The sequence below is a fragment of the Triticum urartu genome, chromosome 3A, assembly GCF_056163025.1.
Source record: "Triticum urartu cultivar PI428250 chromosome 3A, HENAU_Tu73, whole genome shotgun sequence".
Taxonomy (NCBI): Eukaryota; Viridiplantae; Streptophyta; class Magnoliopsida; order Poales; family Poaceae; genus Triticum; species Triticum urartu.
Window position 1 is genome coordinate 272,730,894 of NC_141875.1, and position 121,896 is coordinate 272,852,789.

The 121,896-nt window shown below is 46.2% G+C and overlaps 2 protein-coding genes and 3 pseudogenes across 5 annotated transcripts; 4 read left to right on the forward strand and 1 right to left on the reverse strand.

The window, feature by feature from the left end:
* The first annotated feature begins 51,843 nt into the window (after positions 1 to 51,843).
* On the forward strand, positions 51,844 to 83,889 carry LOC125528979 (light-mediated development protein DET1). Of its 4 annotated transcripts, none has more exons than XM_087546908.1 (11): positions 51,844 to 52,624; positions 54,699 to 55,123; positions 55,246 to 55,474; positions 55,949 to 56,044; positions 68,887 to 68,955; positions 69,365 to 69,421; positions 69,510 to 69,590; positions 69,675 to 69,839; positions 76,023 to 76,118; positions 79,436 to 79,535; positions 83,531 to 83,889. In XM_087546908.1, exons 1-11 carry the CDS (start codon positions 52,580 to 52,582, stop codon positions 83,665 to 83,667), a joined length of 1,500 nt encoding a protein of 499 aa, XP_087403034.1. In that variant the 5' UTR covers positions 51,844 to 52,579; the 3' UTR covers positions 83,668 to 83,889. The 4 variants fall into 4 exon arrangements, with proteins under 4 accessions (XP_087403034.1, XP_087403032.1, XP_087403033.1 ...); XM_087546906.1 differs by lacking the exon at positions 51,844 to 52,624 and adding an exon at positions 53,129 to 53,361; XM_087546907.1 differs by lacking the exons at positions 51,844 to 52,624; positions 79,436 to 79,535 and adding an exon at positions 53,129 to 53,361.
* LOC147979429 (uncharacterized) lies at positions 62,473 to 68,880 on the forward strand. The gene has a single exon (XM_087546905.1). It carries the CDS (start codon positions 64,650 to 64,652, stop codon positions 66,192 to 66,194), a length of 1,545 nt encoding a protein of 514 aa, XP_087403031.1. The 5' UTR covers positions 62,473 to 64,649; the 3' UTR covers positions 66,195 to 68,880.
* Positions 83,890 to 90,322: 6,433 nt separating the features above from the next.
* On the forward strand, positions 90,323 to 94,962 carry LOC147979430 (uncharacterized; annotated as a pseudogene).
* On the forward strand, positions 94,305 to 95,862 carry LOC147979431 (uncharacterized; annotated as a pseudogene).
* An 18,032-nt stretch (positions 95,863 to 113,894) lies between these two features.
* On the reverse strand, positions 113,895 to 117,108 carry LOC147979432 (uncharacterized; annotated as a pseudogene).
* Positions 117,109 to 121,896: the final 4,788 nt, after the last annotated feature.

Below are 121,896 nucleotides of genomic sequence, written 5' to 3' on the forward strand. Positions count from 1 at the left end.
GAAGTCTTGTGTGGGAAAGTTAAATATCCTGCTGATTTTCTTATTCTTGGTTCCCCACAAGATGACTTTTGTCCCATTATATTTGGTAGACCCTTCTTAAATACTGTTAATGCTAAGATAGACTGCAAAAAGGATATTGTTTTCTATTGGTTTAGGGGATATGTCTCGTGATTTTAATTTTGCTAAATTTCGTAGACAACCCCATGATAAAGAATTGCCTAGTAAAGATGAAATTATTGGTCTTGCTTCTATTGCGTGCCTCCTAATGATCCTTTAGAACAATATTTGCTAGACCATGAAAATGATATGTTTATGAATGAAAGAAGGGAAATAGATGAACTATTCTTTAAACAGGGACCTATTTTGAAACACAACTTGCCTATCGAAATTCTAGGGGATCCTCCTCCACCCAAGGGTAATCCCGTGTTTGAGCTTAAACCATTGCTTGATACTCTTAAATATGCTTATCTTGATGAAAAGAAGATATATCCTGTTATTATTAGTGCTAACCTTTGAGAGCAAGAAGAAGAGAAATTATTGAAAACTCTGAAGAAGCACAGTGGTGCTATTGGATATACTCTTGATGATCTTAAGGGCATTAGTCCCACTCTATGCCAGCACAAAATAAAATTGGAGATAGACGCTAAACCGGCTGTTGATCACCAACGATGGTTAAATCCTAAAATGAAAGAAGTGGTAAGAAAAGAAATACTAAAGCTTCTGGAGGCAGGTATAATTTATCTCGTTGCTGATAGTCAGTGGGTAAGTCCTGTCCGTTGTGTCCCTAAGAAGGGAGGTATTACTGTTGCTCCTAATGATAAAGATGAATTGATCCCACAAAGAATTGTTACAGGTTATAGAATGGTAATTTATTTCCGCAAACTAAATAAAGCTACTAAAAAGGATCATTACCCTTCACCTTTTATTTATCAAATGCTAGAAAGATTGTCTAAACATACACATTTTTGCTTTGTAGACGGTTATTCTGGTTTCTCTCAAATACCTGTGTCAAAAGAGGATCAGGAAAAGACCACTTTTACTTGCCCTTTCGGTACCTTTGCTTATAGATGTATGCCTTTTGGTTTATGTAATGCACCTGCTACTTTTCAAAGATGTATGACTGCTATATTCTCTGACTTTTGTGAAAAGATTGTTGAGGTTTTCATAGATGATTTTTTCGTATATGGAACTTCTTTTGATGATTGCTTAAGCAACCTTGGTCTAGTTTTGCAGAGATGTGAGGAAACTAATCTTGTCTTGAATTGGGAGAAGTGCTACTTTATGGTTAATGAAGGTATTGTCTTGGGGCATAAAATTTCTGAAAGAGGTACTGAAGTTGATAAAGCTAAAGTTGATGCTATTGAAAAGATGTCGTGTCCTAAGGACATTAAATGTATAAGAAGTTTCCTTGGTCATGCCGGTTTCTATAGGAGGTTCATTAAAGACTTCTCAAAAATTTCCAGGACTCTGACTAATCTCTTACAAAAAGATTTTCCTTTTGTCTTTGATGATGATTGTGTAGAAGCATTTGAAATACTTAAGAAAGCTTTGATTTCTGCACCCATTGTTCAGCCACCTGATTGGAATTTACCCTTTGAAATTATGTGTGATGCTAGTGATTATGTTGTAGGTGCTATTTTAGGACAAAGAGTTGATAAGAAATTAAATGTTGTCCAATATGCTAGTAAACTCTAGACAATGCCCAGAGAAATTATGCTACTATTGAAAAGGAATTTTTAGCAGTTGTATTTGCTTGTGATAAGTTCAGACCTTATATTGTTGATTCTAAAGTACTATTCACACTTATCATGCTGCTATTAAATATCTTATGGAAAAGAAATATGCTAAACCTAGACTTATTAGATGGGTTCTCCTACTACAAGAATTTGATTTGCATATTATTGATAGAAAGGGAGCTGAGAACCCCGTTGTAGACAACTTATCTAGGTTAGAGAATGTTCTTGATGACCCACTACCTATAGATGATAGCTTCCTGATGAACAATTAGTTGTCATAAATGCTTCACGTACTGCTCCATGGTATGCTGATTATGCCAATTACATTGTTGCTAAATTTATACCACCTAGTTTCACATACCAGCAAAAGAAAAGGTTTTCTATGATTTAAGACATTACTTCTGGGATGACCCACACCTTTATAAATAAGGAGTAGATGGTGTTATTAGACGTTGTGTACCTGAGCATGAACAGAAACTAATGTTATTGAAACCGTAACCCCGGAGGAGTATATAAGGGACACCTTCCAGGATGTTTCAGCCTCTAAAAGGGAAGAGGTATGTGGTACAATAAGTAAACCGACTCCAAAACAGTTCTAATAGCATTTTTCTCCATTTTGGAATATTTAAGAAAATAGGAAAATAATAAGCAGTTCGGAAAGGACACGAGGCGTCCACGAGGGTGGAGGGCGCCCTACCCCCTGGGCGCGCACCCCTGCCTCGTGGGCACCTCGTGTACCCTCCGACTCCGTTTTCTTGCATGATACTTATTTTGGTCGGTAAAAATTCATTATATAATCTCCCGAAGGTTTTGACCACCGTACCACGCAAATATCCTCTAGTTTTGTTTTGAGCTATTTCTGCAGCAGATTTAGAGCAAGATGTCATCTCAAGACTCCGACAGAGGGAGCTATGTCTCACATCTCATTGCTGACCCAAAGATCTACGGGGACCTATCTCCTTGTGGTCGAACTACGGATGATGAGGAGGATGCTCATTTGAGGAGGATTAATGATTCAAGTTCGGAGGAGGAGGGTGTTCCTCTACCTCAACCTGGGGATATGCACGTGAAGTTCAAGAAGTCTAGTCTCCCTAAGAGGGCTAAACTATCTAACAACCGATCTATTCCTTCTCGTTTTCGGCAAAAAGACAAAGGAGATTTATGTGACAAGATCTTGAAGCTAGAATCGGAGATCGATGATTTAAAGAACGAGATCGCTCTTCTCAATTACAATATGAAAAGGCTGAAGGCACAATTGTCATCATCATCACCATCTCCTTCACCTCCAAAGAAAGAGACATAAATACATGGGTATGGGCACTCCCCTTGGCCACTTCCAAGATTGGGGGAGTGCCCCGGTATCATATCACCATCACACTTTTATCTTTACCGTTTTTATTAGTTCAATCCTTTTGGTAATATCTTGATCTAGTAGAATAAAGTTTTAGTATGATATAGTTTGGAGTTTTGCCTTATGATCCTTCTATGTAATCGAGTCTGTGAGCTATATATAATAAAGATTAGTTTTGAGTCAAGGGCTTGGTTATCTTGCTATGATCTTGAGGGAATAAAAGTAAGAATAAAAAAAATAGATCATATTGATCTTATGGAGAGTAATCACTTCACATATAAAGAGTATGATGAATAAAAGTTGTTGAGAGTTGACAAACATAGTTTTGGTCATTGTTGCAATTAATAGGAAGTAATAAAGAAAGAGAGGTTTTCACATATAAATATAATATCTTGGACATTTTTTATGATTGTGAGCACTCATTAAAATATGACATGCTAAAAAGTTGAAGTTGGACAAGCAAGACAATGTAATGGGTTATGTTTTCTTACATCCGAAATAAATTATATTGTCATGGATCATCCAACATGTTGAGCTTGCCTTTCCCCCTCATGCTAGCCAAATTCTTTGCACCAAGTAAAGATACTACTTGTGCTTCCAAATATCCTTAAACCCAGTTTTGCCATGAGAGTCCACCATATCTACCTATGGATTGAGTAAGATCCTTCAAGTAAGTTGTCATTGTTGCAAGCAATAAAAATTTCTCACTAAATATGTATGATCTATTAGTGTGGAGAAAATAAGCTTTATACGATCTTGTGATGTGGAAGAAATAAAAGTGATAGACTACATAATAAAGGTCCATATCACAAGTGACAATATAAAGTGACGTTCTTTGGCATTAAGATTTCATGCATCCAACCATAAAAACATATGACAACCTCTACTTCCCTCTGTGAAGGGCCTATCTTTTATTTTTGTCCTATACTTTATACAAGAGTCATGGTGATCTTCACCTTTCCTTTTTACATTTTATCCTTTCCCAAGCACTATGTGTTGGAAAGATCCTGATATATATAGCTAATTGGATGTGGGTTTTCATAAACTATTATTGTTGACATTACCCTTTAGGTAAAAGGTTCGGAGGCAAAACTATAAGCCCCTATCTTTCTTTGTGTCCGATTAAAACTTCATACCCATAAGTATTGCGTGAGTGTTAGCAATTGTGAAGGACTAAATGATAGTTGAGTATGTGGACTTGCTGAAAAGCTATTATATTGACTCCTTCCGATGTTATGATAAATTGCAATTGCTTCAATGACTGAGATTATAGTTTGTTAGTTTTCAATGAAGTTTCTAATTCATACTTTACATTGTGAATAAGATTGTTACTTTGGCATAAGAAATCATATGACAATATATATGTTGCTGTTATAAGAATGATCATGATGCCCTCACGTCCGTATTTTATTTTATCGGCACCTCTATCTCTAAACATGTGGACATATTTTTAGATATCGACTTCCGCTTGAGGACAAGCGAGGTCTAAGCTTGGGGGAGTTGATACATCCATTTTGCATCATGCTTTTATATTGATATTTATTGCATTATGGGCTATTATTACACATTATGTCACAATACTTATGCCTATTATCTCTTATTTTACAAGGTTTACACGAAGAGGGAGAATGCCGGCAGCTGGAATTCTGAGCTGGAAAAGGAGAAAATATTAGAGAACTATTCTGCACAACTCCAAAAGTCCTGAAACTCCACGGAAGTCGGTTTTGGATTATATAAAAAATATTGGGTGAAGAAAGCACCAGAGGGAGGCCACCCACCATCCACGAGGGTGGGGGCGCACTCTACCCCCCTGGGCGCGCCCCCTGTCTCGTGGGCCCATGGCAGGCCTCCGGTGCTCATCTTTGGCTATATGAAGTCTTTCACCCTGGAAAAAAACATAAGCAACCTTTCGGGACGAAACACCGCCGCCAGGAGGCGGAACCAATCTAGGGCTCCCGCGGAGCTGTTCTACTGGGGAAGCATCCTTCGGGAGGGGGAAATCATCACCATCGATCCTCTCATCGGGAGGGGGTCAATCTTCATCAACATCTTCACCAGCACCATCTCATCTCAAACCCTAGTTCATCTCTTGTATCCAATCTTTGTCCCAAAACCTCAGATTGGTACCTGTGGGTTGCTAGTAGTGTTGATTACTCCTTGTAGTTGATGCTAGTTGGTTTATTTGGTGGAAGATCATATGTTCAGATCCTTTATGCATATTAATACCCCTCTAATTATGAACATGAATATGATTTGTGAGTAGTTACGTTTGTTCCTGAGGACATGGGAGAATTCTTGCTATAAGTAGTCATGTGAATTTGGTATTCGTTTGATATTTTGATGAGATGTATGTTGTTTCTCCTCTGGTGGTGTCATGTGAACGACGACTACATGATACTTCATCATTGTTTGGGCCTAGGGGAAGGCATTGGGAAGTAATAAGTAGATGATGGGTTGCTAGAGTGACAAAAGCTTAAACCCTAGTTTATGTGTTGCTTCGTAAGGGGCTGATTTGGATCCGTATGTTTCATGCTATGGTTAGGTTTACCTTAATAATTGTTTTGTAGTTGTGGATGCTTGCAATAGGGGTTAATCATAAGTGGGATGCTTGTCCAAGTAAGGGCGGTACCCAGGCACCGGTCCACCCACATATAAAATTATCCAAGTACCGAACGCGAATCATATGAGCGTGATGAAAACTAGCTAGACGATAATTCCCATGTGTCCTTGGGAGCGCTTTCCTTTATATAAGAGTTTGTACAGGCTTGTCCTTTGCTACAAAAAGGATTGGGCCATCTTGTTGTTCCTTATTTACTTTTGTTACTTGTTACCCATTACAAATTACCTTATCACAAAACTATCTGTTACCGATAATTTCAGTGCTTGCAGAGAATACCTTACTGAAAACCGCTTGTCATTTCCTTCTGCTCCTCGTTGGGTTTGACACTCTTACTTGTTGAAAGGACTACGATAGATCCCCTATACTTGTGGGTCATCAGCTGTACATCGCACACACCTTGATCTAGCTGACCGTTTCTTCTGTGTTGCCTAATCACAAACAGTTCATCTAAATGAACTGTATGTTGTACATCGCACACACCTTCATCTGGCTGCCCGTTTCTTTTGTTCCTCCTCATCGAAAACGGTTAATTGAACTAAACCATATGCCCTGCATCGCACACGTAACTAAAATCTTAACTGTGTTTGATGCATCCTCCATCACAAACGTTTTGCACCTTTTTGACGGGTTTTTTACACCATCATTTGCGATTATTGCATCGCACACAGTTTCGTCGAAGGGTCTCTGATCGTACTGTCGCGTTAGCAGCATCCTGAAGTAGTGTCAATTAATCATATTACTTAAGAACTCCCACTTAGATAGACATCCCTCTAGTCATCTAAATGATCACGTGATCCATATCAACTAAACCATGTTCGATCATCACGTGAGATTGAGTAGTTTTCAATGGTGAACATCACTATGTTGATCATATCTACTATATGATTCACATTCGACCTTTTGGTCTCAGTGTTATGAGGCCATGTTCGCATATGCTAGGCTCGTCAAGTTTAACCCGAGTATTCTGCACGTGCAAAACTGGCTTGCACCCGTTGTATGTGAACGTAGAGCTTATCACACCCGATCATCATGTGGTGTCTCGGCACGACGAACTGTAGCAATGGTGCATACTCGGGGAGAACACTTATACCTTGAAATTTAGTGAGGGACCATCTTATAATGCTACTGTCGTACTAAGCAAAATAAGATGCATAAAGGATAAACATCACATGCAATCAAAATATGTGACATGATATGGCCATCATCATCTTGTGCTTTTGATCTCCATCTCCAAAGCATCGTCATGATCTCCATCGTCACCGGCTTGACACCTTGATCTCCATCGTAGCATCATTTTCGTCTAGCCAACTATTGCTTCTACGACTATCGCTACCGCTTAGTGACAAAGTAAAGCAATTACATGGCGATTGCATTTCATACAATAAAGTGACAGCCATAAGGCTCCTGCCAGTTGCCGATAACTTCTACAAAACATGATCATCTCATACAACAATTTATATCTCATCACGTCTTGACCATATCACATCACAACATGCCCTGTAGCAATAAGTTAGACATCCTCTACTTTGTTGTTGCAAGTTTTACGTGGCTTCTATGGCCTTCTAGCAAGAACCGTTCTTACCTACGCATCAAAACCACAACGGTTTTTCATCAAGTGTGATGTTTTAACCTTCAACAAGGACCAGCCGTAGTCAAATTCGATTCAACTAAAGTTGGAGAAACAGACACTCGCCAGCTACCTGTGTGCAAAGCACGTTGGTAGAACCGGTCTCATGAACGTGGTCATGTAATGTTGGTCCAGGCCGCTTCATCCAACAATACCACCGAATCAAAATAAGACGTTGGTGGTAAGCAGTATGACTATTATCGCCCACAACTCGTGCATATCATCTATGCATAGACCTGGCTCTGATACCACTATTGGGAACGTAGCATGCAATTTCAAAAAAAATCCTACGATCATGCAATATCTATCTAGGAGATGCATAGCAACGAGAGGGGGAGAGTGTGTCCATGAACCCTTGTAGACCGAAAGCGGAAACGTTAGGTTAACGCAGTTGATGTAGTCGAACGTCTTCACGATCCAACCGATCCAAGTACCGAACATACGACACCTCCGTGTTTTGCACACGTTCAACTCAATGACGTCCCTCGAACTCTTGATCCAGTAGAGGGTCGAGGGAGAGTTCCGTCAGCACGACGGCGTGGTGACGATGATGGTGATGTGATCCGCGCAGGGCTTCGCCTAAGCACTACGACGCTATGACCGGAGGAGTAAACTGTGGAGGGGGGCACCGCACATGGCTAAGAGAACAAATATTCTCCCTTTAGGGTGCCCCCCGCCCCCGTATATAAAGGAGGGGAGGAGGAGGTGGCCGGCCCAAGGGGTGGCGTGCCATGGGGGGAGTCCTACTAGGACTCCACTCCTTGTAGGATTCACCCCCCTTCCTTCCAACGGAGAGGGGAAAGAGGGCAGAGGGAGAACGAAAGGGGGGGCGTGCCCCCACCCCTTGTCCAATTCGGGTTGGGCAGGGGGAGGCGCGCGCCTCCTCTTGTGGCCTTCCTCCCTCTCTCCAATATGGCCCATGAGGCCCACTAACTTTCCCGGGGGGTTCCGGTAACCTCCCGGTACTCTGAAAAATCCGCGAACCTTTTCAGAACCATTCCGGTGTCCGTATATAACCTTCCAATATATGAATCTTTACCTCTTGACCATTTCGAGACTCCTCGTCATCTCCGTGATATCATCCGGGACTCTGAACAAACTTCGGTCACCAAAACACATAACTCATAATACAAATCATCATCAAACGTTAAGCGTGCGGACCCTATGGTTCGAGAACTATGTAGACATGACTGAGACACATCTCCGGTCAATAACCAATAGCGGAACCTGGATGCTCATATTGGTTCCTACATATTCTACGAAGATCTTTATTGTTCAAACCGCATAACAACATACGTCATTCCTTTTGTCATCGGTATGTTACTTCCCGAGATTCGATCATCGGTATCATCATACCTAGTTCAATCTTGTTACCGACAAGTCTCTTTACTCGTTCCATAATACATCATCCCGTAACTAACTCATTAGTCACATTGCTTGCAAGGCTTATAGTGATGTGAATTACCGAGAGGGCCCAGAGATACCTCTCCAATACATGGAGTGACAAATCATAATCTTGATCTATGCCAACCCAGCAAACACCTTCAGAGACACCTGTAGAGCATCTTTATAATCACCCAGTTACGTTGTGATGTTTGATAGCACACAAGGTGTTCCTCCGTGTCGGCGTTCTGGGAACGGGGGTCCCCAGACTTGCCTGCCTGCGGCCCACGGTGTGGCTCCACCAGCGGCCCTGTGCGGCCCATCTTCACCAGCAAGTACTCAAGACCCTCACGAGGGGCCAAGCCGAGCGAGGCGGACGATGCAAGACCTCCTCGGGGGCAGCCTCACCAGGCTAGCTTGTGAGGGGCGGAAAGATCAATGCAAGGGAGACCTTGCGAGGTCCCCGCGACGTAAGCCATGACGACCAAGGCCAGGCAGGCGGCAGCATGCGCAGTGTCCTCGTTTCCTATTTGGTGCTAAAGAGGAAAGCTCAGGCGCGGAGTCCCGAGGCATCAAGCAAAGGTTTCCATATCGGTGCAATAAGACCAAGATCAGCAGGACAGCAGGACGGAGGTCATCGTGGAGCCCAAGACGGCGTCACCACCAGAGCCTTTGGCAGGCGAAGACTACTTTTGTCAGGATAACTTGTACTAGTTGTCCCCCTTCAAACTTGGCCGTTGTGGGATCCCTTCCCGCTCAATATTTGGGAAGAGGACTATGGCCTCTATAAATAGGACTAGCCACCACCTTAGCAAAGGGGAGAAGATCATTCAGACCACCAGACACCACACAAGCTCGCCAAGCACAAGAACACCTCTCCTCAGGAGGTCGTTCTTCCCCTTGTAACTGTTCACCCTCAGCCCACGAGGCAATCCACCACACCAGACTGGAGTAGGGTATTACACCACAACGGTGGCCTGAACCAGTATAAATCTTGTGCCCCTTTGTTCTGCGAGTTCGACGTGCTAAGACTTGAGATTACGGTGAGGGCGAGAGCTAGAGGGGGAGAGATCTTCGTGCGCACCCCAGTGTTCGAACCTCAAGGGTTTTGCCGGAACCAGAGATCCGACATTTGGCGCGCCAGGTAGGGGGTGCGTCGAAGCCCCACCTCTCTGCTTGCTTCGTCCAGCTTCATGGCTGACGCTACCCCTCCGGCTAGGCCGGCGTGCGCCTGCGGATGCGCCGCGGGCGTCCGGACCTTCACCCACACCTTGCGACAAGTGCGGTCGCCATGCAAGTTCAAGCCAGAGATGCCACCCCGCTACGACGGCGCCGCAGATCCGGCGGCCTTCTTACAGGCGTATGAGGAGGTTGTCCTCGAAGCCGGAGGCGATGACCAGGTCATGGACAACTGGTTCCTCCTGGCCCTGGCTGGCGCGCCACGCGCATGGCTGCTCAGCCTGCCGGGACTTCGAACCTCCTCGGAGGAACTGCGCGGTCTCTTCGTCGCGCGCTTCGCGGCACCGGCGCCCCTCGCCGTCGCGGCCCTCCTCGGCGGCTCGCAAGCACCACCGTCGGACCGTCACACCAAGTCGTTCTTTCACCAGATTGGCACCACCTCCGTGTGCCAAGGAGCTCCCCCGGGTTGGGCGGCGCCCAAGGCCAACCTAACCTTCGACGCGGGGGATCACCCCACCACCACCATTGGCTCGGGCGTGCTCCCAATGCTGTGCACACCCACCATCTGCAGCGTAGCCGTCACCAAGACCCTCATCGACGGTGGCGCCGATCTCAACGTGCTCTCTGTGGAGGCTTTCAGCCTTCTCCATGTACCGCTTCAACGGCTCCGACCCAGCAAGCCCTTCTTCGGGGTCGGTGGCGGCTCCGCTAGCCCCTTGGGACAGATCCGCCTCCCGGTGACCTTCGGCACCCGCGACAACTACCGCACCAAGCTGATCGACTTTGACATCGCCCGCATCGGCCTCCCATACAACGCCATCCTCGGATACCCGGCTCTGGCCCAGTTCATGGCTGCGACCCATCCGGCATACAACCTCATGAAGATGCCCAGGAGCAAAGACGTCCTCACCATGGTTGGGGATACCAAGGAGGCCCTAGCGGCGCTCAGGTGCGCCCTCAAAACCGCCGCGGTGGCACAACCGGCCAATGAGGCCGTCCCAGGGGCTAAGGAGGCCGCGCCAGCAAAGAAGAAGCAGTTGTTCACTCAAGATCAGGCCGAAACCAAGCAGGTGTTGGTCGAGCAAGATGGGTCCTCGGGAGCCACCTTCATCATAGGCGCTGACCTCGACCCAAATCAAGAGGAGGCACTGGTGAAGTTCTTGCGCGCGAACAAGGATGTGTTCGCCTGGGAATCCAAGCAGCTAGTGGGGGTCCCAAGAGGGGTGATTGAGCATCACTTAAGGGTGTTCCCCAATGTGCGCCCCGTGAAGCAGAAAGCGCGGCGACAGTCCACGGAGAAGCAATCCTTCATCGTCCAGGAAACCCGCAAGCTGGAGGCGGCGGGTGTCATTCGCGAGGTTTGGTACCCCGAGTGGCTGGCGAACCCTGTCGTCGTACCGAAGAAAGGCGGGAAGGAGCGCATGTGTGTTGACTTCACCAACGTCAACAAGGCTTGTCCCCAAGACCCGTTCCGTTCCCGCGCATCGATCAGATTGTCGACTCCACCGCCGAATGCGACCTGCTGTGCTTCCTGGACGCATTCTCGGGTTATCACCAAATCAAGATGGCGGTGGAGGATGTGGAGAAGACGGTCTTCCTCACCCCATGTGGGGTATACTGCTACACTTGCATGCCATTCGGACTGCGCAACGCAGGAGCAACCTTCCAGTGGCTGATGCACATTGCCTTGGGATGGCAGCTTAGGAGAAACGCTGAGGCCTACATCGACGACATTGTCGTGAAGTCTCGGGAGGCGAGAACTTTGATTCTGGACCTGGAGGAGACCTTTGCGAGCCTGCGCCAAGTGGACTTGTGGCTCAACCCGGAGAAGTGCGTGTTTGGTGTCCCTTCTGGCAAGCTGCTGGGCTTCCTCGTGTCCCACAGGGGGATCGAGGCCAACCCAAAGAAGGTCAAGGAGATAGAAGACATGAGCCCACCGCAAACTCTTAAGGAGATGCAGAAGCTTGCAGGCTGCGTGACCTCGCTGGGGCGCTTCATCTCCAAGCTGGGAGAATGCGCCTTGCCGTTCTTCAAGCTGATGAAGAAGAAGGGCCGGTTCGAGTAGACCCTGGAAGCCGACCAAGCGTTTCAAGACCTCAAGAGATACCTGTCCAGGGAGGGCCGACGAGGTGAAGGTCACCTTCGCCTCCGTGCCCTCTAGTGATGGTGGCGCCTCGCCCTCACGAGCCCCTGGTGCTTTACCTTGCCACCACTCCCTACTCTGCCAGCGCAGCTCTGGTGGCGGTCCAGGAGGAGCGCCAGGCCAGGGGGCTGCCGCGCCACATTGCGTCACCAGCCGAGGCAATGCAGGACCCGGAGGGCACTACAAGGGCTGAAGCAAGGCCAACGGGTGACCAGGCCCAGCAGGATGGCGTTCGCGGGCCGGCAGGGGCCCCAGCAGGCGATCGGGATCTTCAGGTCCCGTCATCTCAAGAGGCGCCCCAACTGCCGGTAGGCACAAGCTCCATCAACGTTCCTGCCCTCGTCGAGCACCCGGTGTATTTCGTCAGCACGGTACTGCGGGGATGCAAGGGCACGGTACCCCATGCCTTAGAAGCTCTTGCTCGCGCTTCTGGTGGCCTCACGCAAGCTATGACACTACTTCCAAGGTCACCCAATCAAGGTCATCTCGGCCTACCCGCTGGAGAGGGTACTCAGGAGCCCCAATGCTCCTGGAAGGGTCACTGAATGGAACATCGAGCTACAAGCATTCCAGCTAGAGTTCAGCACAACTAGGGTTATCAAGGGGGGTCGCGCTCGCCAACTTCGTGGTAGAATGGACCGACGCCCCGGGGTTTGAAGCAGGCGAGGACCGATTTCTCTCATCAGGAAGTGAAGCACCAGATGGCTGGGTCATGTATTTTGATGGCGCGTTTGCACGCCAGGGCTCGGGGGCTGGAGCAGTGCTCTTCTCGCCTACTCAGGACAAGCTCTACTACGATGTGTAGCTCTGCTTCCAGCAGGGTGAGAAGGTCTCCAATAACATCACGGAGTACGAAGGCCTCATCATCGGCCTCAAGGCCGCGGTGGCCCTAGGGGTGAAGCGCCTCACCATCAAGGGCAACTCGCAGCTCCTCGTTAACTTCTCCAACAAGGTATACGAGCCGAAGGACGAACACATGGAGGCATACCTCGCGGAGGTACGCAAAATGGAAAAGCATTTCCTGGGTCTAGAGCTGCACCACGTACCCCGTGGCACCAACAAGGAGGCCGACGGCATCGCCAAGAGGGCGTCAAAGTGACAACCCCAAGAGCCTGGCGTCTTTGAGGAGCGGCTCTTCAAGCCGTCGGCAGCACCTCCGCTCCCGGAGCTGGCACCGCCTCGGGAGGAACTCCCCCAACCACCTGCCTCGGGAGCCCCGGCCTGCGGCCCGACCTCGGGAGCGCGCCTACTCCTGGCGCTCGAGCCTCGGGAGGGGTGATGGACCAAGGAGTTCAAGGAATACCTGACGCAAGGGATGCCGCCGGAGAAGGAGGAGGACGCGGAGCACGTAGCCCTACAGGCTACGGCATACTGCATCCAGGACGGTGAGTTATACAGGAAACGGCCAAATGATGTTACCTTATGAGGCATCTCCAGGGAACAGGAGAATGAGCTGTTGGCCGACATACACGGCGGGGACTGCGGGCACCACTCATCATCATGGACCCTTGTCGGCAAGGCGTTCCGCAGCGGGTTCTACTAGCCTACGGCTCTCAACGACGCAACCGAGCTGGTGAAGTCCTGCGAGGCCTGCCAATTCCATGTCAAGCAGATCCATCAGCCAGCTCAGGGCCTCCAGACCATCCCGCTCTCATGGCCGTTCGCAATCTGAGGGCTGGATATCTTAGGCCCATTCCCTCGAGCGCCTGGGGGCTACCGCTACCTCTACGTCTCCATCGACAAGTTCACCAAATGGGCGAAGGTAGAAGCCGTCCGCACCATCCCGGCCGGATCTGCGGTCAAGTTCATCAAGAGTGTCGTAAGCCGGTTTAGGGTCCCTAATTTCATCATTACTGACAACGGCTCACAGTTCACTAGCAATCTTTTCAAGGCATGTTGTGCTGACCTTGGAACGCAGATCTGCTACGCTTCAGTGGCACACCCCAGGAGCAACGGTCAAGCCGAACACGCCAACACGGAGGTCCTCAGGGGCCTCAAGACCAGGACCTTCACGAAGAAGCTTGAGGCCTGTGGCAAGGGCTGCCACGACGAGCTCCAGTCTGTGTTGTGGTCCATCCGCACCACCGCCACCAAGCCAACAGGCGAGACCTCGTTCTTCCTCGTCTACAGAGCAGAAGCGGTTCTCCCTCACGAGGTCAAGCATTGCTCCGCATGGGTCCTGGCGTTTGACGAGACGCAGTAGGATGCCATGTGGGGGATGGACCTTGTGCTGGGGGAGGAATGCCGCCATGAAGCCTCGCTCCGAGCGGCAAGGTACCAGCAGGCGCTGCGACGGTACCACTATCATAGCGTCTGCTCCAGGACGCTCGAGGTGGGCGATCTCGTCCTGAGGCGGGTGCTCTCCAGCGAAGGGCTGCACAAGCTCTCGCCCATGTGGGAGGGCCCGTTTAGGATCGCCCGTGTCTCTAGGCCTGGTGCCGCGCGCCTGGAGACACAGGACGGGATCCCCATCCAGAACGCCTGGAACATCCAGCACCCCCGGAGGTTCTACCCATGAAGCAAGGCCCAGCGCCTGTGAAGCAAGGCCCCGTGCCTGTGAAGATCTCTGCTCGTGACACTCTCACGTAATAATGAGTGGGGTTGTACATGCCCCGGAGTCTCAGGAGTGCCACCCTTGGGCCTCGGGGGCTCCCTCCCACGTCTTAGTGGCAGCACTTAGCTCCGCGCTGGTGAGAAGACAAGAAGACTAGACTAGGAGCCGGACGCAGCTTTTCATTTTCCTTCCATAGTTGGCTTGCCCCTTTTTCTTAATGGAAGTTTGCATTATGGCCTTTCTTGTCCTCTTTGTTCGATCGCCTTCCCCCCTGTTCTTCCTTGGATTTTTTTGGTCCGTGCTCACTGATACGTCTCCAGCGTATCTATAATTTTTTATTGTTCCATGATATATTATATTCTGTTTTGGATGTTTAATGGGCTTTATTATACACTTTTATATTATTTTTGGAACTAACCTATTAACCGGAGGCCCAACCCAAATTGTTGTTTTTTTGCCTATTTCAGTGTTTCGTTGAAAAGGAATATCAAACGGAGTCCAAACGGAATGAAACCTTCGGGAATGTGATTTTCTCAACGAATGTGATCCAGGAGACTTGGAGTGGGCGTCAATAAACAAGCGAGGAGACCACGATGTAGGGGGGAGTGCCTACCCCCTGGGCATGCCCTCCACCCTCGTGGGCCCCTCGTTGCTCCACCGACGTACTTCTTCCTCCTATATATATCCACGTACCCCCCCAAACATCCAGGAGCACCACAAAAACCTAATTCCACCGCCGCAACCTTCTGTACCCGAGAGATCCCATCTTGGGGCCTTTTCCGGAGCTCCGCCGGAGGGGGCATTGATCACGGAGGGCCTCTACATCAACTCCATGGCCTCTCCGATGATGTGTGAGTAGTTTACTTCAGACCTTCGGGTCCATAGTTATTAGCTAGATGGCTTCTTCTCTCTCTTTGGATTTCAATACAAAGTTCTCCTCGATCTTCTTGGAGATCTATTCGATGTAATCTTCTTTTGCGATGTGTTTGTCGAGATCCGATAAATTGTGGGTTTATGATCAAGTTTATCTATGAACAATATTTGAATCTCTTCTGAATTCTTTTATGTATGATTGGTTATCTTTGCAAGTCTCTTCGAATTATCAGTTTGGTTTGGCCTACTAGATTGATCTTTCTTGCAATGGGAGAAGTGCTTAGCTTTGGGTTCAATCTTGCGGTGTCCTTTCACAGTGACAGCAGGGGCAGCAAGGCATGTATTGTAATGTTGCCATCAAGGATAAAAAGATGGGGTTTATATCATATTGCATGAGTTTATCCCTCTACATCATGTCATCTTACTTAAAGCATTACTCTGTTCTTATGAACTTAATACTCTAGATGCATGTTGGATAGCGGTCGATGTGTGGAGTAATAGTATTAGATGCAGAATCGTTTCGGTCTACTTGTCATGGACATGATGCCTATATACATGATCATACCTAGATATTCTCATAACTATGCTCAATTCTATCAATTGCTTGACAGTAATTCGTTTACCCACCGTAATACTTATGCTCTTGAGAGAAGCCACTAGTGAAACCTATGGCCCCCAGGTCTATCTTCCATCATATTAATCTTCCAACACTTAGCTATTTCTATTGCGGTTTATTTTACTTTGCATCTTTATTTCTCTTTATCATAAAAATACCAAAAATATTATCTTATCATATCTATCAGATCTCACTCTCGTAAGTGACTGTGAAGGGATTGACACCCCCTTTTATCGCGTTGGTTGCGAGGTTCTTATTTGTTTGTGTAGGTGCGTGGGACTCGAGCATGATCTCCTACTGGATTGATACCTTGGTTCTCAAAAACTGAGGGAAATACTTACGCTACTTTACTGCATCACCCTTTCCTCTTCAAGGGAAAACCAACGCAGTGCTCAAGAGGTAGCAAGAAGGATTTGTGGCGCCGTTGCCGGGGAGATTCGCGCCAAGTCAAGTCAAGATTTGAATCCCATCAACGAGCCATTTCTGGCGCCGTTGCTGGGGAGTCTACGCACAAGTCAAGACATACCAAGTACCCATCACTAACTCTTATCCCTCGCATTACATTATTTGCCATTTGCCTCTCGTTTTCCTCTCCCCCACTTCACCCTTGCCATTTTATTCGCCCTCTCTTTTTCCGTTCACCTCTTTTTCGCTTGCTTCTTGTTTGCTCGTGTGTTGGATTGCTTGCTTGTCGCGATGGCTCAAGACAATACTAAATTGTGTGACTTTGCCAATACCAACAACAACGATTTTCTTAGCACTCCGATTGCTCCTCTTACCGATGCTGAATCTTGTAAAATTAATGCTGCTTTGTTGAATCTTGTCATGAAAGATCAATTCGCCGGCCTTCCTAGTGAAGATGATGCTACCCATATAAACAACTTTGTTGATTTGTGTGATATGCAAAATAAGAAAGACGTGGATAATGATATTGTTAAATTGAAGCTATTTCCTTTTTCCCTTGGAGATCATGCTAAAGCTTGGTTTTCGTCTTTGCCTAAAAATAGTATTGATTCATGGAATAAGTGCAAAGATGCTTTTATCTCTAAAGTATTTTCCTCCCGCTAAGATCATCTCTCTTAGAAACGATATTATGAATTTTAAGCAACTTGATCATGAACATGTTGCACAATCTTGAGAGAGGATGAAATTAATGATACGTAATTGCCCTACACATGGTTTGAATTTATGGATGATTATACAAAAAAATTATGCCGGATTGAATTTTGCTTCTAGAAATCTTTTAGATTCAGCCATGGGAGGCACTTTTATGGAAATCACTTTAGGAGAAGCTACCAAAATCCAAGATAATGTTATGGTTAATTATTCTCAATGGCACACTGAAAGATCTACTAGTAAAAAATGTGCATGCAATTGAAGAGATTAATGTTTTGAGTGGAAAGATGGATGAATTTATGAAATTGTTTGCTAATAAGAGTGCTCCTACTGATCCTAATGATATGCCTTTGTCTACTTTGATTGAGAATAATAATGAATCTATGGATGTGAATTTTGTTGGTAGGAACAATTTTGGTAACAACGCGTATAGAGGTAATTTTAATTCTAGGCCGTTTCCTAGTAATTCCTCTAATAATTATGGTAATTCCTACAACAATTCTTATGGAAATTATAATAAGATGCCCTCTGATTTTGAATCTAGTATTAATGAATTTATTACTTTTCAAAAGAGTTTCAATGCTTAGATTGAAGAAAAATTGCTTAAGATTGATGAGTTGGCTAGGAACGTGGATAGAATTTATCTTGATGTTGATTCTTTGAAACTTAGATCTATTCCACCTAAGCATGATATCAATGAATCTCTCAAAGCCATGAGAATTTCCATTGATGAGTGCAAGGAAAGAACCGCTAGGATGCGTGCTAAGAAAGATTGCTTTGTGAAAGCGTGTTCTTCTAGTTTTCATGATAATAAGGACGAAGATCTAAAAATTATTGATGTGTCCCATATTAAATCTTTGTTTTGCAATATGAATCTTGATAATTATGGGACTTGAGATGAGTCAACATTAGTTAAAAGGCGTTCCAATGATTCAGAGTTTTTAGATCTTGATGCAAAAATTGTTAAAAGTGGGATTGAAGAGGTCAAAACTTTAGATATCAATGAACCCACTATTTTGGATTTCAAGGAATTTGATTATGATAATTGCTCTTTATAGATTGTATTTCCTTGTTGCAATCCGTGCTAAATTCTCCTCGTGCTTATAGTCAAAATAATGCTTTTAATAAACATATCGTTGATGCTTTGATGCAATCTTATGAAGAAAAACTTGAGTTGGAAGTTTCTATCCCTAGAAAACTTTATGATGAGTGGGAACCTACTATTAAAATTAAAATTAAAGATCATGAATGCTATGCTTTGTGTGATTTGGGTGCTAGTGTTTCCACGATTCCAAAAACTTTGTGTGATTTGCTAGGTTTCCATCATTTTGATGATTGTTCTTTAAACTTGCATCTTGCGGATTCCACCATTAAGAAACCTATGGGAAGAATTAATGATTTTCTTATTGTTGCAAATAGGAATAATGTGCCCATATATTTCATTGTTCTTGATATAGATTGCAATCCTTCATGTCCTATTATTCTTGGTAGACCTTTCCTTAGAACGATTGGTGCAATTATTGATATGAAGGAAGGGGATATTAAATTCCAGTTTCCATTAAGGAAAGGCATGGAACACTTACCTAGAAATAAATTTAAATTACCATATGAATTTATTATGAGAGCCACTTATGGATTGCATACCAAAGATGGCAATACCTAGATCTATCCTTGCTTTTATGCCTAGCTAGGGGCGTTAAACGATAGCGCTTGTTGGGAGGCAACCCAATTTTATTTTTATTCCTTGATTTTTGCTCCTGTTTAGTAATAAATAATTTATCTAGCCTCTGTTTTGGTTGTGTTTTTTGTGTTTAATTAGTGTTTGTGCCAAGTAGAACCGTTGGGAAGACTTGGGAAAAGTCTTTTTGATCTTGCTGTAAAAAACAGAAACTTTAGCGCTCACGAGAATTGCTACCATTTTTATTTGGAAGGTGATATTTAGTTAATTCTTTTTGAATATGATTAATATATAAATTACTAACATCCAGCAATTTATTTTAGAATTTTTGGGGTTCCATAAGTTTGCGTTAGCTACAGATTACTACAGACTGTTCTGTTTTTGACAGATTCTGTTTTTCGTGTGTTGTTTGCTTATTTTGATGAATCTATGGCTAGTAAAAGAGTTTATAAACCATAGAGAAGTTGGAATACAGTAGGTTTAACACCAATATAAATCAAGAATTAGTTCATTATAGTACCTTTAAGTGGTGTTTTGTTTTCTTTCGCTAATGGAGCTCATGAGATTTTCTATTTTGAGTTTTGTGTTGTGAAGTTTTCAAGTTTTGGATAAAGATTTGATGGATTATGGAACAAGGAGTGGCAAGAGCCTAAGCTTGGGGATTACCATGGCACCCCAAGGTAATATAAGGACACCAAAAAGCCAAATCTTGGGGATGCCCCGAAAGGCATCCCCTCTTTCATCTTCGTCCATCGGTAACTTTACTTGGAGCTATATTTTTATTCACCACATGATATGTGTTTTGCTTGGAGCGTCTTGTATGATTTGATTCTTTCCTTTTTAGTTTACTACAATCATCCTTGTTGTACACACCTTTTGAGAGAGACACGCATGGTTCGGAATTTATTAGAATACTCTATGTGCTTCACTTATATCTTTTGAGCTATATAGTTTTTGCTTTAGTGCTTCACTTATATCTTTTAGAGCACGGTGGTGGAATTGTTTATAGAAACTATTGTTCTCTCATGCTTCACTTATATTATTTTAAGAGTCCTACAAAACAGCATGGTAATTTGCTTTAATCATAAAAATTAGTCCTAAAGTGATAGGCATCCAAGATTAGTAAAAAAATCTTATGAGTGTGTTGAATACTATGAGAAGTTTGATGCTTGATAATTGTTTTGAGATATGAATATGGTGATATTAGAGTCATGCTAGTTGAGTGGTTATGAATTTGATAAATACTTGTGTTAAAGTTTGTGATTCCCGTAGCATGCACGTATGGTGAACCGTTATGTGATGAAGTCGGAGCATGATTTATTTATTGATTGTCTTCCTTATGAGTGGCGGTCGGGGACGAGCGATGGTCTTTTCCTACCAATCTATCCCCCTAAGAGCATGTGCGTAATACTTTGCTTTGATAACTTGTAGATTTTTGCAACAAGTATATGAGTTCTTTATGACTAATGTTGAGTCCATGGATTATACACACTCTCATCCTTCCACCATTGCTAGCCTCTCTAATACCGCACACTTTTTGCCGGTATCATACACCCACCATATACCTTCCTCAAAACAGCCACCATACCTACCTACCATGGCATTTCCATAGCCATTCCGAGATATATTGTCATGCAACTTACCACCGTTTCGTTTACCATGACACGCTTCATCATTCTCATAATTGCTTTGCGTGATCATGTAGTTGACATCGTATTTGTGGCAGAGCCACCTTCATATTTTTTATACATGTCACTCTTGATTCATTGCATATCCCGGTACACCGCCGGAGGCATTCACATAGAGTCATATTTTGTTCTAAGTGTCGAGTTGTAATTCTTGAGTTGTAAGTAAATAAAGTGTGATGATCATCATTATTAGAGCATTGTCCCAAGTGAGGAAAGGATGATGGAGACTATGATTCCCCCACAAGTCAGGATGAGACTCTGGACGAAAAAAAAGAAAGGCCATAAAAAAGGAGAAGGCCCAAAAAAAGAGAGAAAAAGAGAGAAGGGACAATGCTACTATCCTGTTTCCACACCTGTGCTTCAAAGTAGCACCATGATCTTCATGATAGAGAGTCTCCTATGACATCACTTTCATATACTAGTGGGAATTTTTCATTATAGAACTTGGCTTGTATATTCCAATGATGGGCTTCCTCAAAATTCCCTAGGTCTTCATGAGCAAGCGAGTTGGATGCACACCCACTTAGTTTATTTTGTTGAGCTTTCATATACTTATAGCTCTAGTGCATCCGTTGCATGGAAATCCCTACTCACTCACATTTATATCTATTGATGGGCATCTCCATAGCCCATTGATACGCCTAGTTGATGTGAGACTATCTTCTCCTTTTTTGTCTTCTCCACAACCACCATTCTATTCCACATATAGTGCTATGTCCATGGCTCGCGCTCATGTATTGCGTGAAGATTGAAAAAGTTTGAGAACATAACAAGTATGAAACAATTGCTTGGCTTGTCATCGGGGTTGTGCATGATTTAAATATTTTGTGTGATGAAGATAGAGCATAGCCAGACTATATGATTTTGTAGGGATAACTTTCTTTGGCCATGTTATTTTGAGAATACATAATTGCTTAGTTAGTATGCTTGAAGTATTATTATTTTTATGTCAATATTAAACTTTTGTCTTGAATCTTTCGGATCTAAATATTCATATCACAAATAAGAGAATTACATTGAAAATTATACTGAGTAGCATTCCACATGAAAAATTCTACTTTTATCATTTACCTACTCGAGGACGAGCAGGAATTAAGCTTGGGGATGCTTGATACGTCTCCAACGTATCTACAATTTTTGATTGTTCCATGCTATATTATATTCTATTTTGGATGTTTAATGGGTTTATTATACAATTTTATATTATTTTTGGGACTAACCTATTAACCGGAGGCCCAGCCCAAATTGATGTTTTTTGCCTATTTCAGTGTTTCGCCGAAAAGGAGTATCAAACGGAGTCCAAACGGAATGAAACCTTCGGGAATGTGATTTTCTCAACGAACGTGATCCGGGAGACTTGGAGTGGGCGTCAAGAAATAATCGAGGAGGCCATGAGGCAGGGGGCATGCCAACCCCCTGGGCGTGCCCTCCACCCTCGTGGGCCCCTCGTTGCTCCACCAACATACTTCTTCCTCTTATATATTTCCACGTACCCCCCAAACATCTAGGAGCACCATGAAAACCTAATTCCACCGCCGCAACCTTCTATACCCGAGAGATCCCATCTTGGGGCCTTTTCCGCAGCTCCGCCGGAGGGGGCATTGATCACGGAGGGCCTCTACAGCAACCCCATGGCCTCTCCGATGATGTGTGAGTAGTTTACTTCAGACCTTCGGGTCCATAGTTATTAGCTAGATGGCTTCTTCTCTCTCTTTGGATCTGAATACAAAGTTCTCCTCGATCTTCTTGGAGATCTATTCGATGTAATCTTCTTTTGCGGTGTGTTTGTCGAGATCCGATGAATTGTGGGTTTATGATCAAGTTTATCTATGAACAATATTTGAATCTCCTCTGAATTCTTTTATGTATGATTGGTCATCTTTGCAAGTCTCTTCGAATTATCAGTTTGGTTTGGCCTACTAGATTGACCTTTCTTGCAATGGGAGAAGTGCTTAGCTTTGGGTTCAATCTTGCGGTGTCCTTTCCCAATGACATCAGGGACAGCAAGGCACGTATTGTATTGTTGCCATCGAGGATAAAAAGATGGGGTTTATATCATATTGCATGAGTTTGTCCCTCTACATCATGTCATCTTACTTAAAGCATTACTCTGTTCTTATGAATTTAATACTCTGGCTGCATGCTGGATAGCGGTCGATGTGTGGAGTAAGTGACCGTGAAGGGATTGGCAACCCCTTTATCGCGTTGGTTGCGAGGTTCTTATTTGTTTGTGTAGGTGTGTGGGACTCGAGCATGATCCCCTACTGGATTGATACCTTGGTTCTCAAAAACCGAGGGAAATACTTACGCTACTTTACTGCATCACCCTTTCCTCTTCAAGGGAAAACCAACGCAGTGCTCAAGAGGTAGCACTCACCCTCGCATGCCTCGGGAGGGGGCTGGACAGGTGCCCTCATGGAGGTGCCCTCGTGAGCGTTTTTCCTGTTCTTCACGAGGCACCGTCGCCAGAGCCCGCAAGCTGGCACACCTCTCTCAATCTGTGCCCCTCGGGTACCGCGATGCGAAGCACTGGGTCATGACCGGTGGCGCCTGCGACCAGGATTCGGAAGAATAAGAGTTTCCTAACGAATTTTTGTAGTTCCCAGACGCCTTCAGAGCAAAGGAGGCCTTGCCGGGAACTGGGGAATGCGCGCCTCGCGAGGCAGAAACTACTTCAGGCACATCAAGCTAAGTTATCTCTACACGCCCACATAAAACGTTGGTACCACAACACGACGCAGGGACAATACACATAACATAGCAACTCGGAAATTATGGTTCATTACACGCCCCCGTAGGGCCCATACTTGTTTCTTCTTAAACGTGGGAAGGAAAGAGCAAAACAAAAGTGGCGCGTGCCCCCACAACAGTTCGCGAGGGCAGACCCATGGCGCTTCCCCGAGCTCAGCCAGACCCCTCCTCACGCTTCGCTGGAGCACGGCGACGAGACAACCCGCTGCCTCCCTCGAAACGAGTGCGGTGGTGTGGCGGCTAGTCATAGCTGCCGCTGCTGGAGCTGTCGCTGGAGGAGGAGGCACCGTAGCTGGACGAGCCGTGGCCAGCGCCGAGGACGAAGCCACCTTCCTCCTCATCACGACCATCACCAAGGCCGAGCACCTCGTCGCCGTCGTTGTCCTCGGGGCAGCACCGACGCGACGACCATCTTCCCCAAATACCCTCACGAAGAGGGTCGTGTCGCCGTCGTACTTGAAGTGGAGGGCACACCGCCTACCCAGTCCACGCGCGTGGGCGAATGTCTGCCAGCCGCGGGCCAAGGCCGCGTTGCCCGCGGCGGAGACTTCCACCATGACCCACGAAGCCCTGCTGCAGCAACCGTCTGCCTATAGCCAGAGACCGCCTGGACCTGCGGACGGCAGTTTGCCGACAAAGAACCACGGGAGCTGAAGCCAGGTGCCAATCGGGTTCTCCGACCACACGATGAACTCCGGCGTCACCTCCGCTGAATGGAAGCGCGGCCGAGGAGGCCGCACAACCACGACACGCCTCACTTCATCAACGGGACTGCCACGACTAGGGCGACTCCCGCCACGGGGGGGGGGGGGGGGGGGGGGCGCCGCTGCCGCGAGGGGCCACGGCGTGCTACCGTGGGCGACCACGCCCCCTATTGGGTGGTGGCGAGCCGAGACCCTCTTGGTGGGCCTTCCCCTTCTCCGCGGCCGAGAACCTCTTCGCCGGCACCATGAGTGTCACTACTAGCAAGGAAGCGAGGAAGAAGAAGCAGAAGGAGCGATGGAAGTGATGGGTGACGGGGGCTCCGCCCCCCTTCCCATGCATAGCCAAGAGGAGGCCCATCGCCAGCCTCCATGATCTAAGGTAATGATGACCTTTTTTCTACATGCAGCAAGGACTCGTCAAGTCGGGCAGTTGCCGAGGCAGCGTGTGGAAGTGGGGACGCCCACGTCCAATCAACCGACATGCGTCAACCGAGGCCGCAGGCTGTTAGGGCCCGCGACGCCCCGCACTTGCCCCTTGGCTTCACCTCGAAGCCAAGTCCGAGTGCGCCTTGGGCCTGGGGGCTACTATCGGCATTCTGGGAATGGGGGTCCCCAGACTTGCCTACCTGCGGCCCATGGCGTGGCTCCACCAGCGGCCCTGTGCGGCCCATCTTCACCAGCAAGCACTCAAGACCCTCGCAAGGGGCCAAGCCTCACGAGGCGGACGACACAAGACCTCCTCGGGGGCAGCCTCACCAGGCTAGCTCGCGAGGGGCGGAGAGATCAAGGCAAGGGAGACCTCGCGAGGTCCTCGTGACGTAAGCCATGACGACCAAGGCCAGGCGGGCACCAGGTGGGCACCAGCGTGCGCAGTGTCCTCGTTTCCTCTTTGGTGCTAAAGAGGCAAGCTCAGGCGCAGAGTCCCGAGGCATCAAGCAAAGGTTTCCATATCGATGCAAAAAGACCAAGACCAGCGGGACGGCAGGACGGAGGTCACCATGGAGCCCAAGACGGCGTCACCACTAGAGGCTTTGGCAGGCGAAGACTACTTTTGTCAGGATAACTTGTACTAGTTGTCCCCCTTCAAACTTGACCGTTGTGGGATCCCTTCCCGCTCAATATTTGGGAAGAGGACCAAGGCCTCTATAAATAGGACTAGCCACCACCTTAGCAAAGGGGAGAGGATCATTCAGACCACCAGACACCACACAAGCTCGCTAAGCACAAGAACACCTCTCCTCAGGAGGCCGTTCTTCCCCTTGTAACTGTTCACCCTCAGCCCATGAGGCAATCCACCACACCAGACTGGAGTAGGGTATTACACCACAACGGTGGCCCGAACTAGTATAAATCTTGTGCCGCTTTGTTCTGCGAGTTCGACGCGCTAAGACTTGAGATTGCGGTGAGGGCGAGAGCTAGAGGGGGAGAGATCTTCATGCGCACCCCAGTGTTCGAACCTCAAGGGTTTTGCCGGAACCTGAAATCCAACAATCCAGTATTCGAGAGTTGCATAATCTCATAGTCAGAGGAATATGTATAAGTCATGAAGAAAGCAATAGCAATAAAGCTAAATGATCATAATGCTAAGCTAATGGATGGGTCTTATCCATCACATCATTCTCTAATGATGTGATCCTTGTTCATCAAATGACAACACATGTCTATGGTCAGGAAACTTAACCATCTTTGATTAACGAGCTAGTCAAGTAGAGGCATACTAGGGACACTCTGTTTGTCTATGTATTCACACATGTACCAAGTTTTCGGTCAATACAATTCTAGCATGAATAATAAACATTTATCATGATATAAGTAAATATAAATAACAACTTTATTATTGCCTCTAGGGCATATTTCCTTCAGGTTTCGGAGCTTATCCCGGGATAAACTACGTTCACTCCAAACCAGATGACCATAAAAGCCCGTGAACCGCGAATGCACAGAATCGTCATTTAAAAAAGAATATCAATAAAATTAGGCGACTCATAGTTCGAAACCACTTTATTCATCTTATGATAGAACAAAACTAGGCCATCGGCCTGACCATCACTCTCCACTACAATCATTGAATCAAAAGATAAAGAACGACGCGGCTCATCGGCTTTACATTTATTTAAGTGTGACTCAGAGAGAAAAATCAAATCCGCCATGATACGCCCTTGGATCTCCAAGAGCTCACGAACTGCCGTGGGGGAGAGCATACCACGGCAGTTCCATCCAAGGATTTTCATTTGGCCCTGCGGACCTCCTCCGCGGAGGCCACCGATGCGCCATCATCTCTAGCCGACTCCCTCCTCTGTTGCATATACGCCTCCTCTTCCTATGTTTCCTTTGCTACATGTATGATTACCCCGTCCACATTCTTCATAGTTTCTACTCTACCCATACAAATTCTCTTGTAAGACACACTCATCTCACCATACAACATGCGTTCATAACTATCCATCTCTCTCTCTCGAAAGAAATTTTTTAATCACTCGCTGTTGGTGGGGCACCAAAAGGATTACCCCTCTTTTCCCCTACCATTTCTTTACGAGATTTCTCTGTTTTTTCATTCCCTACCCTCTTTTTATCTTTCCTCTCCTTTCTCATAGACTTGCCATGTGTGGGATTCTTTTCAGCAGAAAATTTAAAAATCGCAGACTCATTGGCCGTGAGTTGAACAGCAAGCCTTGCCGCAACAGCGCCTGACAAAGCCCCCAGCACATGAGGCTTAAAGAGAAGCTGGTTCTGGAAAGCATCAGCAGCAGCAAGTAAAGTGCTGCCCTCACCCAATGGATGGATCCTGATACGTCTCCAACGTATCTACTTTTCCTAACGCTTTTCCTCTTGTTTTGGACTCTATTTTGCATGATTTGAATGAAACTAACCCCGGACTGATGATGTTTTCAACAGAACTACCATGGTGTTGTTTTTGTGCAGAAATAAAAGTTCTTGGAATGGAACAAAACTTTGCGAGGATTTTTTTATATCAATAATAAGAATTTCTAGAGCCAAGACCAACCAGAGGGGGGCACCTGGGTGAGCACAACCCACCAGGGCACGGCCCCCTCTCCTCGCATGCCCAAGTGAGTTGTGCCCACCTGGTGGCCCCGCAGACCCTGAAACCAACGCTATAAAATCCTATACTTCCAGAAAAAAATCAGGGAAAAAGAATTATCACGATCCACGAGACGGAGCCGCCGTCACCTCCTATTCTTCATCGGGAGGCCAAATATGGAGTCTGTTTGGGGCTCCTGAGAGGGGGGTCTTCGTTCTTTGTCATCACCAACCCTTCTCCATCGCCAATTCCATGATGATCCCCATCGGGAGTGAGTAATTCCTTCGTAGGCTCGCTGGTCAGTGAGGAGTTGGATGAGATTCATCATGTAATCGAGTTAGTTTTGTTAGGGCTTGATCCCTAGTATCCACTATGTTCTAAGATTGATGTTGCTATGACTTTGCCATGCTTAATGCTTGTCACTTTGGGCCCGGGTGTCATGATTTCAGATCTGAACCGTTTATGTTATCACCAGTATATCCATGTTCTAGATCTGGTCTTGCAAGTTATAGTCACCTACTATGTGTTATGATCCGGCAACCCTGGAGTGACAATAACCGAGACCACTCCCGGTGATGACCGTAGTTTGAGGAGTTCATGTATTCACTATGTGTTAATGCTTTGTTCCAGTTCTCTATTAAAAGGAGACCTTAATATCCCTTAGTTTCCAATATGGACCCCGCTGCCACGGGAGGGTAGGACACAAGATGTCATGCAAGTTCTTTCCATAAGCATGTATGTCTATTTACGGAATACATGCCTACATTATATTGACGAACCGTAGCTAGTGCCGTATCGCCCTAGGTTATAACTGTCTCATGATGAATATCATCCAACAAGTCACCGATCCAATGCCTACGAATTTATCTTATATTGTTCTTGCTAAGTTACTACTGCTATCATCACTGTTACACTTGCTACAAAATTATTGCTATCACTGTTACCATTACAGTTATTGTTGCTACTATTATCCAAACTATCATACTACTTTGCTACTGATCACTTTGCGGCAGATAATTAATCTCCGGGTGTGGTTGAATTGACAACTCAGCTGCCAATACCTTCAAATATTCTTTGGCTCCCCTTGTGTCGAATCTATAAATTTGGGTTGAATACTCTACCCTCAAAAATTGTTGCGATCCCCTATACTTGTGGGTTATCAAGACCTTTTTCTGGCACCGTTGTCGGGGAGCATAGCTATATTTGTTGAGTCACTTGGGATTATTATCATATTATCACTATGAAGAATCTGAAGGATGCTAAGACTAAGATATTTCCCTCAAAGACAAGGGAAGGTAAGGAACTGCCATCCAGTTCTGCTTTAGATTCACCTTCTGTTATAAGTAAACTTGCAACACCACCACATGCTATTAATTCTGATATGTCGCAAGTTATTGATGATGCTCCTTCTACTATGGATAATGCCTATGATGATGCTAGTACCTTGCTTAATGATGATGTGCTACTAGGTGACTTTCTTGATAAACAAATTGCTAGAGTTATACAACATGATGTTGTTGAATCTGATGATGAGATTGAAACTGAAACTCCTGAAACACCTACTAGAACTAGCCCTCCTAGATATGAATTGCCTAAGGTACCGGAAGGTTGTGTTATGAGTGAAGAAACAACTAGAGATATTCTTGCTTGCAGAGATAGAGATGATCTAGAGAAATTATTATGCAAGTATGAAGAAAAATCTCTGAATGTTAGAATGAAATATGATCCTAAGTTTGCTACTACACCTATCTTTATTGATGATAAGGATTATGAATTCTCTGTCAACCCAGAGTTAATTACTTTGGTTGAATCTGATCATTTCCATGGTTATGAAACTGAAACTGTTGTGGCACATCTTACTAAGTTGAATGACATAGCCACCCTTTTTACTCATGATGAGAAAACTCGCTACTACTTTATTCTCAAATTATTTCCTTTCTCATTAAAGGGTGATGCTAAAGCTTGGTACAATACTCTTGCTCCTGGTTGTGTGCGTAGTCCCCAGGATATGATTTACTACTTCTTTGAAAAATATTTTCCTGCTCATAAGAAACAAGCTGCTTGCAGGAAGTATTTAAATTTGTTCAAATTAAAGAAGAGAGTCTCCCAAAAGCTTCGGGGAGGCTTTACCAATTACTTAATGCTTTGCCTGATGATCCTCTTAATAAAAATGAAATACTTGATATATTTTATAATGGACTAACCGATGCTTTTAGGGACTTCCTAGATAGTTGTGTTGGTTGTGTTTTTAGGGAACAAACTGTTGGGTAAGCTCAAAAATTATTGAATAACATATTGAAAAATTATGATGATTGGACTCTTCCTGAACCACTGCCTAAACCCACTTCGAAGAAGAGGGGTATATTATATCTCAGTCCTAAAGATATGCAAGAGGCAAAGAAATCTATGAAGGAAAAAGGTATTAAAGCTGAGGATGTTAAAAATTTACCTCCTATTGAAGAAATACATGGGCTTAATACACCACCACTGCCTAAGGTGGTAGAGGTAAATTCTCTTATGAAGTTCAATGATAATGATAATCCTCACAATATGCATCCTAGTCAATGCCTTTATGAGTTTGAAAATTATATTAGAAAACAAGATCACTTCAATGCAAATGTTATGAAACAATTGAAATACAATTCTGATATGATTGCTCGCTTGAGTGACTTGTTATTTAGAATATCAAATGATGTTAGAGGTGTTGGAAAGAATGCTTCTATGGTTCAAACTCAGTTAGAACAAGTTGCTAAATCTCAAAGAGAGTTGCTTGATGAAATGAATAATAATATGCATGACTTTGCTGTTAGAGTTGCAACTAGAGGAGGTAAAATGACTCAGGAACCACTTTATCCTGAGGGACACCCAAAAATAATTGAACAAGATTCACAAAGAGCTAACACTAGTGCACCTAGTCCTTCTAGAAAGAAAAGGAAAAATAAAAATGATAGGACTATGCATGCTCCTAGTGAACCTGAAATAGAGAAACCTCCTGACATAGATAATGAAGTTTCTATCTCTGATGATGAAACTCAGTCTGGTAATGAACACTCACCTAGTGATAATGAAAAAGATAATGCTGATGTTCATGAAGACACTCAACCAAATAATAAAGAACCAGACAATGATGTTGAGATAGAACCACCTGTTGATCTTGATAACCCACAACCTAAGAATAAAAGGTAATAAAAGAGACTTCATTGCTAGAAAACACGGTAAAGAAAGAGAACCGTGGGTTCAAAAACCTATGCATTTTCCACCTAAGTCAACTAAAAAAATGATGATGAAGAATTTGAACGCTTTGCTGAAATGCTGAGGCCAGTCTTTTTGCATACTCGCTTGACTGATATCTTGAAAATGCCTCCTTATGCAAAGTATATGAAAGACATCATCACAAATAAGAGAAAAATACCGGAAGCTGAAATCTCCACTATGCTTGATAATTATACTTTTAAAGATGTAGTACCTAAAAAACTTGGAGATCCGGGAATACCAACTATACCTTGATCCATCAAGAAGAATTATGTGAAAAATGCTTTCTGTGATTTAGGAGCTGGTGTTAGTGTTATGCCTTTCTCTTTATATAAAAGACTTGATTTGAATAAACTCACACCTACTGAAATATCTTTGCAAATGGCTGACAAATCATCTGCCATACATATCGGTATTTGTGAGGATGTGCCCGTTATAGTTGCTAATGTTACTATTTTGACTGACTTTGTTATACTTGAGATGCCTGAGGATGACAACATGTCAATAATCCTTGGTAGACCTTTCTTGAATACTGCAGGGGCTGTTATTGATTGCAATAAAAGCAAGGTCACTTTTCATATCAATGGTAATGAGCATATGGTGCACTTTCCAAAGAAACAATTCCAAGTGAATGGTATTAATGTTATTGAAAAATCTTCGACAATCACTATTGGAAGTTTTCAAATACCTCTACCTACTGTCAAAAAGAAATATGAAATCCTTATTGTTGGGGACATTCATATCCCCATTGAGGTAACCTAGTGATTTACGGAAGTTCTTCGATTTCATGCAAATTGAAAGTGGTTGTTAATAAGACTTGATCAACCTTATTAATGGATCATTTTTGAACGGTATGAAGTTGATGAATTTAGTAAGCACTACTTTCTGTCGCTACTTTTTATTCTATATTTTTATTAGTTAAATAAAATAAAATGCCATTCTTTGTCTGTTTTCTGAATTTCCATGCAATAAAAAATGACCCAAAAATAAAAGTTCTCAGAATGCCCCGAAAATTTAATACGATTTTTTCTGAATATTTCTGAATTTTGGTGCAAATAACATCAGAGGGAGGTGCACCAGGTGGGCACAACCCACATGGGCGCTCCAGGACCCCTAGGCACGCCCTGGTGGGTTGTGGTCCCCACGTGGGCCCCCCTCACTTATCTCTTTACACCACATCATCACCTACCTCCAGAAAAAAATCTCCATTGCTCTCTTTCCCGTGTTCTTGCTCTCAAACCCGCGGATTTCGATCTCTTTGCTCGAAGCTCCATTTCCGAAACTATTTCGGGGGATTGTTGCTTGGTATGTGACTCCACCGTTTGTCCAATTAGTTTTTGTTTTAGTGCTTTATATTCTGAATAATTAGCTACTCTTGGTGTTGTTGTAGATGAGCTTGCATGTTGAATTATTAGTGTTCTAAGGAGTTTGAATGCTTGCTTTGGCCTCTATGTATCCCTATGAGTAGTTGGTATCATTTTTGTGAAGTTTTGTTGATAAAATTTTGTGGGCTAATAAATTTCAGAATTTTGTTCATAGGAAAACCATGAATATCTTTAGGAAGTTTGGCTCTAAGAAGAACTCCAAGGGTGTTATTGGGGAGTCATCTGATGGTGATCTCCATCCTCGGAGGTTGGCGGAAGTACGGCCGTGTGAATGGACGCACACCCCATTCCTGGAAGAGGCTGGAATCCTTCAGGAGTTCATGCAATATGCTGCTAATGCCGGCCTCACCGACTTCATCGCAGATGAGTGTGAATAGCACCAAATCCTCACAAACATCTTTGTTTAGAGTGTTACTTTCCTACATAGGAATAATCCTCCTGAAGTGAGCTTTGATTTATATGCTGAAAACCATCAGATACCACCTACTGAATTTTGTAACATATGCATGATCACTTCTGATGGGAGCTTGGCCGAGCCTAGGCCAGCTGAGTTTGAGGCCTTTTATCGCACTTTGACAGTGGGAGATGAGAGAGGGGTGTCAGCTATCACTGCCGCTGGCTTCCATTTTCCTGCGGTTCATTACTTTGCTATTTTCATTGCAAAATTCTTGCTTGCTAGGGAGAAGGTGGGTGCGCTCAGCTCACCAGACCTTGTTGTTTTGCGTCGTGCATTAGAGGGCGACAACACTTATAGCTTGGGAGCTATTGTGGCTCGTCGCCTCCACCTTAATAAATCTAAGGGTAAAGTTCATGGTGGGATTTATGCTACTCGTTCGGCGGCTCACTTTAATGTTGAGATACGCCATCATGATTACCCTCTGACCAAAGTTCACCATTTCACTGATAAAGAGTCTCCTAACATTCCTATTCCTTATAACTTGGGTTTTAGCATTGAAACTCGTGATATTATTTCATTGCCTGCTCCTGCTTTGTTTGATTCTGTTGCCAGGGGCGGATATAGGATCATGCATGCGGACATCATCGCCTACCGGAACGCTCAGGCTGTTGCAGAGGCAGAGGAGGAGCCTCCGCAGTGGGATCAGTGGATGCCCGCTCCTCAGTATCCCTACTACCATCCGGACTTCTGATCGACTACCAAGTTAGGCCAAAAGCCTAAGCTTGGGGGAGTACGTGTTTCCCACCGACATTACATTCATGTTCACTTATTCATCTTGTCGGTGTTCACACTTTTTCATTGTATCATCCATGTTTAAATTTTATTTTTCTTGTTTTCTTCTTGTGTATTTGAAAAACTTTAGAAAAACCAAAAAATTAGTTGTAGCTAGTTTACTTTCTATGCATGCTTAGCTGTAGTATTAAAAAGGAAACCCAAAAAGATTTCCCTGTTCTTCTTTTGCTTGTTGGGAGCTTTCCCGTGTAAATAGTTTTTCTCATTTTTGCTTTTTCCCTTTTATTTGCTTGTTCAAGAAAACCAAAAACTCCAAAATTATTTCAGTGTGTTTCTCTGAATTTCTTTTCTTTTATTCGAGTTGTACTAAGGAGAAGACCACGATGAAAATGTTGAGTGGCTCTCATATAAATAACTGCTGAACTAATAAAGAGCCCATTTTACCTTGTCTTCTCCTGTTGAATAAAATGTTTTGTAGATTCCAGCTTAGTCCATGGCACTCTTACACTATTATTATTTTCACATTGTTCGGTCGTGCAAGTGAAAGGCAATAATGATGATATTCGATGAACTGGCCGTGGCAGAGAGAAACTGGTATGAACTCGACTTGTTCTGTTTGTGTAAATATGTTTAACCTAGTATCCATGATTCAGTCCATTATGATTAAAGATGTTTGCAATGACAATTAGAGATTATAGTTTCTCAGGCCATGCATAAGTAGCTGGGAGTGGATAATGATTTATCTTGGATATCAACATTGCGTTAAAATGAATGTGATGTAGTATGGTGATATGGTATCCTCCTCTAAATGTTCGAGTGGCTTGACTTGGCACATGTTCATGCATGTAGTTGAATCAAAACCAACATAGCCTCTATGATATTTATGTTCATGGTGTTCATATCCTACTCATGCTAGTGTCCAATGTTACTTATGCATAATGCATGATCATGATCATTGTTGCTCTCTAGTTGGCCGCTTCTCAATCTAATTGCTAGCCTTCTCATGTACTAAGTGGGGATTCTGCTTGTACATCAAAAACCGTGAACCCAAAGTTATTCCAGACGAGTCCACCATACCTACCTATATGCGGTATTACCCTGCCATCCTAAGTAAATTTTCATGTGCAACCTCTAAAAACTTCTAGAAAAATATTTGTTTTGTGTGCCTGGATCGTTCATGGAACGACAGGAGGTAGTCGGTATCTTCCATGCTAAGCGGGTTATTCTCAGGTCGAGTGTTTATTCACTTGCCATCGCACGAGAAAAAGGGCGGTAATAGGGATGCCCAGTCCCAAATTGCAAAATACAAAAAGAGTTAATCGCTCGAAAAATCAAACAAAACTCCCAATGGAGTCAAAACCTTTACTTTTATCGCTTGGGAACCGCCACTAGCTTGTTTAGCATGGGAGATATTGATAACTGATAGTCGTGAAGTAAATGAGAAGGGTGCATGTCTCAAAATATCATTTATCTTTGTTTTAAAACTTGAGCTCTGGCACCTCTGCAAATCACTGCTTCCCTCTGTGAAGGGACTATCTATTTACTTTTATGTTGTGTCATCACCTTCTAAAACAAGCGCTAGAACCTGAGAGCACACCTGTCATGACTTATGCATTGTGTATAGCTAATGTTGGGTGCATCATGACCGGATCTTTTCTACCATGAATTACAATGTTTAGTCACTTCTTGGACTTTGGAGGTGCTCTACATTTATGTTTTGTGGTCTCAGAAAGGGCTAGCGAGATACCACTATTGTCATATTATATCATGGTTTTTTTGACAACGTGTTGCCATTTGAGATGTCTTATTATTGTTCGCTAGCTGATTATGTCATTAGTATTAGTTAATATAATCTGTAAGGGTCATTGTCGACATGGTTAGTTATAATGTTGGCTGAAAACCCGGGTGCTGTTTAAGCTTATTTACGCAAACAGGAGCAAAAGAGTTCATAAACGTTTTTCTTTTTCATTTCAGTTTATCAACTGAATTTCTTGAGGAAAAGCAAAGGTGTAAGCTTGGGGGAGTTGATACGTCTCCAACGTATCTACTTTTCCTAACTTTTTTCCTCTTGTTTTGGACTCTAATTTGCATGTTTTGAATGAAACTAACCCCGGACTGACGCTGTTTTCAGCAGAACTATCATGGTGTTGTTTTTGTGCGGAAATAAAAGTTCTCGGAATGGAACCAAACTTTGCGAGGATTTTTTATATCAATAGTAAGAATTTCTGGAGCCAAGACCCACCAAAGGGGGCACCTGGGTGAGCACAACCCACCATGGCGTGCCTCCCTCTCCTGGCGCGCCCACGTGGATTGTGCCCACCTGGTGGCACCGCAGACCCTGAAACCGATGCTATAAAATCCTATTTTTCAGAAGAAAAAAATAGGGAGAAAGAATTATCGCGATCCACAAGACGGATCCGCCATCACCTCCTGTTCTTCATTAGGAGGCCAGATCTGGAGTCCGTTTGGGGCTCCGGAGAGGGGGATCTTCGTTCTTCGTCATCATCAACCCTTCTCCATCGCCAATTCCATGATGCTCCCCACCGGGAGTGAGTAATTCCTTGGTAGGCTCGCTGGTCAATGGGGAGTTGGATGTGATTCATCATGTAATCAAGTTAGTTTTGTTAGGGCTTGATCCCTAGTATCCACTATGTTCTAAGATTGATGTTGCTATGACTTTGCCATGCTTAATGCTTGTCACGTTGGGCCCGGGTGCCATGATTTCAGATATGAACCGTTTATGTTATCACCATTATATCCATGCTCTAGATCCGATCTTGCAAGTTATAGTCACCTACTACATGTTATGATCCGGCAACCCCGGAGTGACAATAACCGGGACCACTCCCGGTGATGACCGTAGTTTGAGGAGTTCATGTATTCACTATGTGTTAATGCTTTGTTCCGGTTCTCTATTAAAAGGAGGCCTTATTATCCCTTAGTTTCCAATATGGACCCCGCTACCACGGGAGGTTAGGACAAAAGATCTCATGCAAGTTCTTTCCATAAGCATGTATGACTATTTACGGAATACATGCCTACATTATATTGACGAACTGGAGCTAGTGTCGTATTGCCCTAGGTTATAACTGTCTCCCATTACTGTTGCTACTATTGTCAAAACTATCATACTACTTTGCTACTGATTACTTTGCGGCAGATAATTAATCTTCAGGCGTGGTTGAATTGACAACTCAGCTGCCAATACCTTCAAATATTCTTTGGCTTCGCTTGTGTCGAATCTATAAATTTGGGTTGAATACTCTACCCTCGAAAACTATTGCGACCCCCTATACTTGTGGGTTATCAGATCCCCTGGCCCTCCTGACAAGCGTGACACCCCTTGTGTCCAACAGCAGAACGCAGCTCCTGAGTGGATCCGGACGGCCCTTAGTGCATCAGCTCAAGACCCTCCTGGCCAAGCTTTGCACCGTGGGATATACAGCTCCAGGCCCCCATCCCCTGGCCCTCCTGGCTAGAGTCGGCAGGTGCTGTCGGAGGCACTGACCGGTCCTCCTGACCGGTGCCAGCACCTGGTGTAGTTGGTGAGGGAGCCACAAGTACCCGACCCTCCTGGCCGAGTGGGAGGCTGTAACGCCCCGAGGCCGAGGTGCCAGGTGTCTTCCAGTTATTCGCTGTCATTGTCATGTCATTTGCTTGCGTGTTGCATCTTATCATGTCATCATGTGCATTGCATCATCATGTTTTAAAACTTGCATTCGTCCGGGTTCTCCGAGTTTCTCTCTGTTGTCCGTTCTGAGCCCAACCACACTTGCACGCGCCCGCGGCATGTCCGAAATAGTATTTTATAAGTGGCCAGAAAATGTTCTCGGAATGGGATGAGAGTTGACGTGTGATCTTATTATAGTGTATATAGACCGCCTGTCAAGTTTCATCGCATTCGGAGATCGTTTGATGCCCCAATGGATAACTATAGCGGCAGTATAGTCGGTCTAACGTCGGACGTTTTCGGTCTCCGGAAACCGTGCCGGGCTGCATCTCTCCCCTCTTCTCTCAGACCAACCCGCTCTTCACAATCCGCCAGACCCAACCTAACCTCTCTCGTCAGCCCGCGGCCCTCCTCGCGCGCGTCCGAAAGTTGTCCCGGACCCGACCCGGACAGTCGTCACCGTTGGATCCGGATCATCCCCAAACGTCTACAAAACATCTCCGTTTTGTTTATTAGGCTACCTAACCTACTCATCTCAGACCGTCCGTTTTTTATCGGAGGGACCAAATAGTCTAACATCTAATCCCCTACCTATATAACTAGACAAAACCCTAAAATTTAGGAGCCTTGTCCCCTTGATCCCTCTCGGCCGCCGCCACTATTCCCCTCGGGATTCAGATCCACCCACTCTCCCTCGTTTTCCCCAGCGAGCCAACCAGCGCAGCGCAACGCCCCTCCTTCTCCTGCAACACTGCCTCGTCCTCCCCTGCGTCTCATCACCACGGGGCCCCCCGCTCGGGAGGAGCACCTGAGCACGCCCGGAGCCGCATCGACCATAGCCAGGCCATGCCCTGCTTCCTTCTCTATCCCTCTGGTTCTCCCTCTCCCTCCAGTCTCAAAATTGTCTTGTTGTCTCTGTTTACGCAGGACGCCATGGGGGCATCGCCTCCGCTTCTGGTTCGCCACCAGGCCGTTGCTCCCCTACCTCGCTAGCCTCCAACGGCGCCGGCCACCTCTCCGAGCAGAGCCGCCGGACCAGCAGGTCCTCGTCTCGCGTCCCTTCCTTCCCTCCTGCTCTGTTTGTCTCCCCCTCCCTTATTTTCTCAGCTCTCTCTCTCTATTCGTCGACAGGACCCGCAGCACCATCCATGGCCGCCGCCCAGAGTCGTTCCCGCCGCGCCGTTGTTCCTTCGCCAAGTCTCTCGCCAGCCGGAGCTCGCCCAAGCTCCATGGTGCCACCGCCGCCGTCCTGCTTCGTCTGGTATCCTTCGAGCAGCACCACCGGGGGCCTTGCATCGTCGAGCACCACCAGGACTAGCCCTGGTGCCACTCCAACCGCCCGAGCGCCTCCCCCTCCTCCTCAAGGTCTTTGCCTCGCCGCGACTCCCTCTGAACCTCTCCGTCCTGGCCCCCTCCGCCGCATGGAGCCCTGCCTCGCTGGATCCCTGCCGCCTCCGTCCTGCTGCTACGTTTTCTTTCTAAGGGCGAAGAGCACCCCGACCCAAGCCCGCGCGTCCTCTGCCTTGGTCCGGGTCGTTCCCCTTCTGTTCGTGCCGCCAACGAGGTTCCCGACGACCCAGCCACCGCCGTCTTCCCGGAGCCCCAAGTTCCCTCACCGTCCCCTGCATCGCGCCAGACGCCGCCCTCGACTGCTGCAGAGCCGCCTCGTCCCGCCGCGCTGAACCGCTGATGTCTGCCTCATCAGATCGTGCGAGAGGAGCCCGGTCCAGCCGCGCGTTGACTGCGCTGGCCAGCTGCGTGGGCCGGCCTTCTCTCCCGCCGCGGCCCAGCACCGCTTCCGCTGCGATGCCCGGCTCTGTGAGGCCCAATGTGAGGAAGCCCATTTTCGGTTGCTCCTGTAGAGCCCAGTTCGGGCCAGTTTTGGCCTGACTCAACTTTTTTTTCACGGAGTGATTTATCTATTTATCCAGGAGTTTGCAGATTTACAGAAAAACCCCTTACACAACATGCATATAATAACTTACAATTTGTGCATCGGATTAAAATGAATTATATATGAAATATGCTTAGTTTTTCATCTAGTTTCATAATATGTCATTTTCATCCATGTTTAAAATGTTTAAAATGTTGTTTACATATAATTTGCTCCTATGCCATACTAAAATGCTTTAACTCATAACTTTTTAACCGTAGCTCGGTTTGTAACAAACTTTATATGTAAATGGGGTAGAAAAATGCCTAGTTTAACATGGTGGCCTCACTTTGCATGTTTAACAACTCTAAAATTGTGTTTAGGGCAGAACAGTACCAAACCTAATATATGCATACGGGGATTTACCGGAATTGTTGTTTGTTGTTCCCGGCCCCATTTAAACTTGACTAGATAGGTAGTTTTGCTTTGCTTCACCCTCTTGTCATGTTTAACAACATTTAATATTGTTGGGTACATAAATGAGATCGAACTAAATAACTTGTCGTGGTGTTTCGTCAATATGCAACTCGTTGCATATTGAGCTCCACTTAATTTGTAGGGTTGCTTGTGCACTTTGCCATGCCATGCTTCATTAAACCGGACATGCATCATACTTGATTGTGCATCATGACATGATTATGTGATGGTTGTTTACCATGTTTGTTTGCTTCTTTCCGGTGTTGCTTCGTCGGGTTGGTTCCGATAACGTCGCGTTCGTGAGGAACCGTTCGACTACGTCCGCTTTGTCTTCTTTATGGACTCGTTCTTCTTCCTTGCGGGATTTCAGGCAAGATGACCATACCCTTGAAATCACTTCTATCTTTGCTTGCTAGTTGCTCGCTCTTTTGCTATGCCTATGCTACAATACCTACCACTTGCTTATCATGCCTCCTATATTGTTAAGCCAAGCCTCTAACCCACCTTGTCCTAGCAAACTCTTGTTTGGCTATGTTACCGCTTTGCTCAGCCCCTCTTATAGCGTTGTTAGTTGCAGGTGAAGTTGAAGTTTGTTCCTTATTGGAACATGGAGATGTTGTTCCTTGTTGGAACATGATTATTTGTTGGGATATCACAATATGTCTTATTTAATTAATGCACCTATATACTTTGTAAAGGGTGGAAGGCTCGGCCTTATACCTGGTGTTTTGTTCCACTCTTGCCGCCCTAGTTTCCGTCATATCGGTGTTATGTTCCCGGATTTTGCGTTCCTTACGCGGTTGGGTTATAATGGGAACCCCTTGACAGTTCGCCTTGAATAAAACTCCTCCAGCATGGCCCAACATTGGTTTTACCATTCGCCACCTAGCCTTTTTCTTTTCCCTTGGGTTTCCGGAGCCCAAGGGTCATCTTTATTAAACCCCCGGGCCAGTGCTCCTCTGAGTGTTGGTCCAACCTGTCAGCTACCGGTGGCCACCAGGGGCAACTCTGGGTTGGCCTACCGGAACCTTGGACAATTCGGTGTGCCCTGAGAAAGAGATATGTGCAACTCCTATCGGGATTTGTCGGCACATTCGGGTGGCTTTGCTGGTCTTGTTTTACCATTGTCGAAATGTCTTGTAACCAGGATTCCTAGTCTGATCGGGTCTTCCCGCTAGAAGGAATATCCTTCGTTGACAGTGAGAGCTTGTGATGGGCTAAGTTGGGACACCCCTGCAGGGATTTGAACTTTTGAAAGCCGTGCCCGCGGTTATGGGCAGATGGGAATTTGTTAATGTCCGGTTGTAGAAAACCTGAAGTTGACCTTAATTAAAATACATCAACTGCGTGTGTTACCATGAGGGTCTCTTCTCGGCGGGGTCCGGGAAGTGAACACGGTGTTGGAGTAATGCTTGACGTAGGTTGTTCTAGGATCACTTCTTGATCATAGTTGTCCGACCGTGCTTTTGCCTTCTCTTCTTGCTCTCATTTGCGTATGTTAGCCACCATATATGCTAGTCGCTTGCTGCAGCTCCACCTCATACCTTTTAACCTTCCTATAAGCTTAAATAGTCTTGATCGCGAGGGTGTGAGATTGCTGAGTCCCCGTGACTCACAGATACTTCCAAAACCAGCTTGCAGGTGCCGATGAGACCGTGCAGATGACGCAACCAAGCTCAAGGAGGAGCTCGATGAAGATCTTTTCCTTTGTCTTGTTTCGTTTCTAGTTGATCAGTAGTGGAGCCCAGTTGGGGTCGATCGGGGGACCTTGTCGCATTTGGGGTTGCTCTTTATTTTGGTTCCGTAGTCGGACCTTGATTGTATTTGGATGTTGTAATGCTTTACTCATGTAATTGTGTGAAGTGGCGATTGTAAGCCAACTATGTATCTCTTTCCCTTATGTATTACATGGGTTGTGTGAAGATTACCTCACTTGCGACATTGCTTTCAATGCGGTTATGCCTCTAAGTCGTGCTTCGACACGTGGGAAATATAGCCGCATCGAGGGCGTTACAAGTTGGTAATCAGAGCCTTCCGTGACCTTAGGAGCCCCCTGCTTGATCGAATCGATGGCGTTATTGAGTCTAGAAATGTTTTGAGTCATTTAGGAATTATATATATCGGAGAGTTAGGAATTCTTTTTACTCCCCAGTCCCTTCGTCGCTCTGGTGAGGCATCTTGACGTAGAGTTTTGACTCTTCTCTTCCCAAATTTCACTAAAAAAAATTTAGGATCACGCGGGTATCTTGGAATCGTTCCGATGGTTTTGTGACGAGAACATTGTTCTTGGTGCCTCCTAACATTTAGGGGTTGTGGCAGTGTCCCGGGGAGTTGAGCTCCGAGGTGTCGTCGTCACAATTTTATCGTTGCAGTTCTGGAATACCTGAGTTTAGTTTTGCCGACATCGAAAATCTCTTTTATGCAGTTGTTGGTGAGATAACCTCGACGCCACCCAGTACTGGGGCGGGAGTTCGGGAGTATTACCATAACTCGTATAACGGATGCTTTTCGAAGGTTGAGGTAAATGATTTCCGAAGGTTTCTTCGTTAAGTGTTGAAGGATGGATACAGCTGGATGTAGGAATTGCTAGTTTGGGTGAGATATTATGCTTCCCCTGTATCCCCAACACCTGATTGCATAACCGGAAAGTTTCAGGAGTTTATAAGTGGGAATTCAAGTAGCTCTTAGGATATCTTTCCGACAGATGTATGATATGAAATTGGGGTTCGACGTCTAGTGGTCCGCCTATCCACGGTTGGTTTTACAGTGGTCTCGTTGTGTCTTAAAGAGTCCTTGGCTTTGCCGACTCGGGGACGCTTCATATGTCATGTGCACTGCCTTGTACATGATGGTGATGTACGATCGAGCCCGTGTAGGCCCCACCACGAAAACTTCGGACGAAAACTCTATCATATGTTTGTTCCGGCTTATTCTGCAAGCCAATCCTTTGTTTTGTTTTGAGTTGTGGTATTCGAGTTGCTTCGAAGTCAAATGTTGATTCCATACCTTCCCCAAATGGTGTTCTCATGTTCCCACGTGAATACAAATCCTTCTTGATCATCGAGATTGTCATGGCAATCCTTTTCAACCGGTGTGTCTCTCTTCAAGTGGACCCGTTCTTTTTCAACATTTGCAAGATTCAATCTCAGCTTTCTCAATGGTGTTCGTTTCATCCGGCCCAATTTGTCTTTTGTTTTACCCGCCCTCCCACCCTTGTTTCTTCAAGGACTCATATTTCTTAATCAAGTATCCATCTTATTGATGCGAAGTCTCTCCATTCTTTTTCGTCAATGTTCGTATCTGGTGATTCTCAGGAAGATACTAACGGAGCCTCAAGTTCATCATTATTCGTTCTCTTTCTTCTCCGGTGGATTCAATTCAAGCTTTGTTGATCATATCCTTTCCTCGTTCAAATGTTTTCTCATGTCGATGTACCCCATAATCATTCCTCTCGCTATTCATTTTTTTTTCCGGAGTGCTGAAGATATCTCGAAGATAAGTGTTTCCACTTTGTATCCGTTCAAGCTACTTTTGAAGATGTTATCTCATTCAAGCCATTTAATTCAATTGGCGCAATCTATCTTTTAAATCCTTCAACGGTGTTTCTCTTGAGTGGGCCCTAACCCACAGGTCTTTTCCCAGGATCTTACCTGACTCTTTCGATTTCCCGGAGTTACTCTCATATTCTTCTCCAAGTTTGACGTAAGAATGAATTATCATCAGTCATATGTATTTCTCCAAGATCTATCAAACTCTTTTAACCGTTGGCTCAACCTTTCTATTCATCATCCTGAAGTATCTCAACAACTCATGGTGGTGTTTCTCGTCGTCATTCTCAGATTTTGAAGACCGAAGAAGAGTTTACCTCCATATCTTATCCGTTCTCTCAGAGATTCGTGATTCCAGTTCGAGCCCATCCTCTTATATTTGTTTTCGATTGTCAAAATTCTTTTCACCTATCCGGAGCAATTCAAAAGCCTTCTCAGTTGGATTATCCGGAGTCCATAAATTCAGGTTTATTCATTCTCAGCCTTCAGTTATCATTCTCCAAATCTTAACGGTGCATCATTCAATATTCTCTAATTAGCTCGTGATCTTTTCGTTTCAGTGGTATCTAAATCCCCTCAAGTATCCTCACTCATTCTCTAATCCTTGCCGGTGATTCATCCCTTTACTTCGTTCATTTTCAATTCTTACGGTGATTCGTTCAAGAGTTCTCTCCCTTGGTTTTCATATCAATTCATTCGTTGTTCCAATCCTACCGGCGGTTCATTGAAGACCTTTCCAAGTTGGTGCGATATCTATCTTAATCCTTTCTTCGAAAATAAGTAGTATGCCAAATCCGTTGTTTGTCATCAATTTAAATTGGTGAAGGATACGCATAACGTAATTCTTATTCTTGTTCATCCTAGTGATTAATTCCTTATTCCGGAGGCTCATCAAATTCTCGGTTTCATTTGTTTCATCTTTTCTTTTCCTGGAGTTTCAAGATCTCTCTTTTATCTCGTCGCATAAGCTTCATTCATTCATTGCAAGGATTCTCCTTGTGTTTTCAACTTCTCTTTCCTTTCGTTTGATCATTCTTTTGTTACCGGAGTTCTTCATGGAGGTTCTTCATGATGGTTCATCAAGGATTTAATTCCTTCTCGAAGTGTTCATCAAATTTCTTTTCAGAGGAGCTCAAGCATTCTTCTTCGTGCAATCCGGAGTGCAATTCCTTCTACCTTATCTTTTCAAGTGGTGCTATGTCATTTTGACAATTTCTTTCGTGTTTCATGATTCGCAAGTTGTCAGGAATGAGATATTTTAAATCCATCAATCTCGTCATTGGAGTCATCTGGGGTTATATTTCACCTAAAGATTTCCCTAAGGATTGTTGCTATTTATGGTGCTCATAAATGACCCAAGTTCTTCAGTTACCCTCCTAGTGAATTAAGTTTCTCGTATCCTTGTTCATATCAATCCAATCTTTTATTTCCGTTAGTGGCAGAATTTCACCTCAGTTTTGAGATGTTTTCCTTAAGCCCACATCAAGCTTACTCTTTTCGTTGTTGGTTTTTTTCCAACAACTCCGTTCGACTCTTCTCCTAAAGATGCTTTTCAAGCTCTTTTGAGGTAGAAGATGTTGTTTTCTCCTCCGTTCTTTTGATTCCATTCTTACTTTTGTTCCGGGGGCTTTGTGATGTTGCTCTCTTCAACCCATCATCTTGTCTGTCAAGATCATGTTCAGTTCCTTCCATTTTCAGTCGAAGTGCTGCCCAAATTATACCATTCTTTTCCCTCTCTATATTGTTTCTAACCGGAGTGTTGTGCCCTTTCCTCAACTTCTTTTCGTTTTATCAAGCCTTTCGTCTCTTTTCAACCGGAGTGTTGTCCAAATTTGTTGTTCCTTGTTCCTCTTTTGCTAATGGAGTGTTTTCAACTTCGTCATCTTCGTTGTATTTTTTTCTCGAAATGGCTTAACCTTTTTCAAAGTTCCTTGGTCTCACTCGTTTGTCGTAGAAGCAACTTAGTTTTACCTCTCCTTTTTCCTTTTTCGTTTTCCCTCCGGTGCCATTCTAGATCTCGGGACGAGATCCTCTCGTAGTGGTGGAGTGTTGTAATGCCCCGAGGCCGAGGTGCCAGGTGTCTTCCAGTTATTCGCTGTCGTTGTCATGTCATTTGCTTGTGTGTTGCATCTTATCATGTCATCATGTGCATTGCATCATCATGTTTTAAAACTTGCATTCGTCCGGGTTCTCCGAGTTTCTCTCCATTGTCCATTCTGAGTCCAACCACACTTGCACGCGCCCGCGGCATGTCCGAAATAGTATTTTATAAGTGGCCAGAAAATGTTCTCGGAATGGGATGAGAGTTGACATGTGATCTTATTATAGTGTAGATAGACCGCCTGTCGAGTTTCATCGCATTCGGAGATCGTTTGATGCCCCAACGGATAACTATAGCGGCAGTATAGCCGGTCTAACGTCAGACGTTTTCGATCTCCGGAAACCGTGCTGGGCTGCATCTCTCCCCTCTTCTCTTAGACCAACCCACTCTTCACAATCCTCCAGACCCAACCTAACCTCTCTCGTCAGCCCGCGGCCCTCCTCGCGCGTGTCCGAAAGTTGTCCCGGACCTGACTCGGACAGTTGTCACCGTTGGATCTGGATCATCCCCAAACGTCTACAAAACATCTCTGTTTTGTTTATTAGGCTACCTAACCTACTCATCTCAGACCGTCCGATTTTTATCGGAGGGACCAAATACTCTAACATCTAATCCCCTACCTATATAACCAGACAAAACCCTGAAATTTAGGAGCCTTGTCCCCTCGATCCCTCTCGGCCGCCGCCACTATTCCCCCCGGGATTCAGATCCACCCACTCGCCCTCATTTTCCCCAGTGCAGCGCAACGCCCCTCCTTCTCCCGCAACACTGCCTCGTCCTCCCCTGCGTCTCATCACCACGGGGCTCCCGCTCGGGAGGAGCACCTAAGCACGCCCGAAGCCGCATCGACCAGGGCCAGGCCATGCCCTGCTTCCTTCTCTATCCCTCTGGTTCTCCCTCTCCCTCCGGTCTCAAAACTGTCTTGTTGTCTCTGTTTACGCAGGACGCCATGGGGGCACCGCCTCCGCTTCTGGTTCGCCACCAGGCCGTTGCTCCCCTACCTCGCTAGCCTCCGACGACGCCGGCCACCTCTCCGAGCAGAGCCGCCGGACCAGCAGGTCCTCGTCTCGCGTCCCTTCCTTCCCTCGTGCTCTGTTTTTCTCCCCCTCCCTTATTTTCTCAGCTCTCCCTCTCTGTTCGTCGACAGGACACGCAGCACCATCCATGGTCGCCGCCCAGAGTCGTTCCCGCCATGCCTCTGCCGCGCCGCTGTTCCTTTCCCAAGTCTCTCGCCAGCCGGAGCTCGCCCAAGCTCCATGGTGCCACCGCCGCCGTCCTGCTTCGTCTGGTATCCTCCAAGCAGCACCACCGGGGGCCTTGCGCCGTCGAGCACCACCAGGACCAGCCCCGGTGCCACTCCGACCGCCCGAGCGCCTCCTCCTCCTCCTCTAGGTCTTTGCCTCGTCGCGGCTCCCTCTGAACCTCTCCGTCCTGGCCCCCTCCGCCGCATGGAGCCCTGCCTCGCCGGATCCCTGCCGCCTCCGTCCTGCTGCTGCGTTTTCTTTCCGAGGGAGATGAGCTCCCCGACCCAAGCCCGCGCGTCCTCTGCCTTGGTCCGGGTCGTTCCCCTTCTGTTCGTGCCGCCGCCGAGGTTCCCGACGACCCAGCCACCGCCGTCTTCCCGGAGCCCCAAGTTCCCTCGCCATCCCCCGCATCGCGCCAGACGCCGCCCTCGACTGCTGCAGAGCCGCCTCGTCCCGCCGCGCTGAACCGCTGCTGTCTGCCTCGTCAGATCGTGCGAGAGGAGCCCGGTCCAGCCGCGCGTTGACTGCGCTGGCCAGCTGCGTGGGCCGGCCTTCTCTCCCGCCGCAGCCCAGCACCGCTTCCGCTGCGATGCCCGGCTCTGTGAGGCCTAATGTGAGGAAGCCCATTTTCGGTTGCTCCTGTAGAGCCCAGTTCGGGCCAGTTTTGGCCTGACTCATGTTTTTTTCCGCGGAGTGATTTATCTACTTATCCAGGAGTTTGCAGATTTATAGAAAACCCCTTGCACAACATGCATATAATAACTCACAATTCGTGCGTCGGATTAAAATGAATTATATATGAAATATGCTTAGTTTTTCATCTAGTTTCATAATATTTCATTTTCATCCATGTTTAAAATGTTGTTTACATATAATTTGCTCCTATGCCATGCTAAAATGCTTTAACTCATAACTTTTTAACTGTAGCTCGGTTTGTAACAAACTTTATATGTAAATGGGGTAGAAAAATGCCTAGTTTAACATGGTGGCCTCACTTTGCATGTTTAACAACTCTAAAATTGTGTTTAGGGCAGAACAGTACCAAACCTAATATATGCATACAGGGATTTACCGGAATTGTTGTTTGTTGTTCCCGACCTCATTTAAACTTGACTAGATAGGTAGTTTTGCTTTGCTTCACCCTCTTGCCATGTTTAACAACATTTAATATTGTTGGGTACATAAATGAGATCGAATTAAATAACTTGTCGTGGTGTTTCATCAATATGCAACTCGTTGCATATTGAGCTCCACTTAATTTGTAGGGTTGCTTGTGCACTTTGCCATGCCATGCTTCATTAAACCGGACATGCATCATACTTGATTGTGCATCATGACATGATTATGTGATGGTTGTTTACCATGTTTGTTTGCTTCTTTCCGGTGTTGCTTCGTCGGGTTGGTTCCGATAACGTCGCGTTCGTGAGGAACCGTTCGACTACGTCCGCTTTGTCTTCTTTATGGACTCGTTCTTCTTCCTTGCGGGATTTCAGGCAAGATGACCATACCCTTGAAATCACTTCTATCTTTGCTTGCTAGTTGCTCGCTCTTTTGCTATGCCTATGCTACGATACCTACCACTTGCTTATCATGCCTCCTATATTGTTAAGCCAAGCCTCTAACCCACCTTGTCCTAACAAACCGTTGTTTGGCTATGTTACCGCTTTGCTCAACCCCTCTTATAGCGTTGTTAGTTGCAGGTGAAGTTGAAGTTTGTTCCTTATTGGAACATGGAGATGTTGTTCCTTGTTGGAACATGATTATTTGTTGGAATATCACAATATGTCTTATTTAATTAATGCACATACATACTTGGTAAAGGGTGGAAGGCTCAGCCTTATACCTGGTGTTTTGTTCCACTCTTGCCGCCCTAGTTTCCGTCATATTGGTGTTATGTTCCCGAATTTTGCGTTCCTTACGCGGTTGGGTTATAATGGGAACCCCTTGACAGTTCGCCTTGAATAAAACTCCTCCAGCATGGCCCAATATTGGTTTTACCATTCGCCACCTAGCCTTTTTCTTTTCCCTTGGGTTTCCGGAGCCCAAGGGTCATCTTTATTAAACCCCTAGGCAAGTACTCCTCTGAGTGTTGGTCCAACCTGTCAGCTGCCGGTGGCCACCAGGGGCAACTCTGGGTTGGCCTACCGGAACCTTGGACAGTCCGGTATGCCCTGAGAAAGAGATATGTGCAACTCCTATCGGGATTTGTCGGCACATTCGGGTGGCTTTGCTGGTCTTGTTTTACCATTGTCGAAATGTCTTGTAACCGGGATTCCGAGTCTGATCGGGTCTTCCCGCTAGAAGGAATATCCTTCGTTGACCGTGAGAGCTTGTGATGGGCTAAGTTGGGACACCCCTGCAGGGATTTGAACTTTCGAAAGCCGTGCCCGCGGTTATGGGTAGATGAGAATTTGTTAATGTCCGGTTGTAGAAAAACTGAAGTTGACCTTAATTAAAATACATCAACCGCGTGTGTTACCATGATGGTCTCTTCTCGGTGGGGTCCGGGAAGTGAACACGGTGTTGGAGTAATGCTTGACGTAGGTTGTTCTAGGATCACTTCTTGATCATAGTTATCCGACCGTGTTTTTGCCTTCTCTTCTCGCTCTCATTTGCGTATGTTAGACACCATATATGCTAGTCGCTTGCTGCAGCTCCACCTCATACCTTTTAACCTTCCTATAAGCTTAAATAGTCTTGGTCGCGATGGTGTGAGATTGCTGAGTCCCCTTGACTCACAGATACTTCCAAAACCAGCTTGCAGGTGCCGATGAGACCGTGCAGATGACGCAACCAAGCTCAAGGAGGAGCTCGATGAAGATCTTTTCCTTTGTCTTGTTTCGTTTCTAGTTGATCAGTAGTGGAGCCCAGTTGGGGTCGATCGGGGGACCTTGTCGCATTTGGGGTTGCTCTTTATTTTGGTTCCGTAGTCGGACCTTGATTGTACTTGGATGTTGTAATGCTTTATTCATGTAATTGTGTGAAGTGGCGATTGTAAGCCAACTATGTATCTCTTTCCCTTATGTATTACATGGGTTGTGTGAAGATTACCTCACTTGCGACATTGCTTTCAATGCGGTTATGCCTCTAAGTCGTGCTTCGACACGTGAGAGATATAGCCGCATCGAGGGCGTTACAGAGGCCCTCTTGGCTTGGCCCCCCGGTCGCCCCAGCACCCGTTGTTGTGGTAGTCGTAGCGATCTTGTCCGTCACTGTGAGTTCACCCATGGCTTTGGTCGCCTTGACCAACTTCCCTCCGTAGCTCTGGAGGTGAACTTGTTGCTGGAGCCAGCGAACTGAATTGCTCTTTTGCTTGAACCTATTCCTTTCCAATATGCTTCTACGCTAAGGTTCTTTGGAAAAGAAGCTACTCTTTTTTTCTTTTGGTATGCTACAATAGTTCTATGATGTATGGCCTACAATCCCACAACACTCACAAATACAGTGAAAGTTTTTCATATCGAAGATCATACTGAATCCTCTTAGAACTACCTAACGGAGTGAATTCTATTGATGTCTTAAGAGGCTCATGTAATGTGATTTCCACCCTTAAACGCAAAAACTTCTCTATGATCATGTGGTTTCTACGGGAAATGGCAATCACATTGCCAAGTTGGTCCCCAAAAGACCAGCCCATACTCTCAGTTTTAAGTCTATAGGAAACAAATGTTTGATGCATAATCTTTGTATATGTAGGATGCAATTTCTTTGGAAGCAATGTTTCTTACACAGTGTCATGAAAAGCAGCAGAGGTGGTGACGCCCGCTTCATGAGAAACATACTTCTACTCTCTTTTTTACTTGCTATTGCATTTTCAAGAGAATTGTTCGTATTTAACCTGTCATTATGCTTCTTATATTTCATATATATGTTGATGGGGGCAAACCATTTTTTTTCCTTTTCCTTGTTGAATAATACCAAAACAAATCCAATAAATATCCAAATCAAGACAAGCAGGTAGGAAAAGTACGTGCTTCTTTGCATGGGATTATCTGCTTCTTTAGTAATACCCGTTGTTGCTTCATATCTTCTATACTGATGCGCCATGTCTAACGGATGTATACTTCAAGCAGTTGTATGTTGGGTTTGGAGGCGACCGATGCATGCACCAAGAAGTTTGATGACACCAGATTGGCCCTATGATGAGTACCATTGCGAATGAAGGAAAGAGAGTTTACAGTCTATAGGAAACAAACGATAAGATCTTAGGAAACATTGTACTCACTATTGGTCACTTGAGGAAATATATATGTATCATGTCTAAAACTTATTTTATGACCGAAAGAAGTAGGAAAATTTGGTTAGAAGCAAATTAATTTTACCACGCAAACACTTCTGTATTGGATGGAAGCAAAGTTTTCAAGCGTTTGAAATTTGATAGGAAATATATATAGGTCTCAAATTTTTGATATGGAAACAAATTCTGAGATGCAAAATTTTGTTACACGGAAGCAAAGCGTTTGGACACATATGCAAAAAAAAAACTCAATTGCGATCGAAGCAAATTATCTCATTGGTGGAAGCATTAATTTTTGCATTAAAACAATATAAAATGTTAATCGGATACATTTTGTTACAGCGAAGCAAATTCGCTGTGCCCTAGAAGCACTTTTTAATAGTATATAGGAAAAAGTCATTGAATAAGTATCTCAAATCATGTGTGTAAATAGAAGGTTAAGATGGAACTGAAATCCTGTCCCTGCATGATTTTCGGAAGAAGTTAATTCAAGGAAGCAAATCAGACATGAAAACATCTTAGGGCATGTATAATGGTTGATAAGACAGTTTTATCGTAAGTCTTGCATGTAATTTAGAGATGACAAAAAAACATGTCTATAGTGGGTTATATCTTAGGCCCTGTTTGTTTCATAAGTCATAGGACTTTTTTAAGTCCCAACTTATAAGTCATAAGTCCCTACCTGTTTGTTTACAGGGACTTATAAGTCCGGAGTCCCTACCTGTTTGTTTACAGGGACTTATAAGTCCATGTTGCACCGCTGCAACGAGGCTCAGGAGAGGGCCTGTCCGGCGATTGGAGGCACCGCTGCAACGAACTGAGGCAGGCAGAACCGAGGCGGAGCGAACCGAGGCGGGGCGGTGATGGGGCGAGAGGCCGGGGCGGCGGTGGCGCGAGAGGCGGGGCGGCGACGGGGCGAGAGGCGGGGCGGCGACGGGGCGAGAGGCGGGGCGGCGACGGGGCGAGAGGCCGGGCGGCGGTGGCGACGGGGCGAGAGGCGGGGCGGCGATGGGGCGAGAGGCCGGGCGGCGGCGGCGATTGGACCGAGAGGCAGGCGGCGTGCGGGGAACGAGCCTGGAGCGACGCGGGGTAGGTCCGGCTCGGGATAAGTCCCAATAAGCTCCTCCCTGAGAGTCTTATTTGATAAGTCCCAAATCACCACAATAAGTCCCAATAAGTCCCTTGTGTTTGGTTTAGGTGGGACTTATAGGGACTTTTTTAAGTCCCTAAACCAATAAGTTTCTGAAAACAAACACCCTCTTAGCCTTATCTTCAATAACTAACAAATCCTTAAAACATGGTGAGACAAATTGTGCTAAGAGACCATCTTTTGTCTTATCTTAAATAAGAGAAGACAAATCTTTTCTTATGAGTTCTCTCTCCTTCACCTCATCATTTATCCTACGTGGCACTCCTAAGATAGCACTATTGTATATGCCCTTAATCGCAGGAGTATAATTCGGTAACCACCTAAAGTGGACTGGATCACACGTTACGTATATCTAATCCAACGGTGCAACTGCAATTAAATCGCACGTTCGTCCACTAGTCTGATATACTGTGATATACTGCTACGATAGTTAGCAGTGCCCCGAGCTAAGAGCATCTTGAGCCGTTGAGCTCCTCACAAGGCATTTTTTTCGTCGTTTGAGGGGCTATCGACGAGAATTTTGGCATGGGATGAATAAATCTCCAGCCGTTTGCACCCCAAGCGAGGCCGTCGTACTCGTCGCGCTACCGCGCCGCCCCGTTCTAAGCCGCGCCCGCGCCTGGCCGCTCACGCCCGCGCCTGGCCGCGCCCGCGCCGCTCGCGCCCGGGCCGCTCGCGCCTGGCCACGCCATGCTGCCCCCGTCCGACGCCGCGCCCACTGGCCTTCTCCAGCAGCTGCGCGTGGCCACGGAACGCCGCCTGCTCGTCGCACCGTGGCCCGCACTCGTCGTTGCTGTTGGTCTAGAGCTCATACTCCACCTGCGCGTCCGGGTTCGACATCGTCTCGCGCCAGTCGAGACGCACCACCACCCCGGTGACGGAGGCGTCGCCGGAGGCCGCGGCACGGAGGGCGTCGCCGAAGGGCTTGGAGACGAGCGCGGAGGGGGCAGTGATGTTGGCCAGGAAGGCCATGTCGGGTGTCCTCCTCCAGGGTGTCCATGGTCAGCAGCGGCTGGTCCACGCTGTCCGCCGCCAGCACAGCCGCCACGCTCGCCTGCTGTGTGTTCCACATCTTGAGCGCAAAGTAGCAGCCGCCGCTCGAGCGCAGCCTCGCCAAGCCCGCGAGCTCTTCATTTGGCGAGGCGGCGCGGGAGGCCGAGCGCGTGGCAGCAGAGGGCTGGCGGGGCGGCGTGGGAGGCAGGGCGACGCTGCGGGGCGGAGCTGCGGCGGGGAGGCACCGAGGCGGGGTCGGGCGGCCGGGACGCGGGCGGAGCTGGCACGGGGAGAGAGAAGTGGATGGGGAGAGAGAAGATGGGGCTCTGTGAGAAGAAAGCGACGGGAGGAGAGAATGTGAGAGAAAATGTGGCTGCAGGTGGGCCACACGGGGCAAAAAGATGGCACCGGCTTCCTCAGCTGCCTCTCAAGGGGCTGGGTTTGGGGTAAGATCGTCGGAGCTAATTTTAGTCAAATCCAGCAAAAAACAAGTCTTTAAGAACGTGAGTGAAACATTTTTTCACCGTCGGGTCTAAAAAAGCGGTACTCTGGCTGTTCGGGGAGCCTAGCGCAGATGCTCTAAATGGCAAATATACAACCCGATCCTCCTTTTAAAGGAGTACTAGTAAAATGCATGTGCAATATACGTTTATATTAAGTAGGATATTAGTTCTATGTTATATTAGGTAAGATATATCTGTTGCATGTTGGTATTTGGTAAGATAGAAATGATAGGATATTAATTACATAACAGATTTGAAGAGATAGCGTTGAGTCAAAACGTGTTTATAACCAATGATAGTGATGGGTAATTAGAGCGTTAAACGTGTTTGGTGCTCAATATTAAAGTGATTTAAACCGCTAGATAATATGATTTGACGGTTGAGATGATTTAGATCTGCGAATTTGGTTCTTTTTATATTGATATAGACATAGATATAAATAAATAAATACTGATCATCAGAAGCAAAAATCCCCTTCCCACCCTCTCACATCCACACCAGCGGAAAAAAGTAATAATCCCCACCGCCCAACCCTAACCCCCACCCTCCCCGGCGCGTGCGATGCTTCGGCGCCGGCGGCGGCCACGGGTGGTGCAGTGATGGTGGGCTTCTTCCGCAGCGGCAACCTTGCCTCCAGGGTGTTCGACCGCCAGTTCCTCTCTCCGCGCCCCGGCGCAACCGTACGCTTCTTCCTCCTTCCTCCCGCCTCGCTAACCCTCAGAATCGGTGATAGGCGTAGTGCTCTTGCGACTGTGGGCACGCGGAGGGCGGTCGAATGCGGCTGCTTTCCTGGCGTTAGGGCGGGCAGAGGGTGGTGTCGCTGTGGTTGCCGTTGCTACACGTGATTAGCCTTTGTGGCCTGTGGGGGGTTTTGGGGTGGGGTGAGGCCCCATTTTTGGGGTTGTACTGTTGACTATGGTACTCCTGTCTGTGCTGTAGTATGGGAACTGTGGCTAAGATATTTGCCAGAGATATCTAGAGTCTAGAGCTAATGACACTCCTGGTATTAAGCCATACATGGTAAAATATTAATGCGACAATGTCAGCCTTGTGAATAACTAGTACTCCCTCCATTTCTAAATATAAGCCCTTTTAGAGATTTCAATAAGGACTAGTACATACGGATGTATATAGACATATTTTAGAGTGTAGATTCACTCATTTTGCTCCGTATGTAGTCCATATTGGAATCTCTAAAAGGCCTTATATTTAGGAACGGAGGAGTAGCTCATAAGCAGTGAAATGTCACAAAAAAAAAGAGAGGTCAAATGAAGTAGGCAATGGTCGGAGTGAACTGACAACATGCCACCTATCACCTTAACAATTTTAGGATAATTTGTACAACAGGGCGATGCAAGATTATCTTATCCCTATGACTTAGACAATTATCTATGTCAAGTAGTTTAGTTAACTAGTTTATGGTTCAGAAAACAAAACAATGGTGTAGGATGTCAAGCTTGAAACTGAGTGTGAGGAATAATGCAGCAAAATCCTTGGGATTTCTGAATTGAGATTTTTTTTGGTGAGTTGTTATGTAGTGCAGAACACCTATCAAGCATGAGCAAACAAGTAAACAATTGGCTAGTGTGTGAGATTGAAAATAAAAATACATGCAACATTGATGAATTTGTTATTGCCTGTGTCCATAATCTAGGATAGATGAAACATGCACAAAATCTGCACACTTGATGCTGTGGCAATACTTTTAGATAAGGATATTCATTACCCAAGATGGGGAGTGTAACTGTCAAAAGTTAAAGTTCAAGAATGTAGGCTCATATCTTTCTTTTAGGTAGACATAATTCACACTTGTTGCTGTATATTTTTTGATGACCAATGTGTGTTGTCTTCCTGTAATAACTATTGGAACTCACATGCTTTGGTGTTCTAGCATGCTCTTTATATTGAGTCTTGGTTATGAACTTGTGATGGGAGCAAATTTCTGCAACCTTTTTATTATGCAACTTAAGAAGATCTAAGTGGTTTTTCTTCTCCTTCCCTTTTCCATTGTTGACAGGTTAATACTGTCAGACAATTCTATGAGAATTTGGTTCCAAGTTACACTATATACGACATAGATTGCCCAGATTATTCGTTTCGCAAGTTCACTGATGATGGCAAGTATCTTGTGGCCTTTAGTCGAAACCACCAAGATTTGATTGTGTACCGTCCCATCTGGTTAACGTTTTCATGCCATGAAGAATGTGATTCTCATGATCTTCCGGCCAATGCAGAGAGATTTGACAGTTTCTTTAAGCAGCTCTACTCAATCTCACTTGCATCCAGCAATGAGTACATTTGTAAGGACTTTTTCCTTTACATGGAGTGCCATCAATATGGCTTATTTGCAACGTCAACTGCACAAAGTAATGACTCAAGTGCCACTGACGGTGCAATTCACGGGGTACCATCAATTGAGAAAATAACTTTCTATCTTGTGAGGTACAGTTATCTATTTGTTCTGATTTAGGAAGAATGCAGCTTTTAACTCAAACTAAAATATATTCTGTAACCATGCTTTCCTACATTTGGGTGGATTAGCACATCTGTATTTTTGTTATTAGGCTAGAAGATGGTGCAATACTAGACGAGAAAGCTTTCTGCAATGATTTTATCAATTTGGCTCATAGTATTGGTGCTTACTTGTATGAGGATCTGGTTTGCATTGTCTCTCTACGATATCAAACAATACATGTCCTACAAATCCGAGATTCAGGCAGCCTTGTTGAGGTACGGAGAATTGGTGCATTTTGCCGGGAAGATGATGAACTATTTCTTTATTCACATGGCCAGGTACATGCAAATCTTTGTATTTTTTCAAGATTGCTGGGTCTGCAGTCTGTACACGGGTTGCATTCATTTTCACATATTTGTTTCTTCCGGTTCGCAGCATCTACCTATTAGCCTGTCTTGACGTACCTTTGTTAACATGTTCTCAGTTATACAATCACTTTTGGAACATGTGTGCAACATACCACATGGTTTAGTGAGACATATAATTTTAGTTTATCTGGGAATATCATTATAAATCTCTGGTTTACTATCGAATTTTGAAATTATTGTTTGATATTCTTTCGTTCATCCTCTCTAATTGTTGTCTGAAAATAGTCTTGTTTTACCCACATCACTTCTATACAGCAAATAGCCTTTGGAGGCTGTAGCAAACCTTCATGTCTGCAATCTGTCATCCTTGAACAAGACTAATTGGAAATTTTCTGGTATTGAACTTGTGAACTACGAAATTGATAATGGAGTTTATGCTTGCAGGCTGCACAAGGGAATTCTTTTCTTCCTGGCATCAAGCAACGGTTGCTATCATTTATTTTTCGGAAGACTTGGAATGAGGAACCTGATCAGGCTTTGGTTAGCTACTTAGCTATCTTACACATTCATTTGCTATGTGATCTTGATCCGTGCTTTGCATTCTTACTCGCTTAGTTATTCCCAGGTTGATCTCAATATTTTGAATCCTCACGTCTGTTAGGAATATGCAACTTGTATTGTCACGGGGCCATAGGCTGGTATATATACATGTACAGGTGTAGGAAATATTCAGGAAACCCCTTATACAATGGGGTAAATATAAAAGACTACATGGCTATATGTACAGTACTCTTAACACCCTCCCTCAAATTCATGGTGGATGAACAACACTGAGTTTGGAGAGATAGAAGCCATGCTGCACTCTAGTCCGGGCCTTCGTAAATAAATCCGCCAACTGTAACTCGGAAGGCACATACTGAAGAGCAATAAGCTGATCCTGCACACCAACGCGCACATAGAAAGCATGAACACCAATATGCTTGGTGAGCTCATGCTTCACAGGGTCATGTGCAATGCTAATAGCACCTGTACTATCAAACAATAGCAGAGTCGGTGTAGTGACAGAAACACCAAAGTCCTGAAGTAACCATTGTAACCAAGTCACCTCTCCAGTCAAAAGAGCCATAGCTCGCGACTCAACCTCTGCACTCGAACGGGAAACTGCAGTCCGTTTCTTCGTCTTCCAGGCAATGAGAGAACCACCAAGAAAAACACGGTAAGCAGAACATGAACGGCGATTTGAGGGATCACTAGTCCAGGTAGCATTCGAATAGGCCTCAAGCCGTAAGGAATTGGAGCGAGGAAAGAACAGACGATGAGAGATCGTGCCTCGAAGATATCGGAGAACACGAAGGAGGTGACTATAGTGAATCGAAGTGGGAGCAGAGACAAATTGACTCAGAATATGGATTGGTTAAGAGATCTGGATGAGCGACAACTACATAGACAAGACTCCCAACAATATGATGGTAACGCGTCGGATCAGACTAGCGGTCACCATCAGTATACGGAGGTGGACATTGAGCTCGATGGGAGTCTCAACAATGTGCTCATCAGTAAGAGCAGCACGAGCAAGAAGATCCTGATATACTTCTCCTGGGAAATAAAAAAGCCATCTGAGGTAGAAGAGACCTCTATCCCAAGAAAATAGCGAAGAGGGCCAAGATCTGACATAAGAAACTGCTCACTAAGACGAGCCTTCACAAAGACAATATACTGCCAGTGATAATCATGTCATCAACGTAGAGAAGAAGAAGAGTCCGATCAAGAGTAGAAAGATGGACAAATAACGCTGGATCATGAGCACTCGCTGAAAAACCATTGGCGGTCGCCACAGAGGCAAAACGCTCAAACCAAGCGCGAGGGGCTTGCTTAAGGCCATAGAGAGAGCGACGAAGACGGCATACCATGCCATCAGGAACAAAATACCCAGGTGGGGGCTGCATGTAAACCGCTTCACGCAACTCACCATTAAGAAAGGCATTCTTAACATCAAGCTGAGACACAAACCAGTGGCGAACAAAGGCCATGGCAAGAAGTGTGCGAACAGTGGTCATATGGGCCACAAGAGCAAAAATCTCATCGTAATCACGACCATGCTCCTGCTGAAAGCCACAAGCCACTAGACGAGCTTTGGCTCAAGAGAACCATCAAAGCGAGTCTTAACCTTGTAGACCCACTTACAAGTGATGGGGCGAACACCGGGAGGAAGAGAAACAAGATCCCATGTGTCGGTGCGCTCAAGAGCAGCAAGCTCCTCTGCCATCGCAAACTGCCATTCGGGATGAACAACAACTTGACGATAAGAAGTCGGCTCAAAACAACACCACCAACGCGTGGAAAACCAAGGCGATCAACAGGCGGAAGCGGGCAAGGATGCAACCCATAAGTAGGCTGAGATAAGGAAGGTGGCACATCAGTAGACGCATCCATATTTTGCAGATGACGAGTATAATATTGCATAAAAGATGGAAGAATACCAGTAGGATTCACCGAGAGAGGCGAAGGTGCAGAATCCTATGACAAGCGAGGTGAGGAAACCATGGGTGATGGTGGCGCCGGATCTGCAACAGTTGGAGAAGCGGGGGTGTAGGACGGACGGGCAAGGGCTTAACTGGAGTGATAAGCGTGTCAGGGAAAGTGAGGAAAGATATATCCTCTACTGAAAAGGCCGAGGAAGATGGACGCGGGTAGATGGGACGCGATTCATCAAAAGTCACATCCTGAGAAATACGCATCCAACGACCGACAGGATCCCAACAACAATAGCCCTTATGCTCATCGCTATAACCTAAGAAGACACACTCAACAGACTAAGTAGAGAGTTTGGTGCGTTCACGAGGGGCGGGAAGAACATAGCAAACACAATCAAACAAACGAAGCGCCGAGTAATCAGGAGAATGACCAAAGAGACGTTCGAAAGGGACGCCACCCTACAGAGCAGTGGACGGCTGAAGGTTGATGAGATAGGTGGAAGTGGAGACAGCCTCAGCCCAAAAGTGAGGCGAAAGAGAGGCGACACTCATCATCGCACGGGCCGTCTCAAGGTGACGATGCTTGCGCTCAGCCACACCATTCCGAGCATGAGCACCAGGACAAGAAAACTAAGCAAGAGTACCCTGCTCTGCAGGAACTGCACGCAACATCTTGGAGATATACTCTCCAGCAGAGTCAACATGAAGCACATGAATAGGCATAGAGAATTGAGTGAACCATGGCAGCAAAACGCTTATAGATAGATAAGACCTCATTATGAGAAGACATGAAATATATCCAGGTGTGGCGAGAGAAATCATCTATAAAGATGATATAGTAGCGATGACCCCCTTTCGAGGCAAAGGGAGCCGGACCCCAGACATCAGAGTGAACAAGGTCGAAAGGACGCTGAGATACAGTGTCGCTATGACGGTAAGGTAACCGGACCTGTTTACCAAGACGACAATCCCGGTAGTCTAAAGACATCGTCGGAGACGGGTCCAAGAAGACCACGTCGAACTAAAGATGAGAGACGAGAGCCACACAAGTGACCAAGGCGATGATGCCACTGCTGAAAAGATCTTGTAGACAAGGCAACAGAGGCGGAAAGACTGGCAGCGGTGGCAGTGGAGGGAAGGTGAAGCCAGTCAAGCTCCCAAAGACCCTGGGAGTCACGGTGTCGAGGGCCAGCACCAAGGAGAGCACCAGTGTGACAGTCCAGGAGTCAAAGTCGAGACTGACCCTATAACCAGAGTCAACAATCTGACCACCAAAAAGGAGCTGCATGGTAAGTCGAGGAACATGAGCAACATCAGGAACATGAAAAGATGAAGTGCTAAGAACGCCTCGGCTAGTAAGTGGGAGAGAAGTACCATCGGCAATAATAACATGAACAAGAGTCGAGAGATCGAATGGATGACAAGGTGGATGAATCATGAGTCACACGGAGATGTACCTGCATGTGTAGAAGGTGGTCTCACAATGCCAGAAGAGTCGGTAGCAGAACTAGCAGAACCTGTCGATGGAGAACGGAAGATGCAGGTAGCAGGCATCGAAGTCATGTAATCTCCTGCTCAGTCAAGAGCTCAACTGAAGAGGTCGGCGTAGATGCACTCGACAATAGAGAGCCGGAGGTAGCCAGCAGGTTGCGAAGTCACGCAATCTCCTGCTCAGTTAAGTACACATCCGGATTAGGCGACGTAGTAGCACCGGGAAAGGAGCGGCCACCTCCACCTCTGGAAGCGGCGGTGTAGCATGACCAGTAGTGTCCGCAAATGCTGACGAAGGAGATGAGGCCGTATGCAGACAAGCACCAAGTGCTAAGGGAAGACGTGTGTGCGAGGTGTAGTCCATGGAGCCATATACACCAACACTGTCGGGGAAAGTCGCAAGAGGAGTCGATGTAAAGCGACAAGCACTGGTGGAAGTCGTGAGAGGAGTCGGTGTAGAACGACAATCACAATGTGCGGAGGTTGAGAGAGGAGTCATTGAAGAGCGACCAACATAACCTGTAGAAGACGCCAAAGGGGTCGACGTCACAGGTGGACGAGCATCAAGCACCGAGGAACGGCGCATGTGCGAGACGGAAGTAGTGAAGGGAACACTATCAGGAGACGGGCAGCAAGGGACATGCGTACCCAAGGAAAACATCTCTCTCTCTCTCTCTACTCGCGAAGACCCAACAGCCAAGCTAAGACAGCCGGGTTAGCAGGCAGCTGCGGAGCAGAGCAGATCACAACGGCACAGGAGGCTTCAGCAGAATTTGTCTAGGCAAGTGCACGAGCGTGAACACACGTCACACCCTTCACGGGTGGTGCAGAAGCAGCAGGTGAGCAAAGCACAAGTCATGTGCAGGCACACTCCATGGGCGGATGGGTGTCACGGAATCAGGCCAGGCTTTGAGCAGAACACGCGCACCCAGATGAAGCTCTCGTGAGGGAGCAGTGACCTTCAGCAGAATTTGTCTAGGCAAGTGCACGAGCGTGAACACACGTCACACCCTTCACGGGTGGTGCAGAAGCAGCAGGTGAGCAAAGCACAAGTCATGTGCAGGCACACTCCATGGGCGGATGGGTGTCACGGAATCAGGCCAGGCTTTGAGCAGAACACGCGCACCCAGATGAAGCTCTCGTGAGGGAGCAGTGACCTGGCGCGTGGAGGCCTTCGGGCGTAGATGAGCGGGGCGGGGCGGCGCGTGATGAGGTGGCATGGCGTAGTCTGCAGTGGATCGGGAGGAGAGGAACACAGCGGCAGCCGTTCAGAGAAGAAGCGGCGGCACACGACGGGATCGAGCATGAGTTGCGGCGTGCGAAAAAAAAACCCTAGGGCTCTAATACCATGTTAGGAATATGCATCTTATATTCCAATGGGGCCATAGGCCAGTATATATACATGTACAGGTGTAGGAAATACTAGCAAACATTCCTGTGCACAACGGGAGAAAAATAACAACATCACAACCCATCACCACACATAATCTGCTTCATCCACTTGAAGAAGGTAATCCATTTGTCTCGTAGGGATCCTCATTTCCGCCGTCACGGACGTAGGCCGTTCACCTTGTCATAACACGTCTTGACGCGGTCAAGGCGATGGATTTGGTCACCGCATTGCCATTGAACCACACCGGTACAAGAGAACATTTATAACTTAAAAAAGTAATCTTGTCGAGCTAGACTTGAAGGCTGCCTTCCACAAATTGCTTCCTGATGTTCGTGCACTGTTACATAATGAAAATGTTCTCAACCAATATTTGTGTTAATTCGGTAAAATTTGTATAACATCAACCTTCAAATTTGGAGTATAGTAGATGAAACATAATTATTTCCAACAGAAATCTAAATTTGTTAACAAATCACCAAATGATATACACATTTCCGTTCAACACATATTACTACAAAAAATATCATCTGCCCATTGGAAGCGAACTGAGATTTATCGAGAAACCACTCAGCAACAGGGTAATACAATTTGTTCACATTGACAAAGAACAATATTAATCCAAAACTTAGTACGGCTCCGCAGATCAAGCCGGTGGTAGTGATACAAATCAAAATGCGGCTAATCAATTGGCGTGACTGCCGCTCACCAAAGTACGGCTCATGCACGCCCTCCCGAAGCAGCCTCACCTTTCTTGGATATGGCATCAAGTTCATGATCGCGCGAATCCAGCAATATCTCGTGAACTTCCAAGATAAATCCAAAAACTGCGTACATGTTTCTTTGGTGGAATAAACAACAGATGCGATCATGAGAACATGCGCTGCTAAACTGCACCGGCAAACAAAGTTGATTTGAGCCTGTGCATTGCAACGGGAGAAAATGACAGTATGCAGAACCAGCTCCGTCGTAGGGTTGAGTGCTCGGGGTGCAGAACCAGCTCTGCCGTGGGGTTGAATGCTCTTAGGGGAGGGCGGTGACAGCAGGGCAGAGCTAGTTGAGACCAGTGCGTGTGTGTTTTTACATTTTCCTGACAGTATATTTGAATTTTCAATAGTAACTTGTTGGTATCTCTGGTGCAAGCAATAAATAAGCATTTGCAAGCATACCAAATACTAATCCATACTTAATACATACTGGATCACAGTGCTAAAGTCTGTTTCTACTTGCAGAGTTTACATCTTTGTTAGACGATATGATACAAAGCACAACACGTGCTCTCAGGCAAGAGCATAGACAATCAGTAGTGGTGTGGATACTACACAATCACAAAATGTAGTGCTGCAAGCTAGCACAAGTTTATGTTACTGATAAAATGCCAAACATATGCATCTCTGTCAGCATTTGTGCTAGTAAAGACAGAAAAAGGGAAACTGAATTAGTTTACTCTAACATTTAAACATTGAAAACTGAGACACAGTCACCACCTCATTGATGAGGTTCATTATACCTGAGAAACCATGTCCATCACATCTCCAGAATCTGCAGAGGACACTCGTGCAGGAGCAAGGGAATCAAGCTCATCGAAGAAAATTACTCATGGGCGTGCTGATCTAGCCTAAAATTGATGGTGAATACTGATTATCTGAGTATATGTGGATATTTCATGGCAATTATATGGCTTGTGCAGATGGATATACCTTCTCAAAGATGTCCCTGATATTCTTCTCTGATTCTCCAACATACTCCATGTTTATCAGTTCTAGACTTTTTACACTGAGAAAGTTTAGTGAGCAAGTTCCGGACCTTTTACGCTAAGAACATGTAATGAGCACTCAGTTGCTACTGCTTTCACAAGTAATGTCTACAAATTCAAAAGAAAACATCCTAGTGAGCATGTATTATGTTGTTGTTGGATACAACTAACTTTTGAAAAACGAGAATGAAAACTCAATTCAGACAAAGTATAAAACAAGAAGTAATGTCTAGAACCTCTGAAACTTTTGAGAAATCAGGCGCTAGAAATACCTCCTACGTGTAGCTATGATCCAGAGCGCCACATCAATCAACCTTGGAAGATGACAGTGTCTGCGATGGCCATGAGCTGGCCAAGGCAGTCAGGCGCGAACTTGCGTGTGAACATGTGCTCATAGGTCTGAGTTGTTGGACTGGTGCAGCTCGGCGATGAGACGCAGCAACGCCTCTGACGCGGCATACGTGTGCGGATCGCCGTTGATGCGCGTGAGTGTGTACCGGGCGCAGCCAGCAGGGTCGGCCAAGTTGAGCCTCCTCGGTAAATATTACTCCTGCGGGTAGCAGGAGTCCTGCGCTACGACTCCAGCAGGCACTGCTCACTGCGCTCGCGGATGACAAGCAGCCATTTGGAATAGAAGAACCTGAATCCAAGAACGGCACAGCAATATAGCTCTTCCACCATGGTCACTAATAAGAAGCTACGGTTAGTGTCTCCAAGAAACATAAACAATTCACAGTAGTAAACAATTCTCAGATCCAATGATGCATGAAGCTCCCTGCCTGGTCATGTTCATTCTCACTGAAGTTTGATGTTGCCCTGAATATATCTATCAACGGTGAGCACTGCATTTTCTTTGCAGGTCCCTGCTGCAATCAAATTTGCAACATCCATAAACCAGTCCATAAATACTCTTAACTTTCTCAAGGGGATTACAACTTAGAGCCAAATAGTTTCAGATTCGGGAAGAAACTCATTGAATGTGTTGTTGTCAAAGCCTATTGCCCCTGTTGCCTTGAAGCTCCTCTACCAAGAAACAAATATCAATTCACGGTTTGACTAATCTAGACCAAAACAAATCAAACGAGCTCTCCTGATTGTGCTATACAATCCTAATCCTCCTCTGCAAGTAGCCAACAGCTTTTCCCCTGCCTGCAACTGCCCGCTTCCTATGCCAATAGAGCGCGCACGTCAAGCCACCCACGACACACACACAGCCGGCCAGCCGGTGGGAGTATAGAACGGACAACACATATGCCAGGGGACTGAAGATCCACCCGTGGCAGAGCAAGATGAAGGTGAAATCGATCCCAGAGGAGAAAGAGCAGGCTTTCACTGGCAACCAAGATGACTATGATGCAGAGGATGTCTCGTCTGGCAGCAAGGAGGTGGTGACATGGTGGAGGCTGCCGACGGCGAAGAGTGTAGACCTGGACGTGGGGCGCTGACATGATGCCACCGTATGGGGACGGCCGAACGCCAAGGGACACCTGGACATGGCGGTTGTAACACCCCCTGTATGGGCTGTCGCCATGTGGTTTGTACCTGTGTGTGGGCTACAAGATGGGCCAAGGGTTATCTGTGTGTGGGCGTAGTAGGAGTATATGTATCACGTTGTAACACCAAAGGGATTTAGGTTGTAGATGAATGAACTCTGAAGCTTTCTCACCTTCGGTTCTCTTGTTCCTCAGCCCCTTGTCTGATTCCTCACCCTAATTCTCCTCAAATTATCTCAAACTACCAAGGCACTCAGGTGATCTGTCCGATCTCGATCCATTCCACGATCGGGTCATGACAATTTGGTAATCAGAGCCCCAAAATTTCCTCGAAATTTTGCTTCCGCTGTGTGTTCCTCAACTCTCTTGGCCAGATTCGTAACATCCATTGCCCTGGGTGCGGTTTGCTTCCGTGAATCGCACAAAATCCCTGGGCTAGGTTGGATCGGCTTGGAGTGGAGCGACAACGACATTCAAACCCTCAGCACATAGACAAGAAAACAGTCACCTGCCACTTCCTGCCTAACAGGTGTTCGACGAAATGTCGAGCAAGCAAGTGGTGTTCACCGGCGGTGTTCTCCGCGTCACTGTGCACCATGTGTACTACTCGATCAATGAGGAGACGTTGCAGCAGGTGTTTACAGTGTATGGCGTGGTGAAGATCTCTGTGTACCAGAGAGTCAACCATGTGGAGGCGGTGGTTCAACTTCGATCAAGAAGCGCGGCAGCACGGGCTCTCGCCATGCATGGTCGGTGCATCTATGAGCGTGCTTGCCTCCTCGACATCCAGGATGTGTCGCTGGAGTACAACCTGCACTTGTGCTCGCTGCTCGAACAGAAGCAGACCACAACCGTGGCCGAGTACACGACGGCGTTCTGGGAATGCGTACAACACGTACTGGATATCAACCCCAACCTAAGCATCAAGTGCTTCGTCCACCAGTACATCGAGGGGCTGCACAAGGATATTCAAGCAGTCATGCAGTCGCAATCGCCGTCTAGCATCACCAGAGCATCGTGTCTTGCTCGGATAAGGGAGGAAGAGATCATGCAGGATGAGTCGATATGCGCCGAGGAGTGTGGCGATGGCTACGGCCATGGAGTACAGGACCGCGGCATCGATGCGAGCAAGCTTGCTGCTCCGACACCGACCATGTGCTTGACAGAGTGCCCGGATTACGACGACACCGTCCATGTCGCTGCACCTGCCGTGCTTGCCTCCCCTGCCGTGTGCGGCGAGGACCTTGACATTGACAATGCCCATGTCGCTGCACCTGTTGTGCTTGCCTCCCCTGGCGTGTGCGACGAGGACCTCGACATCGACACCGACCATGTCACTGCACCAACGCCCGCCATCTGCTCGACGGGTGACCTGGCCCATGGTAGAGATGACTACGACCCCATGTCAGTGTCCATGATCCTCTGGAGTATACCAGCCCCACCACAGAGAGTGATTCCTGACTTTAAGCTCATCGCGATGATACGCACCAGTTGTTTGTTCAAAAGCTCTGTCGATGCTGCCTATGTGTTGACAGTCGTGCTCATGTCGGATCTGATAATGGGTCGGAAGGCACAAGGACAGGTGATCCGACCAGCACCGCGGCCTTCGTTCTTCAGCAAGCATACCAATACAGCTTCACGTGAGGCATGCATGGCTATTTGGCATATGACTCATGAAGTTGACATTTTGTCCATTGGTGCACAACATTTTTCGCTTCCTTTACTTAACTCATGGCGACAAGATCACTTAAAGCAGAATGATCTATTCCAGATGCTTAAGAAATGGTGCACGCATAATAAATATGTGCAGCTCGCCCGTACAATTTTTGAAGCTTACATCCAGTTTCGTGCTACCAGTGAGGTTTTCACTTCAATGCTTAATTGGGAAGCTGCACTTTTGTCCACGGACCTCCTATTCGACGAGTACACTGAACCGATGACTATTGAATGGCATTTTTATCTTGTGCAACCGGTTCATCTTTATTGTCTTCTAGCTTCAGCTGAACCTTCTGATCGCGGCGAAGGATGTGAAGCTATGCTCACTTGTGCTCAGTTCACCTTGAGAGGAGTTAAAGTCCTGAAATAATTGCCAAGTTGTTCTACAACTATTCTTCTTATGGTCTCTTCTATGGAGGATAGTGCCCAATGGAAGTGTACTTGGAGATCACCCTCTGTGTTTGAAGAATTCCTAGCGGAAGTTACAGTTTGGCAACATGGAAATGGTGCCGTTAACTCCGCCTACCTGGTTCTCCTTGTTCGCTATGTGACACTTCAAGTTGAGACCGTCTTGGATGTTTCTCAACCCTGTGAACCCTTTGTTAACAAAAGAAGAGTAACATCACTGTATACAGAAGGAAGAGCATTGTTTATAGGAGTACTTCACCCCATTATTCCCTTTCACTTGCCATTGAAGATATGGGTTCCGGTGTTTCTAGTTACCAGCTTGTCTCGATGGAGCTCTCTGATAGGGGATTCAAGTTCCATCTTCGCAATTCAAAATTTGGAACAATGGGTGCTTCCTATGGTAACAAGTTCAGCTACCAGACTATGGGACCCAGGAATCTTTGATGTTCAGTGCCTCAGCGCTATTAAGTTTCTTTCAACCACATGGGTCTCATGCTTATTTGTTCCTGATGTGAAAGATTATCTTGGTCATGGACTTGAGCTTTCAGCTGCAACACAACAGGATCCTGGAATTCGACACTTTATTCTTCTACCTTGCTACTTCTTGGGAAAACCGGGTGTGTGCGCTGGTACAGTAGTGCACCTGGGCAATACAAACTTTGTTGTGACTGTATTTGAATATCTACAGCTGTGGGACAAGGGAAATTCCATTTTGATTCAAGTGACTGCAGTGTTCGGCACTTTTGGTGCTCTAACTTGCACGTACAAGAGGACATATTTTTCTGGAAGGCAATGGGACCCTGGGATTTTGCAGTTTATCCTTGGAACTTGGGTATCATCTAGTGGCAAGATGGTATCATCTAGTGGCAACATCTTGCATACACGCATTCTCAACTTATCTGAAATTTATTGTTGGCTGGACTGTGATATGCAACTTGGTTATTTGGGACACATGGTTGTGATACTACCATCGACTCTATTCTGGTTTCCAAAGTGGCCTCTCTCTAAAATGCAGCAAGTTGAGAACTACATGATGCTTCCTCCAGAAAATATTGCTCAAGCCATGTTCGAACTAAACTTTTGGATGATAACACTTGAGTTCTCTCGAGATCGTTCAGCTAGCCACTTACCCCTTCAGTTCCTTGTATTTCTTCGCACCAGCAGAACTGAGATATATTCTTCTGGGACCCAATGCTCACTTTTTCCGTGGTGGTTTTCATCTGATCGAAGAGCAATTCATGAGCGGACACCACAGATCACAATATATACGCATGTGCAGATGTTCTTAGGAGGGCTCAGTTTTGAGATGAATCGATCTCAAGGCACCATAGAGACTGCAGCCATGTTGTGGCGCCATTCTACTAACCAGCTGCTTGTTTGTATCATTCGCATTGGGGAGCCCGTGAAGGGAGAGACCAAAACTTGCACTCGCCTGCTTGCTGTCAAGGAAGGGACCTCAAGTTGGTTTAGATTTATCTTGTGTGTGAACAACATGCCCCACTTTTCAACTACAGTTCCATTTGAAACTGAATTAGTGCCATCTCCCAATGAGCTGATCAGGTGCACGCATATGCTACTGCCATATGACCCAGGAGGACTAGCTCTTCACTTAGATGAGATTGGAGGTATTCAGAATTCAAGCTTGATCATCATCGGCTTGGGGGCAAGCCGATTTTCAAGGGAGGGAGAGTGTAACACCCCCTGTATGGGCTGTTGCCATGTGGTTTGTACCTGTGTGTGGGCTACAAGATGGGCCAAGGGTTATCTGTGTGTGGGCCTAGTAGGAGTATATGTATCACGTTGTAACACCAAAGAGATTCAGGTTGCAGATGAATGAATTCTGAAGCTTTCTCACCCCCGGTTCTCTTGTTCCTCAGCCCCTTGTCTGATTCCTCACCCTAATTCTCCTCGAATTATCCCAAACTACCAAGGTACTCAGGTGATTTGTCCGATCTCGATCCATTCCATGATCGGGTTGTGACAGCGGTGGCGGAGAGCGTTGAGCTAGTGGATCCGAAGGGGGGACGGATCCGGTAGCCGCCAGGTGCATCGGGCCGCTAGCACCTCGATCTAGTTAACAGTGGCGGCGATGGTAGGTAGAGGAAGAGGAGGGGATCGAGAGTTTTTTTAGGCAGCATGGGCTGCGTCGTGCGTGGGATGTGGCAGAAAAAGACTTAGTAAGGAAAAAAAGGAAGAAAGAACGAACGAACCGTTTTGTCGCTTGGCAGTGGCATACATTGTAATAATAGGTAATAGATCTGAGTCATTGATCTTTGCGCTTGACACAGAAATTAACGGAAGGGATGACGGATGGAGAACTATGAAAGCCTCCGTCCTTTATTATTAGGTAAAGATAAAGATGCAGGAAACCCCTTATACAATGGGGTAAATATAAAAGACCACATGGCTATATGTATAGTACTCTAACAACGTCAATTATGATGCTTAAAATCATCTCTAATTTATTGCATCCACTGCTGAAATATTCGCACTCCCTGTCATTATTGTGTACAGTTAATCTTGCATCTTTTGAATTGTTGAAACAAACTTATGCTTAATTGCTTATTGTCCCTTCTTTCTTGGTCGTGTGGTCTTTCTTGTGAAGGAAAAGTGTTTTGTCTCTACTTGTTTGAAATTGTATTTTTTGTTTGCAGAGGGTCCAGCATCTGAAGAAGAAATTTTATTTTCACTTTCAAGACTATGTGGATCTTATCATATGGAAGGTATCTATAGATACTTTCAAGACTAGCTTAAATGAATCATAATAGCAGTAGGATTTTGCTCTGTTTTTCTTTTGCCTTGGTTCTTTCTTTCTTCTCTCTTCTGGTTATTCTTAAGTATTGGCTAGCCTATGTTTTGTCTCCTTTTTGTTCCTGGTTTTGGCTGGTTTACTTTGGAAGTCTTATGCCTTCTCTGCAGTCTTTTATGTGAGATTTTTTTTTCTTCGACTGTCATCCCTTCATTTTTTTATGTTAGATTGAAGTTTTATATTCTTCACTTACAGTTTTTGTTGTTCATTTTAGCTAGCTATCAGTAACCTAAGTATTTACGGGGACTATGCTGTTAACTGAACACATTGTTTCCTGCTAAATAATTTTTGCAAGAGGTGTTTATAACATGATAGTGGAACAGGTACAGTTTTTGGATCGCCGTCACCTATTTATCAAGTTTGGTAGTGTCGATGGAGGGGTAAATCTATTTTCTCCTGACATCTTACCAGTATTTTATTCGCATCTTGTCACCATTTAATTGCAGACACTCTAATATATTTCTTTAGGTTACTCGAAGCACTGATCAAAACCTAGCATTCTTTGCTGTGTACAACATGGAGACGACAGATATTGTCTCACTCTATCAGGTATCTATGATCATCAGAGATGCTGTTCAAGTTATTGGATATATTTTCCCTTGTGTTTGAACATAATACATAATTTGTCAGCAGAATTCTTCGGAGGAGCTGTATTCATTGTTTGAACATTATTATGATCATTTCCATGCAAATCCTCAAAATTCTTCACATGAGAAATTTATCTCGTCGCATTCCAATAGTGTTCATGCTCTTGATCAACTTCGCACCATTAAAAATAAAGCAAGCAGCTCCTCACAGGTAATGCTGTTAACGCAAGTTGTATGAACTATGATGCATTTTTGGTGAACCATTCTATTGATCTGTTCCATTCAAATGCCTCGACAAGATGCGAGGACTTGTGCATGTTGCGGCCCTAATGGTCTCTTTATTTCCAAGAATGATGCTCTTATTGTTGACTACTGAAATGTTTCAACGTATTCTAGTAATAGCATGCACAATTTCCACATATGTTGTAAGAAAGAGGTTTTCTTGGATATAACACACATGACATGCAATATAAAAAACAGTTTTCTTGGATATGTATGTTCAGAATTAATTGCATAATAAGGAGATTTTCTTGGATATAATGTGGAGAATTCCAAATAATGTAGGGCTAGAAATTGAGTTTTAGCCTTCCAGGTTAGCTTCCCTGAGCATGCCGTCAGTTCTAGTAGTACTAGAAGTCCAATTTGTTTCAGGTTTAGTGAATCAACTAAGAAAAAGCAAACTTTGTTTTATCTTTAAGCTTATTTTCTGGTGCTTGTCATGCCTTTTCAGTTATATATACCAACTTACATGCAGTTCCAGATGACGTGGTATGCTTGTGAAAATGTTAGAAACCCATACCGTCACAGACCCAATTGCTCGGATCTGGATCGGGGAAGGGAAGGGGATGAGATCGGGCTTGGAAGAAGGGTTTCTTGCCAAGGAAGATGAGATACAGAGAGTAGGCGAGGAATCCAGTTCAGATACAAATCACGCATGCCTTGCCTATTGGCTACAGATGACTATATACCCAGCCACTCATACACGCAGGTGGGCCCATGCCACATGGCAGCGGGGGTCCCATCTTCACACGTCCACCGCATCAACCACTGGTGATGCAGGTGTGACATTCCCCACTCCTTTAGAACGGGCGTCCTCTTTAGAAGATGCGTGTTGCTCGATGTCGTCGCCCGGAGGTTCGTCCCGCACTAGAGCTTGTGGAAAGCGGCGACAGAGAGTTTTGTAGTCCTCCCAGGTCGTCAATGTGTTGTCGTTCGTCCAACGGACCTTGATCTACATGAGAGCACTGTTGCCGCGCTCGACCATGCGTCGCTCCACAATCTCCACAGGCTCGTTATCGTGGCCAGCGAGATCTGGCGGCTGCGGGAGCTCGGAGAAGACCGGCGTGTAGTTGGGGGTGAACGGCTTGAGCCGCGACACGTGAAAGACGGGGTGAATCTTGCTGTCCGCCGGGAGCTCCAATTTGTATGCCAACTTTCCAATCTTGTCGAGCACCGTGAACAGCCCAAAGAACTTGTATGCCAGCTTGGCACAGGGACGGTTGGGACGGACGACTGCGCATATGGTTGAAGCTTGAGGAGGACGAGTCTCCAACTTCGAAGGAACGCTCAGTGTGGTTTTGATTGGCCTGCTTCTTGAAACGGTGCTGGGCGCCCAGAATGTGCTCGCGCACTCCCCAGTCCCAGGGCTCGCCGTCGATGACCGGCGTAGACTTGTCGTCCCAGAGTGCCATGGCGCCAAGGTTGGGATCGACTCCGTAGAGCGCCTTGAACGAAGAGCATGTGATGGACGAGTGAAAGGACGAATTGTACCAGAACTCCGCTGTGGGTAGCTAGCGCCTCCATTGCCAGGGCTCGTCGTGCACCGCGCACCGCAGGTACATCTCCATGCATTGGTTGACCCTCTCGCTCTGGCCGTCCGTCTGCGGGTGGTACGCCGTGGAGTAGAGCAACTTGGTGCCCGCGTTGGCGAAGAGCTCCCACTAGAGCGCGCTGGTGAAGACACGGTCGCGGTCGGAGACGATGGACCTCGAAATGCCGTGGAGCTTGACGACGTGATCCCAGAAGACCTTGGTCACTTGCGGTGCTTTGAAAGGATGCCGGAGCAGGATGAAGTGCGCGGACTTGGTGAGCCTGTCCACGACTACCATGATCGAGTCGAAGCCTTCTGATGATGGCAAGCCCTCCACGAAATCTATGGTGAGGTCGCGTCGTGGTGCTGTTTGTACGGGCAGCGGGGCCAGCGTACCCGCCGTCTTGCTTTGCTCGTGCTTGGCGTGTTGACAAACTTGGCATTGACGCACGCAATCCACGACGTCGCCCTTCAGGCCCTCCCACACGAAGAGCTTCTTGATGCGCTGGTAGGTGGCAGTAGTGCCGGAGTGACCACCTACCGCGCTGTCGTGCAAGGCGCTGATGATCTTGGTGCGTAGTGTCGTGTTCTTGCCAATCCACAACCGATCTTGCTTGCGAATGAGCCCCTTGTAGAGTTCGAACCCGTCGTCGTCGGGGCTGATGATTGCCAGACGCGCCAAGCGCTCCTGTGCATCGGCGTCCGTGGCGTAGGAGTTGGCCACCTCCTGCACCCATGCGGGTTGGTAGATCGAGAGTGCGTCGAGGTTCAGCGCGTCAGCGGCACCGTTGTCGCTGCCGCGACGGTACCAGAACTTGAACTGGAGGCCTACCAGTTTCGCCATGGCCTTCCGTTGCAAACCGGTAGCTAGCCGTTGATCTTGAAGATTGCATAAACTCTTGTGATCCGTGACGATGGTGAACGGTCCCTGCTGAAGGTAGGCGCGCCATTTATCGATGACCATCATGACGGCGATGAACTCCTTCTCGTACGTCGATAGCTTTTGCTTGCGCATGCTGAGCGCCTTGCTGAAGAACGTTACAGGGTGGCCCTCCTGAGCCAGCACCGCGTCGACACTAGTGTCGCATGCGTCCGTCTCAAGGGAGAACGAGCGCGCGAAGTCGGGGAGCGTGAGCACGGGCGCGGTCACCATCCCTCGTTTGAGCAGATCGAACGCAATCTGCGCCCGCTCCGTCCACTCGAAGCCCTTCTTGGTCAGAAGGCTGGTCAGCGGCTTGGCGATGATGCCGTAGTGCGCGAAGAACTTGCGGTAGTAGCCTGTGAGGCCGAGGAAGTCCCGGAGCTCGGTCGCCGTGGTCGGTGTAGGCCATGCCAACATGGCATGTGTCTTCTCCGGACCAGTCGCGACGCCGTCCTTGGAAATGATGTGGCCGAGGTAGGAGATGATGTCTTGCGTGAACGAACACTTGGATTCCTTGGCGTACAACTAGTGCTCCCGCAACAGGGTGAGGACGAGGCGCAGGTGTTCCAGGTGCTCCTCCAACGTCTCACTGAAGACTAAGATGTCATCCAGAAAAATGATTACGAATTTACGAACATACTTGGCGAAGATGGCATTCATCAAGCACTGGAAGGTGGCCTGGGCATTCGTCAGCCCGAACGGCATGACCTTGAAGTGGAAGTGTCCATGATGCGTCTTGAACACCGTCTTCTCTTGGTCCCCAGTGCGCATTCTGATCTGATGATAGCCGGCGCGGAGATCGAGCTTGGAGAAGAATGCTGCGCGAGCCAGCTCGTCGAGCAGTTCGTCTACAATCGGTAGCGGGAACTTGTTTTTGACCGTGGCGTCGTTGAGCCGCCGGTAGTCGACGCAAAAACGCCATGTGCCGTCCTTCTTGACGAGAAGCATCGACGCTGCGAAGGGGCTCATGCTGTGCCCAATGACGCCCGGCTGCAGCATCTCTTGGACCTGACGCTCGATCTCGTCTTTCTGCAACGGCGAGTAGCGGTAGGGTAGGGTCTGGAGTTGGCGGGGCGTGCGTCCTCCACCAGCGTGATGGCGTGGTCGTAGCGACGATGAGGCGATAGGCCTTTTGGGTTGGCGAACACGTCGGCGAAGTCGTCCAGGATGCCCTGCACGCTAGGCGGTTTGGTGGCTTGGGGCTCCGTGGCACGGGGCAGGTCCAGCACGGCCATTACCAGATGTCGTTGCCGGCTTGCCATTTGTGCAGCTGATCGGGCTCGATCTCTTCCAGCGTCTCTTGTTGCTTGGGTTGAACACCTTTCAACGTGATCATGGTGCCCTGGTGCTCAAAGGTCAGCGTCTTCTCGAGCCAGTGGCAGCTCATCCGGCTGAACTGCTTAAGCTAGTCCATGCCAAGCACACCATCGTAAGCCCCCAAAGCCAGTTGCCGCATGTCCATGCGGAATGTGTCTCCTCGAATCCACCACTGCAGCCCTTGGACCATGCTGTTGCAGGACATGCGCTCTTCGTTGGCGACGCGTACCTTGACCGCCGGCACAGTGACTGACGTTGCTTTGATGCGGTCTACGAATGCCGTGGAAATGAAGTTGTGCGTGCTCCCAGAGTCCACCAACAACAACATAACTTGGTTGCCGACGAGCGCTCGTAGACGGATAGTATGCGGTGTCTCGGTCCCCGTGACAGCGTGCGTGGAGAGCACGCAACACTCGGGTGTCGGCTCTGGTTGTGCCGGTGCGCCGAGCAGGTCCAAAGCGTGGACCGCGTCGTCGCTGAGCAACTCACCGTAGTCGCCGACATGGATCGTAGGCAGTTGGGTGGCTGGCTTGCACCGATGCTCGCGGGAGTACCGATCTCCACATTTGAAGCAGAGGCCGTTGGCACACCGATGCTCGCGTTGCTGGCGCTCGCGTGCCAGGTCGTCGTTGGGCACAACAGCGCCCCCTGGCCGTGGCGCCCCCACGGCCCGTGGTGGTTGTGGCAAGAGGGGTGGTGGAGGTTGACTCGTGGGAGTGATTTGCGGACGAGCACGCTGATTTTCCGCCTCTTCTTCCATGATCCTGGCCAACACGGCAGCACGAGTAATGCTCGACGGCTCTTGAAGGCGGACCATGGCCCGGAGATCATGCGCAGGCCCAACAGGAATTGCGTGATGAAGAGCTTGGGGTTGAGCGTCGCGTCGAGGGCGAGCAAGTGGTACATGTGGGCCTCGAACTCCACCCAGTACTCTGCGACGGTGCTGGTCTGCCTGAGCTGCAGCAGCTTATGCATCTCCACCTCGAACTCATCCGGACCGAACTCGCTGATGAGGGCCGCTGTGAACTCCCCCAGGTTGGCGCAAGGTGCGTCTGACGGTACGCCTGGAACCAGTGTGCTGCGTGACCGTCGGTGTAGAGCGACGCCGTGGTAACCCAACTGTGTGACGGTATGTGGTACAAATCAAAGTAGGCGATGCAGCGGTCGATCCGGAGGCTGGGCGCCTCGCCGTCGAAGCGAGGAAAGTCATGCTTGGGGGGCTTGACCGTGTACTCCTCGGCTTGCCCGTAGTAGATGCCGCGGCCTGGCCCGTGCCCGTGAATGGCGGAGATGGCCACGTGGGAATCAAAGGAGGCACGTTGTTGGAGAGGCGAGCGGTTGGTCCTTGGGGACGAGGGCCGCGTGTTTGCTCAACAGACGTCACCGAGGACGCCTGGGGCTTGCCGTCTTGGGTGTCGGCCGCGTGCGGTCAGTGGAGCGCAACGGCGGTCGGTGATGGTGGTGGATCGCGGTGCTGCCGCACCTCGTGGACGTCTGCTTGAGTGAGATCTAGTTGCTTGCGGAGGTGCGCCAGATCAGACGACACCTGCGTGTTGAATGCGAGCTGCGCTTCGAGATGCTTGTCGCCCGCGAGCTTGCTTTCATCGAACCGCGTCAAGAGCGACTGGAGCATCGATTTCAGCTCTCCGGTTGATTCGGACATGGCGGCGATGATGTGGCGGGTTTGGGCAGACGTTTGGTCGGCGGTGCCGTTGCACTCGCTCCAAATCAGGCCAACCCCACTGGGGATTTCGGGTGGATCTCGTCGGAGCAAGTTCCACACCCACATCGTGGATGTTACAGCTTGATCGAGAGGGTGAGAGTGGCGGCGGAGAAAATTGGTGGTGGGGAATGGAGGCTCTGATTACCAACCGTCACAGACCCAATTGCTCAGATCTGGATCGGGGAAGGGAAGGGGATGAGATCGGGCTTGGAAGAAGGGTTTCTTGCCAAGGAAGATGAGATACAGAGAGTAGGTGAGGAATCCAGTTCAGATACAAATCATGCATGACTTGCCTACTGGCTACAGCTGACTATATACCCAGCCACTCACACACGCGGGTGGGCCCATGCCACATGGCAGCGGGGGTCCCACCATCACACGTCCACCGCATCAACCACTGGTGATGCAGGTGTGACACATACCTTTCAAATGAAAAAACTAGAGGTGTGAAACGGTCACTAGTTGCTGATGGCTTATTTCTTGATAACTATAGTTACTACATATTTCTCATTTGTGTACGCTTAAGGCATCTGATTTGTGAACAATTTACCTCTTTTGTTAGAGGATGTAATAATGAACCTTTTGATGATTGCTAGTTTGCTATTTGTTTTCTGTTTAGCAGTTTGTGAAAAAGATGATGGCGTCACTGCCTTACACTTGCCAATCACAAAGTCCTTCACCATACTTTGACCTGTCGATTTTTCGTTATGATGAGAAGGTTTGTTCTACAACTTGTTTGAATATATGTTATACAGTAGTTCCAGTTTGGCTAGTTTTCTGGCTTGAGTCACCAACCTCTTTCTTGCTTTTGCAAACAACCAATATGGTCTTGGTAGAAAATTGAACATGAAGCACACGTTAATACATTATTAACTGGAATGTCTAAACATTTGATATTGTTGCGTTGGGCTTACTTTAAGTCTGTCATTGAACCAATGATTCTTGAAAACTCTGAGCAGGACATTGTATATCCTGCTATTTGTAAAAAAAAAAATGAGAACAGAGGGGAGACTCCTCCATGTCTTATTCATATAGGAGATGACAAGACTCAAACCCGGGCCGGCGACAGCAACCTTTGTGCTGTCTATCACTCCACCCAGAAGAGCTTCTCATATCCTGCTATTTGTGACATGTAATATGTGTAGCTTCTATCCTCTTTGAATAAATAACAACAAAACAAAAATTAGATGTGCAGAGTTATTGGCAAAAAAAATACATAGTACAAAGCAGCATCTTATAAAATGCTTTTCTACTTAGAATGTTAGTATCAACATCTGACTTACACATATTGATTATACTTGAAAATGGAGCCGCCATGTTTTTTCTCATGTATCCACTTGTTATGACATTATTACTGCAAATAGATACTATGCATTGCACTGATAGTCAGAGGTCCTGTTGGCCTGGGAGATGATTGCCTGTTTGCATGTTGGTAACTTGGTGATGATTTTGCATATTTGTTGGGAGAGTGAAGATGCAGCTACATTGCCATTTAGAGGGGTGGTTGCTGGTGATCTGATTAAAGAAAAATGAGAGAGTATAGGTGTGGTTGGCGTGAAGGGAAAGAGTTGTGCAGTATTAAAATTTCAGTTCAATTTATTTTGATGAGATCGGAGCTGAGCAGGGGCGGAGCCAGAAATTTTGTGAAGCCCGGGCAAGTTTGAGCCTAGCTAACTGAATGATGTAAAAAAATTCGGGGGTTTGAATCAAGTTTTTTTCCTTGATATCGGTTTTTTCAGGTAGGGGCCAAAAGAACCATTTTTTGAAAAATCATTTTGGCTTTCTTGCCTGAAATTATTTAAACAAATTTTTATTTCAAATTCATTTAGCAGTAGAATATATAGTATTTAACCATTTGTATACGAAAATCTCTTTTTTAAAAACCACTTGGCGCACTTTATTAAACTGAAATCAAAGTTACATCATCCACAATGTCCGAAAGTAAAAAGCTGGGAGGATCACCATCCCAAACAAAAGTAGAATTTAAATTGAAACTATGTCTAGCAAGATTGTGCGCCAATCTATTAGCCTCCCTAGGGCAATGAGCGAAGGATACCGCACCAATACAGTATGCTTTTTGAAAACAATCAGCCAAAATAGCAGTATAGGGGCTCCAAATCTCGATCACGCCATTGCATGCTTTTTGAATAACTTCCAATGAGTCAGATTCAACAATGACTTGATGACAGCCAAGTCCTTCAACCAACTCTAGTCCTCGCTGAATGGCTACTGTTTCCGCTGTCGTTGCATCAAGGAGATGATGAAGCAGCCAGGATGCTCCCGCAAGAGCCTCTCCTCGGTTGTTTCGAAGAATTGCCACTGCTGCACCCGTTCCATCTTAAAAAAAACCGGCATCAACATTTAGTTTATACGCAAATCTCTTTGTGTTCTAGCAGTGAACACGCGTTAATCCTTTCCCTAATGCGTGGGTTTGAGTCCTCCCTAACCCACTGTGGTCATAAATTTTTCTTTTAAACACTGATAACATTAGAAATCAGGCTGGCGAAATTGGTAGTCGGCCTGTGACCTCGAAAGCACTTCCACCAGGCTAGGGGCTATGTTGTGTTAAAATATGCATACAGATTCTATTTGATACTCCCTCCGTTTAACGCTCTTTTATATTACGGGATGGAGGGAGTAGTGTGAAAAACGCTCTTATATTACATTACGGGACGGAGGAAGTACTAACTAAACATGTAGCAAATAAATTCAGGGTCTGAAGAAATATCCGGTAACCGGTCGGTTCTTTAAAAACTTGACCAGTAGAAAACCTTCATTTAGATAGACAACATGTAAAATAGCATCAAAATCCCAGACCACAAATCTACATTAATAGTGAAGTGAAATTATGAATTAGCAGTCATACAAATGTAATTTTGAAATGAAGTAATATAACCTCAATGACCAATTCTCCATGGCCGAACCTCAAAATTTGAACCTAAATAAATCTACCAATCTCCAAAAGTGCAATCTCACCTAATCTCGGAGGAGGGGACAAGCAGCTGCCGGCCGATGATGCAAGCCGTTCCTGGTATGGATCCGTTTTGGCACAACCCTCCGCCGGCCATGTACCCAGCCTAGGCCTGCATCCACTCGCCGCCATTCCTTCTTCGATCGATCTAGGGTGGCGCCGTCCGGAACAGCTGAACAAGCGGGGTCGTGGGGAGTGGAACGATCGACCGATCGTGCTTCTTTTTTGTTTGAGAAAAAGATCGTGGTCCTTCTCGTCTGAAGTAAACAACAGCCGAACAGACCTCTTGCTAGGTTAGTAGCCCAGTAGGCCCAGTTCTCATCTGATTTAACGTAAGGGCGTCAAGCAAGTCTCGCCTGATCCATTACTACTGAAGGAAAAGGAAACCTTGATTAGCAAACCAGAACGAGCCCAGCTGCCTGGGTAAAGCACGATGTGTTGACGGTTTTTCTCAATGTAACGGAGCCATCGTAGCTGGCGCGTACCTAGCGAGCCCGGGCAAATGCCCAGGGTCGCCGGGCGCTGGCTCGGCCACTGGCACTGAGAGAAGCAGTGGCAGGTGATTCAAACCAGGGAGGTGGGTCAGCAGGCTGCAATACTTCTTTTGTGGGTTCCAGCAAAGGAGAGAGTAGTGGGTGCTAAGCACTGTTGCTAAAATGCAAGCTTAGCCCCTGCATGAGGTTGGGTTGAGGTTGTAAGTTAAACCCCTTCTACTTCGCAGAAGGCCTGGGTAGGCTAGGTATTTCTTGGAAATTTAGTATCCGTGTTCCTATACAATGTGCGAGTTGTTTTATTTATATAGTATAACACTGCACTTGTTTTGGACTAATGGCTTTTTCATTGCTGTAGTAATTTAGCTCAAAGCTAACCTATGCAATATGAGCGATTCCATCGTGATGAGTAATGACAGTACTGGTTTAGATGTGTCCAACTTGCACTTTCTAAATCATTTTTATGACATTCCATGGCTTTGTTTATCTTCTCGATATTTGTCGTACTCAAGTGCATGATAGTAATTTTCCCTTCATTTGATATATCGTGTTGTTTCGTTTCCTTGTTTGCAGCTGATTTCAGCGATTGATCGGCATAGGCATTGCACAGAGCATCCGATAAAATTTATATCAGTGAGGCAACCAAATGTTGTCAAATTTAAGATAAAACCAGGTAACTGTTGATCCATTGCTGTGACCAAGCATCTAGATTCTAGAACTAGGGTGTGTGGAACTATATCAATTTGAACTTGTATCCGCATGAGAAGTCAACATTAGTAAGGCTCATGTGCTCAAATTCTAGACCGTAGCAAACTCGTCACACTCATCCTCCACAATCATGTTGTGCATGATCATGCAAGCTATGATCACCTCCCACAACGCTTTTGGATCTCATACCTTTGTAGGTCCTCGAACAACTGCAAAACGGGCTTGGAGCACTCCAAATGTCCTCTCCACATCCTTTCTAGCTCCTTGTCTTTGGGCAAAGTGAGATCTTTTCTCACCCCTTGGATCAGAGATGGTCTTGACGAAGGTCGCTCATGAAGGATAGATATCATCACAAAGATAATAGCCCATGTTGTAGTCATGAAAATTGATGGTATATTTGCACGGAGGAGCTTCTCCCTTGCACAACCTTGCAAGCAATGGAGGCCGCTGCAACACGTTGATGTCATTGCTAGACCCAGGCATCCCAAAGAAAGAGTGGCAAATCTAGAGGTCTTGTGATGCAACTTCTTCAAGAATGATGGCTGGCTTCTTACAATGGCCTTGATATTGCCTTTGTAGAGCATATGGGCAATTCTTCCATAGTCAGTGCATGCAATCCAGAAATCCGAGCATACCTGGTCACCCTCTTGCTTCCAGTGTCTTGGGCAGTTCGTTCTCTCAAGTACTTCGGTCCAAACATCATGATCACCATAGTAGCAAACCTGATCATGACTTCGACGCATATGCTTTCGGACATCCGGAGGTACTCGTCCCATGAATCTGTGGCCGTGCCATAGGCAAGCATCCTCAATGCAGCGTGCACTTTTGGTAACCAGATAATCCAATCTTTCCAACGGTATCCTTCTTCAGGATGAAGTAGTCATCATAGGCCCGAACACCATTGTAGAGGTGATCGAACACATTTCAGCTCATCTGCAATCGATGAAGAAAATAGGACTCAAATAGCGCATTGGGGACAAAGTAGTTCGTCCATCAGCATCACATCATCTAATGATGACATATCTATGAACTCGGCGTAGAAGTACTCGGTGGCCGAATGCATCGTGTTTGCTTCAAAGTAAACAATAAAAATGTCAATAAATTTGGCTGTGGCATTTGACCAAACACTTGCTGGGCACTGTGTCCACCATGGACGGCAATGTGGCAGAGGGTACCTCGGCGGTAGCCGGACCAGGGATGGAAGGGCGGCGTAGGCAAGTTGGGGCTGGCGCTCGGTTGGAGCGGCGGAGGTCCAGCAAGGCCTGAACGGCGGAGTGGGTGGTTCAGCGGCGGCGTGGGTCTCGGATTACACGGATACAGAACAAAGGGGAGGGACAGAGTGAGAAAAGCAGGGCTTGGGGTAGGTTTTTTGTGTGGGCCGTGGGTGTCGGACGCCTATGTAGCGGCTGTCCGGACATTCGCAAACCTCCCTGGCTTTGCTTCCGGTTTGCGAGAATTCGGACGTACGGACTGTTCCGCGGACATTTGATGCATGGCGTTGGATGGCACAAAGTGTCCGGTCTGTGCTGGACGTTCACGGGTGTTTTGATGCACAGTGTTGGAGATGCCCTTATCTCATTAATTCAAGCAAGATAGCCTCATCTCAATCCCATAAGCCTCGTCTCAACCCCATAAGGAGCAGCAGGAACTGCGTGCCAGTCCTCCCCTTTGATGAGGCCCACGTGTGGATCACAGCGCTTGTCCCTCACTGTGAGGGAGACTAGCGGTAGCACCCCCACCTCACATCTGCTGCTGCCGGTTTCTGAATTGGTGGAGGGAAGTTCAATGGGGAAAGTCACAGGTCAGAGAAAAAAAATCTGACCGGTGTGTCCCCAATCGGTGCTAAACGCTGGAGCAAATTTGGTTTATTGGACCCTCCTTGCTTTTTTTTTCTTAGACCTGCCTCATGCTGCTTAGACTCCAAGGCCGATAACCAGACCAATGAACGGTCATGAACTCCCACACTATAGTGATGTATTCAGTAATCATGAGGGCAACATGACCACATCAGGGCAAGCCAAGACAGTGATGTAATCAGTAATCATGAAGGCAACATGACAACATCAGGGCAAGCCAAGACATAAGAAATCGTACCTGACTTTAAGGGTGCAACTGGGGCGGGCCTTTCCGCTAGCTAGCCGTTAGCCTGCCCCACAAATAAGTCCCGCTAATTCTCCCATGGGCCAAGTGCGTTATTCATGCGGGTGCGTCCGCTGTGTTCTAGAGCGGCTGCATATCCCGCAAAATGCTAAAGCAGCTGTCATCAGCTTCGAGCCTGCGACCTCTTGTCCTTGCTGTCCCTGGCCTTCTGCTGCCTGCTCTATTTTCTAGCAACATCCGGGTTGCCGGCGACAACAGATTCACTTTATTTCCCTTTTCCTAGAGAAAGCAGGATCGATCGGCCGTGCTCTGCGTACATGTTGTGGCACGAGCACGATGAAAAGGCCGATCAGCTAGACGTACACCTGGTGACACTGCTGCGGGGCACCATGCAGGCGTTCCAACTGCTTCCCCCAATCGTGACAGACCAGGGCCATTGCCTCCCTGCCAACCGTGCCATGGAGGCTATGGCCTGCGTGCTCTCCGCCTAGCTTCACGGACATATTTTGGGACGGCAAGGGCGCCGTGTGGTATGGTTCTGCCGTACGCCTGTGGGTCTACTTCATCGATTTTTAGTCAAAAGAGACCACCTGCCGGATTGAAATGACAAAAAAGACCACCTCTGGATCAGATTGACAAAAGAGACCCCCACGGCTGTGGCGGCAGGCGCATCAGGCAACACGTGGCACCTGCCGCCACGCCGTGAGGCGGCCGGCCCTGCCGCCCCATGCTGCCAGGCGGCGAGTCGCTGCAACAGGATTCCAGGCGGCAACAGAACGGGACTGGTCTGATGGGCCACGCCGCCACTGTTTGAGGCGGCCACCACTGTACCTGCTGTGCTCGGTCCGACACGCTGCTGCTGCTGCACGCGGGACGGGTGGGCCCTGCCGCCACCGTGTGAGGCGGCCGGCACTGTAGCTGCTGGCACCGTATTATGTGTACCACACACTAGATCGCATTTGCTTGAACCGGACATAGCAGCTTTTTGGTCGTCCAATTAGCGTAATCACTAGAGATGATCTTAGCTAGCAATGCAATGATGCCACTCAGTGACCCAACCCGTGCATGCAATGGTGGCAGCAACTACAGTTCCGGCCGCCTCATACAGTGGTGGCAGGGTCCACCATACCCAGCTCCGTTCCGTCCTGTGTGGCGAGGGGCTGATGCGCAGGCTGCCGCCTGGCAGCATGGCGGCGGGGCCGGCCGCCTCACGGTGTGGCGGCAGGTGCCACGTGTCGCCTGGCGCGCCTGCCGCCATGGCTGAGGGGGGGGGGTCTCTTTTGTCAATCTGATCCAGAGGTGGTCTTTTTTGTCATTTCGATCCGGCAGGTGGTCTCTTTTGACAAAAAATCTACTTCATCGACGTCGGTGTGCCGGTTGACCCGCAGGCGGTCAATGTCAGTGACGGTCTTCACGGCGGTGCCGCTGTTAGACCAGAACGTTTGGAGTTTGGAGCCAAGCGCACGCACGCCAGAGCTGACAGGCTGAACGCCAAGAGCAACACAACAAAGGGCGTGCGATGTGGAGAACTGGAACCGATCTCCACCAAATTAGATGTGCGGGCTGTACGGGGCGTACGTGGGACGCTGCGTTAACCTGCAACAACTAGTGCAGCATTACGCAGACCCACTGCAATGCCCGCATAAACTGTGAGCGCCCACATATGCAGGTGCAGGCTGGCTGTAACCCGCCTTGCTTGCATCCTGACATGACTTGATAATTGGAAAATATATCATCACTTTCAGGACACCGGAGGGAAATCATTTATACATTTGCTTTTCTACTTGGGTTCTAAGTCTTACTTTGTTTTAGTAGCATTTCTCGAGTAACTTCACGTGCATACATCTCCCTTTTCTGCAGGGTCAGATTCTGGTGGTTCCGACAGCCGAGCAAAAAGAATCTCTTCCTTCTTGTTTCACCCATTTTTCCCGCTTGCACTGTCGATTCAGCAGACATATATGCAGCCAACTGTTGTCAATGTACATTTCAGGAAATAGAAAAATTGTAGTCGCTTCCTCAATTGTGTTTGGCCCAATAGAAATTTTGGTCATCTGTGGTAGATGTTTTATCGGTTGATCTTACTATAGGAGAAAAAGAAGTGGTTTTTTGCTTCTTGTTCAAGTGTTAATACTGAAATAACCATTTTATAGGGTATCTGATGTTGGAAGATAAATGTTAAGGCACCAAAGGAAATTTAAAAACAAATAATTTCTACTTTATCTATTATTTCATGCTATACTACCTGTGCATACATCAAGTTCAAATTTGTTCTTTGTTAGTAACTGAAAAATGTGAAAGAAAATATTTCTCTCTTCATTTGTAAATTGGATACTGATTTCAAATTTGCAGTGTACTTTAGCCGTCGTGGTTCTTATACCAGTTGGAACATTTTTTTACCACGACCCTTTGGTGCCATGTCATGACATCAAGCAGAGTTTCAGGTATTTTAGAGCATTTTTTTGTTTTATTAGAATTTAAAAAATAAGATTCTCAATGTTTGTGTCCGAGCCATGACACCAGGATGTTTGAGATCCCTTCCAATTTTTTGCATGGGCCTAACATGCACCTAAGGACAAAACTATAATTTTTTGACATATTTTTTGGTTGGCTGTTGCATGTATACATACAGTTCAAATTTGAATTAACATATAGTTCGAATTTGAACTACGCTCATTAAATGGCTAGAAACTCACTTAATGTTTTAAAAATGCCAAATGAACCCTGAAAAATTACAAAAGTTAACATGACAGTTGTATTCGTGTATATTTATGTTAAAATATATATTTCATGTCCATAAGACGCAGCGACCATTGCTTCGTCGCTTAATATGTACCATTCCCTCTTGGAACCACAAGTCTTCTTGTGAGATATTTCCGGTTTGTGAGAAGTACGTGTCAAAATTTATTGCAATTTGGAAAAGAATTTTACCATGGCCCCTTGGTGCCATGTCATGACATCTTGCAAAGTTTCATGTATTTCATAGTATTTTTTTGAATTTAAAAAGCTAAGATTCTCAATGTTTGCGTCTGAGTCATGACACCAAGATGTTTGCGATTTCTTCCAATTTCTCGCATGGGGCATAAACATGCACCTAAGGACAGACAATGCGTATGTACTTCAAATTTGGATTAAGCTTATTAAATAGATAGAAACTCACTTAATGTCTTAAAAAGCCCAAATGAATCCTGAAAAATTATAAATTTTAACATGACAGTTAAATTCTTGCATGTTGACGGTAAAAAAATGTTTCATACAATTTAGACACTATGAGTTGCTACTGTACCCAAAATAGTATTTCAAATCAATACGAAAAGTCAAGTACATCACATGCAGTTTCGTATTGGAACTGTTTGCAATAATAGTTCACGGGTACTGTTTCTGGCTTACGTCGGAAGCTTTGTCGGCTTCGTATAGCTCCAGTGTTGGCCACACTTGATCCCCAACCCCATTTTCAAAGACGAGGACATGCATCCGCTTCTTGAAGGCGCTTATGGTCGACGCCTTCATTCGCCGACAGGGTAGCTGCTGCTGTGACGACGACTGCAAATGCCGAGAGTGCTAATGCAGTGAGAGAAAATTTCTTCAAGAATTGGTTGAGTCAGCATTGATTGTAGCCTAAGTAATGTTGTTGCATGTGTTTGAAACCCGACCGTTACGACACGTGTCGGTTGGCCATCGATCCAAGATCAAATCGGTCATATCATGTTGGATTGTCGTTGGCTATAAATAGTCGTCCCCTGCATCATAAGTTGGTGGTTGCTTCGAGTTATTGCATGATTTTTGTCGTTTGAGAGCAATCCACCTCCGAAGGCTTTGAGAGAGATTTTCCTGTGAGGAAAGATCCAAACACCTAGAGCTCAAAGTGATTGAGCATCACTGAAGACATTCTGTTCTAAGTGAACTAGAGACTTATTATACTTGAAAACTATGATCTTCCAGACAGTTACGTGTCATGTTCTAAGCATTCAAGAGTCATTGTGGATTGCCAGTGAACGAGTTTCTGAAGGTTTTGAAAGTTTATCTTGAAGATTTATCTGAGTGATAGGGTGAGGTCTACGTGACCTTAGCTCAAGGAGAATAAGGTGAAGATATAGTCTTCTGACTTTATTCTCAGCCTTCCTAACCAGACGTACAACTCTCACAACAGTTGGAACTGGTCAAACGAATCCTCTGTTTTCGTCGAGCTGCTCGTTCTATCCCTTTACCGATTTACTTTCTGTCTTTGTATTGTGATGAAGCCTTTTCTTGCTCATCTTTGTGTCTGAAGACAACACTTGAAGACATTCCCTTTGATCCCATCTTTGTCTTTGATGGCCTCCAAGTTGTAGGATCGAAAGTATGTCCAGAGAAGGGGGGGGGGGGATGATTAGACTACTTGACTAAATAAAAATCTATCCTTTTCCCAATTTTAGTTGTGGGAAGATTTTAGCAATTAGCACAAGTCAAACAATCAATCTACACATGCAATTCTAAGAATATAGCAGCGGAATGTAAATCATTGCATATGAAGCTAAAGGGAAGGGCTTGGAGAAGGCAAATGCAATGGAGACACGAAGATTTTTGGCATGGTTCTGATAGGTGGCGCTATCGCACATCCACGTCGATGGAGACTTCGACCCACGAAGGGTAACGACTGCGCGAGTCCACGGAGGGCTCCATTCACGAAGGGTCCACGAAGAAGCCACCTTCTCTATCCCACAATGGCCATCGCCCATGAAGGACTTGCCTCACTCGGGTAGATCTTCACAAAGTAGGCGATCTCCTTACCCTTACAAACTTCTTGGTTCAACTCCACATCATGTCGGAGGCTCCCAAGCGGCACCTAACCAATCTAGGAGACACCACTCTCCAAAAGGTAATAGACGGTGTGTTGATGATGAACTCCTTGCTCTTGTGCTTCAAATGACATCCTCCTCAATACTCAACTCTCTCACAGATTTTCTCGTGGAATTGTCACGGCAGATGTCCTAGAGAAAGGACTTAGTCGTGGAGCCATCGTAACTAGGAAGCTTAAAGGGGTTAATCGGGACAAAGGACACGAGAGGTTTATACTGGTTCGGCCCCTTGCGGTGAAGGTAAAAGCCTAGTCCAGTTGTTGTGGTATTGCTAGGTTTCGATGACCAAGGAGCGAATACGCTTGCTTGGCTCTCGATCTGTTGTTTCTTGCCCTGAACCGCCGCCGGGTCGTCTCCTTATATACATGGGTTGACACCCTGCAGCCTATAGAGTCCCGGCCGGCTCATACAACGTCTCCGGCTCTGTGACAACTCTTACATGCCTTACTTTGCAAGTCTTATTAATACATGACGGTTTATACTTACGGGCCTTAAGCCGCCTCTGGGCTTGGGCCTATTATAAGCCTTATCGTAAACCGTCACCCTGCATACTCTTCGGGCTTCACTTAAGTAACCCGCCATTGTGGTTGACCCGGCCCCTCCTGGGTGGGTCATATCTGATAGTCATATCCCCAACATTAGGCCCTAGGTTGATTTAAACTTTGTTCATGTCAATCTTCAACACTTAGACGAAATCCATCTTCTACTGCTTGTCGAAGCTCTGGAAACCGCCATGACGTCATCTTCAGAAAATTTGGAAACCCGCCACGATGTCATCTTTAACGGTTCCTTATCTTAAACGCCTTTCAAAAAATCGAGGCGTCCATTTAGCTAGATAATCATTATTTTGGCCTTCCTCATTTTTCGTGCCTGCCTGTTCATCTATCTCCTTATAAATAGGCGCGACTGGTCTTCCTCATTCTTCTTCTTCCTTCTCTCGCAACCCGTCTGTCGCTCGAGCTCCACCGCCACCGCAGCGCTCATCGTCGTCCTCAACCTTGGCTGCTGCATCACCCTGAGCTTGTCCATAGAATGTCGGCGACCCTTCGCAACAGATTTGCGCCCGTAAGTTTTTGCCTTTCTGCTGATGACGGGAAAATGGCGGGCGTGAGACACGCGTCCACGTCATTGATACAGAGTGAATTTTAAATGCATAAAATAAAAATGGAATCAAACATTGCAAGTACTTTATTTCCAGAACTCTTACATTTACATAAAAATTCTGTTAATTACATCTTCGAAGAGAAAACCCCTGATTAAGAATTTCAACGTATCTATTACATAGGATTACATCATATGCCTATTACAAATATACTACAAGAGAAATCCTCCTCGTGGTCGACAATGCAAATACTCCTCCATCATTTCATGTGTGATGTATGGGGATATATTTTCCTAGCAAGCAACAATTTGTTCGTGTTCAACCTCATTTATATGTAGAATGGAGATTGATTTTGGTTAGGCCTAATTTTATCCTACATTTGGCACAAAGGATATGGGTATGTATTTTCCTTTAGGAATTTTGCACGATATATTTGGTTGGTGGTATGGATATACTTGACATGTCAATTTTAATAAGTTTTGCATCATCACATTACTACCATCATTGCATAGCATTGGTATGGTGCCCGCATGTAGCGTAACAGATTGAATCTTTCTGACACAATCTTGGTGCTTTTTTATGGTGCATGTGATATATGTCATGTCTTGTTGACTCTGAGCCCAGACAGTATCAAGCTTGACCTGAGTGAAATTTGCTTATGATATTTTTTGTTTGTTTAAAGCCTATGTGGGCTACATGGAATATGCCTTATCATGTATTTTGTATGACTTTTGTATGCATATGCGGATGTGGAGTGAATCTATTTTTTATTAAGTTATGTTTTACCTGTATTACTACTAACACCGCGTAGCACTAAGATAATGTCCGCGTGCAGCATAACCAAGCAAAGGTTTGTGGAGCCATTATGGTACTGCATGAGTTATATGACATCTATCATTTTTGTTTATGTTTGTACCTTACATGGCATTAGCACTAACTCCACATAGCGTCATTTCATTGGCGCTAGTGTGTAGCATAACCCAAGTAAAGTGAGTTTGTGATATCTTTTTGTGATGATGCTAATAGTTTAGGCACTTATAGCATCGGAGCAAGTTTGCAACATCTTTTATACCACTTTGTCCAAAATATGTGGTATGAATGTTTTATTTAGATTTATCTTACTTGTATTACTACTAACGCGGGGTAACACGGATATCATGTCCGGGCGTAGCGTAACCAAGTAAGATTGGTTTTTATGATGCAACATGTTTTATAATTCATCTCGCATGATTTAGGTCTTTGGTTGTGTAACGTGAACATATTTTTTAATTAAGTCTTGCCCTGCTCGTATTACTACTAATACCGTGTGGCATTAAGATAATGCCCGCGTGCAGCATAACCAAGTGAGGGAATATATTTTTATGCTCTTGTTTGTATTGCAATTAGCGTGACACATGATTATCATGAGTTCAATTTAGCGCGTTCGTAATTTAATTCCAACTTAGTCATATCCATTTTTTATGATGACAAAATTAAGACAATTTTTATGAGGTTTTCGCACCTATGACACTCGTGATTTGTATCCATGTATAGAGACTAAACCAAGGAACGAGGCGTTCATCTTGGCTTGTATCGCTAAAGGGACCGAATCAAGACGAAGATCAATGGGACGAAGTGCATGCAACATTTAAAGAAACCGTGCTTACAAGAACCATGCACGCTCCTTGACTCGTATCGCGATGGCCAATCCAAAGGCGAAAGTTTGGAGTAGATATAACATGCTCCTTGGTTTGTACCGCGATGGCTGAACCAAGGATAAAATTTTGAGATGGATGCAACATACTCTTTAGTCTGTACCAAAATGGCCAAATCAAAAGCAAAATTTTGAGATAGATTAAACATACACCTTAGTCTGTACCGCAATGGCCAGACTAAGGGCAAGAATTTTGGAGAGATGAAATATGCTCCTTGATTTGTACCGCGATGGCCGAACCAAGAACAAGAATTTTCGGAAGATGAAACGTGCCCCTTGATTTGTACCGTGATGGCCGGACTAAGGGCTAGAGATTTAGAAGAAGAAGAAAAAAGCTTCCTGGCCTGTACCACAATGGCCAAATCAGAGGCTAGAGGAGAGCCATTAAATCTCACCTTTCAAACCTCCTGCACGCCTGCCTCCTTCTCTTTTTTTGTGCTACTGTGTGTATGATTTTTGGCAGAGGAAAATGAACGAACTCCGGGCCGACCCTAGAGCAGTGCATCTGCCTGGTATATATAGGGGAGGGTGTGGAGCACTGGCCTTTGAAGGCTGCCGCGCGCGCCAAGGAGTCAGCCTGCACGTCGCTGTCCTGTAGGACGTGGGAGCAGGAGTCTTGGCTGAATGGTAGAACGTGGGTAGACTTGGTCTCCTGAGTTGATTGATGGGACTTCGGCCGGAGGGCACATGGCCCTCTGGCCCAATTAGTTTAGTGAATTTCCTTAATCAAGCTTTATCTAGAGATGGGCCCTGCTACAAGGCATGTATGGGCTTTTTACTTTGATTATTTAATCAGAGCAGCTTTTGCATATGCATGGTGACTGTGTTGATTTGCTCAAAAAAATAATTAATTATTGGCTGTGAGGGCCACGCCACATACGTTCATGCATGTACGCTGCCTAGCCTGCATGCATTAGCACATAACGCATGCTCGTGCTAGCTAAAGATTTAATTGATGCTAAATTTTCTTTAGTCACCAATTATATTGTCTATGCATTTTGTTAATATGCCGTGATATTTTGATGGCCAACGTCGACGGCGCGGCGCCCGTGGGTGGTGTTCCTCCTTCCTGCAGGGTTGTCATGGTACTCTCCGGCCTTGTCCGTCTTCGAGGTTTGTCTTTGGGTGAAAGCCTTTTGCGCTGCCGTAGCAGGGTCGGCTGATGGCGTCGTTCCCGGGTCGCTTTTCCCTTGTGGTTGTCATCTTGAAGACTAGTTCCCCTTCGCGCTTTCCCTAGGGTGGACATGCATAGTTGGTCGCAGGTAATCCTCCTGGTCCCGACGGTCCAGTGCGTCAATGGGTGTGCCTATGTTTGTTTCTCGCTATGACAGAGAAGTCGGAGCTGCACGCGGCGGGGCCCCCGCGACAATGATGATTTCATGAGGGAGGTTTCCGCGGACGGTGCTCTTCGGAGATTGCGATGGATTAGGTCGTTGCGAGGCTTGCAACTTTCTCTTGCAATGTACATCAACAAAGTTGGAGCTGCCAGTCATCAATGTCTTGGTTAATTGAGTTGTTGATTGATTTCTTTAAATTAATTCTTTTCATTATCGGACGTTTTATTTTTGCTGTTTTGAATTTATATTTTATACATTTATTTATCTCAGTCAAAATCCATGTCAACAGATGCCTCTCGAGGTCTGGGTTCGAAGTGAGATTTTTTTTACTCGGACCCAAAGCTCAAGACTATACATATTTTGTTTAAAGCACTTTTGGTGAGTATAATGAGTTTATGACTTTTTAGATGATCGTGTGCCAGTTACGTACAGCTTTTTAACCATACGTTGCAATTGTGGAGGCTAAAAATCAGGCCACGTCCGGCGAACAAACTCCATCCGGATAACAAACTGCGTCCGCTATCCCCTCAACTCTTTTTAAACAGCAAGTCTTCTTTTCTTTTCTTAAATCAAGACAGAAGACGACGGAGATGAAGGTCTACTTCCGTCCGTCCGGCTGCAATCCTTTTGATAGGTTAGCAAATTATATACGACTTCGCTAGTGCCTAAATTGATTCATTGACTGATTAGTCTGCTATTTCCTCAGTCCCAGATTGCTTTCAATCCCTCACAAGATACACCTCCGTGTTGGCAAGTGTTGACTCCTCCAATTGGGTATGCCTCTTTCTTTGTCCTGTCATTACCAAGAAATGATCTATCCTTTAGCATCTTGGATGTTGTTTTTAATCTCTATTCCATCTCCTCATCATGTAGGTGCAGGGAGACGGGAACACTAGGATACGGTCTGGATCGAATATTCCTTGGGTAATCTGCCTTTCCAAATTATCTAATTATGTGTGTTCGCTGTGGCATCTCTCTCATTACTAGAAGTGTCAGGGATATAATGCCCTGAATGCATAAAACTTTTTTTTGTCATGGTGTATATAGCCCTGGTCTCTGGATGTGTGTGATCTGTATTTATTCATCCAAATATTGTGATCCCACAGTCGGCTTTCCGGGAAGCCCCTATTCGGACTTGGTCCGTCGTTCGACTCGGGGATTACTATTTTTTGTATGAATTAGTAGATTACTCACTGTTGCCGCCCCGGGAATCCTATATATGAGCTTAGTCCGTCGTTCAACCGGTGATTTTTTTATATATGCATGAAATAATGAGTCGCTCACTGTCGGCGTTCCGGCAAGTTTATATATGGGCTTGGTCCGTCGTTCGATGGTGATTTTTTATTGCCATATATGTATGAGTTTGATGACTTGATCATCGTCGGCGTTCCGGCAAGCCAATATATGGGCTTGGTCCGTCGTTCGACTATGATTTTTTTCATATATATATGAATTTAATGACTTGATCACTGTCGGTGTTCCGGCAAGCTTATATATGGGCTTGGTCCGTCGTTCGATGATGATTTTTTATTGCCATATATGTATGAGTTTGATGACTTGATCACTGTCGGTGTTCCGGCAAGCCAATATATGGGCTTGGTCCATCGTTCGACTACGATTTTTTTCATATATATATATATATATATATATATATATATATATATATATATATATATGAATCTAAAGACTTGATCACTGTCGGCGTTCCGGCAAGCCTATATATGGGGCTTGGTCCGTCGTTCGACGGTGATGCTACTGTTATTTTAGAATGAGGAATATTTTTAATCACGCGCACCTGTTTCGTGTTTCTCATATTCCTCTTTTGCGTCAAATTCAAATATTGATTCTTTTTTTGTAGATACTATCTCTCATTGCAGATTGTGTACCCTGGGATCATTACTTCCATCTTGGTATAATATTCAATCTTGCACTTTCACGTACTATTTTAACTTCCTGTAATTTCATATGTATACCGACATGCATATTTTCCTTGTATATAGATGGAGGAAGCCACGACACCATATTCGTCTGAATCATGTAGGATGCTTCTATCATAGTTGGCCAAAAAACACCTATTTGAACCTGATACTAATGAGCTAGCCAATCCAGTGATTACGAAGTTAGGCGTACCACACGGCCATCCTGAGCTTGGACACGTGGATGGACGGCAGGGCCATCTTTCTCAGCTTGTTGTTATCAACCTCCCGCACCTGGGCCCAGACTTGATGAAGCTTCAACCCTTGGGACACATATGATATCCAAAGGTTTAGGCTGGGAGAATCATGAGGTTGAATACGCTCCAATGCCTCTTAGGTATCTTGAATGGGGTACTAATGTCTTGAAGAAATATCATACCCACCTGAAGGGGAGTGAGGAAGGTGTGGATTACGTCTATGGAGCCATTTATTGCTCTTTAGGCAACTATTCTGTCTCCCCTTCTCTTTTAAGGTCTTCATTAGAGAGATGGGATCCCAACACCAACACGTTTTTGTTCTCGTCTGGCGAGCGTACAGTCACACTTCTTGATATGCACCAGATCGCGGGGTTGCCCCTTGATGGTGAACCTTATGAAGAATATGTTCCCCTAGCTGATGAGTTGGATCCTTCGACTCTTTTGTACCCCAACTTCCTGCCTCGGCTCCTAGAAATTTGGACCATGCTTGCTGTGGGTGGCAAAGTAGGTTTCAAGAAATGGTGTGACTTCTTTCACAATAGTGGAGTAAACTCCTTTGCTACCAAGAGCTTAGAAGACCAGCGCGTGTACACTGCGGCTTTTCTTGCCATATGGCTTTGCCGCTACGTCGTTGTTGGTGGTGGGCCATATATTCGCCCTGGGGTATTAGTGATGGCGGCATGGATTTCCCTAGGACGATGCATCTCTTTAGGCCCACCTGCTCTTTGCTCCCTTTATTACTCACTTCGGCGAATTTGTACTCATCCGATTGGCCCCTCATTCATACATAGGATTTGGCCGGTCCACTACCTTGCTGGATGGATGGGCGTGTACCTCAAGAAACCCTATGGAAACAGAGCAAAAACGCCAAATTTCCCGAGCTCCAGAATTTTGGCGGTACAACCTAATATGGTGAACACCATGTTTAAGACGCCACGTCATTTTACTCCTAAAGAGGCACATGCTTTCCTCGATGACTATAAGAATATTGTTTGGAACCCCTATTCTCTCACTATGGAAGGTGTGTTCAAACCCAAGAGGGCTTTCTTAATTTCTATTCATTGAGGCATGCTGCCGTGGAGGCGTGGTACTATCAGCGCCGATGTGTGTATAGCTGAACCATATCACCCAGATCGAGTGGCACGACAGTTTCGTCTTGACCAAGTTGTACCCTTTTTGCCTCTAGCGAGCCTGTATACTCAAGACGAAATTGGAATTGCCTATGCTTTTTGGCCACATCTATTATCCTTGGCCCCTGAAGAATTCAACTATTTTCCTGACGATGATCGAGTTGGGAACTCCTCTGTAGCATGGGCTAATTAGTGGAAAAAATTTCTAAAGCCTTTCGCCGACATTCTGGACCATTTTTGCAATGGCAACATGACTGAGAAGACCCCTTATGATGTAAGGATAAAAAATAAGCGTGCACTACAACACAATATCTGGCCTCGCCCATTGTTTGATAAATATTTTATGGTGGTGAGGAGACTATCTATGGAGCATCGTGACCAACATGTTCAGTCCCTTGAGAAGGCAGAGACACCTATTACAGATCAATGGAGACTGGTCCTCTATAATTATTTAAATGATGTTGTTGCTGCTCAACCGGTGAAGTCTAAAGAGGTGAGCTCAAGCACATGTGTGTCCATGTTTCATTATGTCTCACGTACTATTTAGTACTAACTTGAGTTCTCTTTTTTTGTGTTTTTTTGCAGCTAGGGCGAGGTAATGTACTGAAACAGAATGCCATAGCTGGGTCCTCCTTCGCTCATCTGCTATCAGTGGATAATGATATCTCAGACACTGCCCCATCCGCTAGCGGAAAGAGACGCATACAATCTACACCGCCTTATGTGGAACAGGAAGAAAGGCTGCCCTTGAAGCGTAAACTTGATTTCGCCCAAGAATCCAATTTTTCTGAACCAATAACATTGGATGGTCCGTCCTTAGATGTTGAATTCAGTAACTTTGTTAGTGATGAAGATTTTAGCCATGTTCTCACGGGAGAAAAGGACCATGGCCTTGGTGACCTCTTCGATTTATCTATCGAGGATTGTCCCTTTGGCGAGTGTGGCATAAGTCGTCCACCCTCCAGCCCTGGTGTGGCTGAAACTGTGCCCCCTACCCCTAGTGCTCTTGGTCTCATGTCAACTTTACCTGGTAGTTCATTATTTTTATGTGTTTATTTAACTGGCCGTGTTTATGAACCATCACTATCATCAATTCTCATAACTCTTCTCTCTTTTTTTAGGTTGCGAACAAGAAATTCACCACTCACAAGACCCCGAGGTGAGGTAGTATCAGGGAAAGACACACAGATGGACTGCAGTTTCGTCAAGGACACGTTTATGGAGGCTACATATTTCGTGGTAAAACGAGCCCTCGAAGGACTGAACGACTGTACCCTCGGTGATCCCGAGCGACACATCATGCTTGAGAGCGTTTCTCAGACGCTGCCCACGCAAGTGCCTGAGGTAGCTAAGGTGCAGGCCATGTTGGTCGGGCTTATTGACCTTTCCAGGAAGTTGGAGGTTGGCCAGACTAAGTTCATGGAGGAATCCGAGCAAGATGAGCATGTTGTTGCTGAAGTAGGACTTAAGATTAAGTCTGGCCATGAGGTTTCCAAGGCCATAATTGAGGACTTATCTGCCGTAGAAAAGAAGTGCACTGAAATGGAGACACGGGAAGCAGAGCTGAAGGCCCAGCTTGAAGAGGTTACTATTACTTTGCACAAGCTTAAACTGGAAATGGAACAGCGCCGACAAGCACATGATGCCCATCAATCTGAACAGAAGAACTTGGTGAAGACTCTACAGGATACCAATGCTGGCAAACATACAAGGCTAGCTAAATTTGAACAAAAGACGGTAGATTTAAAGACTGAAGCAAGTCAGTTGTTGAACAACTTGCAGAACTGGCGAGCTCCTTGAGAAGGCATAGACTTCGTTTAGTTTCTTTTTTCAATTCATTATTTCCATTTGAATCATTTTTTGTTCAGTACTCAGTTTCACTTCAAATGTAGCAGTACTTTGTTTATTCATGTGGGAACTTCAGATTTTATGCATGATGTTCTAGTACGCCAGCTTTGACGTTGAAGCATCCTTATTTATTTACACCATCCTTGTGTATGGCCTGAAGCATTATTTATTTTATTCTATTTTTTTATAAATGCATGTACGTACCCTTTTTTTTGTACGACGGTTTAAGCTTATGAAGTCTGGGGCCTGTTTGATGTTTTTTTATCTTTATCTTTTTATTACATTTTTTTACAATTTATACTCGTAAGTTGTTGGAGTACTTTTTTTGTATGCCCTAGTTTATATACTCATAAGGGTGTGGAGTAATTATGATGATTTGATTTTTTTATCATCACAGTTTATACTCGTAAGTTGTTGGAGTATTTTTTTTGTGCCCCAGTTTACACTCATGAGGGTATGGAGTATCATTTTGTTTTTACTCAAGCATAATAGCGCTTAAGGAATTTCCCATTTATCGGTGGCGGACAATACTCGCCGTTAGGGGAAATTATCCTGTATGCACCACTAGAGTAAACTTCTTTTGTGATATAGGGGCCCTCCCATTTTGGCTCGAACTTTCCTCCCATCCGTCGTGTAACATTCATTGGACGAATGCCGACGAGCACTAGGTCTCCTTGCTTGAATGATCTCCTTTTAATGTGCTTGTCAAAGGCACGAGACATTTTAGCCTGATAAGCTTCCAAATTTTGTAATGCCTGAAGGCGTTTCCCTTCAAGCATTTCAAGTTCACCGGGGTGTAATTTTATGGCCTCCTCTTCCGAGAGTTTCTCTTGAATAACCACTCTAAGCGAAGTAATTTGTACTTATAATGGTAGAACTGCTTCTCCTCCAAACACAAGGGAGTATGGTGTCATCCCAGTCGGTGTACGTGTCGTGGTTCTATAAGCCCACAAGGCCTCAAGAAGTTTATCATGCCACTCACGCTTATTTCTTGACACGACTTTCTTTAACAATTTGCAGAGGGTTTTATTAAAAGCTTTCGCTTGTCCATTAGCTGCCGGATTATAAGCCGTAGAATAATGATGAATTATTTTGAATTTCGAGCATAACTTATCGACATGCTTATTTTTAAATGGCCCCCGTTGTCAGACATGATACGAGAAGGAACTCCGAAGTGATATATGAGGTGTGTTCTTATGAAGTGCTCCACATGCTCTCCCTTATCCTCTTTTAATGGTATAATCTCGGCCCATTTAGAGAAGTAATCGATGGCAGCCAGGATAAATTTATGACCCTTTGATGATGGCGGATTAATAGGTCCTACTATGTCCATTCCCCACATTTCAAATGGCCATGCAATATTTGTGGGATGCAACGACTCATGGGGTTGATGTATGAAATTACCATGTACCTGGCACTCGTGGCACCTTTTTGCAAATTTCATGGCGTCGTCAAACATGGTAGGCCAATAGTAACCAAGATGTCGCAGTTGATAATATAACTTAGGACCAGATTGATGCGCCCCACACACCCCGGCGTGCACTTCATTTAAGGCTTCCACAATTTCATTCCCTGCTAGACAGCGGAGGAGGATGCCATCGAAGGAATGCCTATATAGGGTATCATTTATACATGTATAGTGAACTGACCTTTTCCGAACTCTAGACCTTTCTGCGGAGTCCAACGGTAAATATCCATGGAGTAAGTACTCTAGGAAAGGGCTTCGCCAGTCTCCAACTTCAATCTCGTAGACATCTGCAGTCGTTGCAACCGACGTCGTCGTCTCTTCCTCCTCAGCGAGTATAGGTAGGATTCTGCATTCTTCAGCATGAATGTCCATCATTTGATGCGAAGTTAATGACATACTAGCGGCTAAACCTGCTAAGGCGCCGGCCTTTTCATTTTGACTTCGTATAACATGCTGAATATTTAGATCAGCAAACATGGACATGAGTACTTTGGCTCATTGGAAGTAAGGTATTAATTCTTCTTTCTTTACCATGTAAATTCCCAGTAGTTGGTTGATCACTAACTAAGAGTCACCATAAACAGTGAGTGAATCTAACCCCATATTCAGAGCTAATTCAAGCCCAATTATCAAAGCCTCGTATTCAGCTGAATTATTTGAAACTGCTGAAGTTAGGGTAAATGAGTACGGGATTATTCCTTCACTTGGTGTAACAAATACAACGCCTGCACCTGCCCCTGATCGTCGACATGCGCCATCGAAATACATTTGCCATGATGAACTATCAACTGATGTAGCAAACACTTCTTCATCCGGCAAGTCATCATCTATTGGAAAATCATCGGGTATTGGATGCGTGGCTAGGAAGTTAGCTAACGCTTGCCCTTTCATGGCCTTCTGTGGCACAAATTTTATATTAAATTGCGACAAAAACATTGCCCACTTAGCCAGTCTACCTGAAAGCACCATTTTACTTAAGATATACCTGAGAGGATCTGTTCTCGATACGAGGTGTACAGTATGCTCTAACATGTAATGGCACAATTTTTGTGCTGCAAACACCAATGTGAGATATATTTTTTCCATGTCCGGATAGTTGCACTCAGCCCCCACGAGGGTGCGACTAAGGTAATATAGGGACATTTCCTTTCCAGACTCATTATTCTGTGCTAAAAGAGCTCCCAAAGACATAGGCATGGCTGCCGTATATAGGATCAGAGGACGTTCCTTAACTGGTGCACCCAAGATAGGTGGGTGTATAAGGTATTTTTTAATGTCCAAGAATGCATTTTGGCATGCTTGGTCCCACTCGAATGAGACACCCTTTTTCATGAGACGTGAGAATGGTTTACATCTTCCTGATAAGTTTGAGATAAATCTCCTAATATATGCTAGGTGGCCTTGGAAACTCTTTAGTTCATGTAGGTTTGTGGGTGGTGGCATTTTAACGATCGCTTTTACTTTATCTGGGTCAATTTGGATGCCATTCTTTGTGACCACAAAACCAAGAAATTTCCCGTAAGAAACTTCGAACGCACATTTCATGGGATTCATTTTCAAGTTATGTTCCCTCAGACGCTCGAAAACCATAGCAAGATGTTTCATATGGTCTGCTTCACATTTTGATTTTACCACTATGTCATCAATATAACATTCAACGATTACATATAACAACCCATCTAAAACTATGGTCATCGCTCGTTGATATGTCACCCCTGCATTTTTGAGTCCAAATGGCATGACCTTATAACGGAATATGCCTTTGGGCGTTCTGAAAGCCGTTAGCTCTTCATTTTCTTGCACCATTTTTATTTGATTATATCCAGAATATCCATCCATAAAAGAAAATATTTCATGGTTCATGGTAGCACCGACGAGTATTTCACATATAGGTATAGGAAAATCAACTTTAGGGCATGCTTTATTTAAGTCCCTAAAGTCCACACACACACGGATTTGACCATTTTTCTTTTTAACTGGAACAATATTGGAAAGCCACTTAGGATATTTAACTTCCCTAATGAATCCAGCAGCTATAATTTTGTCGACCTCAGCTTCTATCTTGGGCAGTAGCTCGGGTCGAAATCTCCTTTGTGTTTGTTGTATTGGGGGAACATCGTCTTGCACGGCAAATCGGTGCACCACTACCTCTGGATCCAAGCCTGGCATTTCCTCATAAGTCCAAGCGAAGACATCTTTGTTTGCAGAAAGGAACTTACGATATTCCTCTTTCTTTTCTTTGGACAGACGTGCGCCAATAAAAATCGATCGAGGATCCTCGGCTGTCCCAATATTTATTTCTTCCAAGTCATCGATAGTTGGCTGATTACCATCCTCCATTTGTGGGGATGCCTCAGTTGGGTCTACAAATTCAGTCGAGGTCATGCAAACCTCATAGCCTAGCCCATGTCTTTTTTCTTTCAAAGGCTAGCCCTCGTGTAGAGCTTCGAGTTGTTCTCGGGACAACGCCTTTTCAAATGGCGCTCGCTGCCCCCGACCATCGCACAACGACGGGCCAGTGAGAGTATCATATCCCATTCTCTGCATCATATACAAAACTCGGTTATTGTACAGAGAAATAGGCAATGACTCATCATCTTTATTTTCCAAGGTGATATGAACCACTTTTTTACTTTTATTTTCACACTCATGCGACTTCTCTTTATCTTGCTCAATTTTATGTTGAACCAAAGGAGGTAAGAGCATAGGCATTTTGGTACCTCTTTTAACAGATGATTTATCGATGACATGGAATATTGGGTCACCCTCTTTCCTTTGGTCACTTGGTATATACTGATAAATCTTTCGGCCAGATGAGGATTCTGCAGAATTTTTCTTTACCATATTTGATTCAGGTACTACTACAGGCCTTGGCTTGTGTACTTTTTCAACGGGCTCAAAGTAGAATTTGGCATCAGCGTAGAAAGATTCAGCTACGGTGAATGGTCTCTTATCTGCAAATATTCTTATTGTTTCTCCAAATTGCTCTTTGTACTTGACACACTGATGGAGTGTAGATGGCACAACCTGATTTTCATGCAACCATGGTCGGCCCAACAGTGCATTGTAAGATGTGGCTGCATCAATCACATGGAATCTCACGTATGTAGATAACGCTTCCATTTTTAGTACCAAGGAAATGGTACCCATGGCCTCTTGACCTAAGGAGAAGTGCTCCGTTGTTAGCTGTATCCTGACAAGCAACAAGTAAGTGTGCTATGTGCTCATGGGGAGATCCACTCCCGTTGAACTTACTAAGCTGCGGCTGCCTAGAATTTGTTGGGAAAGGAACTAGGTCCACATCAGGTGGGTACGGCTTAACATACCCTGGCTGCATCGAGTACTGAGTTTGCATTAATTGTGACTTTAACCCTTCAGCGATCATTCTTTGGATCGCCTCAAGGTTAAGCCCTGCTCCTCCATGTTGGCTGCTAGCACTTGCGCAAACTTCCCCTTCATTTCCTCTTCTCTGGTTATTGCTCATATGAATTCGAAGGGCTGCTAGCTCGTCTTCCTTTTGCTGAAGCGCTGCCGTAAGGTTGGCTAATTGCTCCTCAACGGGACGAGTTTCATTCGCAGCTAGGACTTGTTTTGTATGCTTTGCACCATGGTGAAGTTCTATCTCATTCTTAGAAGGACAAGGAGTGCTATCTGATAGGGGATTGTAAGACCTCCCATTGCTTGACCCAAGTTCTTCATGATCTGAACCCTTCTGGCTCTGCGTCGTGCGGCGAGGACCTTCTACAACAGTCTTATGTGCCTTCTTCCTCTTGAAGTGTATTGACGCTGAGGAGGTCTCGCTACTATTGTTTGTCACCCCTTTGACACCAACTGGCATTGCGTTGAATACTTCAAATGAGTTGCCAAAGATCTTCTTACGAGTTGGCCATGGAGCGAGAGTTCTGGTAGTCTTGTTTTTTGTACTTCCATTTCTTTTGCCCCATTTCCTCAACTGACTTGGCTTGTTGATGGAGAATTTCTTCCTTGTATTCTGCTATACCCTGAATCAACTCGTACTGCCATCTCTCTTTGTTTTAGGGAAGCCCGCTTTTTGCGTGCATGAGCAGCCTGCTTCACATACTCTTGTCGTCGTGGATTTGCCTTCACAAATTCTTCATATTCTGGCCATTTTGATAGAGTTTCTACACGACGCATGATGGCGCCACCAACATTATCAGTAGAGATAGAGCATCCTGGAAGTATTTCCTTCAGAGCTTGGCAAACATTCCGTGTCATGATGGCATGGAAGCTAGCATGGCTCCCCCACGGATCCTTGCATTGATCTTCCTTTCTCTATTTCTGATGGGATATGCCACTTGCTTCCGCTGTTGATTGGTCATGTCTGCATCAGTTGCCACTGGGAATCAAGCCATGCACGGTGAGCACTCTGCCGTCGACGGCGACGCCGTGCTGGATCAACTGAGCCTTCAAATGATGGTCTCGGTGCTGGCACCGATTAGGACAAAGGATCTGATATTGTAGCGGTTGGATCCACATGACCAGCTTGGAAGTCATCTGAAGTGAAAACACCCCCTGCCACTGGAGCGAGCGTCTATTGCTTGGCTCACCCTCTAGGCATGGTCCAATGGGATTATAACCCATGGTGGGGAAATATTCAGGTGCGTTAACACAAAGTTGGTTTCTTGGACGAGCCGATCCTTCATGTGCGGAAGACTCGGTGTCCTCAGCCATTACACCTTTTCCTTTGTCCGCGGAGCAAGCCCTTTGAGCTGCCCCTACGTTGCTTGGGATAAGCTTATGTGAGCTTTCTCCTGACCCTTCACGTGCGCCCACCCTAAGTTTTGAAGGTGTAAGGGGCACTGCGACTTTGGTCGATGTAGTTGAAGCAGATTGTCTTGGCGATGCCACCTTTAGTGATCCCGTCTGTTTTGCAAGAACAGGCCACTCTTCGGGTATCATGCGAACAACCTTTGCTGGCACCTCCTGGCTGATGACCTTGGTAGGTGACATCTTTGTGAAACCAGGAGGAACTAAAGTAGATGAAGAAGCTTCGCGTACATGCTGATCCTTAGATGCTCTTGCAGCTGCACGCATCCTTCTCTTTACTGACTTTGTGAGAACAGGAGTAAACCTTTCCTTCAGTGCAGAAGAGACTTCCCTTTCTTATGACTTAGTTGGGGATGCAGCTGTTGTTTCCAAACTCTTGCTAACTGCAGCCACAAGCAGACCAATAGGCACATCTAGCCAGAGATTGCCAAAGCGGAGAGTGACAAATTGCTGGACCTGTCCCTCCATACCTTCAAAATAAAAAAACCATATATTAGTTTTCTTCATCTACTTTTTTTATATGCGTACATAATGTTTTATGCTTTATGTACTATGGATATATGCATACATAATGTTTTATGCTTTATGTACTATGGAAATTCATATGTTGTAATCATATGTTGGAATTCAAAGATGAGGGGAGAAATATGTCCCAGTGGGCGTGTCAGAATCTGATGACGGGAAAATGGTGGGCGTGAGACACGCATCCACGTCATTGATACAGAGTGAATTTTAAATGCATAAAATAAAAATATAATCAAACATTGCAGGTACTTTATTTCCAGAACTCTTACATTTACATAAAAATTCTGTCAATTACATCTCCGAAGAGAAAATCCCTGATTAAGAATTCCAACATATCTATTACATAGGATTACATCATATGCCTATTACAAATATACTACAAGAGAAATCCTCCTCGCGGTCGACGATGCACATACTCCTCCATCATTTCATGTGTGATGTATGTGGATATATTTTCCTGGCATGCAACAATTTGTTCATGTTCAACCTCATTTATATGTAGAATGGAGATTGATTTTGGCTAGGCCTAATTTTATCCTACATTTGGCACATAGGATATGGGTATGTATTTTCCTTTAGGATTTTTGCACGATATATTTGGTTGGTGGCATGGATATACTTGACATGCCAATTTTAATAAGTTTTGCATCATCACATTACTACCATCATTGCGTAGCACTGGTATGGTGCCCACATGTAGCGTAACAGATTGAAGCTTTCTGACACAATCTTGGTGCTTTTTTATGGTGCATGTGATATATGTCATGTCTTGTTGACTCTGAGCCCAGACAGTATCAAGCCTGATCTGAGTGAAATTTGCTTATGATATTTTTTGTTTGTTTGAAGCCTATGTGGGCTACATGGAATATGCTTTATCATGTATTTTGTCGACCTCAGCTTCTATCTTGGGGAGTAGCTTGGGTCGAAATCTCCTTTGTGTTTGTTTTACTCGGGGAACATCGTCTTGCACGGCAAGTCGGTGCACCGCTACCTCTGGATCCAAGCCTGGCATTTCCTCATAAGTCCAAGAGAAGACATCTTTGTTTGCAGAAAGGAACTTACGATATTCCTCTTTCTTTTCTTTGGACAGACGTGCGCCAATAAAAATCGGTCAAGGATCCTCGGCTGTCCCAATATTTATTTCTTCCAAGTCATCGATAGTTGGCTGATTACCATCCTCCATTTGTGGGGATGCCTCAGTTGGGTCTACAAATTCAGTCGAGGTCATGCAAACCTCATAGCCCAGCCCATGTCTTTTTCTTTCAAAGGCTAACCCTCGTGTAGAGCTTCGAGTTGTTCTCGGGACAACGCCTTTTCAAATGGCGCTCGCTGCCCCCGACCATCGCACAACGACGGGCCAGTGAGAGTATCATATCCCATTCTTTGCATCATATACAAAACTCGGTTATCGTACAGAGAAATAGGCAATGACTCATCATCTTTATTTTCCAAGGTGATATGAACCACTTTTTTACTATTATTTTCACACTCATGCGACTTCTCTTTATCTTGCTCAATTTTATGTTGAACCAAAGGAGGTTGGAGCATAGGCATTTTGGTACCTGTTTTAACAGATGATTTATCGATGACATGGAATATTGGGTCACCCTCTTTCCTTTGGTCACTTGGTATATACTGATAAATCTTTCGGCTAGATGAGGATTCTGCAGAATTTTTCTTTACCATATTTGATTCATGTACTACTACAGGCCTTGGCTTGTGTACTTTTTCAATGGGCTCAAAGTAGAATTTGGCATCGGCGTAGAAAGATTCAGCTACGGTGAATGGTCTCTTATCTGCAAATATTCTTATTGTTTCTCCAGATTGCTCTTTGTACTTGACACACTGATGGAGTGTAGATGGCACAACCTGATTTTCATGCAACCATGGTCGGCCCAACAGTGCATTGTAAGATGTGGCTGCATCAATCATATGGAATCTCACGTATGTAGATAACGCTTCCATTTTTAGTACCAAGGAAATGGTACCTGTCAGTGTCAAAACCGGCGGATCTCGGGTAGGGGGTCCCGAACTGTGCGTCTAGGCCGGATGGTAACAGGAGGCAAGGGACAGGAAGTTTTACCCAGGTTTGGGCCCTCTCGACGGAGGTAAAACCCTAGGTCCTGCTTGATTAATATTGATGATATGGGTAGTACAAGAGTAGATCTACCACGAGATCGGAGAGGCTAAACCCTAGAAGCTAGCCTATGGTATGATTGTTGTTGTGTATGTTGTCCTACGGACTAAAACCCTCCGGTTTATATAGACACCGGAGAGGGTTAGGGTTACACAAAGTCGGTTACAATGGTAGGAGATCTGCATATCCGTATCGCCAAGCTTGCCTTCCACGCCAAGGAAAGTCCCTTCCGGACACGGGACGAAGTCTTCAATCTTGCATCTTCATAGTCTAGGAGTCCAGCTGAAGGTATAGTCCGGCCATCCGGACACCCCCTAATCCAGGACTCCCTCAGTAGCCCCTGAACTAGGCTTCAATGACGACGAGTCCAGTGCGCAGATTGTCTTCGGCATTGCAAGGCGGGTTCCTCCTCCAAGTACTTCATAGAAGATTTTGAACACAAAGATAGTGTCCGGCTCTGCAAAATAAGTTTCCACATATTGCCATAGAGAGAATAACATTTACACAAATCTAATCTGCTGACATATTCCGTAGTGTGACACACCACGGCCAAGCCTTTATCTGAGTTGTTTCATTATCCCACCTCAGCGCGTCATGCGAGGCGGTCTCCTTGGCACGTCTTGTTAAAGCAGAGATCGTGTCCCCTTATTTCGGGATTCTCATCACTACGGGCGTGGGTAACCCAACCGCTTCTAGGACTCCTAGATTATAGGCAAGTCCAAACGGACACGGAGAGGACACTTGATATTCACCCTCTTTATAAAGGGGACAAGGCTTTTATTTTTCCCTCCCGCGCTCAATCGAATCCTTCCCCCACCTCAAGCTCAAATGCCTGAAGTTCAGGTCAGGTACTCCGAACCTTCAGTCATGTCCGGATCTAGCCTTCAAGGCCGATGGGTGCCTTCCCCCGTCACGGAAGAAGACATCAAAAAGTTGAGGGAGGCCAGATATCTGACCGCCGAGATTTTGCATCGGCTGCCTCCCCGAGGGCAGGCCGTCCCCACCCCTGAACCCAACGAGAACGTCGTGTTCGTCTCCCACTTCCTCCGAGGTCTAGGCCTTGCTCTGGATCCTTTCGTCAGGGGTTTGATGTTTTATTACGGGCTAGACTTCCATGATCTAGCTCCGGACTCCTTTCTTCATATCACGACATTTATTGTCGTGTGCGAGGCCTTCCTCCGAGTTACCCCTCACTTTGGCCTATGGCTCAAGACCTTTGAAGTAAAGCCGAAGATGATCGAGGGGCAACATGCAACGTGTGGAGGTGCCTCAATACGCAAGATGACGGGAGCTCCGTGGCCCAAAGGTTCCATCCCAGAGGTGTCTGAATTGTGGCAACAGGAGTGGTTCTACATCACGGCTCCTAGAAGTGCCAAGTGGGCGGTCGCCCCTGTTTTCCACTCGGGCCCTCCACCACAACTGATGTCATGGATCAGCAGAGGTCTGAGCTGTGGTCCAGCCAAGGACGTGCCTATACTGCAAAGCCGCATTCGAGATCTCTTCAATGGAGATTTCAGTTTGGTTGGGTAATACAAGTTATGCTGGTTCGTCAAGTCCAGCCTTGCAAACGCCGGCCTCTTTGCCTATGGGAGTTCAATCCCGAGGAACCGCGTGTCATTCAAAATTTTCTCGGCCTGACGCACGAGGAGATGTACAAGTCATTCTTCGGACCTCAGGCGGAGTGTCCGGAAATCACCGAGGACGTGGGCCTGAGTAGTAACCGCGCCGCCGAACAGGTAAGGCATCTTCCGGCCGAACATACTATCTCTCCTTTGTTACGAAGTTATTTCTGAGAGTTTGCTTTTTGACCAGGACTGGCTAACAAAGGCGAAGTTGATTCGGTGTTCGGCCCCCCTCCCTGAGGGTTTGGAAAATCCGGTATTGGAAAAGATGCTCCAGACCGCACCTTGCCCAGAGCCCTTGAAGGAAGATACTGTGGAGGATAATACGGGCGGACGCGGGCCCCCAACGCTGCCCATTCTAACTGAGGGAGCGAGCATCTCCATGAAGGAAGACGACCAGAAGAGGAAAAGGACTGCGCCTGGGGATTCGGAAGCCGAAGCTTCCAAACGGGAGAAGAAGTCTCCCACAGAGGGTCCTACCTTGGGGGGCGCTGTTGCCGCACAAAGTCCGCGGGGGGATCAATTCTCCCGCGAGTCGTAAGTGACCTGAAGTACTTTAATAGTACAGATATGCCATCTTTTGCTTCTGAGAAAATAACCACCGCATATATTTTTGCAGTTCGGGCCTTAACCCCTCTCAAATGAGCTCGTCTTCGGGGGATCTTCTTCCAGAGATGATGGAGAGCGAAACGCCTCCTCCGGACTCCTCCGCTCCGGAAGCGGGCGACCCTGAAGTGTCGTCGCGGAGGGCCTCTCCGAGTCCGGTGAGATCGGAAGATAATCCCATTGATCCCCGGAGCTCCCAGTGTCTGGCTCCCGAAGAGAGCAGACAAAAGAGTCCGGCACCATATAGTGTGCGATCGGATGTTCTGAGGGAGTTGGTGGGGCGAGCGGCCATCTCAGATGAACACCGTGTGCTGATGAATACGGAGATGGAGAGAATATCGTCCGCCGAAAGCGGATTGCATGAAGCTTTTATGAGTCTATTGAGAGGCTTTGAGGTACGTAAAAGAATGTATGATAGTCCTGCACATGCTAGGTGTGCCCTGTGTAGATAGTAGCCCCTGAGACTCTGGTTGTCGTCGGAAACGATGGCGAACAGAGGATCATATTCCCAGGTAATAACCATACTGCCTCTATGTGCAGGTGATGGAAGCTCCGGTGGCTAGCCGGACTAGCGAATTTGCCCATTTAGAACGGCAGTTGGATGCGGCAGACGCCGACATCGAGCTTGTTAACAAAAGGCTTGACGAGGCACAGGGTAAGTGTCATTATCTGGTAAAGGCCACATAGGAAGAGCAGCATGATGCCAGTATCTTTAATATGTTGTGACTGTAGATGGAGCTGCCACTGTTGAAGCCTTGCAGGCAGAACTTGCCCGAGCCAAGGAACAAGCGAGGTTGGGTAATGCGGCTGCTTTGAAGGCGGCCGAAGAGTTGCAAGCCGAGAAGGCCGCGCATGGCGAGAGCCGAGACAAAATGGCCAAGATGGCCATAGAATTAAAAGCCGCCGCCGACCGTTGCCGGGTTCTTGAAAAGGAAAACCAAGCGAAGGCATCGGACCTTGAGAAGGCTGCTGCGACGAAAAAGGACCTCCGCTCTGCTATGAGGGCAAAGAAGGAGGAGCTGCAGGAAGCCGGGGATGTTGTAGCTGGGAAATCCTTTATGTTGCGGAGGAAGTTCGGAGATCCACGATATGCCCCTCTGGATCGGCTGTGGAGTTCGGAGGATGTATATATGGATTTGGCGGCGAGCGCTGCTGATGCGGCCAAGTATTTCTAGGGTCAGACGGACCGTGAAGTAGACCAGCTGTTTTGGAGACAATTCCATTCTCCCGAGCGTCCGCTTTCATTGACTGACCAATTAGCCGAACGGGCCAAACTAAATAGGTTGTCCGGACTTTCCATGAGGTCTGTTGTGGATCAGCTATGGCCGGAAAGGTCAAAACCGAACAACTATTTCAGCTTGGTGCAGCAGTTCCTTGACGTGGTGCCGCGCATTAATGCGATGAAGAGGTCGGTGTGCATAGAGGCCGCACGGATGGCCTTTGCCCATGTTAAAGCATACTGGGTGGAGATGGATGCTACCAATGTTGCAGCGCGGGATTCGGCTATAGGTCGAAAGGATGCTGAGCACTACTTTGAAGAAGTTCTTGAGGGTGCCCGTTTGATAGAGACCCAGTGCTCAAACAATATTATGTTTGAGTGATATGTAATCTCATTGTAAGCGAAATGCTTTTATAAATTTTTATAAGGCTATTTTTATACTTTTGCCTGAAAGTAATATGATGCCTCCTGGGCGGCCGTTTATGTATACATGTGTATAACCTGAAAGATTGCAGTCGTCGGCTTCAACTCCCACGCATATAATGCAGAGGTGTTCGCAAAAACACGCGTTCACACTTAACCCAACGTCTTGGTCCTATTAAGGAGGTGATAGCGGAGCGAGCGAGGCAACCGGACTATAATGCTTTAGCACTTTCACTTAGCCATAGGAGTTTGACAGTGGGGCTACTAGATAGCCCCTGGTGGCTCCGCACTCTCCCGATTCCGGGGTGCGTACATGCCTGGCCGGAAAACGGCCCTTCGTTAAGGCGGAGGAATTCTAACATTCCCACAGGTCATCGAGTGGTTGAACAGTCTCACGCTATATCATGACAGTCAGTTTTCGGCTTTCTCTACTAAGGTGCTCGTCCGGATGAACCAGGGCACAGTCGCAGTAGTTCTCCTGGTGCTACCTTAGCCGGTAAAGAGGAACGTAAGGCACCAAAACACAGGAGCCGGGCAAACCCAACATTTGACCAAAGACAATGATTCGGAGCTGATGCATATAGGGCCAAACTCGCGACGCCGAACACTCCCTAAGGTATTCGGTCTTTGTGGTATAAACCGGGCCTAAATAATGGCCTTTGTAAGAAGCCCCTTGTGTCCAGGTACGTGCATTGTTCTGGCGTGGCCACATGCCAAGACGTCAACATCCTTCTCAATGGTGGATACGTATCAACAAGAGACAGTAAAAAAGGTTTACGCAGGGTCTTAATCTAAAAAGAATCCTTGGAGCGGGTCCCTGCTGCACGTCTGCGCCTGTGTCTCTGTTGTGCCATATCCTGGACGGGTGTAGCACGATGATCGTCTGTAAAAGAGAGGAAGTTAAGTGAAAAAGTTGTCATGCAAAAAGATAGTTTTGAAAGAAACCATGTATAATTCAAGATGATAAGAAATTGCCACTTGTCTGCGCGCCTTGAGCCCCTTGTATTGACAAATAGGGGTGTGACCACTTATTCGGTATGAATAGCGGCGCCGGACTTGATTAGTTGTGTCTGAGGTCTTGATGACCTATTGGGATGCTTTCACTGGTCCGGGCGCCTTTAGTGTGCGGCTGCCAAGGCAGCCGCACTCTCTTCGGCGCGCAGAGATCGCTTGATATTTCCGTTCACTGAAATGATGCCACGTGGACCGGGCATCTTGAGTGTGAGGGAGGCGTAGTGTGGTATTGCATTAAAGCGAGCGAAAGCTTCGCGTCCGAGCAGTGCTTGATAGCCACTTTGAAACGGAGCGATGTGGAAGGTTAAATGCTCGTGACGGAAGTTATCGGGGGAGCCGAATATAACTGTAGTAGGAGGGAGCCCGTACAACGAGCCCCTGGGCCTGGCGTTACTCCTTTAAAGGTAGTATTGCTATGGCGAATTTGTGTTGGGTCTAACCCCATCCCGCAGATTGTATCCTGATATATTAAGTTTAGGCTGCTGCCGCCGTCCATCAAGACTCGTGTGAAGTGATATCCGCCAATTACTGGGTCTAATACCAGGGCAGCCCATCCTACGTGTCGGATACTTGCTGAGTAATCGCGATGGTCGAAAGTGATTGGTTGAGACGACCAGTGGCAGGACTTCGCGGTGACAGGCACTTGGGTATATTTTCCTGGGAGTGCCGTGTTGTTTTTTCCCTTGATCACGTGTAACACGTTTACTGTTTTGACTTCTGGTGGAAATTTCTTTTGTTCCGCCGTGTCTTGCTTGGGAGGCTCGTCCTCGTCTTCACTTGCCGGACTGCTTGAAGACCCAACATTCTCTGTGGGTATGATTAGCAGGTTTACCAAGGGTACTATGGATCTGACATACTTGGTCCAGAATTTTGTTGAGGCTGGACAGTTCATCCCTGGTGCCTTTAGGGGGCGGCTTTTGACCTGGCCGAGAGCTTTTGAATCCGGCATTTACTGCCGTGCCCTTCGTGCTGTCTTCTTTATTCCGGCATTTGTTATTGTTGTTGCACCGTGATTTCCCGTTTCCATCTCTAACTTCAGATGTACTGGGGTCACTGGTGCTGCATCTGGCTAGCCAGCTGTCCTCACCCGCGCAAAAGCGGGTCATGAGGTTTGTTAATGCGGCCATCGTTCTCGGCTTATTTTGGCCGAGGTGTCTGGCGAGCCATTCATCACGGATGCTATGCTTGAAAGCTGCCAAGGCTTCGGCGTCCGGACAATTGACAATCTGGTTCTTTTTAGTAAGAAACCTGTTCCAAAGCTTTCGGGCTGACTCTCCAGGCTGTTGAGTTATATGACTCAAATCGTCCGCATCCGGAGGTCGGACATAAGTCCCTTAAAAATTTGCCCGAAAGGCGTCTTCGAGCTCTTCCCAACTTCCAATGGAGCTTTCGGGGAGGCCTTTGAGCCAGTGATGAGCTGGCCCTTTGAGCTCGAGGGGTAAGTACTTGATGGCGTGGAGATCATCTCCTCGAGCCATATGGATGTGAAGGATGTAGTCCTCAATCCAGACCCCAGGGTCTGTTGTTCCGTTGTATGCCTCTATGTTTATGGGCTTGAATCCCTCTGGAAATTCATGGTCCAGCACCTCATCGGTGAAACATAGGGGGTGTGCGGCACCCCTGTAGCTGGGTGTACCGCATTGTTCAGATGTCTGTTGTGTTGCATTGTATGCTGGGGCGCGCTTGCGTGGTCCATAGATGGATCTTGTTGCGCCGTCCTTTGGGTCCGCGCCCTCGCATGGGCCGCGTATTGTATTGTGAGCGGCGTTGTATGCCGCTCTGTGTTGGTAGAGGGGTCGTCTATCCGACCAGGTGGCTGCTTTGATATTTGGTTGTGGGGGGTCTGAAGCCTCCTCATCGAATTCGGGTAGCAGCTTCCGCTTTGGGTAGCTCTTGGAGGGGCGATTGTCGCTGTACCTTGCTGCAGTGTTGAGTATTTTACTCCATCTGATTTGGAGTGTGTCTTGCGCAGCCTTGAGCCTTTGCTTCTGCTTTTTAAGACTCCTCGCGGTGGCGACAAGCCTTTTACGGGCATTCTGCTGCTCCGGGTGCCTGTCCGGCATTATGTCGTCCGGACCATTATCCTTGATAGAATTTGTTTGTTCGGTTTGATTATCCGGATTGCCGTTGTCCGGCAGCAGTTCGCCCTGCTCCAGCGCTGGGTCTGTGTGATCGCTATTTCTTTCGAGGCGGGATTTGGGGCGGCGCTTGCGTCGCCGCTTTGACTGCCTTTCAAGGGAACAAGCCTTCGGTGCGTCCTCCCGCTCCTCGTCATCATCTTTTGGTGCGTTCACCATGTATACGTAATATGACGAGGTGGCGTTCCAGGGCCCGATAGGCGCTGGTTCTTTATCGTCTCCTTCATCGGCGTCCATACCGTCGATGTATTCGGAGTCGAAGTCGAGCATGTCGGTTAAATCGTTGACAGTGGCTACAAAGTGGGTGGTGGGTGGGTTTTGAATTTCTTCATCGTCCGAATCCCAACCTTGCTGACCGTAGTCTGGCCAGGGCTCTCCTGATAAAGAGAGAGACTTCAGTGTCTTCAGAATATCGCCGAAAGGCGAGTGCTGAAAGATGTCCGCGGCAGTAAACTCCATAATCGGCGCCCAATCGGATTCGATCGGCAGGGGCGCGGAGGGTTCGGAGTCCGGAGAGGAGTCCGGCTCCTTGGAGTCACGAGTCTCGCAGAGTGCGGGGCTGGTGTTCGGCTCGATCACCGTTGGGATCGCAGCCCCCGAGGCGGCGTCCAACCACCCATCCTCGATCGGCGCAGTTGGCTCCGAATTAAGGGTCGAAGCAATGCGGGTGCGGCCTCCAGGGCACTGTTCGGCGTCAGAGCTAGATCATGCTCGTCGTGATAGTGCGGTGCGCTCGGCAGTGGCTCGAATCCGTCGAAGATCAAGTCCCCGCGGATGTCAGGGGCATAGCTTTCAAATCTGACCTGACGGCCAGAGGCATAGCTTTCGATCTGCTCCAGATGGCCAAGTGAATTGGCCCGCAGTGTGAAGCCGCCGAAGACGAAGATCTGTCCGGGGAGGAAGGTCTCACCCTAGACTGCATCGCCATTGATGATCGTAGGAGCCATCAAGCCCGATGGCGACGACACAGAGGAACTCCCAATGAAAGCACCAATGTCGGTGTCAAAACCGGCGGATCTCGGGTAGGGGGTCCCGAACTGTGCGTCTAGGCCGGATGGTAACAGGAGGCAAGGGACACGAAGTTTTACCCAGGTTCGGGCCCTCTCGATGGAGGTAAAACCCTACGTCCTGCTTGATTAATATCGATGATATGGGTAGTACAAGAGTAGATCTACCACGAGATCGGAGAGGCTAAACCCAAGAAGCTAGCCTATGGTATGATTGTTGTTGTGTATATTGTCCTATGGACTAAAACCCTCCGGTTTATATAGACACCGGAGAGGATTAGGGTTACACAAAGTCGGTTACAATGGTAGGAGATCTGCATATCCGTATCGCCAAGCTTGCCTTCCACGCCAAGGAAAGTCCCTTCCGGACACGGGACAAAGTCTTCAATCTTGCATCTTCATAGTCCAGGAGTCCGGCTGAAGGTATAGTCCGGCCATCCGGACACCCCCTAATCCAGGACTCCCTCAGTACCCATGGCCTCTTGACCTAACTGGTTAAAGCCGTGAATGACCATATTTGACCGACTCAAATCCTTAGGGGAATATCCAATCCTTTTCAAAGTACGCAGAGGCAACAAATTTATGGCGGATCCACCATCTATCATTATGCGATTTGTTGGCAAGTCATCAATCTCACCAAACATAAGAAGAGGTCTGTTATGCTTCTTTGCTCCTAAAAACATGTCCTCAGCCGTGAATGTAATATTTAACACATCATTTAATTCAGCTTCAGTCTGTGAGACTTCCACTCTATAATCTTCAGGAAATGACAATGCTGTAACTAGTGCCTTACGTAAATCCGAGGAAAGAGACAAAGCATCATACACAAAAAAGCATAGCTGGTATTTTCTTCAAATGAGAGATTACATCATACTTGACGACACCTTAGAAGGCGGGTCAATTGTCTCATTCTCAGTTACATCTTTGTTCCTAGGCTCCTTTCTAGGTGGAGGATGTGGGTCAGCTAACTGGCGACCTGATCTAAGGTGGACTTGATCCACTTCTGGCGCATCTTCTTTGGGGAAGTGAAGAGACTCGCTATCATCCTCAAACACACCTATAGTGAGAACGTTGAATTCTTCACTAGGCGGAACCTTCATGCGTTTCGCCAGATGCTGATATTTCTTTGGTATGAAGCGTAGAGGAGCGACATCTTCCATCACTCGGGGTAGTACATGGCGTTTTGGCCGGTGTTCCCTCCAATCTCGGGGTTCTCGAGAAGCTGGTACACTGGGCCATCCATCACGGCTGTAGGGAATGTGAGCCTCTCTTTTACGCTGACCCTGGGACGTGGTCCTATGACTGAGGTACGGGAGGAAGCCTGAAGAGATAATTGGGGCAAATTCATATCCTGATGTAAAAATCATATCATCATAAGTTGGCCTCATATTTGAATATGCGCAACTCACCGAGCTATCTTGAAGAGTGGCAACATTTGCTGTAGCCATCTTCTTTCCTTTCTTTAAGCTTTTGAGGAGATCCGTATCAATGGTCCCCTCATCGATCATTTTCTGTATGATATTCTTCACAACAAAGCAATCTTTGAGTGTATGGCCCAAAATGCGATGGTAGTGACAGAAATTTGGGTCATTAAATTTTCAAGCTTCTTCTGGCCTTTTGGGCTTGGGAAGTTCTATAAGACTCAACTCCTTTAAACCATTAAAAAGGTCATCAATTTCTTCTACAGGAAAAGAATACTCCCTGTTTTGTTGCTCGCTGAGAGTTGGCCTCCTACTGACCTGTGCATCTCGCTGCCCTTGATTCCCTATAGGTGCTCTTCTGGGCTGAAACTAAGGTTTTACCGTCGTTGTCTCCATGGCTTGTGCAGACTTGGGTTTCATTGGCAACTTTTCACGCTGACCACCTTTGTCTGTAGGCTTGTTGAACATCATTTTTGTTCGACGAGCGACAAGCTGCATAAAATTTTCTATATCCGTGGATTTTGAAGCTAACTCTTCAAACGTGATGGGCCTCACTCCTTGTAACTGGACAGCCACTTCTGAGCGGAGATTGTTCATGCACATGTGCACTGCTTCTGGCTCAGTGATTGGCTGTGGGCAATGAAGACTTAGGTTTCTCCATGTATTTATGAAATCAGCCGCCCTCTCGTTGAACCCTTGTTCAGTTTGCGTCTACTCAGTTATGCCCACCGTCCTCTGTGTGCTATAAAACCGCTCGAGGAATGAGTTTTGCATTTGTTCCCATGTTTTTATAGAGCTTGGAGGCAGCTTGCTGTACCAAGTGAAGGCACGCCCAGACAATGTCTCTACAAACTGCCTAAGGAGAAGTGCTCCGTTGTTAGCTGTATCCTGACAAGCAACAAGGAAGTGTGCTATGTGCTCATGGGGAGATCCACTCCCGTTGAATTTACTAATCTGCGACTGCCTGTAATTTGTTGGGAAAGGAACTAGGTCCAGATCAGGTGGGTATGGCTTAACATACCCTGGCTGCATCGAGTACTGAGTTTGCATTAATTACGACTTTACCCCTTCAGCGATCATTCTTTGGATCGCCTCAAGGTTAAGCCCTGCTCCTCCATGTTGGCTGCTAGCACTTGCGCAAACTTCCCCTTCATTTCATTTGCTCTGGTTATTGCTCATATGAATTCCAAGGACTGCTAGCTCATCTTCCTTTTGCTGAAACGCTGCCGTAAGGTTGGCTAATTGCTCCTCAACGGGACGAGTTTCATTCGCAGCTAGGACTTGTTCTGTATGCTTTGCACCATGGTGAAGTTCTATCTCATTCTCAGAAGGACAAGGAGTGCTATCTAATAGGGGATTGTAAGACCTCCCATTGCTTGACCCAAGTTCTTCATGATCTGAACCCTTTTGGCTCTGTGTCGTGCGACGAGGACCTTCTACAACAGTCTTATGTGCCTTCTTCCTCTTGAAGTGTATTGACGCTGAGGAGGTCTCGCTACTATTGTCTGTCACCCCTTTGACACCAACTGGCATTGCGTTGAATACTTCAAATGAGTTGCCAAAGATCTTCTTACGAGTTGGCCATGGAGCGAGAGTTCTGGTAGTCTTGTTTTTTGTACTTCCATTTCTTTTGCCCCATTTCCTCCACTGACTTGGCTTGTTGATGGAGAATTTCTTTCTTGTATTCTGCTATACCCTGAATCAACTCGTACTGCCATCTCTCTTTGTTTTAGGGCAGCCCGCTTTTTGCGTGCATGAGCAGCCTGCTTCACATACTCTTGTCGTCGTGGATTTGCCTTCACAAATTCTTCATATTCTGGCCATTTTGATAGAGTTTCTACACGACGCATGATGGCGCCACCAACATTATCAGTAGAGATAGAGCATCCTGGAAGTATTTCCTTCAGAGCTTGGCAAACATTCCGTGTCATGATGGCATGGAAGCTAGCATGGCTCCCCCACGGATCCTTGCATTGATCTTCCTTTCTCTATTTCTGATGGGATATGCCACTTGCTTCCGTTGTTGATTGGTCATGTCTGCATCAGTTGCCACTGGGAATCAAGCCATGCACGGTGAGCACTCTGCCGTCGACGGCGACGCCGTTCTGGATGAACTGAGCCTTCAAATGATGGTCTTGGTGCTGGCACCGATTAGGACAAAGGATCTGATATTGTAGCGGTTGGATCCACATGACCAGCTTGGAAGTCATCTGAAGTGAAAAACACCCCCTGCCACTGGAACGAGCATCTATTGCTTGGCTCACCCTCTAGGCATGGTCCAATGGGATTATAACCCATGGTGGGGAAATATTCAGGTGCATCAACACGAAGTTGGTTTCTTGGACGAGCCGATCCTTCATGTGTGGAAGACTCGGTGTCCTCAGCCATTACACCTTTTCCTTTGTCCGCGGAGCAAGCCCTTTGAGCTGCCCCTATGTTGCTTGGGATAAGCTTATGTGAGCTTTCTCCTGACCCTTCACGTGCGCCCACCCTAAGTTTTGAAGGTGTAAGGGGCACTACGACTTTGGTCGATGTAGTTGAAGCAGATTGTCTTGGCGATGCCACCTTTAGTGATCTCGTCTGTTTTGCAAGAACAGGCCACTCTTCGGGTATCATGCAAACAATCTTTGCTGGCACCTCCTGGCTCATGACCTTGGTAGGTGACATCTTTGTGAAACCAGGAGGAACTAAAGTAGATGAAGAAGCTTCGCATACATGCTGATCCTTAGATGCTCTTGCAGCTGCACGCATCTTTCTCTTTACTGACTTTATGAGAACAGGAGTAGACCCTTCCTTCAGTGCAGAAGAGACTTCCCTTTCTTATGACTTAGTTGGGGATGCAGCTGTTGTTTCCAAACTCTTGCTAACTGCAGCCACAAGCGGACCAATAGGCACATCTAGCCAGAGGTCGCCAAAGCGGAGAGTGACAAATTGCTGGACCTGTCCCTCCATACCTTCAAAATAAAGAAAACCATATATTAGTTTTCTTCATCTACTTTTTTTATATGCGTACATAATGTTTTATGCTTTATGTACTATGGATATATGCGTACATAATGTTTTATGCTTTATGTACTATGGAAATTCATATGTTGTAATCCTATGTTGGAATTCAAAGATGAGGGGAGAAATATGTCCCAGTGGGCGTGTCAGAATCTGATGATGGGAAAATGGTGGGCGTGAGACATGCATCCACGTCATTGATACAGAGTGAATTTTAAATGCATAAAATAAAAATAGAATCAAACATTGCAGGTACTTTATTTCCAGAACTCTTACATTTACATAAAAATTCTGTCAATTACATCTCCGAAGAGAAAATCCCTGATTAAGAATTCCAACATATCTATTACATAGGATTACATCATATGCCTATTACAAATATACTACAAGAGAAATCCTCCTCGCGGTCGACGATGCAAATACTCCTCCATCATTTCATGTGTGATGTATGTGGATATATTTTCCTGGCATGCAACAATTTGTTCATGTTCAACCTCATTTATATGTAGAATGGAGATTGATTTTGGCTAGGCCTAATTTTATCCTACATTTGGCACATAGGATATGGGTATGTATTTTCCTTTAGGAATTTTCCACGATATATTTGGTTGGTGGCATGGATATACTTGACATGCCAATTTTATTAAGTTTTGCATCATCACATTACTACCATCATTGCGTAGCACTGGTATGGTTCCCACATGTAGCGTAACGGATTGAAGCTTTCTGACACAATGTTGGTGCTTTTTTATGGTGCATGTGATATATGTCATGTCTTGTTGACTCTGAGCCCAGACAGTATCAAGCCTGATCTGAGTGAAATTTGCTTATGATATTTTTTGTTTGTTTAAAGCCTATGTGGGCTACATGGAATATGCTTTATCATGTATTTTGTCAACCTCAGATTCTATCTTGGGGAGTAGCTCGGGTCGAAATCTCCTTTGTGTTTGTTTTACTGGGGGAACATTGTCTTGCACGGCAAGTCGGTGCACCGCTACCTCTGGATCCAAGCCTGGCATTTCCTCATAAGTCCAAGCGAAGACATCTTTGTTTGTAGAAAGGAACTTACGATATTCCTCTTTCTTTTCTTTGGACAGACGTGCGCCAATAAAAATCGGTCCAGGATCCTCGGCTATCCCAATATTTATTTCTTCCAAGTCATCGATAGTTGGCTGATTACCATCCTCCATTTGTGGGGATGCCTCAGTTGGGTCTACAAATTCAGTCGAGGTCATGCAAACCTCATAGCCCAACCCATGTCTTTTTTCTTTCAAAGGCTAGCCCTCGTGTAGAGCTTCGAGTTGTTCTCGGGACAATGCCTTTTCAAATGGCGCTCGCTGCCCCCGACCATCGCACAATGACGGGCCAGTGAGAGTATCATGTCCCATTCTCTGCATCATATACAAAACTCGGTTATCGTACAGAGAAATAGGCAATGACTCATCATCTTTATTTTCCAAGGTGATATGAACCACTTTTTTATTTTTATTTTCACACTCATGCGACTTCTCTTTATGTTGCTCAATTTTATGTTGAACCAAAGGAGGTAAGAGCATAGGCATTTTGGTACCTCTTTTAACAGATGATTTATCAATGACATGGAATATTGGGTCACCCTCTTTCCTTTGGTCACTTGGTATATACTGATAAATCTTTTGGCCAGATGAGGATTCTGCAGAATTTTTAACCATATTTGATTCAGGTACTACTACAGGCCTTGGCTTGTGTACTTTTTCAACGGGCTCAAAGTAGAATTTGGCATCGGCGTAGAAAGATTTAGCTACGGTGAATGGTCTCTTATCTGCAAATATTCTTATTGTTTCTCCAGATTGCTCTTTGTACTTGACACACTGATGGAGTGTAGATGGCACAACCTGATTTTCATGCAACCATGGTCGGCCCAACAGTGCATTGTAAGATGTGGCTGCATCAATCACATGGAATCTCACGTATGTAGATAACGCTTCCATTTTTAGTACCAAGGAAATGGTGCCCATGGCCTCTTGACCTAACTGGCTAAAGCCGTGAATGACCACATTTGACCGTCTCAAATCCTTAGGGGAATATCCAATCCTTTTCAAAGTACGCAGAGGCAACAAATTTATGGCGGATCCACCATCTATCATTATGCGATTTGTTGGCAAGTCATCAATCTCACCAAACATAAGAAGAGGTCTGTTATGCTTCTTTGCTCCTAACAACATGTCCTCATCCGTGAATGTAATATTTAACACATCATTTAATTCAGCTTCAGTATGTGAGACTTCCACTCTATAATTTCAGGAAATGACAATGCTGTAACTAGTGCCTTACGTAAATCCGAGGAAAGAGACAAAGCATCATACACAGAAAAGCATAGCTGGTATTTTCTTCAAATGAGAGATTACATCATACTTGACGACACCTTAGAAGGCGGGTCATGTGTCTCATTCTCAGTTACATCTTTGTTCCTAGGCTCCTTTCTAGGTGGAGGATGTGGGTCAGTGTAACACCCCGGATGTAATTTACCTTATATGTTCTCCAACTCTTGCCGTTTCCGGCCAAAGTTATTTTATTTTCCTTGGGTTTGGGTTTTTGTCTCCGTGTGTTGTTGCCTTTGTCATGCATCTCATATCATGTCATCATGTGCATTGCATGTGCATACATGTTTGTCTCATGCATCCAACCATTTTCCCCGTTGTCCGTTTTGCATTCCGGCGCTCCTATCTCCTTCGGTGCCCCTTTCTACCTCTTTTCGTGTGTGGGGGTTAAACATTTCCGGATTGGGCCGAGACTTGCCAAGCGGCCTTGGTTTACTACCGGTAGACCGCCTGTCAAGTTTCGTGCCATTTGGACTTTGTTTGATACTCCAATGGTTAACCGAGGGACCGAGAAGGCCTCGTTTGTGTTGCAGCCCAACACCCTTCCAATTTGGCTCAAAACCCACCTAAACCCTCTCCATCATCTAGAGCGTTCGATCACGATCGCGTGGCCGAAAACCATGCTCAATTTGGAGCCTCCTAGCTCCTTCTATGTATAAATAGGTCCTCCCCATTCCAAATCCCGGATCAAACCCTAGTCTCCCCTTCCCCTTGCGCCGCCGGACACTTCCTCTCCACCGGCCGGACGTGTCCGCCCCCTCTCCGCGGCCATGTGTCGCCTCCCCATTCGCTGAGACGCCGCGCCCACATCCCCGTTCCGCCACCCGCGCTCCGGCCCGTCGGGCCCAGGCGGGGCCCTCCCGGCCCGGGTCGCCGCCGCCCCGTGGGCGCCCGAGATCCCGCGCGGCTGCCTCGCTGCCCCTCGCCTTCCTCCGCCGCCTGAGTTCGTCGCCGGCCGCCGCACCTCCTCGCCACCACCGCCCGACGTCGCCGGCCGCCGCTGCCACCATCGCCAAGCGCCGCCGCCAGGGAGCCCGAGCGCGCCGTCCCGGTCTCCTCCGCGCCCCCTCGCCGGAGACCTCGCCGGATCCGACATCCTCGACAGCTCCGGCCACCGCCCGTCTTCTCTGGTGAGAGGATCCGGCCGCCTCGGTTCGCGTGCCCGCCGGATCGGGATCTAGCTACAGGAAACTCTAGGGGTTGACCTTTTTCCCCTCACTAAGTCTTTTCACGTGCACATTTTTTAGCATTGTTCATCGCATTATAACATTGCATCTGTAGCTCCGTTTCGCGCGTGCAGCATATCAAAACGTTCATCTCAGAGAGTACATCATTTCATCTCATTGCATCATTTTCATTTGAGCTCATCTTGATGCCCGAAATGCTGTTGGAAGAGGGCTATGTGGTTAAATTGTCAGATCTGTTTCATCAAATAGCTATTTGTCATTTTTGCCATGATTAATGTGTGCATGATATGCTCCTGAGCTCTACATGAGTTTTGTTATATGCCATGCCATCTTTACAGAGGTGCCATGTATTTTTGTGATATGTGTGGTGACTAGCACAAGCTTGCAAAATAGTGCATTCGTTAATGCTGATTTCAGGGACTTAGAATTTCTCCAAGTCCTTGTCCTGATTTTGTCATTATGCCATATGTTCATGTCGTTTCCTAGAGATCCGTGCCTATTTTGAGGATTATCAGTAAGGATGATTTGTTAACATTATGGTGCTCTATCCATCCATGTCTTTGTTTGCATTTATGGAGCAACCTAGCTTGAGTCAATTGAGCTCTACTTTTTCTATTTCGTGAATCCTGGCAGATTGTTGACTTGTTAGCGATTTTGCCAAGGATGTTGTTATTGATCCGTGCATGCTATGTTGTTGTTATTGCCATGTATAGCTTCTATGATATGTATTATTGATGGGTGTATGATTAGTTTGTCATGCCATGCTCTGTCGCGAGTGCATCGAGCTCGTGAACATGCATACTCGTTAACAGATTTGCATGCTCCAGTTTTTCACTAAGTCTGTAATCTGATTATGTTTTGCCATGTTCACATGCTTGCAATTGTATTTTCCGATCCCTTTTGGCTCAAGGTCACTAAGGTAATTTTGTTAAGTCCTTTGAGTAGCTTCATGTCATGCCTTGCTTTTCCATGTTAAGTTCCTGTAGCATATAGTTTTCATGTTCCAAAGTGTGCTACCTGATGTTAAATTCCAGACTTGTGTTAATTTCACTAAGTCTGAAACCTGTTATCATTTGCACTTTTGCCATGCTTGTTTGAACCTGTTAATGGATGAATTGGCCGTAGCTCAGTGTTCATCTTTTGTCAAGCATCATGAGTGGATCCCTTCCATGTATTGTGTTTTCATGTTT

What these genes read in the sequence shown, in the direction of transcription:
- LOC125528979 (XM_087546906.1), top strand. Translation starts at nt 53,281, where the DNA reads ATGGTGGGCTTCTTCCGCAGCGGCAACCTTGCCTCCAGGGTGTTCGAC. An exon ending in AAGCAAGCAGCTCCTCACAG is followed by an intron (nt 69,840 to 76,022) that starts GTAATGCTGTTA and finishes TCTGTTTAGCAG; the next exon opens with TTTGTGAAAAAGATGATGGC. An exon ending in TTTTTCGTTATGATGAGAAG is followed by an intron (nt 76,119 to 79,435) that starts GTTTGTTCTACA and finishes CCTTGTTTGCAG; the next exon opens with CTGATTTCAGCGATTGATCG.
- LOC147979429 (XM_087546905.1), top strand. Translation starts at nt 64,650, where the DNA reads ATGTCGAGCAAGCAAGTGGTGTTCACCGGCGGTGTTCTCCGCGTCACT.